Consider the following 144,179-nt stretch of genomic DNA (forward strand, 5'->3'; position numbering starts at 1 on the left):
GAGTATCATCAAACTAACATGCAGTTAGGAAATAGTTAACTGCACCATAGACACTTATGCAAAACGTTTGAAAAGCTGTCAGTGTGAGAGCGGCCTTTTTATATGACCCTCATTTGTTTGACATGGCCTCAGGTGTCCCAGGTATTATTAGGTATTATGGGTTTACAAAGTTTCCTGCATAATGTTTGACGCCTCTGTGTTCAACTTCAAGGCTTTTCCTTTCACTTACACAGCATCAACAGTAAAGTATGGCGTGGTCATATACCTCTTTGAGGAAGCGCTGATGCTAATGCAGTTCAGCTTCAAAGATCTTCAGAGTTTTCAGAAAAGAGGGAAAAATGAAAACTGATCAGCTTTGATCCATAATTGTTCTGACTTTAATGACTTAAAAACAAGATCCATTCACTCTTTGGATTAACTGAAAAACTGATTAACTAATACATAACATGTAAGAGCTGCTGGTTAGAACCCACAAAATACATGATCCCATTATTAACTCGATGAAGTTTTGGGCTATTTTGTCCATGTTTGAATTCTTTTCATCCTGCCTGTATACAACACTAAAAAAATGTATCAATGCCATGTTGGTATATTTTTTTCACCTATATGACCTAATAATAAATTATTTTTATTCTGACTTACTGGATCAACATTTTGAACCAAAAAGAGACATTCTGTGTCTTTTTTTTTGTGGTCATTTTGTGTCTTTTTTTTGGGTCATTTTGTCTCTTTTTTTTAAGTAATTTTGTGTCATTTTTTAGTCATTTTGTGTCTTTTTTTGGTAATTTTGTGTCTTATTTTGGTTATTTTGTGTCTTTTTTTTGGTCATTTTGTGTCTTTTTAGTCATTCTGTGTCTTTTTTGGTAATTTTGTGTCTTATTTTGGTTATTTTGTGTTGTTTTTGGTGATTTTTTAAAATCTTTTTTAGTCATTTTGTGTCTCTTCTGGTAATTTTTTGTCTTTTTTATAGTCATTTTGTGTCTTTTTTAAAGTCATTTTGTGTCTTTTTTGGTCATTTTGTGTCTTTTTTTTAGTCATTTTGTGTCTTTTTTTAGTCATTTTGTGTCTTTTTTAGTCCTTTAGTCCAACATAAAATATGATTTTGAATCTTTTTTTTTCCTTTCAAAACACTATCATGCTCAATAAAGAATTTTAAATGTTGTAAATGTGACCAAAGGTGTCAAATCTAACATATAAGAGGGTTCCATCCAGTTCTATCATTTTATACTAAATATATTTGAGCTTGTCTCCAGTTTTACTTGGTATATCATCATCAAACTGAAACTGGCCTCATGGAGTTTACAGCCAGAACTTTAGAGGTAAATTTACAGTAGGGCTCCACGCTGCTTTGTTTTCTAGTCTGGATGGAGTCAACAAGTCTGGATTATTTGGAGCTTTTGGACACTCCACAGGGTTAAAACAATTATACAAATTTTGAATGTTGCACACTATTTTGGGTTGGACAGTAACTCCAAACCATATGATCACATTCACTACGGCTAAAAAGTTACGTTTCACTTAGAAATGTCCTAGTTTTTGAAAGAAAAGCACAATTTATCAAAATTAAAAAAACAGACATACAGTCTAGACATTGTTATTGTGGTAAATTACTGTTATTTTTTTATGTGCGTGAACTTAATGGAGTGTTGTCTGGTTTTATAGTTAAATGACAACAATACTAATTTGTAACATTAAAAATGAACAAACAGACAAAAACATTGCTACAGTGTTATAGAATTGGTTTAATACTTTCAAAACAGAAAATGTCACTTTAAAAAAAAATACATGTAATTCATTCTTTATTTTTAATATTTGATTCTTCCCAAGTTCCTTTTTTTCAGACTAATCCAAGTGCTTACAAAGTATTGATGTCAGGGGTTTAAAGGCTTAAGACTGAAAATAACTTCCATTGATTGAAGGAATACTGTGAGCTCCTTTTAATTAGAAACAGTGAACAGCTCTTCCTTTCTTCCCTCAACTAACACCTCATCATTTCAAGCTTTTATGGATGATTTTGCAGATATTGGTGATTTGTTCGATAGTTGTCCACGCTTGTTTGCACCTATTGCTTAGCCTAGATAGCAAAGCTGCAGCCCTCTGATGGAAAACTGCTCCGAAAATAAGGTTCATTATTTTTAGATGAAACAAGAAAAGCTCTTTTACTGTGATGAAACTTCCACAGTGAGTGAGCTGTGAGACTTTTTTTTCTTTCTTCTGGTGATTACAAGAGAGAGTTACGACTTTACAGCCTGATCTGGATCATAGAATTAGCATAAAAACGTATGTGACCGTGAGTGTGATTCACTTGGAAAGTTGGCACACTTCTGACAAGGGACACATTTCTTATCTCCTATCACAGTTATGCAAGATGGCTCTTTGCACATCACCAAATATTTGAGGGCAAGCACACTGCAAAAAAAGACAACATGTATTTTTTGCCTAAAACAGTGATTTAAGTTGGTAAAACTTGGAAATATAAATTATTGACATTTAGGGCAATAATGTAAGTTAGCACAACAAAGGAAGCCAGTTGTCTGCTCAAAAACAAGTTGGTGAGTTGTTGTTACTTATATCTTTAAGTTGGGGTTCACAACAAGGGACAATAGTTCTGCTAACTCTTATTTCTTTGTTGTGAAATGCGGGAAAGCGGTGAAATTCTGTCATTAGCGAAAGCTAGCGGCTAACTGATGCTAGCGGCGCTGCTTGTTACAGCTAAAAGAGTAGCCATTAGCGTATCAATGCTAACTCAAAATTGTGGTCGCAACATTAGCTGACATTTCATGGCGGTGTTACAATCGTGCCAATTCAGCACATTGCAGAAGTTAGCAGAAGTAAGGATTAAAAGTTATTACAATGTAAAATCATAAGTTCAAAAATCTGAATTCAGAGTTGAGCAAACTCAAAAACAAAACTTAAAATATTTAGTTAAATTGTCCAACTTAAAATTTTATCGAAGTTTGTTGCCTTGAAATTTTGAGTTCACCCAACTTTTCTTTTTTTGCAGTGCAGATAAAAAAACTGAAGCACTCTTTGTGCTCCAATTCAAGGCGACGGGCCCAGGTGGAGACAGCCACTGGTGTCAAATCAAGATGCACTCCAGCAACTAATATACGTGAGAACTTCCCTGTGAACAAACATCATGTTATGTAACTCCACAAGCATTTTAACAATAGGATCACAATAGAGGAAAGAAAAAAATAGCAGCTGAGGGGGAAAAAAAAGGATTTGGGGTAAAGATTATGGACTTGGCAGAGTGTGTGGTAGAGGCTGTCAGATATGCCTTCCAGAAGCTAGGTGCTCATTAGCATACTTCATTCGTCTAAATATAGTCCTAATCCAATGCTGAAGGGCAAACAAACAAATCACAGCGTGTGTGGGAAACACATCACTGGTTCTTAACCCCTCAGAATATTTTATCATGACAACAACATGCACAATCTGTATAAAAATCATCAAACGGAGCGCCTTTTGATGCTTGACATACACTTTATGACCCTTTTTGGAATCGTTTGCTATGCTGCTTGTGACGGAGCACACTGCAAATGACTGCAGGCTGCAGCCACGCCAGGGGAATCTGGTAAAAGGTCACAGGCAAAACAAGTAGCTTGGCTGGAGGGAGGACATGCAGTGACAAGGAAGCACGTGTTGAAGATGCATAAAGCTTCTGGGACTTCAAGAGTCTTTGAGACTCGTCGGCTTAGTTTGCATAAAGGAAGCGAGATGTCAGGAGCGGTTTTCCTCCACGGTGCACTGCGAGCGGCCTGCTGTGAATGTGTATGAAACGGCAGCGATGTACTTGTAGAGTACTCTATATGCTTGATGTGATTATAGTATGACTCATAAAGGATGGCTTCCTTATGCATGAAGAGTCATAGCAGCTCACAGATGCATGGAAATGGCAGGACCCAAAGGAGACAATAGCCCTACACTGCAAAAAAGAAAAGAAAAAGGTGTTTAGTCTAAAAACCAGATAAAACACTAAATCTGTGGGAAATGATCTTGCTGCATGGACAGATAATTTACCTTGACAAGATTTCTTAAATTAAGATTGTTAAATCTAGAAATAAGCATGTTGAACACTTAAAATAAGAAATTAACTCTTAAAACAAGATAAATTATCTAACACTTTTAAATCTAAAGGTTTTTTTTTATCTTGATAAGAACCAAATAATCACCAGGTCACTCTGCTCGGGCCAGTTCATCGCTGCTGGCAGCTTTAATTTATCTGGTTTTAAGAGTTAATTTAATCATTATGTCTTTTTAGTGGTCATTTTTACATCTATTTTTGGTCATTTTGTGTCTTTTTGCTCAATTTGACTTTTTTTTGTTAATTTGTGTCCTTTTTGTGGTCATTTTTATATCTATTGTTTTAAGAGTTAATTTCTTATTTTAAGTGTTCAACATGTTTATTTCTAGATTTAATAATCTGAATTTAAGAAATCTTGTCAAGGTAAATTATCTGTCCATGCAGCAAGATCATTTCCCTCAGATTTACTGTTTTATCTGGTTTTTAGACTAAACACCTTTTTTGCAGTGTGGTTGAAAATGCTTCAATTCAACACAGCATAGTTTAGTCACATCTATTAAAATTTAATATTTAACTGTAGTTGAAGTGAAGCAGTGATGGTACTGTACGAGTGACGGCTGAGTAATAACTGAGTGGTTTTTTTAAGAGGCGAGGCTTACACTCACTCTGTCAGCTGCTGTATTTTGTGTCACAGACTCCAAGAAAAAGCATAAAGTCGGTGATATTTCAGAGCTTGTGGAGAAAATGAATATTTTGTTGCAATCTTCCCCATCGTTGGAGGCACAGGAGACTTTACAGCCATTTTAACTGTCTGACAAAGCAAAAAAAATGTGTTTTCATCCCTTGTTTTCGACCTTGTCACAGAAACTCTTGTGATACTTTGGGTTTGTTTTATGTTCTCTTAAAAGCAACGTCAAGATAAACTTCAAGGTTTATTGTTCAATGTTTCATGCACTGGCCAGTTTTAAGTTTTTTACTATTTTGCTTATTTGTGCCTGGAGATTTCTCCAGGGTTGGTACACTTTAACATTTGAGACTTATTAGAGCCACCAAATAATAATTTCCATTGGAAAAAAACACCAATTTAACAAAATAGGATAGTTAATATTTGTGTCTTCTTTGTCAGGTTTTAAACTGGTGACAACATATAAACACCTTCTAATGCACAACATGGGTAAAAAATGACCTTGTGCATTAGAAACGTAGTGATAAAAAAAGGGTTTTTATTCAAAAAGTAAGAAATGAAAACAACAAATTAGGATGTATAATGATCAAAAACAAGTTATTTGAGGAAAACCTGCAACACTGAGCGATGAAATTAATTTATTGCAAAAATATAGAATATAAAAACTTAGTCGGGTCACTTTAGACCATGTTGTGCATCAAACGGTTAAATAAATAGTCAAAAGGATTTTACTCCCTCTCAACTGTTCTGCAAAAAAACAAACTCTAACAGTTGTTTTCATCAAAAAATTAAATAAAAATTCTCATACCCTGAGCCAGAATGTCCACTTCAGTAGCACTTAATGTACATATATACACCAAACTTTCCACTTTCATTCCTATTGATTTCAGAGTGATTCATTCATTTGCCATTTATGGCCTGAATCAACAGCATAATATTCATAAAAACCTGTTGAAAGTATTTGCAGATATATGGAAAGAGATATCCAAAAATACCACAGTAAAAACCTCTGACTCTTGACTGAATATATCAACAAAATTAAAACACAAATGTTGAACCTCTGATCTAATGTATGATGAGATGTATGCAAATTAGCACATATTTTAATAATAGCTCATTTGCATATTTCAACATACAATTGCAAAGAAACTGCATTTTAAAACCAACTGGGTGATATATTTATAGCTTAAAATGTTCTACCTACTCACATGTATCATCTCCACACTGCAAAAAAAGAAAAGTTGGGTGAACTCAAAATTTCAAGGCAACAAACTTCAATAAAAATTTAAGTTGGACAATTAAACTAAATATTTTAAGTTTTGTTTTTGAGTTTGCTCAACTCTGAATTCAGATTTTTTAACTTATAATTTTACATTGTAATAACTTTTAATCCTTACTTCTGCAATGTGCTGAATTGACACGATTATAACGCCGCTATGAAATGTCAGCTAATGTTGCGACCACAATTTTGAGTTAGCATTGACACGCTAATGGCTACTCTTGTAGCTGTAACAAGCAGCGCCACTAGCATCAGTTAGCCGCTAGCATCAGTTAGCCGCTAGCTTTCGCTATTGACCGAATTTCACAACAAAGAAATAAGAGTTAGCAGAACTGTTGTCCCTTGTTTTGAACCCCAACTTAAAGATATAAGTAACAACAACTCACCAACTTGTTTTTGAGCAGACAACTGGCTTCCTTTGTTGTGCTAACTTACATTATTGCCCTAAATGTCAATAATTTATATTTCCAAGTTTTACCAACTTAAATCACTGTTTTAGGCAAAAAAATACAAGTTGGCTTTTTTTTGCAGTGCACTTCAATGACTATTATTATTATTATTATTATTATTATTATTATTATTATTATTATTATTATATTGTTACTATTGATTGTGAGGGTTTTGAATTGAATCTGTGCTTGTGTGTGTGCTGCAGTGATCATCTACAGGTGAGAACCTGGACGGCGCTTTTTCCTCTTCTAGTATTGTTTTGGTGCGTAGGAGTGAATGGAGTCATGAGGGTTAGCTACTCAATGAGCAAGAGAGATGGAGAGAAAAAGAGAGAGATGGAGAGAGAGAGAGATGAAAGGATAAATATAGAGAGTATAAACTTATCTCTGCATGAGGTAATTTAGTTTCTCAGAGTCGCCTTTTTTTACAGACAAGCTGGTAAACTGCACAGTATGCAGTGAAATAAGTAATATTTGATTTTCCGTGCTTTACACAACATCATCTCTATTAAATGCACATAAAACCACTCATACTGCATCTCATATGATTTGATGATTTCCAATAAACCCACAGTTTGTTTGTCTGCAAATGCAACATTATACACTGTATTATACCCTAACTGCGGTTAGAGTATTGAAAACATGAATAACCCCACATAATTTAATTTCTATGATTTTCACGGAAAAAGGAGGACTGCTTCATTGGTGCTGGTATTGATTCAGACAGCTTCTGGTGTTACCAAATCAATAAAACCCTTAAAGCGTGTAACGGCATTCATCTGTCCTTATTGTCTGCTCTTCCTTTGCATTCCACTCAACATACAGAAAAGGTTGTATCTTTTCTGACTGGCAGACAATTTAAATTTTGATTCCAATCTCACTGCCAACACACACAGCAGGTCTTGCAGAAGCTTAAGAATCCCGTCAGAACAAAGTGCTTCTTGGTAACAGAGCTCTCAGACAAAGCTAACCGATGCCTTCATTGTGTGGAACTATTGATTTATCTCTATCATTGATGTGGGATCTCTCACATCTCACAGACTTCACTGGTTTTCTCCTACACATTCAAAAGGTTCTCAAGAGGGTTTAAATCCACCACCAGTTCAAAGGCGCGCTTCGGTTCCAGCCTTTTTATTTTTTTCCCCTACACTTAGCAATGCAATATTTAGATAAGAGACGGAGGAATTGGAATCGTAACTGGATGTAAAATATTCCAGAAAATGGGAGTTAGTAAAACAATGGTCTCAGGATGGTGCAGTTCTTGTGTCAGAAAAAAAAAAGGCTGGTAGAATCTCTAGGCAATGGGACAGGACAATCAGACAGATGACACACAGGGAAGGGCAAGTGACCTGAAACGAGAGGAGAGTTACTATTTCAAAATAAAACAGAATATAACAAGACCAGAAGACAAAATAAAACACCACCTCACCGCGGTGTGACTTTTAGAAACTACCTGGATTCCTATGTCCGTCATGAGCTCCATTCTCCTGTCCCAACTTGCTCATCAGGCTGTAAACAATGAGAAGTACAAGGAAGAGGAAGTCTTGGCCCGGATATTTATTGTCTGGATATTCGCTGGCAACACTAAAAAAAAAACAAAAAATATTGGCCGTTGCCCTCAGAGGCTAAATCATCAACAGAAAGGGAGGAAGACCTCTTCTCAGTTTACCTCCTTGATGTTTTTCATCCACTGACTCCTCCTCAAAACCTCCAGACTCTTATTTGTCTCATAAAACAAAAGTAAAGCAAAAAAATACACACTTTTTCCACATTTTTTCTCAAAGTCCCCAGTATCACATATCCAGAGTTTGCTGCATTACTCTGTGCTGTACTATGATGAGTCAGTAAGCTTCTAAAGTGGCTGTGGATTACAAACTCCTCTCTCCAACACATGCAGAAGCTTAAATTCAGTTCATGTCTCACTGCGGTATTAATGTAGAAGTTATGGCTGACTATGATGCTGAAAGGTCACTGTTAATTAATCCAGCCCTGCCTGCTCTGTTGGCTTGTACAGTTTTAAACGTGACCTGGGATGACAGGACCGTCTCAAAGAGCATTAGGAAAGGTTTCTGACATGAAGTGAAGCTAATTATTGTTTTTTTTTGTTTGATGCGCTTTTTAATTGTGAGACTGTTGGAACAAAAGTTTTACATTTTGGGAAAGTCTCTAAGGACAGTTTGTGAGACGAGCCCCAAACTCTGAATTCAAGCCACAGTACACAGTGAAGACAGTGAAGCGGAGGTTGGAGACTCAAAATTACAAAAAAAGACACAAAATGACTGAAAAAATGGTAAATTACTTAAAAAAAAAGACACATAATGACAAAAAAAGACACAAAATGACATAAAAATACACAGAATTACGAAAAAAGACACAACATTATTTTAGAAAGACACAAAAATGACAGAAAAAACAAAATATGTCTCCATGTGTTCCAATAGTCTGTGTTTCCTTGTCTTGGTCCAGTGTGTTTGACCCCGTCACCATACCAGTCAGTTATCTCCTTCTTGCCACAGCTTGTCTTGTTTTCACCCTTTTGGATTCCTCGCAAGAGTGATTTGTCTTTTGCAATTTATTATAGTTCTATGTATAGTTGTGGTAATTTCATGTTATGTTGGGACACCCTCCAGGGGCCAACCTGGTCTCACAGGAATCCGTGAAATAGCCACGGATTCGCTTAACTCAAAATCCGTGGAATGGCCACGGAATCACTCAAATTTCCGTGAAACTGACACGGATTTCGCTACAATGCAAGTTAATGACAGTCATATCCCGTGGCTATTCCAACATACAAAGTGATTATGTACATTCACTGAGTGAATATTTAGAAAATAAAACATATATTTCTCACTAGAAATGTGATCAAAATCCATTTTTATGCAGAAACTAAGTCAAAATATGGATTTTTTCACTAAAAATGAGAGAACAGTCCGCCATGTTTTTTGTTCTGACCGCTGGAACCTTGAAAGTCACGTGACTTGGAACAAACCAATAGGAAAAAATATCCATGGAATAGCCACGGGATATGACTGTCATTAACTTGCATTGTAGCGAAATCCGTGTCAGTTTCACAGAAATTTGTGTGATTCCGTGGCTATTCCACGGCTTTTGAGTTCAGCGAATCCGTGGCGGATCTATCTATTTCACGGATTCCTGTGAGACCATGTTCAGGCCATGGGAGGAGTGGCAGCTATCTGAAATGGAGAGGTTAATTACTTAAAAAAACAAACAGGGAAATTAGCAAAAAAATGTGCAAAAATGACTAAACAGAGGTAGGCGTTGTGATGATATTCTGGTGCTCTGCCTGTGCTTCACAGCAGGAGAAGCTCAGCCAGTTTAATTTGAAGCCACAGAGAGTCTGAGGCCATAGAAATCCTCATCAAAGGCTGCCATCGTCCAAACACATCAAAGGGAGGACCTCTGTCTGTCTCCTGGCTGAGAAAAGCCAAAGGTTTCTCTCTCTCTCTGTGTCTCTGCATCTGTCTGCTGCTCCAAAAACCTTTACACAGCTCCTTTTATATACTTTATACACAAAATGTCCAAAACAAAACACAAAAAGACCAAAATAAGACACACAAAAGACCAAAAAAATTAGTAAAAAGACCAAAAAAGACACAAAAGACACAAAAACGACCAAAAAAACACACAAAAGGACACACAAAAGACCAAAAAAAGACACAAAATGTCCAAAAAAGACACAAAATGCCAAAAAAAGACACAAAATGCCAAAAAAAGACACACAAAAGACCAAAAAAAGACACAAAAAGACCAAAAAAAGACACAAAAAAGACACAAAAAAGACACACAAAAGACCAAAAAAAGACACAAAATGACAAAAAAAGACACAAAAAAGACCAAAAAAAGACACACAAAAGACCAAAAAAAGACCAAAAAAAAGACACAAAATGTCCAAAAAAGACACAAAATGATCAAAAAAAACCACTTCATCGATGTATCTGTCTGCTGCTCCAGAAAAAACCTTTACACAGCTCCTTTTATACAGTGAAGCCAACAGACTTACAGCTTTATGGTCTCATACTGTGAGCCACTATGTGATGTGTGTGTTCACACATGACAGGTCAGTCTAAGAAATGTGTTGTGAGTCTGTATAGCATGCAGTGTTTCTACTCCAGGGAGAATATTGATGGACGAGTAGCTCCTATATGGAGTGTTGTTTCACCTGAACAGTTTCTGAAACCATTTTCCCCTAAATGAACTGCTTCAAACTGACCTGCTGCAAATTGCAAATTTTCACTGTGAACTGAAATACGTCACCTTCTCCTGATTGGTGCTCCTGCTCTGTGTGAAGCTGTATTACATAAGGTGTTTAAACATGTTCGCTGCTGGATCCTGGAGGCTTTCAGCTTCTGTGCAGACTAACGGTACAGAGGCAAGATTCCCAGGAAACCAGCAGGTCTAATGCGACATCGAGCTGAGGATGATTGTGCAAAAGAGGATTCTACCTACACTGTAAAAAAAAAGGTGTTTAAAAACCAGATAAAACAGTAAATCTGAGGGAAATGATCTTGCTGCATGGACAGATAATTTACCTTGACAAGATTTCTTAAATTAAGATTATTAAATCTAGAAATAAGCATGTTGAACGCTTAAAATAAGAAATTAACTCTTAAAACAAGATTAATTATCTAACACTTCTAAATCTAAAGGTTTTTTTTTTATTTTTTATCTTGGTAAGAAACAAATAATTGTCAGTGCACTCTGTGCTGCTTGCAGCTTTAATTTTATCTCTTTTGTACATTTTTTGTCTTTTTAGGTCATTTTGTGACCAAAAGAAGATGTAAAAAGACACAACATGTAAAAAAAAAAAGACACAAAATGACCAAAAAAAGACACAAAAAAGACCAAAATAAGACACAAAATGTCCTAAATAAGACACAAAACGACCAAAAAAAGACGTGAAAAGACCAAAAAGGACACAAAAATACACAAAATGACCAAAAAAGACACACAAAAGACCAAGAACAGACACAAAATGACCAAAATAAGACACAAAAAAGACACACAAAATGACCAAAATAAGACACAAAAAAGACACACAAAATGACCAAAAAAAGAGTCACAAAATGTCCAAAAAATGACACAAAAAGACCAAAATAAGACACAAAAAAAGACATAAAAAGATTTAAAAAAAGACACACAAATGACCAAAATAAGACACACAAAAGACACAAAAAGTTGTTTTTTATCTTGGTAAGAAACTAATAATCAACAGGTCAGTTCATCACTATTGGCAGCTTTAATGTATCTGGTTTTAAGAGTTAATTTCTTATTTTAAGTGCTCAACATGCTTATTTCTAAATTTAATAATCTTAATTTAAGAAATCTTGTCAAGGTAAATTATCTGTCCATGCAGCAAGATCATTTCCCTCAGATTTACTGTTTTTATCTGGTTTTTAAACACCTTTTTTGCTGTATTCACTAGTACAAAGAGTGAAAATACAAGCTTGAAAAGGAATAAAGAAAGAAGTGACACACATGAAGTCTTCTTCTCCTGGTGGGAGCTGTGAGGGAATGAAGGCAGGGGAACTATTACACTGCCATGTAAGAGGATATCTGAATGCTTCATAAGATATAATTGCAGCAGGGAGACACAGTTGCTAAAGAGGGACAATGAGGTTTGGTCTTTTTTATCTTTAGATGTTGCTCAAGATGGTGGCAGAAAGGGAAATGCCCACTTCTATAATGCATTATAAACATACTAACTATACACAGTGCTATAAGGAGATGTCAATGCATTATAAGCATTTCTAATGCTTTATGGCAATAATCATAACACATTATAAAGAATGATAATGACTAAGTATTATAATGGATCATTATTGCTTGTCAATTATTGGCTTTTTTAGTCAGGATCATAGTGCATTATTATAGTTGTAATCAGTGGTTGAGGAAGTATTTAGATCCATTACTTCAGTAAAAATACGAATACCACACTGAAATTACTCCACTGTCACACCGTGTTGAGGTGGTGTTTTATTTTGTGTTCTGGTCTTGTTATTTACTGTTTTATTTTGAAATAGTAACTCTCCTCTCATTTCAGGCCACTTGCCCTTCCCTGTGTGTCATCTGTCTGATTGTCTCCCCGATTGTGTTCACCTGGTGCTCCCTTCCCTCCATGTGTTCCAATCGTCTGTGTTTCCTTGTCTTGGTCCTGTGTGTTTGACCCCGTCACCATACCAGTCAGTTATCTCCTTCTTGCCACAGCTTGTCTTGTTTTCGCCCTTTTGGATTCCTTGCAAGAGTGATTTTTCTTTTGTAATTTATTAGTTAAGCGGAGATTATTTGAACACATGGAGGGAAGGGAGCACCAGGCAAACACAATGATATCAAATTATCTGTTCTTGTACATTAAATGAGACATTCTCTAGTTATACATGTAGAAAATCTGGTTATATCACTTGATTATGCATGAATTTGCGAGATCTCCTGCGTCCTCGGGACTCGCAACAGTGTGAATACCAGACAGATCCGGTGTGTGTTGATGGACTGCAGAGATACGCAGCCATTGCGGATGGACCCGTTTCAGAGTCATATCGCATCCAGTGGAATCCCGGGGTAAGTGGGATGTGACGTAGTACTCTACAGGACAACAATTTTGTGACTTTTCAGACCCCCTTAGTGACTATTTTTCAAGAAAGCAACTGGAGACAAATCTAGCGACTCCTTCTTACTCTTCTTAACGAGCCGCTAAGAGCCATTGTTTGCAGCATTTAGCTACAGTTAGCTCTGTAGCAGTACAGTGTGTATGTGCTGCTGCAGGAGGTGTTCACTTAGTGATCTCTGTTTGTTTACAACAAGCACCAGACACTCTGTGCACAGTTAGTGATGCTGTTTAATTCACAATCACTATGTTTATGATCAGCGGAGACTCTGCATAATTAGCCATGCTGGTTTCAGCTGCTGACGTTGTGCATAGTTAGCGACGGTGAAAACCAAACGTCACCTCCAGAGTCTCTAAATCCCTCTGGGAGCTAACTTGTAGTGGAGACACGCAGAGTGAGCGGACTTTAGAGAGGACATGGCCTGAGACTTTAGAGAGGACATGGCCTGAGACTTTCCCAGTGGCCACTTTTCCCTCTAGTGGAAACACGGCTATTAGATACTTGGGTGGGCTGGTTCTGGCCCCCTGGCCACATGTTGGACACCCCTTAGGGTAGGCGGTTGGGCTCATCCTAACCCTATAATGCAGGGATGGGCAACTTAAATGCTGCAGGGGGCCTCAGTTTATCATGTTCGCTACCACAGGGCCACATATAGGAGCATCACTTCACCAGATCTGATGAAACTTCAATTTTAAATATATTTACAGTGCAGTAACGTAACATGCTCAAATGCATGTTTAACAGTATAAATAGGAATACAAAAGGTTTGAAACAAATAAAAAACTGTGATTTCTTTTTTTTTCAGTGCAAGAACAGCAGACCAACATTAAATGCAAGAAGTAATTTTGTGCATTTTTACACTGCACTTTTAAGATTTCATGCTCAAATGCATGTAGTTGTACTGAGGGCCACTTCAAGTGAGGGTGAGGGCCGTATGTGGCCCCCGGGCCTCCAGTTGCCCATCCCTGCTTTAATGCATCATAAGTATGTTTATAATGCATTATAGACTTCAGTGAAAAAACAATGTCTGCAAGTTACCTTTATAATTCATTATAAAATGCTTTATGAAGTGCAATGTTATTGTTATAAGCCAATTTAAATATTGAAGAGTAATTATAGATACAATTACACAGTGTTATGAGCTCATTATAGCGATTATAATGCATTTTAAAACAAGTATTTCACAGACATTGTTATCAAAAAGAACATCAGCAGGCAATAGATGGAAAAATGTGAGAAATGCTGGTAAAGAAGCCGTGCTCTGCTGCATTGTGTGTGTGTGTGGGAGTTGTTTGAGCAGAATAAGGGGAGTCCGAGGACGGAGAGAGAATATGGAAACAGCTTACACTAGTGTGTTGTACAAGAGTAAAATTCCTCCCACTGGCATTTTTTTTTTCTGTGACTATAATTCTCTTTCTTGTGCAGGATGTTTTATTCTGACTACACAGTTGTTAATGGCCTATGTGCTTCCTTCTTCGTCACCAGCATGCATTATTTAAGGCAGAAGGGAAGAAGAGTATTAGCCGTGGAAAGAGAAAGAACAATAGCTAGTTACTGTGTTGGTGCGCTGCCATTCATCAGCTTTAGCAATTTTATCTTTGCTTTGTTCTTTTCCTTTCATACTTTCCTCTTTGTTAAAAGGCCACAGTGAACTTGGCAAACGCTGAAATGGATCATTTTTGCATTTTGTGTTGTGTGTTTGGGGGTGTTCGTGTGTGTTTATGTGGCTCGAGGTTGGGATGACTGATGATCTCTCTCTCTCTCTCTCTCTCTCTTATATGTATGTGTATGTGTAAGTATGTATTTATGTATTTATTTCTGTCTAATCTGGTAATCATGTCATGTTGAGTCCTTAATTATTGGAAAAAAAATCTCTCTCTTTTTTCTCTCACTCTCGCTCTCCCTCGTCTTCCTCACTCTCGATCTCTCTCTTTTGTCTCTCTCCCCCTTCTCTCTCTCTCTCTCCCTCTTTTCTCTCTCTCTCTCCCTCCCTCCCTCTCCCCCTCTCTCCCCCTCCCTCTTTTCTCTCTCTTTCACTCCCTCTCTCTCTATCACTCTGTTTCTCTCTCTCTGTCCCCCCCCTCTCTTTTCTTTCTCTCTCTCTCCTCCCTCCCCCTCTCTCTAACCCTAACCCCCCTCATCTCTCTCTCTCTCTCTCTCTCTCTAACCCTAACCCCCCTCTCTCCCTCTCTCTCTCTATCTAATCCTAACCCTCTCTCCCTCTCTCTCTCTCTCTCTCTCTCTATCACTCTGTTTCTCTCTCTCTCTGTTCCCCCCCTCTCTCTCCTCCCTCCCTCTCTCTCTAACCCTAACCCCCCATCTCTCTCTCTCTATCTCCCTCTCCCTCTCTCTCTCTCTCTCTCTCTTCTCTCTCTCTCTCTCTCTCTCTCTCTCTCTCCCTCTCTCTCCCCTCTCTCTCTCTCTCTCTCTCTAACCCTAACCCTAACCCCCCCCTCTCTCTCTCATCCTAACCCTCTCTCTCTCTCTCTCCCCCCCCCCATGCACCTGCCCTGTCTACCTATTTCAATGCTCCATTCAGAGTCGTATTATATTCATCATCGTACATTATTCAGATTTGAATCAGAGAGTGTCAGTTTGCTCACTAGATGTAATATCTGGGACCAGAATAGCCTTGACAGCACACTGCTGCTGTGATCAGTGAGTTTCAGTGACACATGGTCCGTGGAATGAAACGTCATGTTTCACTTTCTGAAGCTTCTTCTCTCTAGTCGCTGGCTCAATGTGACTTCTCTCTGCTGATAGCTAATAGCTGCTGCGGCCTTCTTCATCAGTCTGATGCCTCTTTGTTTTTGTGATTGTGTCCTCCCGTGTGTGCACATGCGTTTGTGTAATTGTTGTCTCCTAACACACACACACACACACACACACACAGCTGACTCAGGGATGCTGTTAACCCTCTGGAGTCCACGAACTTCTTCATGACGTCACGAGGTAAAAACGTTCAGCAGCATGTTTCCCTGCTGGCAGCTGAACTCTACAGTTTTGGCTTTTACACAAGTTTCCATGTCCAGTTTAATGCATCAACTCTTTTTCAGCAATGGTAAAAAAAAACACCTCGGCCAAGTGTAGTAACATGATTTTACTTTTTTTTGCAGAGATTTTTCTCATTTTGCAGTGTGCATTCAGCATTTTATCACTATTTGTTTTATCCGTGTATTTTGTAATTTATGTTTTTTCTTTTATTTTTGCTTTTGGAGTGTTTGTGTGTTTTGAGTGAGTTTTTATGGTTTTTTTTTGTAATTTTGCATGTTTTTTTTTTTATTTTTGTGTGTGTTTTGTGTGTTTTTTGTATTTTGTGTGTTTTTAGTATGTTTTTGTGTTTTTTTTGTGTTTTTACGTGGGTTTTTGTGTTTTTTTTTGTTGTCATATCTGTATTTTTATGTTTTTATCAATGTTTTTGTGTGTGTTTTTTAATTCTTTTGTGTTTTTTGTAATTATTTTTATGTTGTTGGTGTGTTTTTAGTATGTTTTGTGTGTTTTTGTGTGTTTTTTTTTGTAATTTTGTGTGTTTTGTGTGTTTTTTGTGTGTTTTTAGTATGTTTTTGTGTGTTTTTGTGTTTTTACGTGGGTTTTTGTGTTTTTTGTGTGTTTTTGTCATATCTGTGTTTTTGTGTGTGTTTTTATTAGTGTTTTTGTGTGTGTTTTTTAATTCTTTTGTGTTTTTTTGTAATTATTTTTTAGTTTTTTGGTGTGTTTATGTGTGTTTTTGTAATTTTGTGGGATTTTTGTATGTTTTTTATTTATTTTTTGTGTGTTTTTAGTGTGTTGTTGTGTTTTTACGTGGGTTTTTGTGTTTTTTTTTGTTGTCATATCTGTATTTTTATGTTTTTATCAATGTTTTTGTGTGTGTTTTTTAATTCTTTTGTGTTTTTTGTAATTATTTTTATGTTGTTGGTGTGTTTTTAGTATGTTTTGTGTGTTTTTGTGTGTTTTTTTTTGTAATTTTGTGTGTTTTGTGTGTTTTTTGTGTGTTTTTAGTATGTTTTTGTGTGTTTTTGTGTTTTTACGTGGGTTTTTGTGTTTTTTGTGTGTTTTTGTCATATCTGTGTTTTTGTGTGTGTTTTTATTAGTGTTTTTGTGTGTGTTTTTTAATTCTTTTGTGTTTTTTTGTAATTATTTTTTAGTTTTTTGGTGTGTTTATGTGTGTTTTTGTAATTTTGTGGGATTTTTGTATGTTTTTTATTTATTTTTTGTGTGTTTTTAGTGTGTTGTTGTGTTTTTTGTAAAGTTTTTGTGTTTTTTTTTGTGTTCAAAATGTTGATCCAGTACAAAATGAAAACAATAATAATCAGGTCATGTAGTTGAGGTCGTGCTGAAAACAATGATACCAACGCGTCATTGTGAAGATCTTTAAGAGGTTTATACAGAATGAAAAGGAGTCAAAAACCGACAAAATACCCCCAAACTCTAAAGGGTTAAAGTCCTAAAGGACTCCAACAGCTGCAGTCATGTTTCTCCACTGATTCTTTGCCTTTGCAGGCTTGGACAGCTACTGTTAGATTCCAGAGGGTTTGCTGCTGCGATGTTTCCACTCTCTGCAGCTGTATCATTTTAATTAATATATTCAGATTTAGACACGGTAAGGGGGCGACTAACTTGTTTGATGTTATCCCTCATATTTGTTCCCCGAGCATACATGGAGCAGATTCTGCCTCCAGCTTCAGAGAAAGACAAGATTATTCTGTGCTGATAATTAAAGGTTGCATAAGTCTCTTTCTTGTGATTCGATACGCTACTAATCACGTTTTCAACCAACTTGTGTCTTAGTTGTTTTTACCAAGAGCCATGAGTCACTTTGTGTCATTTTGTCACATTACAGCTGACAAGAGTGCAGCATCACACATATATTAAAGCAGCTATTCTCAACCTTGGGGTCCAGACCCCAATTGGGGTCCCGAGATGATTTCTGGGGGTCGCCAAATCATTTTGGAAGTCAGCTCTGTCTCCACTGTGTTAAAGTGTTCATGTGTTAATGTGTTTTAGTCTTTTTGGTCATTTAATGTCTTTTTTTTTTGTCATTTTGTGTGTTTTTTGGTCATTTTGTGTCTTTTTTTGGTCATTTTTTGTCATCTTGTGGTGAATTTGAGTCTTTTTTGCTTAATTTTTTGTGTCTGTTTTGGTCATTTTGTGTCTTTTTTGGTCAATTTGTGTCTTTTTGTGGTCAATTTGAGTCCTTTTTTGCTTAATTTCATGTAAGTTTTTGGTCATTTTGTGTCTTTTTTGGTCGTTTTGTGTCTTTTTTGGTCAATTTGTGTCTTTTTTTGGTCATTTTGTGTCTTTTTTTGGTCATTTTGTGTTTTTTTGGTCAATTTGTGTCATTTTGTGTCTTTTTTTGATCATTTTGTGGTCAATTTGATTCTTTTTTGGGTAATTTTTTTTTTTTTTGACAAATCTCAAAGTATCAAGTTGTTACTTTCCAAGGAGTCTCTGACTTGAGGCTGACTGCTACACACTCAGGAGGTCAGAATGGACCTTTAAACTTATAGCAAAGGACTTAGTTTAAAAGTAACAATAAAATATAAAACAATATATATAAATGCACAGACAGAGAGATGTTTTAGTTGTTTCATTATTTCTCCAAAATTTGTCGTAAGGTACCCTCCAATCCTCAGTTGCAAAGTTATGTGCAAAAATAATAATAACACACTCGCTCATGCATGCACAACATTATCTAACAGGAACATGTTGTTCTTTCGGCCATATTATGTTTATTCCCATGAGAACACACAGACAACAGATGACATTCCAGCAATGAAAGATGATCTCTCGCTAATGACAAACAAATCATTTAGCAAAATGGAATACATAGTAAGATGCTACAGTGAAAAAAAAAACACATTGATTGGACAAGCATCTGTAAAAAAAAAAAAAAAGAAAGAAAGAAAAGGAAAAACGTAACAATCAGGGAGTGGGAGATTTTAAAGTATCAGGATTTTTTTTTTTTTCAATAAATGATAATTTAATACATTTTCTGATAATATATCATAGAAATCTCATAATTTGCATGCCTAGAAAATACCCTGTATTTCTTATTATTGTATTAAACTCAGAGGGGTTGATTCATGCATGCAAGCTCTGACGTGTCCTTTTGAAGAAAAGTCAAAAAATACTTTAGGCGACGGCCTCACAGGACACGAGTCAGCTTCCTAAACAGTCGTCACAAGGGCCGTAAAATATATCAAGCAAAAAAAAAAAGACCCCCAGGGGCCGTTTGTGGAGCAGGGCCAAAGTGCAGATTGAACCAAGTGTGTGTGTGTGTGTGTGTGTGTGTGTCTGCAGGCAAAGAAGACTTTGAATCATAAGGTGAACTTTGCTTAAGGTGATACATCCAGAAGATACACTGTAAAAAAAACAGTTTTTACGGTAAAAAACGGCAGTTGTGGTTGCCAGAACTTTACCGTAATAAATACGGTGCATCTTTTTTTTAATATTACGGTAAAAAGATATTAGCACTGTTGATTTCATGTTTAAGATTGCCATTTTATTCAATTTTTTACCGTAAAAAAATACTGAAATAAGAAAAAAAACGTGCTAGCTTCAACTATTACTTGCTTATTTTAATGTTACTACAGTCGGGCTTCTCAAGCCACAATTGCTCAAAATAAGTATATTCTGATTTATTTCAAGACATCATTGATTTTTCCGGTGCCTAGATATTTTTTTACTTATTTAAAGAATTCTTACAAATAAAAATGTACTTACCGCACACTGTAAAAAATAACCTGTTGTTTTTACGGTAAAAAACCAGCAGCTGTGGTTGCCAGAACTTTACCGTAATAAATACAGTGCAACTTTTTAAAAATATTATGGTAAAAAGATATCGGCACTGGTGATTTCACATTTAAGATTGCAATTTTATTCAATTTTTTACTGTATGAATAAAAAGTTTGCCAGAACTTTACCGTAATAAACAGTAAATAATACGGTGCAACTTTTGGTAACACTTTACAATAACCATCATTTATAAATGGTAAACAGATTTTATTTATATTTATTTATTTATTAATGTTTAATCATCATTTATAAACCGTATATAGACCATTTAGTATGATAAATACATAATTTATTAATGTTTAACTAACTAAATAATTTATAAATGGCAAATCGATGGTATATTAATGTAAATTTATAGTTACTTTATCATTTATCATTTATAAATGATGGTTATTGTAAAGTGTTACCGTATTTATAATAAAAAAAAAACAGTTTTGGCTGATATAAACATTTACAGTGTTTCACTGTCACTGAAACTGAATTAAGTCATTTTATCTTTTACTGTCATGTTTTAGCAGTTTTTCACCCTAAAATCTACAGACATTTTTTACAGTGTACCATCCTAAAAAAAGACTGCAGGTGATGAGTTGGCCAGATTTTTTAAAAACTTGTGAGATTTGACATAAAAACCTGCTCCCATCTTTAGTTGATTCAACTTTAATGTAGCTGAAAAAACATCAAGGTTGGATATCTTTTAAATATTTCAAAAGAAAACAAAACAAACATAAAAGTCGACACCAAGTATTTCTTCTCTTTTTTTTCTTCTTTTTGCTTGTGGAGCATTTGAAATATTTATGTGTTGTGTATAAAAAAAAAAATCAAGAACATTTCATATAGCGGTTGAGAATCTGTGTTTGTATAAATATTTGAATCTACATTTTTATGTCACTTCTAACGAGGTCTGACATGCATCAGCCAGGAGGAGGAGGGTCAGTGTGGAGTCGCCTCAGGGAGATTGTGCTTTACGTACCAAGAAAAAAGGGTTTGGAATTAATGTTTGATTTGCTGCAGCTTGATTGGGAATTTAACCAGTTTCAAAATAATAGTCGAAGAATATATACACTGCAAAAAAGGTGTTTAAAAACCAGATAAAACAGTAAATCTGAGGGAAATGATCTTGCTGCATGGACAGATAATTTACCATGACAAGATTTATTAAATTAAGATTGTTGAATGTAGAAATAAGCATGTTGAACACTTAAAATAAGAAATTAACTCAAAGTATCTAACATTTCTATATCTAAAGTTTTTTTTTTTATCTTGGTAAGAAACAAATAATTGTCATCTCTTTTGTACATTTATTGTCCTTTTTGGTAATTATGTGACCAAAAGAAGATGTAAAAAGACACAAAATGACCAAAAAATACACAAAAAGACACATCTTTTTTAGTGGTCATTTTTACATCTATTTTGGTAATTTGTGTCTTTTTTGAAAATGTTGTGTCTTTTTTCGTCAATTTGTGTCTTTTTTTCAGTCATTTTACCTCTACAGTCATGAAAATATTATTGATAATAACCAAATCTTAAATAATGGTCATTTTGTGACCAAAAGAAGATGTAAAAAGACACAAAATGTAAAAAAGACACAAAAAGACAAAATAAGACACAAAAAATAATTTTTAATCATTGTGTCTTTTTAAGGGTCATTTTTACATCTTTTTTTGGTAATTTTGTGTCTTTTTTGATAATTTTGTGTCTTTTTTCGTCAATTTTTGTGTTTTGTTCGTCAATTTGTGTCTTTTTTGTGGTAATTTTTACATCTACGTTTGGTAATTTTGTGTCTTTTTTGGTAATTTTGTGTCTTTTTTGGTCAATTTTGTGTCTTTTTTGGTCAATGTATGTCTTTTTTTGGGTCAATTTGTGTATTTTTCAGTCATTTTTTACATCTTCAGTCATGGAAACATTCTTGATAATAACCAAAATCATTCAATCAATTTTTTTTTTTTAAATCTTGGTAAGAACCAAATAATCATCAGGTCACTCTGCTCGGGCCAGTTCATCACTGCTGGCAGCTTTAATTTATCTGGTTTTAAGAGTTAATTTCTTATTTTAAGTGTTCAACATGTTTATTCCTAGATTTAATAATCTTAATTTAAGAAATCTTGTCAAGGTTAATTATCTGTCCATGCAGCAAGATCATTTCCCTCAGATTTACTGTTTTTATCTGGTTTTTAAACACCTTTTTTTTTTTTACAGTGTACCAGCATTTGCGTTGTCGTTATAGTTAATTTCAAACCCTGAAAATGAGTATAAAATGAGGTACTAGCTGGTTTGTTTTGGGTCAAGGCTCTCAGACACTCAGACACACAATGAGGGTTTTAAACGATGAAACTCTGAACAATTAAAAAACAAATTCAGATGTTTTTTTGCCACTGCCAACGTCTTCTCCTGCCTATATGTCAACTAGAAGCCTTATATAGTTCCTCAAACTGGCTTTTTATGACACAGAATTCAACAACACTGACAGAGAAAGGAAATAATAATCTCCCACATACAAAAAAAAAGGAAACAAAAGTCAATAACAAGGTTCCATTATCAGTCAGAAGCTGCAGTCAGACACATTAGCTGAGTTATGAGACTGATTCTCTGTTCAAATGAAGCTGAATCAACACACTCTAAAATGAGAATATTGGAGTATCCATAATAAGCCCATAGTACTCCGTCATGGCTACCAGTTTCAGCTCAAGTTTACATTATACAACTTGAGCCGTTACAGCAGTAAGTGCACTGTAAAAAAAATCCTGTTGCTTTTACAGAAAAAAAATGTCAGCAGTGGTTACCAGAATAATTCTGCAAAAAATACAGTAAACAAATATAAACAACTTTGCAGAACAACTTAAAATTTTCTAAATTTAACTGGTTTTCAATGCACAATAAGCAAAATCACCAATGCATGTAAATTTTGCATAAATAATTAGTATAAAAGCAGCATCATCCTGTTAAATTAGCAGTAAAGGACGGTATAATCTACAACTTTAAAATGCATTTAAAAAAAAAAATACTACAGTTTTAGGATGTAAAATTTACAAGTTGTTCTGTAAAGATGTTGACAAACACTGTAATGAATTTCACTGTAAACAGTAACAGTAAAATACTGGCAGAACAATGTACAATAAATATGTACAATAAATAATAAATAAATGTTAATTTACTGATATTCAATGCACTTTAAAACCCTGTATGTCAACATCTTTACAGAGCAACTTGTAAATTTTACATCCTAAAACTGTAGTCATTTAAAAAAAAAAAAACATTTTAAAGTTGTAGATTATAGCGTCCTTTACTGCAAATTTTTACAGGATGATGCTGCTTTTATATTAATTATTTATGCAAAATTTACATGCATTGATGATTTTGCTTATTGTGCATTGAATACCAGTAAATTAACAGTCAGTAATTATTTATTGTGCATTGAATACCAGTAAAATTTACAAGTTGTTCTGCAAAGTTGTTTACATTTGTACTGTATTTTTTTGCAAAATTATTCTGGTAACCACAGCTGCCAGTTTTTTCCTGTAAAAACAACGGGACATTTTTACAGTGTGGTCGTTAGGATTATAAAAAGACAATCTGAACCACCGACCTTTAAGTGTAGATATAGATACTGTACGTGTGTGTCCGTGTATGTGTACTTACGTGTCTACAAAACCAATCTATACTATAGATTGACACTCTAGTAGAGGAGTATTGCATGAGTCGGGGGCTGGAGACGGATGTCTCGTGTCTCCAGGCGTTGCAAAGGAACAAGCTGGCCATTGACTAAATGAAGCGTTATATCGTCCTGGGCCCTCTTTGTCCGCTCTTTCCTGGGATTTTTAAGCTCTAATGTCAATCAGGCAGTCCGTCAGAAAGGGGCGGGGCCTCCAGAGCTGCAGCCGAGCCATTGGTTTCTCCTGAGTCTCTCTCGTCTTTGTCCTCGTCTGGGCTCAGGGGGTCCCGGTCAGACAGGTGCTCCAGGGGGTCAAAAGTGTGCGTTTTGGGCTCCGGGCTGAGGAGCGAGAGCTGAGGCAACAGGGGCCCCTCGCGGAGCTTCGCCGCCAGCTCCTTGGCGCTGCAGCTGGGCGTGTTGGTCTCGTAGACGTCGTGGAAGTTGTTGTAGTCGACCTCGTAGAAACCTTTCTCCAGAGACAGCACCGGCGTGAAGCGGTAGCCCCACAGCACCTCTGTGTCCAGGTAGGAGCTCCGCGCCTGGCACGTCATCCCTGACGCAGGTAGATCACAGGTGGAGGGGGAGGAGACACCAGACATATGGAGAAAGATGTAAGCAGAAAAGGGAGACAACATCAGTAGATTATTCATGGTTATGTGAGATCTGGACACAGAATTGACCAAAACCTGCACAGTGTTTCCTCTAAACCAGGGGCCTCAAACTCTAAGTACCTGGAGGCCGCTGGAGGCAGTATCAAAATAATAAAAAATGACCACATTTTGTGTCTTTTCTTTATACTTTTGTGTATTTATTTAGAAATTGTGGGTATTTTTTTAGAAATTGTGGGTATTTTTTTGGTCATTTTGTGTCTTTCCACAAAATATCCTCACAAGGGCCGCAATTGGCCCGTGGGCCGCGAGTTTGAAACCCCTGTTTTAGACCCATGTTGTGCATCAAAGGGTTAATGGAACAAACATCATTAATGTTATGTTACATCTGTGAATTTGCAGCTATATTTCACAGCTGGCATCTACAAACCAACTCGTTTCCAAAAATAGAAATGTGCATTGTGTCAAAACTCACATGTGACACTGCTGATATGATATGAGTAATAACATAATACGGGTGCAGATTTACTGTGCTTTTCTCTCTTTCCATTTCCAACGTAAGTGCAGTTGCAGAACTGGGCGCTATCAAATGTGATATTTTTCCTCATTTGTTTTTTGGCAACAACAAAAAAAAGCACCTCAGAAAATAAATATTGACTTTTTTACTGCTGTGTGTGAATTCAGCATGTTTTTTTATTAGCCAAATATCTCTTATTTTCCAAACAAAGTAAACCTTTCACTAACACTTTACAATAACAACTAAGTGATGTTTGTAGATGGTTTATAAACCAATTATTAACCATTTACAAAGTGCTATATATATTCAATCTTTAAATGTTTTCAACCAATTTCTGTGAGTTTTATATGAGTGGCACTTTACCGTGTTGTGTGTGGAAGGTCCCTTTAATTACTTTTTTTGATAATTCTGTCTTTTTTTAAATAATTTTTTGTAATTTTGTGTCTTTTTTTGGTAAGTTTGTGTCTTTTTTGGTAATTCTGTGTATTTTTTGGTCATTTTGTGTCTTTTTTAAAATAATTTTGTGTCTTTTTAAGTAATTTTGTGTCTTTTTTAGGTAATTTTGTGTCTTTTTATAATAATTTTGCGTCTCTTTTGGTAATTCTGTGTCTTTTTTGGTCATTTTGTTTCTTCTTTGGAGCTAGAAACGCTGACATGTTCTGGTGCACTATATCACCACCTCCAGGCAGGTGTGTCAGCCTCTGTCTTGTTGTTTTTATGTTTGTGTAAGGGTTCATATTTTATAAATTTAGTCAAAAACTGACTGAATATTGACAATAGTCTAGACTTCTTTAATGCCATCATGTGCCCTCTTCCCAGACTGTCTTTGTAGTTGGAGAAAATTGTTTTTTTTCTAACCATAGAAATAACTTGTCAGGATAAACACCTTTCCACTCTGCAGGTTTTGTACCAATTCTTAGTAACACAGAACACAGAAGAGTGTTCAAAAAGCCTTAAGCCACAAAACATACAGCAACATACACACTAAACCTGGTCATACTACCAAATATATCAAATATCATGTCATTTCTATTTAATGAGATCATGTTATATTCTCCCAAATGACTGTACTTTCTTATAATCCAATTCTTTTGACCTAAGCCACATCTCTAATATGGAATAAATTAATAGCAATATGTTAAAGGTTAGGTATGTTGTACACTGCAACAAAGTCAGCTTTTAAAAACAAGGAAAAAAGTACAAAAATTAGGTGTATTTTGCTTAAAAATAGCAAAATTATCTGCCAATGGAACAAGAACTTCCAAAACAAGTAAAAATATCTCATCTCAATGAACCCACAAATACCTTAGAATTAGTGTATTCTAACTAATGACAAGTGACTTTTTCTTGATTCTAATGAAATACATGTGACCTATTTTCTCAATATGTTGAACAATATTCTTAAAATTAACTAGAAAATTTCCTCTGGGGAAATTGTGAAAGGGCCACGGGGGCTACTGCCGGTGTGTAACCTATGATGAGATTCTTCAGAGATTTCAAACAATTAATACTAGTAATGTTATAATACTATATAATATACAAGGAGCACACCTACAACAAGCATTCCTTTTTAAGTATTCATTTATACAGCAACCTATGACCTTTAACCTCAAAATGTGTGTGTGTGTGTGTGTGTGTGTGTGTGTGTGTGCGTGTGTGTTTGAAGCATGTGTATCTGGAGAAGTGTGCGCACTTACGCGCATGTGTGTGTGTGTGTGTATCTGTAACTGTAATCACATCAAAGATCAAAGGATCAATCAGAGCAATCAACAGAATTAACTGCCACCTGAATGTCCCGGAACAATGACAGCAGCCAGAGGTAGACAGACTGGAATTTCTGGCCTCGAACAGAAAACATTTTTGGCAAAACCATAATACCTATCATTGATCCGACTTCACTTTGAACGTCCTGAGTTCTTCCTGAACGTCTACATATGGGTTTTTTTTCAGAAAAAAAAATAGCTTTGTGAGAGCGATCTAAAAAAACTGTTACGTCTCCCTTTTTCAGAAATCTTCCTGCGTTTTTAATATGGGAGCCAATGAGGCTGTTGGTGCGTGTTGGTGGATCATCTGTGCGTCCTACGCCCAAACTATAACTCTGACAGCTTTACCAGAGGATTGTGAGGGAGAAGACTAATTTTCCTACGTTTCTATGTATAAATTATTTCTGTAGAGTGGAATTTGCGGCCTGGAGCGCAGTTTTCAGATTTATTTTTTGACAGCTTTTTCTCTCCCTCTACACTCTGGCGATGATGTCACACACTGTGACACGAACATTCCGTGCAATACACACCCATTATAATCTCAGAATTTCTCCAAAAATGATCAGGGTCATTGAACAGGGATTGATAAAAAACTATATGAACTATCGAAACGTGGATTAATACACCGATACACAAGACTTGTGTCTACTGTTTAAAGTTTAAATGGAGTCTCTAGGTGAAATTACGCCGGAGAAGTAGACGTTTAAAAATCTCCAATTATTGTTCTTTTTCGCTCATTTTTTTCGGCCGTCCCATTCATTTCAATGCCAAATTTTTCGCAGTTTCGTATTATTCATATTCCGTAGAGAAAAGTAAAAGCACACCAATCCCGATGCGCTTCGCCCCGAGCACTGGTCCCTACAGCTATTGCTGTATGGGACCAGTGCTCGGTGCGATTGCCCCGTGGCCCTAATAATCAGAAAATGCTAGAGCCATCATCTTGACATAATGATATGATAGGCATTATATTTCTAGAAACCAGCAAAGTCAGACTAAAAACTTGTAAACTTTTCTTGATACAGCTACAAAGATTTGTATCTGTATGTAGAATAGTTTTCTTAAAATTCTTGAAATAAGGCAAAAGCTGTGGAATCTTTATATCAAAGAAGTGAAACAGTCTTAAAATAAAAACTGCTGACTAAGAAGAACTATCTTATCAGACAAAAAAATGAGCATATATCCCCTTGATCTTCATTTTACTTAGATTTCAGTTTTTGTAGTGTACATGTGAGGTACAGGTGCTGACACACAGAAACACAGCAGAGATAATAAAAACTTTGAGTCAGACTCTCCAGGTGGATGGAGGTTATGAGCCCTGATGATGTCACATGAGAGGGACCGCTGTTACACCTGTGATGACGCTCTGACGTGTCAACATGGTTTAAAGGTGTAACCAATAATATTGATGATGGCTCTTTTCCATTCTGGTATGCCAGTAAGCCAGTATGTACAGTACAACACCAGATTTTATTAAAGTAAATAAAAACCTGCGTCAGACGAGACAGAAGGTCTGATGTGAGGAAGGTGTGATTGTTACAGAGCGACACTGGTTCTTCTTCTTCTTCACTTTTGCATCATTCATATTCAATGTTCATGCTGGTGGTTTTGGAGGCTTTATCCTGTTTATTTGAGTTGGAAAGTTTTCATGCTGCTCTGATTGCTTAGTTGACGCTAAGCTGTTTGTGTGTTTGCACGCTTTGAAAATCCCCAGCTACGGTTTTTGCAAAGCAAGAATCAACCAAACTCTAAGACAGCCTTGTTTGTTTCATGTTTGCTGGAGAACATCAGTTAAATGTTGGCTGTGTTTTCAAAAGACTGAATACAGGAGCTGCTCGGTGTCTGCACACTGCAAAAAAAGGTGTGTTTTAAAACCGGATAAAACAGTAAAAAGGAGGGAAATGATCTTGCTGCATCGACAGATAATTTCATTTGACAAGATTTCTTAAATTGTTAATTGTTAAGAAATAAGCATGTTGAACGCTTATAATAAGAAATTTACTCTTAAAACCAGAATAAAACCAGAATAAAACCAGTTAAAACCAGAATAAAACCAGTTCAGACCACTTAAAACCAGAATAAAACCAGATAAAATCACTTAAACAGAACAAGACCAGAAAAAAACGACATAAAACCAGAATAAAGTAATAAAATGAATAAGAAATTAACTCTTAAAACTAGATAAATTATCTAACACTTCTAAATCTAAAGTTTTTTTTAATCTTGGTAAGAAACAAATAATCATCAGGTCACTCTGCTCGGGCCAGTTCATCACTGCTGGCAGCTTTAATTTATCTTGTTTTAAGAGTTAATTTATTATTTTAAGTGTTCAACATGATTATTTCTAGATTTAATAATCTGAATTTAATAAATCTTGTCAAGGTAAATTATCTGTCCATGCAGCAAGATCATTTCCCTCAGATTTACTGTTTTATCTGGTTTTTATCTCCTTTTTTGCAGTGCAGGTGTGAAGTGTTCAGGTGCTGGTGAGAAGACGTGTTCATTCCAAACCTCAGAGTCTCAGCTGCCAGACATCAGCGCTGTGTTTCTGTGTTTTTACAGAATGAAAGCCATGAAAATTGCACAGGCACACACGTCGTGTTGTCGTGAAAGAATAATGTAAATCCTGTAACCTCTTTTATTACGATGGCTGCTGCTCATCTGCCAACTGTCAAGTCCTGAAGCGCCTGAACACATCACAGAGTCTCCTACGCACCCTGCAGCACACTGTTTCAACTGACAAATAACAGTTTGAAAACAGGTATTTATTTCCACAAGAGATGCCAGAAAAAAAAGCCAATTTATGTCTCTGGAGCTGAGAGCTCAGCAGGAGACATTAGCATAAAATATTTGCTACTGTTGGTAGTGAAAAATGGAGCGTTTTTGTATTTTCTAATCGCTGCACTGCAAAAAAAGGTGGCTAAAAACCAGATAAAACAGTAAATCCGAGGGAAATGATCTTGCTGCATGGACAGATAATTTACCTTAACAAGATTTATTAAATTAAGATTATTAAATCTAGAAATAAGCATGTTGAACACTTAAAATAAGAAATTAACTCTTAAAACCAGATAAATTAAAGCTGCCAGCAGCGATGAACTTGCCCGAGCAGAGTGACCTGATGATTATTTGGTTCTTGCCAAGATAAAAAAACGTTTTGTCTTTTTTTTTTAGTTTTTTTGTGTCTTTTTTTTGTGATTTTACGTCTTTTTTGTCTTTTTTTGGTGTTTTTTTTTTGTCTTATTGTGTATTTTTTTGGTGATTTTACGTCTTTTGTGTCTTTTTTTTGTGTTTTTTTGGTGGGTGTTTTTTTTTTCTTTTTATGTCTTTTTTGGTTATTTTACGTCTTTCTTGTGTCTTTTTTGTGTCTTTTTTTAGTCTTTAGATTTAGAAGTAAATTATCTTGTTTTAAGAGTTAATTTCTTATTTTAAGTGTTCAACATGCTTATTTCTAGATTTAATAATCTTAATTTAAGAAATCTTGTCAAGGTAAATTATCTGTCCATGCAGCAAGATCATTTCCCTCAGATTTACTGTTTTATCTGGTTTTTAGACCTTTTTTTGCAGTGTATCATGAACACATATGTGTGTGCATGGTAGATGAAGGGCGTTTTTTGTTTCTGTATTTGTGAATGATCTAATCCCTGCAGGAAGTAACTGCTATTTAAAGATATTTTCATCACCGCAACAATCAAAATGCTGAAGCAGTGCCTGTTCATGTGATATCTAAAAGGTCAAAGGCACCCTTGAATTGTGATAAAAACCTTAAAAATAATAAAACTGTGTGCTTTTAAATGCTAATAGGACAAGATACTAATAGATCTTCACAAAACAACTTAATGCATTTGGACTCCAAAAGTATTAGCTCAACTATGAATTTAAAAAACAACACATCAGACGATATGCCAGCACCTTTAAAAGTGACATTATAGCATCTCTCCCTCCCTGTGAGGAGGAACTATATTGTCTTTGATGATCCCGTCACAGAAATAACAAAGATTTCACAAGTTAAATGTGGAAACTAGGCCGCTCACATCCAGAGGCAGAGCTGAAGGGAAAGGTGCACAAGCCCCTCCCCTCGCCGTGACATTAGACACCGTATCAATTTTGGCATCTACATCTATTTTTGAGCTTGTGCTTGATATTGGTGGTGATGTTATGCTTTTACAGAAGGAGAGACAGAGCGTTATGTAACCTAACAGCTGGCTGAGCAGAGCAGCTACGGTGAGTCAGATGTTGCCAGTTTAAAGTGGAACTCCACAATAAATCTACCCTCGGAGGCTGGAAGGTGCATGTAAAAAAGATGTAGCATGGTTAGCTTGTTAACACTTTATAGCATGCAAAGTCTAAATTTGTAGAATTTGTCACAGACATGAAATCTAAATATTTAGTTTTAGCTCAACAATTCCTGTTTCAGATTAAAAGCCCTCGCATTATGTGGACAAAATCCCTTCATTTGTTAATGAAAAGGCTTTTTCTTGTCACTACCACAGATTACAGCACGGAGCTACGTATCCAACCTGGTCTCACAGGAATCCGTGAATTAGCCACGGATTCGCTTAACTTAAAATCCGTGGAATAGACACGGAATCACTCAAATTTCTGTGAAACTGACACGGATTTCGCTACAATGCAAGTTAATGAAGTCATATCCCGTGGCTATTCCAACAAAATTATTTAAAAAAAAGACACAAAATTATTTAAAAGGACACAAAATTACGAAAAAAATACACAAATTTATTAAAAAAGACATAGAATTACCAAAAAAAGACACAAAATTATTTAAAAAAAGACACAAAATTATTAAAAAAGACACAAAATTACAAAAAAATCCCACAAAATGACCAAAAATAGATGTAAAATGACTAGAAAAGACACAAAATGACCAAAAATATATTCAAGAATTATCAAAACAGACACAAAATGACCAAAAATATATGCAAGAATTATCAAAAAATACATAAAATGACCAAAAATAGATGTAAAAATGATCAAAAAAGACCCAAAATGACCAAAAATAGATGCAAGAATTATCAAAAAAGACCCAAAATGACCAAAAAAAAGACCCAAAATGATTTAAACTGACACGGAATGTGATCAAAATCCATTTTTATGCAGAAACTAAGTCAAAATATTGATTTTTTTCACTAAAAATGAGAGAACTGTCCGCCATGTTTTTTGTTCTGACTGCCGGGACCTTGAAAGTCACGTGACTTGGAACAAACCAATAGGAAAAAATGGTGTATGGTTTGTGTCCAAGTCACGTGACTTTTAAGGTCGCGGCGGTCAGAACAAAAAACATGGCGGACAGTTCTCTCATTTCTAGTGAAAAAAATCAATATTTTGACTGAGTTTCACGGCTATTCCACGGATTCCTGTGAACCCAGGTTGTCTGGATTTATCCCAAACCAATCAGCGAAGATCAGGAGATCTATCTCAGATAGTGACACCATGGCATCTGACCAATCAGTATAATAATAAAATAATAACAATAACAATTTTCAATTTCCAATTATTTCAATGAGTGCCCTATAAAGGGTTAATGAGTGTATTGTATATTATTTTTTTCTGCTTTATGTACTTTCATTAGTGTAATTAAGCTGTGTCATCAAGTAGGAGAGCAGAATGTTCTTCAGTAAGTCTTCATCACGTTTCTCTGTTGATCAGAAGCAGTGGGAGCTCCTGAGAAACACTCTGACTCACACTTCTGATTAAAACTACAAGCTGGATGTCAACGGAGAGAAACAAGAGATGGCCGGCCATTAAACAGAGACTGGAGCCACTTCACCACCCACTCATCTGTCACTTCAAACCCTGTGACAGCATCCAACTCGTGATGTGGTAAACATTTAGTTTAAGAGTGTTTTTACGCTTTACTACGGCGCATAAAGCCTGCTTTTAATCTGCCCCAATTTAACTGAATTTAGGAGATAATTACTCGCTTGATACAAAATGACTAAAAAAGACACAAAATGACTAAAAAAAGAGACACAATGGCAAAAAAAAAGACATCAAATGACAAAAAAGACACACAATGACTAAAAAAAGACACACAATGACTAAAAAAATACACACAATGGCTAAAAAAAGACTCAAAATGACTTAAGTCTTGTAAGTGTTGATGAAACAGCTTTGTAACTGTTGATATTCTAGTTTCCAGCATGTATTTACTCAGTATAGGTCATAAAATCTCAGTAACTAGCTGTAATATCTGATTTAGATCATTAAGGACCAAAACACTTAAAACCAGTGAAACAGTGGAACATAAAAGATGCTGCAAATGTTTACACCTTTACACCTTCAAAAAGTAAATGATGTTTGTTCTGCACTGTAAAAAAAACCCTGTTGTTTTTACGGTAAAAAACCTAAAAATACATGTATTACTTAATGCCCTTATGCATTACTTAATCATTGATTTGTGTTTTCGAGTTAACAATTCATGAATAAAACTGAATAAACTCATGCATTTGTTGATAAAAGTTCACTTAAGACTATTAATTATCATTCGTACAATTGTTTCTCACATTCAGTTTATGAAAACAACACATAAGTGTCATAAAGTATTTTAATTGACAATGATTTATGGATCCATTTAGGAATATAATTGGGTTCTGAAGAGGTTAATTAAAACCCAACAGTCTTTTTTTTTGCAAGTGGAAGAATATTTTATTAAGAATAATTATCAGTTAAAGCTGAAGTCAAAATCTGCAGTTATGTAACTGCAAAAGCTTTGAAAAAAGGTTTCAATACTGTAATTGAGCTGTGGTGTGATTCCCCAGTTTGCAGCTCTGTGACCTGTTTAAACAAGTCTAATTAAGGTTAACGAGCACAGGGAGTAGAGGGGGAGGGGCTACTGGATGGCGGTCAAGCACGGTGACGCCATGACACCCAGATGATGCCTTCAGGGTCTCTGGCGGTGAAGCGAGAGGTGATTTAATGTCTGAGTCAAGTATCCAGCAGCATGAGCAGGAAGCAGGAGGACTGCTGGTGCTTTAGAGGAAAAAATCTAACGAATCAAAAAATCAGAAATGAAATAGAGCAGAAGGGAGATTCTCATGAACATGGTAAGGCTCAATCCAAGAGCATTCAATACATACTATCTTTGACCCTTTATAATATATATATAATCTAAAGTCACTGTTTAATACAGGGGTCTTAAACTGGAGGCCTGCGGGCCAATTGTGGCCCTCATGACGATATTTTGTGGCCCCCACCGTGATATGAAAGTTTAATGCACTTTACCGTGTTGTGTGGAAGGTCCCTTTAATTACTTTTTTTTGTAATTTTGTGTCTTTTTAAAATATTTTCTGTGTCTTTTTTTGTCATTTTGTGTCTTTTTTTGTAATTCTGTGTCTTTTTTGTGTTATTTTGTGTCTTTTTAAAATAATTTTGTGTCTTTTTTGGTAATTTTGTGTCTTTTTTTTGTAATTTTGTGTACTTTTTTTGGTAATTTTCTGTAATTTTCTGGTCATTTTGTGTCTTTTTAAAATAATTTTGTATCTTTTCTGGTAATTCTGTGTCTTTTTTTAGTCATTTTGTGCCTTTTTTTAGTCATTTTGTGTCATTTTTGGTAATTCTGAGTCTTTTTTGGTCATTTTGTGTCTTTTTTGTTATTTTGTGTCTTTTTTGGTATAAATGTATATATTTATTTTTCATAAAGTTGATTAAATATTTATTGTATATAAGTGTGGGGAAACCATGACATTTTTATCTGGATGCATTACAGTAATGAATTTGTGAATCAAAAATATGTTTAAAAATATAGAAAATATTATTTTAACACAAAACAATGAATTGTGCCTCATTATGGCTATATTGTTCTTTCATATAAAAGTGAAATATATTTAGTTTAATGAGAATCACCCAGAAACGTTGAGATGCTGGTCGCTTCAGGGAGCTTGGTGGTTTTAAAAGGAGCTTTTAAAAAGAAAACACAAGACTAAACGCTGCTAATGAACCAGTGTGTCTCATTTAGTGATAATAACCAATAAGGCAGTTGAGTAACATGTTTAATGCATTGTATTAGAAATGAGTGGATTGTAATTAGTGTTTGAACAAAGGCCAGTAAACAATCCATTCTAGGAATACTAACAATACTCCATTTAGCTGAAACAGCCCACAGAAAACACACATTACAGCAGCAGCTCGCTGAGCTCCGTCCTGCTGCAGAGCTTCACCTCATCATTCTCACTCTTCCTCTTTTTTGAGTTACAAACTACTAAAACCAGTTTAATGTGAGTTTTATATGAATGACACTTTACCGTGTTGTGTGTGGAAGGTCCCTTTATTTACTTTTTTGTTAATTTTATGTCTTTTTTTGGTCATTTTGTGTCTTTTTTTGGTCATTTTGTGTCTTTTTTTAGTCATTTTGTGTCTTTTTAAAAAAAAATTGTGTCTTTTTTGGTAATTCTGTGGATTGTTATTTTTTGTCATTTTGGGTCTTTTTTGTCATTTTGTGTCTTCTTTGGTCATTTTGTGTCTTTTAGTCAGGAGTCTGAAACTCAAATTACCTGGGGGCCCGCTGGAGGCAGTATCAAAATGACCGAAAAAAGACAGAAAATTACAACAAAAAAGAAGACACAAAATGACAGAAAAAAACTAAATTACTTAAAAAAGACACAAAATGACCAAAAAAAGGACACAAAATGACAAAAAAGACACAGAATTACCAAAAAAGACACAAAATTATTTAAAAAAGACACAAACTGACCAAAAAATACACAGAATTGCTTAAAAAGACACAAAATAACCAAAAAAAGACAAAATTACTAAAAAAAGATACAGAATTACCAAAAATGACACAAAATTACTAAAAAAGGACACAAAATTACCAGAAAAAGACACAAAATTACTAAACAAGAAACAGAATTACCAACAAATACACAAAATTACCAAAAAATTACACAAAATTATTTTAAGAAATACACAAAAATACCAAAAAAAGACACAAACTTATTTAAAAAAGACACAAAATTACAAAAAAAAAGACACAAAATTACCAGACAACTAACAGACTTTAGATTGTATATGTTATAAAGGGTCAAATAAAATAATGTAATCAATGCTTTTGGATTTTTGCTATGAGCTGCACCATGTTCAATCTGCTGATATCTTATTGTGATTGTGGGTTTAAGATGCTTCTTTTTCAGTCTCATTGTGGGAAACACTGGGAGCTTTGTGGAACTTTACACCAACACCTGGTCCCGTCTGCTCCTGAATGTAACCAGCCTGGAGCTCTGTTCAGACTGCTTGGCCTTTACCCAAAACACAGACCAGCAGTGAGGGCAGCCACACTTCATTCATTTGGAAAAACAATATCAAAGACGTAACCTTGAAGTAGCAACAGTGGAAGTGCGGGCTGCTGTTGTGACCGGCTGTCAGTCGGCTGCTGAAGCTCAAACAACATTTACTGCAAATGTGTAGACGTTATACGCTGGGGGAGGAATGGAAGAAACCATGCCACACTGCAGAAAAGGTGTTTAAAAACCAGATAAAAACAGTAAATCTGAGGGAAATGATCCTGCTGCATGGACAGATAATTTACCTTGACAAGATTTCTTAAATTATCTTGCAACAAGATAAATTATCTAACACTTCTAAATGTAATGTTTTTTTTTTGGTAAGAACCAAATAATCATCAGGTCACTCTGCTCAGGCCAGTTCATTGTGCTGGCAGCTTTAATTTATCTGGTTTTAAGAGTTTATTTCCACACAATTTAGCCTCATGTTATGCAGCAGATTTCCTCCTGAAAACGCTCGTCTAAACACGGAATAAAAAGTGAAGACGAGACGCCACTTTTGCATCTTCTGTTCAGACCGTCATCATGTAAACGGAGCCTATGTCATGAGGGCAGTGGATGCCACACACATGTGTGTTTTATTTCTGTCATAAGCTCTTCAGCTGTGTGTCTAACATCATCTAATGGAAAAGGAAACAGACTAAGCAGCAACAAGGGAGAAATACATATCTTTGGAAGAAAAAACATGTAGCGTACTGAGTTGTAGGCTCTGGCTTCCAGCAGGATTTTTCCCCCTTTCATCATTAATGTATGAGCATTCTTGTTTTGTAAAGAGACCAGTGTTTAGCCCTTTGTTCCAGCCCACTTGTTCCAGATTATATTCCAATAAATTGTTTGTCAAATTTACTGTATATGTCCTCATGGTTCACCCACTGCCATTTGGTGTGGGTGTTAAAAAAAAGAAGGTTTCATACACAGCCCTGGCTCTATAAACTGGAAACAAACAAAAGGGCTCAGACGGAGCCAAAACAACACTGTTCCTTCCATGCTGGTGCAGCAGACAGGGGAAAAGCCATGGATGTTTAAAGAGGAAGGCAGTGGGAACAGCATCAGGGTTTGGTTCACCACTGAGATGCAGTGTGCTAATACGGAAATTCAATTCAGGAACTGTGCACACTGGATCCGTTGCCAATGATCTGCATTGTAATGTTCCATTTCAAGCTCCACACAACACAAACCAATCCAGACAGAGAAGCTAAAATATATGGCTGGAGATCTCCCAGCAGCTGGGATTCAATAAAGATGGTGATGTAGCTGATATGCACATGCTAATGTCAGACATTGGTCACAGAACAGTGCTAACTAGGGTTGCCAACTCCCTGAAAATAAATAAGGGACACCTCATTGCACTGCAAAAAAAGCCAAATTGTATTTTTTGCCTAAAACAGTGATTTAAGTTGGTAAAACTTGGAAATATAAATTATTGACATTTGGGGCAATAATGTAAGTTAGCACAACAAAGGAAGCCAGTTGTCTGCACAAAAACATGTTTGTGAGTTGTTGTTACTTATATCTTTAAGTTGGGGTTCACAACAAGGGACAATAGTTCTGATAACTCTTATTTCTTTGTTGTGAAATGCGGGAAAGCGGTGAAATTGGGTCATTAGCTAAAGCTAGCGGCTAACTAATAATAGCGGCTAACTGATGCTAGCGGCTAACTGATAATAGAGGCTAACTGATGCTAGCGGCTAACTGATGCTAACGGCGCTGCTTGTTACAGCTACAAGAGTAGCCATTAGCGTATCAATGCTAACTCAAAATTGTAGTCACAACATTAGCTGACATTTCATAGCGGCGATACAATCGTGCCAATTCAGCACATTGCAGAAGTTAGCAGAAGTAAGGATTAAAAGTTATTACAATGTAAAGTTATAAGTTCAAACATCTGAAATCAGAGTTGAGCAAACTCAAAAACAAAAGTTAAAATATTTAGTTTAATTGTCCAACTTAAAATTTTATCGAAGCTTGTTGCCTTGGAATTTTTAGTTCACCCAACTTTTCTTTTTTTGCAGTGTGGCAGGGCCGGCAGACCCGATTACCTTCACCCCTTCTGGCCTTGTGAATTATTTTAGCCCCTTTTTTTGTGATTGAATTTTTTTTTTTTTTAACAATTTGACTTGAACCTGAATTGAATTAGATGCATATTTTTGTGTGACATGAATCCATGGAAAACAAATTATTATCCAGCAATTAAATTTAATACAAAATAACAATGGGGACATGGTCTTCTGGAGTTTGCTGATAACAATTGGATTTACTCCTTTTATTGGCTTTTAAAATGCAGCATGTATGCAATTGAATGGCCATTTTGGAAGATTATGGCATTCCATAATTCCAAATTTTGCAGTAAAAAGGCATGAAATTCATGTCATGAACACATGGGGACCTGGAGCCTCATGTATCAAAGAGTGCGTAGCTTTCATACTGAAAGATGGCGTACTCCCAAAACTAGGAAAGTACGTACGCAAACTCACCTCCACATGTATCAAACTGTGCTTACGCCAGGTTCAGCGCACCTTTCCTTGATAAATCCCAACCAGCGTGGAACTGAGCGCACATGCACGAGCCACCAGCCACGCCCCGTCCCCCCCCCCCCAAAATTAATACGCAAATGACATGCAAATGACTATAAATCGCCGGCATGCCCGCTGATTATCGACAAAACAACGACAAATCAACTTACTGCCACTGCGCGCGAGGTGGACGTGGTGATCTCCGGTGTGGAGGCAGGAAAAATGAGCTTTTTAGTGCCTCAGGTGTGGGATCAGCAACAAGGTGTCACTGTGGCTGTTAACGCAGCCGGATCAGAGACCTGCACCATGGCAGAAGGGTCCCTCCACACACACTCCTTCTAATCGCCACCGTTATTGAATGAGGTCAAAGCCGTTAGAGCTGCCAGTGCGTAATGCGTGCCAATATAATTTTTACGCATCAGTTTATAAGCCACACTTAACTTGTTGTCCCAATTAAACATCACATACGGGATCAAATATGCACCACACCTGACTTATTCTGGAAGGATTTCCAAAACAGGTTTTTTCTCCGGAGAGAGTGATCTGTGCGTCATGGATCGCTGTGCACCTGCAGCATTAACATCTCCATGTTAAACCAAAGGGGAAACGGTCGGTGATTGGGACTTTGACACAGTAATTAAGGCAGTTTATCTGAAAAATGTGTGCGCTCCATAATCAGAATCACAAGTACTTTATTGGAAATTCGGTATATATAAAAATAGTGGAAATAGCAGAATATATAGACTTAAGAAAATATACAATCTTAACATCAAAACATACAGACTTCAACATATTATCATTGCACAAGTCAGCAGCAGTACGCAGGTGAAGTCTAAAATATGATAATAGATGAAAAAAAAAAATCTATACCCTCAAATTTAGAACGGGTTATTGATGGTGGAAAACGGCATTTTCCTTCCATTTTCCGAGAGCTATGAACTATAAAAATAATGTCAGTTGTGTGTAGTATGAGTTTAGACATGAAAGACGTTTTAAATAGAGCATAAAAGACAGTACTTTCTGCCAAACAAAAGTTTGCGGTGCCACCGCACATTCTCACGGAACCTCGACAGGTTGCGGAGCGGTCCGCACATTCTCACGGCAAGTTCACTTTTCATACATGTGGCGTGTGCGGAAAAAACAGTGTACGCAATGTTTTTTTGCGTACGCAGCATTGATACATGAGGCCCCTGGTCTTCAAGAATGCACTGGAGTTTGCTGGCAACGGTCTACCGTAAAGTGCAACGTAATTGCGCACTAAAATTTAAAGTGCAGATGGCGTGACCGCAGTACTGGAAGCCTGTTGTTTCAGATCAGTCAGTCCACCATGGGCTATAGAAAAAGAGCACCGGCACACCGTGCAGTGGCTTTACAGACGTTATCACGCACTTTTTCCACCCAGGTGTTGCCTTCTTCCCATTCCTCAGTATTTTTGCATCCTTTTCTGTTTTTTTCTTGGAGCAGTACTGGTGGCATTGCTGAGCATTGGATGAGCGTATTCTGTATCGTCATATTTCGTGTGTGAATATGCTGTCAGCTCATTGGTCACAGAGCAGGACAGGGCCTGGGAACAAGTTTACCGTAAGTTTTCAAATAAAGCTGTTATTCATTCTATTTTTTGACTCTCACAGTAATACGGGACAAAGTGCGTCCCTTTTCAGCTCAATACAGGACGGTGCTCTTGTTTCAAAATACGGGACGATTCCGTTTTCAAAGGGACAGTTGGCAACCCTAGTGCTAACCACAGCAGCTAGCATTAGCATTACATTTTGTGGCTGAATTTGTAATGTATTGTGTAGTTAAGTTTAGCTACATTAGCATCTTTCTTGTATCCCAGCTGCTGTGTAGCTAAGCCATAAATTGTCCTATATTTCATGTGAGATGTTGTACAGTGTTGTGTTATGAGAAACTAAATTTATAAGACATGTTGGCAGCATGCTAGCTATGACCTTAAGATATGATTTAAGTTGGAACGAAGGATTTCATTAATAATGTAGAGAACTCCTCTGTCATCCTGCTTATATATTTACATATATGCATTTAATTTATGCTTCACAAAAAGAATGTTGGGGTATGTTAGTACAGAAAAATATTTATTGCGTAGGCATATGGAAGCTACTTAGACTTCTAAAGCAGCATTTGTCAATTAAAACTATTTTCATGTGAGGGAAGGTTGTATTGAAGGTTGTTTCATAAATGTGTATAATTGAATTTTATTCAATAATACTGTAACGAAAGGCTGAATTATTTTTTAGAAATTCAGTTATTTCTTATAACAAAAAATGTATTTGCGTCCCTTGGCACAAAAGGAACAATAAACAACAACAGCAACAAAATAAACAGCAACAAAAACATCAATATAGGCCCAGAATTTCACCATCAGTGCATGAGTCACTAAATTATATTATTAATGTCTCACTTAACGAATTTATTATCTGTTGAGTTAGTCTCTCTGTCTTTCCATCCATTACAATATTATCGTTTGCTATCTGCAGCACTTACAGGTACTCACTCCTGCCCCTCCTCTCTTTTAAGCAATACATCTTTCCATGGAAGCCTCTTCTCTCTTTCCATCCATTTATCCATCTTCCCATCCCTCCCACTCAGCTCACTTCCTGCATCAAACATTTCATCAATCTCTACCTCTCTATCCATCTTCCCATCATCCGTAAGTCCTCCCGTTTCACCTCTCTCCATCTCTTTCACCCTTCCCAATCAAGTGCTTTGCAGTTTCATACCTGTGGCCTCCACCATGCCCTCCAGGATAACCACCATCTCAAATGCGGCAAAGGGACCTCAGGCCGGATTCGAACCCGGGTCCACCGCAGCAAGGACTTGGCCCATAATGGTACGCTCTCTACCAGTGTGAACCACCGAGACTCAACTCAACTCAACTTTATTTGTAAAGCACTTCAAAAACAAACACAGCCGCAACAAACTGCTGTACATAAACAAGCAAACAAGAAACAATGAAATAAATATAACAGGAATACACACTAAAATAAATAGTTGCTTTTAAAAAACAACAACAATTAAAAAAACAATAAATAAAAGCAAACCATAAAACACTAAAACAAGAGCAGAGTCTCCAAAAAAAGAAAAGTTGGGTGAACTCAAAATTTCAAGGCAACAAACTTCAATAAAATTTTAAGTTGGACAATTAAACTAAATATTTTAAGTTTTGTTTTTGAGTTTGCTCAACTCTGAATTCAGATTTTTGAACTTATAATTTTACATTGTAATAACTATTAATCCTTACTTCTGCTAACTTCTGCAATGTGCTGAATTGGCACGATTGTAACGCCGCTATGAAATGTCAGCTATTGTTGCGACCACAATTTTGAGTTAGCATTGATACGCTAATGGCTACTCTTGTAGCTGTAACAAGCAGCGCTGCTAGCATCAGTTAGCCGCTAGCATCAGTTAGCCGCTAGCTTTCGCAAATGACAGAATTTCACCGCTTTCCCACATTTCACAACAAAGAAATAAGAGTTAGCAGAACTATTGTCCCTTGTTGTGAACCCCAACTTAAAGATATAAGTAACAACAACTCACAAACTTGTTTTTGAGCAGACAACTGGCTTCCTTTGTTGTGCTAACTTACATTATTGCCCTAAATGTCAATAATTTATATTTCCAAGTTTTACCAACTTAAATCACTGTTTTAGGCAAAAAATACAAGTTGGCTTTTTTTTTTTGCAGCGGTTTAAAGCCAAGGAATAAAAATAGGTTTTAAGATGAGTTTAAAAAAAAGGACAGTGATGATGGGACACCCTAGAAAGCTTTACTTGTTGCTAAAGTAAAGCTCGCTTTCCATCCATTTATCCATCTTCCCATCCCTCCCACTCAGCTCACTTCCTGCATCAAACATTTCATCAATCTCTACCTCTCTATCCATCTTACCATCACCTGTAAGTCCTCCCGTTTCACCCCTCTCCATCTCTTTCACCCTTCCCAATCAAGTGCTTTGCAGTTTCATACCTGTGGCCTCCACCATGCCCTCCAGGATAACCACAATCTCGAACTCCTCCTTCTCCATTTGCGCCATCGTCATCTCCCAGAAGGGGCTCTTCTCGTTGATCTCGTGGGATATGATGAGCGGCGACACCAGGAATAGTCGGTCGTCTCCCGTGTCGAAGCCGATGTTGATGTCCGTCTGGTTGAGCGGGATGAACTCCCCCTCCTTGGTCTGCTGCGAGCGGATCAGCTTCGCTCTGATCGACGCCTCCACGATGTGAGAGTTCCTCAGGTCCCCCACCCGAAACATCAGGCACAGCTTGTTGTCTCGCACCGATATGACAGCATTCTGAGAGAACATGAGGGTCTCGGCGCGGTTCTTTGGCTGTGAGATCTTGACAAACATGCAGCCCACCATCATGGCGTTAACAATGGAACCCAAGATGGCCTGCACCAAGAGCAGTATGATCCCCTCGGGGCATTTTTCTGTGATTACACGATAACCATACCCAATGGTGGTCTCCGTTTCAATGGAAAAGAGGAAGGCTGAGACAAAACTGTTGAGGTTCTCCACACAGGGGGTCCAGCCCTCCTCATCAGCGTGCACCAGATCCCCACGGATGAGCGCTATCAGCCACCACAGGAAGCCAAAGAAAAGCCAGTTGACTACATAGACCAAGGTGAAAATAAAGAGACTAAGACGCCAGCGTAGGTCCACCAGCGTAGTGAACAAGTCACTGAGGTATCGGTAGGTCTCTTGCACGTTTCCGTGGTGCACATTGCACTTGCCGTCCTTCTGCACGTATCGCTGACGTGGCTTCTTCGCAGGATCGGAAATCAAATGGGTTCGCTCTGTCGAGATCTGAGCCTCCCTCAAGTGTTTAGGAAGCTTCTTCACCTGGAGGAAAGATAGACAGAGAGAGAGGGAAAGGAGTGAAAGAAAGCAAGCAAGCACAGACAAAAAGAACAGTGAGGTTTTCTCAGGCGGCAATCTCCATGTCTGAGCATGGAGGCCAACCAGGAAGTGCCTTAAGGCTGCAATCCACCGAAAATTCCAGCAGGGGGCGCTAAGTTTGGCTGCAAAAAAAAGTCTGTCCATTCATTTCAGTGCAAAATTTGAAAACTTCTCACTTGATTTATTACTTCAGAATTTTTTTTCAGGACAACACTATGGTCTCAATCACTAGTAAAAAATCTTCAAGACAATCTGATGTCAATAGTTCTAATAATGGCCCCATTTAGAAGAAAATAGAAGATAAAGAATCGTATGGTTTGGGGCGTTTCTAGCTTTGATTGACAGGTCACTAACAAGGCGAGCCGTCATCAGGAGAGAAGCAGAACAATGTGTATCCACGGCAATGTGTCAATAAAGTTATATATAACGTTATATAGATATAAAAAAGGACGTTTACCGATCTGGTCTCATAACTTTGACCCTTTCACTGTATTTTCACTTAATGACAGTTTATTTGAACGTTTTGTTCAGTAAAAATGTCTTGTTCAGTGTTTGGTTGGACTAACAGACACTCCAAGGAGTCGCTGCTCAGTTTTCTGAGGTAAGAAAGATACATTTTGTTTTTGTTTTTTTGCTAGCCAAAACTAACATCCCAGTTAATGCTGAGGCTGTAGTCAGTGATCAGATCCCTCTCCTCCTCCACAGTCCAGATATGGTCTGCTCCGCGTATCGAAAAACAAGATGACGATGCAAGATGGCGACGAGTGTAACGCTGAACTCGATGCTTCCAACGGGCCACAAACCAATGGGGGACGTCACGGTGACTACGTCCATTATTTATATACAGTCTATGGTTTTCGCCACATGGGTGTACTTTACACTCGCCACTTTTATTTCTTTTCATTAATATTTTCTCTAAAGATATATTGAGTTTATACTGGGGGATGGAGGTGTTAACCTTTTTAATAAGATTTAATAAGATTTTTCCTTTCAGCCTTTGCAAAACCACGCTGCTCTGTGCTGCTGGCGGGGAGGCAAATGAAATTATGAGCTGTTATAAAGTCACTGCTCTGTGCTGCTCCACAATGACATTGTAGGTGTCAGTGTATGCACACATATATACAGGGACAAAAGAGAGAGTAAGGACACAACAAGAACACAAGGACGCCCAGGTCTTTGTGTCGATGTTGGCCAAGCTCCAGCGAGGCGATCTGGCTCCACAGCTGTGCCCTGCCTCCCTCCCCGTCCCCTGTGTTCCCTCCCCTAGAACCCTATGGGACATTGGCAGGCCTGGATAGGAACAGATCCTCCATCCTTCCCCAACAGACCCTTATGGCATCCTCAAAAAGAACGGCATATGCCTGGGAACACACAATTAGCTTATCTAGAAACTGGCTGTCATGCACATACATGCAGGATTCTAATATTGTGTGTTTTTTAGAACATTAAGGGTTATGGAAACCAATTAACCCCTTGGTGCACAACATGTAAACACAAAATAAAAATTAGACCACAATTAACATAGGATTGTGTCTGAAAACTAAATGATTCCAACTTATGTACATAATATTATCCATATTAATGTGTTCTACTTTAACCTTTTGATGCACAACATATAAACAGCTTTTAATGCACAATTATGAACAAAAATGACCCTCATTCATTCCCCATGTTATGTGTTTGAATATCTTTTTTATTATTGTTACAACAGATCATAATATCCATTTTTCCTTTCATACTTTATTAAGAAAATAGTTAATAGTGTATTATTACATCAAGTTTACACACATGGTTCAATAATGTCCTTGTGCATTAGGAGCATAGTGATACAAAAAGTGATACACTAAATTAACAATTTGAGTATATGTGTAACTATGTTTGTCTTATTTTGAAGGTTTAACTTTGAGTTGTTAGAACCACCAGGTTACATTAGAAAATCACATATTTTAACATTTGAGACTTATTAGAGCCACCAAATAATAATTTCCACTGGAAAAACACCAATTTAACAATATAGGATAGTTAATATTTGTGTCTTCTTTGTCAGGTTTTAAATTGGTGACAACATGTAAGCACCTTCTAATGCCCAACATGGGTAAAAAATGATCTTGTGCATTAGAAGCGTAGTGATAAAAATTCAAAAAGTAAGAAATGAAAACTAAAAATTAGGATGTTTGATGATCAAAAACAAGTTATTTGAGGAAAACCACAATACCGAATGATGAAATTAATTTATTGCAAAGATATAGAATATAAAAACTTAGTCGGGTCACTTTAGACCATGTTGTGCATCAAAGGGTTAAAGGGTGTCACTTTGTGTTAAAAATTGGTGGTGACATAAGAGCTCAAATGAAAAAATATTACATGAGATCTTATAGGCAATGTAATGGTTTTTTTTAGGAAGTCAGGGTAGATAAAGCTGTAGGCTACTACAGAGTCAATAATATGAAAATATGTTCAATACAAATACATTCTGTGGGTTCTTCATACTGTGCAAACAAACCCTCTCAGAGCATTCTCACTTGTTGGTGAAGGAAACATTATGTAACTATTTAACTTAGAAATTGCAGCTCCTAAATCATTTTGATTCTACACTGACTTGTAATAGGGAGAATGGTGCCTCTGTTATTCCCACTTGAAGCCCTGAATGCCTGTTCTTGCACTATGTAACTGTAGTGGGCTGGTAGGATCTCCCGGGAGAAGAAGTGGCTTACGGCACTAACATACCACAAGCTTTGGCACTCATGTCGTTGAAACTGGACCATGTTTTATGAGGAAAATGTTTCCTGGTTTTCCCTGTGGTGTCGTCCGGCTGCTCTGCCTTGGCTCTGAGTGATTTAGGAGTTTCCTGATGGACAGAAAGCTTTACTTGTTGCTAAAGTAAATCCTGATTCCCACCGAGGGCGCCGCGTAACGTCTCAGCAGCGTCCCAGCCGCGGCTCTCCGCTCTGCAGCCACATTAAAACGTAGCATTTCTATTTTTGCCGATAGCCGCTGCTAAACCGTGTCAAGCTCAACAGAGCAGACTGCACCAGACAGGAAATCCGACACAGAATCAACGTAATACACTTCTGCTTCCTTTCAAAATAAAACACAATACGCAGTTCATGCAGCCTAAAACTACTTCACATCAAACCAACAGTATGTTATGACCGGGGGCACCAAGTCAGCAATCAATCAATAACAGGATCGGCGACACGGACGATTAGAGACTGATTGTTGAAGTGGAACATCATACAATCATTTACGACATAACACAGTTTTTATAAGGGTAGATGGTCAGATCAACAGATCTTCCACTTCGGAGAAGCAAAGTAAGCTGTTTGTTGTTGTTGTTGTTTACTTTATACACAGTTTATCACGGGATCTCGTGGTCTCCTGTACGTTCAGGATTATTGCGTTTTCTCGTTATCTCTCATGTATACGGCTGGCTCGCTATGCTGCCGTGTGGGAATTGATGCCAGGCAGAGGACGGAGCAAAACCACAGCGAAACCGTTCCACGCCCGGTGGAAATCCCCAGTAAGGAGTGTTGGTGTTTACACCGCTAGCAAACGAGCTTTGGCCGTGTCGGAACCAGAGTGGGGAAATCGGGCAACCCCAGTTCAGAAGCCTCTACAGACATTATGGCAGAGGTGGAGAGACTGTAGATAGAAATTAAGAGAAAAAGGAAAGAACTTCGACTTTGAGCTTTTGAAGTGTTTTCCAAAATAAAAGCCTGCAAGACAGACATGGAGCTTGACTTGTTTCTGTTGGACTAATATTAGCTGGCTTGCTATGTCCTGTGATGCGGCACTTGATGTTTGGAGTAGTATTTGATGATGATGATGAAAAGTAATTTAATCAGAGTGAATAATTATGTACAGATGTTCATATTTAGGGCAGAAGTGAAGAAGTAAATTGTACTCTGAAACTGTAGGGACACGAAATCACTAAAAAGACATTGTATCAAATGCTTCTTTAATTATTATGCTTTTAAAAAGGGATGGGGCCAAAATCAATGTTCCAGTGTTCCAGACCTGAAAGCAGGAGTCATGGGAATTTTTTCACCAATGCATTGTTTATTACTTTGAAGCGATTTTAGAATTGATAATCCTATAAATAGCCTATAGATAATTTTCAAAGTAGGTGAAGAAGATAAGAATAAAAAAATGTTGTTGCATGAGGCCCAGTGACTGCCCAAGCTGAAAGCTTACAGAGTGTCCCATTCTTTAGACACATTCTTACATACAGACAGAAAGACAAACACAGACACACAAAAGGACAGTTTCCAGTCACCTTTTAAACAAACCAAGGACATTTTGGCTGCACACTGACACTTCAATCTGAGTTGATAATTGAAATGCATTGTGCTGAGGCAAGAAAACCGCCCCTGTGCCCTCTGAATCTCTCGCTTCTGAGAGGACACCTGGGATCCATCTCTCTCTAGTGGCATGCTCACATCACCACAAAAGTTACGTCCTATTGTGGTTACACTGACTGCTCAATCACAGAAACGATGAGTCTCACAGTTCAGCCGGCAAAGGACAAAATCTAAGGCACTACAATATCCTTGCAGTGGCTTCGATTGCAGAGCCTGGATAATAAAAACCTGTCAGATGGCTTTATTCAGGACGGTTTTCTTCTTGAAGATGTCAGGTGCTGTTTCCCTGCTGTCCTATGTACATGCACACTCAGTCGGGCCTGCATGTGCAGTATTGAGTTTTCAGGTATTGATTCGAAGTGATCCCTGTTTAAGGAACGTCAAAGAAGACAAAGAAGAATTGAAAGACAATGCTTATTGACCGCCATCGCAATTAGTAGCTTGATGACGATGCATTCACTAAATGTCAATGGGCTCCCTTATTACGGACTGTGCTCAGGGATATTGGCTCAAATATAGATTCAGAAAAAATCCATCCACTGGCGTCTTTGACTGAAACTTTCCACTGACAGCATCACTTAATGTACACAGTTATTTTTTTTTTTTTGTTAATCGCTATTTCACAGCTTTTGAATTAAACACAGCCAAAATGGGCTCATTTATTTCCACACGTTGGGATCAGGCTAATTGAGTGATAGATGAAGCTGTCGTCGGCAGTGCTGCCCAATCTTTGGCCTTTGTAGTCAATACGTTCTGTGGAGGTGATGGTCGATAAACAAATTCATTAGTTCTCTCTGCGTGGCAGTAGTAAGTGGTGGGTGTTTTCTCTCATTGAGCCTTTCTGGCTCCGCTTGGGTAGACGGCATGAGTTCCAATCAGCTGGGGGATCAGCACAGATACCGGTGCAACACAGCCATCCGTTATTGGAAGTGAGTGTTGCTTTCTTTTCTCCACTGCCAAGTGAACTAAGCTATGTATTTATGTGAACTATAGAAACAGGTTTGGTTAGACTTGATCTATAATCTGTGCTGCTTATTTAATCTCTAGAGCATGTGTAAAGCATATCGACTGTATATCAGACATCCTTTTTATCTACCTCATTCCCCCAATCTTGAAAACCATCTTCTGGTTTTTCGTTCTCATGCACACATTGCTCTGTTCTTCTTCTCTGTTCTCTATCACAATGCTACCTCTCTCTCACATAGTCTCACATATTCTCTCTCACATAATCTTACATACTCTCTCTCACATAATCTTACATACTCTCTCTCACATAGTCCTTCCGTCTCACACTCTCGCTCCCCACTCCCCACACGGTACTGATCACTACGGTGTCACCACCAGGTATCAGCAGTGGTACCACCAAGTATCACCAGGTATCACCAGTGGTATCACCAGGTATCACCAGTAGTACCACCGGTGGTACCACCGGTGGTACCACCAGTGGTATCGCCAGTGGTATCACCACATATCACCAGTGGTATCACCAGTGGTACCACCAGGTATCACCAGTGTTATCACCACGTATCACCAGTGGTATCACCAGTGATACCACCAGTGGTATCACCAGTGGCACCACCATGTATCACCAGTGGTATCATTACGTATCACCAGTGGTATCACCAGTGGTATTACCAGTGGTACCACCATGTATCACCAGTGGTATCACCACGTATCACCAGTGGTACCACCAGGTATCACCAATGGTACCACCAGGTATCGCCAGTGGTATCACCAGTCGTGGCGGTCCATTCTACCTGTGCCGGCGTGACTCCTATCTCCATGTTGTGGTCCATGAGGACTCGAGAATCTCCTGCCATCCTCAGCTGAAGCTCAACACCTGTAAGACAGAGGAAGAGGAAGTATGATAGTCAATTAAATTCAGCAAGTGAAACACATGTGTTTTCATTGGCATTTGCAGCAGCACAATTAGTTTCAGTTCATTGATCACCAACATCAAAATGGACCAATACAACATAGAGGAAAGGTCAAAGCTCCAGTGCCCTCAGAGCACATAGACAAGCTTTATCCATTAGGCCTTTCAACCCTTTAACCCAAAGCTATCCATATGACATAGCCTCTTTAAAAATACATATGTTGCATCTCACTAACAATGTAGTGTTGATATATAGCCCAACCCCCTCTGGGATAATATTGTGTACGTGTCTACCTGAAAATTGCTTCCATTTGTCAATATGTCAATATTTGCTAGCTGGAGTAATTAGAACCAACCAAAACCCATGAACCCTTTAAGCTTTAAAAGGTCACAGATGTTTGCATTTGTATTGGAGGTAATATTTTGTACAAATAATCTATGTGAAGGTTTACGTGATTCAAGTAGAAGCTACTGTTTAGGGAAGGAGGTTGAGTTTTGTTACTAGATCTGATGGTTTGTAATGTAGATGACAGTATTTCTCCCCAATACACGGTTGCTCGTAAAGTTGGAATACATTTTTTTAAATCTCTTTCCATGAAATAATTATGACAATGTGATTTATTATTGACAGATAAAGTGTATATATTCTCAAAACGTTAATAATCAATCTCTTACAAACATTTCACAATGCAAATTAAACCACAATTTAGGATTGTGTCTAAAAAACTAAATGATTCCAACTCATGTACATAATATGATCCATATTAATGTGTTCTACTTTAACTCTTTGGTGCACAACATATAAACACCTTCTAATGCACAACATGGGTCAAAAATAAAACGTATTAATTTCCCATGTTATTTCATGCTGGCTGTGTGTTTGAATTTATTTTTTAAAAATTACAACAGATCATTATATCCATTTTTCCTTTCATACTTTATGAAGAAAACTATTTTTTGTATTATTACATCAAGTTTGCTTTTGCATTAGAAGCGTAGTGATACAAAAAGTGATTCACTGAATTAACAATTTGAGTATATGTGTAACTATGTTTGTCTTATTTTGAAGGTTTAACTTTAAAAGAGTTGTTAGAACCACCAGATTACATTGGAAAATCACATATTTTAACATTTCTCCCGCCACAGTGATGGTGGTGTCACTAGAGAAAACATAAACCAGCCTGTCAGAATTCATATTTTTCTATATGTTTTAAGCCATGCTAGCAGCATGGCTCCAGGGATGTCAGCCAGATTAGCTAGCTGTCAGCTCTGTCCACCTCTTTGGTAGCGGCTTGAATACCTTGACATGGATGACATGATTTGCCAAGACATTTTGAGTTAATGATCCCCAGAGGATGACACCTACTGACTGCCATGATGTCAACTCTAGGGCCATCATTAGGTTGACAGTTGTGGTCCAGACGGGTCCATCTCCATCTTAGCAACCATTGATTTACTACAGACAGACACCATAGTCACAAGATAATAATCTGTAAAAGCTCTGATTCCCTTAGGTGTCATCATTAGGACAAAAGAATGGAACTCAAATATTCCCATCAGCCTCAGCTGTACTTTGTGTTCACTGCTAATTAGGAACTGCTCATGGTGAACATGGTAAACATGTACATGTTAGCTTTAGCATTAAGCTGAAAACCACCAGTCTGCTTAAGTCAGGGGTCGGCAACCTGCGGCTCCAGAACATTTATACAACAGGAAACGGTTATTTGTTTACCTATTAATTTTTTATTTTACATTGGTTTAAACCCAAAGAAATTTGCATTATTTGATTGTAAAAATGTGCAGCTTATAAACGGCATTTTTAGTTTTTGGTCAACTTTAATGTGTTCTCACTGCTCTCTGAAAAAATCATATTGATAAATGCTCATTATGACCTATTAGTAAAGCTGGTAGGCTAGTTTAGACTTAGTTGGCTGTTTTATCATCATTGTAAGGCTTAAAAAAAGGTTTGCTGCTCCATTCAGACATTTTTCCCCATTTTTCGGCCAACATATACATGTTGAAGACATAAAATGGCATTTTAAAGCCAGAAAAGAGATCCATCAGGCAGTCCTGCTCCTCAACTAGGGATGGGTACCTTTCACATTTGAATCGATACGGTACCGATACCCGGTACCTGGGAATCGGTACCGGTACTCAACGGTACCAATTTTCGGTACTTTTGCGTAACATATTTATTTCTCAAAATATAAACTTTAAAAAATATATCAAAACAATATAAAATCCAGGATGAGCTGTGCTTTATTGTTGAGTGAACGTGCATTTTGTAACATGAAGGTTGCAGTGTTATCAAAGAATGCAGAGGAGCTCTCAGGTGGCAAGTGCACGGAGGAGAAAAAAAAAAAGTTGCAAGTGCACGTGTGATTTGTTGTGATGACGTCGTAGCTATGCGGCGCAGCACCGGCCAGACAGTATTGTGGGCATAGCATGATGGAATAAACAAAGTTGAGTCGGGCTGCTCTGTGCACATATCGGGGATGACGCAGGAGTCCGAGGGATTTAATTTCAGCGAGGCATTTTGGAGTAAAGTGGCTGGTAATATTCCTGAGTTGAAGAGCGGAGTATTAGCGGAGGACCAGAGATGCAGCAGCTAGCTGCTAGCTGCTAATGACTAGTCTACGGATGAATGGAGAGAGCAAACGAAGTAAGGAAGGTCTAATCTGGAGGCAGACGAAGGCCAAGCCCGGGTAGAGACATTGGAGAGATAGTAGCTGGCGGCTAGAAGACCTAGAGCCGGCTGTTGGTCTCTGTTCCGCGGTGGAAGAGGGCAGCAGCTAGCGGCCGCGGTGAGCAGACAGGACCAGACGAGGAGGTAAATAAATTTAAAAAAATAGTGCGATCGTCAGCATGCTTGTTAATCAAAGACGTCAAATGAAAACGGGTTGAAATCAATGATTAGTTTAAAGTCAACGCCGTTTAGGTACCGAAACATGGTACCGTTTGATTTTACATGAATCGGTACTCGGTAGTACCGACGGAATTCGGTCGGTACCTATAAAAGTACCGAATTCGGTACCCATCCCTATCCTCAACTCTACAGTACAACTAGGATTAACCATGAATTTTCTGTGCACGTATCAATATACTATTATGATAAAGGCAACACATTTTCCCAGCTGCAAAACTTATGTAAAGGATTAGTGTCTAACATCACATGGGAGACGACCCCGAGTCCTCTCAGCTCGTTAGTCTACAGTGACGCAGGCTCAGCTGCTCTGTTTTTAACCGGGTCATTTTCCCAAAGAGCAGGCTCGTCATCGCCTGTTACTTCCACTAAATAAGGCCACATGCAGACACACACGTGCAGACAGACACACAACTCTTTAAATACTAACACACTCCACCATCAGCCTTCAGATCACAGGCTTTATCTGGACCCTCTGGGCTCTGAGACTTTTTGGCCGTTTTTTAATATTTTTGATTTTGCCCTTCATGTACCACATGAAAATGTTTACGATACCCATATTTGGTGTCCATTTGTTGTTCACCTATATGATCTGACAGTTATTTTTTCACTTTAACCTACTTTATCAACATATTTAAGCCCCAAAATACACAAAAATCATGAAATCCGAGTTGAAAATTATACTATTTACTACAATAAAAACCACAAATAAGCTCAATGAACTGTTTTGGAACTTGAAAATGTAAACATAGGATACATATATGAACATATAAAAAAAAAATTAATATAATAAAACTAGGTGTTTTTTTTTCTTGTTAGCTGCAACTCTTCGAAACAAACTGTGTGCCAAATTACATATTATCATTATTATCTTATCTTATTATCATATATTTGGTTTTACATGACCTGGGAATGTCAATGTTGAATGTTTTTTTGTTAAACTTCACGTGATCATAGTGCCCAGAGGGTTAATCAGCTGGAGACGGATAAATAAATACTCACTGTCACAAATCCTTTTTGTACTTTACATTTTATCTGATATAAAATGAGTGTACATATTATCTTTGTGGTTGTTTTTAGCTCCGCTGGAGCAGCTGGGTGACGTGCTGACAGTCGCCACTGTGATGTGGCTTTAGAAAGTATTTCAGTGCTCTTGAGTTGTATTCAGAAATAGATATTTTTAAACATCAGTTATGTGAGGTCCAAAGTGACAGGAGAAGTAGAAAAGGAACACTTTCAATCGCTGCTGAATGATGCGGGATTTAACCCTGCAGAGTGTCTAAAAGCTCCAAATAATCCAGACTTGTTGACTCCATCCAGACTAGAAAACAAAGCAGCGTGGAGCCCTACTGTAAATTTACCTCTAAAGTTCTGGCTGTAAACTCCATTAGCCAGTTTCAGTTTGATGATGATATACCAAGTAAAACTGGAGACAAGCTCAAATATATTTAGTATAAAATGATAGAACTGGATGGAACCCTCTTATATGTTACATTTGACAACTTTGTTCACATTTGCAACATTTAAAATTCTTTATTGAGCATGATAGTGTTTTGAAAGTTAAAAAAAGATTAAATATCACATCACTAAAGGACTAAAAAAGACACAAAATGACTAAAAAAGGACACAAAAAGACACACAATCACCAAAAAAGACACAAAATTACAAAAAAGACAAAAAAAATAATACAAAATGACTGAAAAAAGACACGAAATGACTAAAAAAGACACAAAAAGACAGACAATCACCAAAAAAGACACAAAATGACAAAAAAAGACACAAAATTACTAAAAAATGATGCAAAATGACTAAAAAAAGACACAGAATGACTAACAAAGGACACAAAATGACCAAAAAAAGACACAAATGACCAAAAAAGACACAAAATGACTTACAAAGACACGGAAAGACACACAATCACCAAAAAAAGACACAAAATGACTAAAAAAAGACACAAAATGACCAAAAAAAGACATAATGACCAAAAAAAGACACAACAGACACAAAATGTCTAAAAAAAATCACAAAATGACCAAAAAGGACACAAAATGACCAAAAAAAGGCACAACACACACAAAATGACCAAAAAAAGTGACAAAAAAAGACACAAAATGACTAAGAAAAGACACAAAAAGACAAAAAAAGACACAAAATTACTAAAAAAAGACACAAAATGACCAAAAAATACACAAATTACCAAAAAAGATTAAAAAATGGATAAAATAGCCCTATAAGACTCCATTGAGTTAATAAGAGCTACTACTGTAGTTAGAGAGGGGAGTGGGGGTGAAGTGTGTGTGTCTGTGTGTGTGTGTGTGTGTGTGTGTGTGTGTGTGTGTGTAACCTCTGATAAAGCCCTAATTTTAGCAGCAATCTTACAACACCTTTGGAGCTCCACAAGAGGCAATTAACTCCTAGAGCCCCTGGGTGTTGTTTGGAAATCAACTACTTTTAATTTACTAAAAGAACACGAGGTAAACAGGGCCTTGGAACCGAGCAAGCAAAGGAGCATGGGTAAATGACTTTAGTTCCTGACCTTAACAACATCTGACATTTCTTTGTCATCCGTCTTTGATGTTACTCTATTTGATCGCTGACAAGCGAGGAGAGGGAACGCAAAGAAAGGCGAGCGGCGAGGAGTGAGAGGAGCACGTCACAGATCAGAGCCACACAGGACGCAGTGTTGACACGGACGGTCCAAAGCAAAGGGCACAGAGACGTGACAGGCATCTGAGCAGGGAAAGACAGACAGACGGACAGACAGCAGAGGTGTGGGACACACACACACACACGCATTCTTGTACTTCTATCTTTGTGAGGACCCTCATTGGAACAGTGAATTCCCTTGCAAGATTATAATAGTTTTGGATTTTTCATTAGCTTTAGAGTGAGTTTGCTTTAGTATTTATTTTTTTGAAATGCTTTAGTTTTAATTAGTTTTAGCTTTTTGTAATGGGGTATTTGTTGGGTGGGAGATTAAAAGAGGTCACAGTATATTTTGCCTTCATTTCCTTTGTCTTATCCAGCTTCATATGTATGAGAAAAGTTGACAAAGATGAAAACGAAGGACATTTTCACTATAATTTTAGTTAATAATCATTATCATGTAACCTTTAACCCTTAAAACAAAGTCCGAAATCTCAAAAAAGCCTTTAAAGAAGTGAGGACATTTCGGCCGGTCCTCACTTTGCAGAAACGTCCTCACTCTGTTGGTAAAAAAAATGTGTTCTGGTCTTCACTATGTAGGAAGTACAAGAACACACACACATTCTTGTACATCTATCTTTGTGAGGGCCCTCATTGTAACAGTGAATTCCCTTGCAAGGTTACAATAGTTTTGGATTTTTCATTAGTTTTAGTTTTCATTTTGTTGTGAATTTTGTTATTGAATCCAGTTAGTTTTAATTAGTTTTTAGAGTGAGTTTGCTAGTTTTAGTTTAGGTTTTATTAGTTTTAGTGTTTTGTAATGGGGTATTTGTTGGGTGGGAGACTAAAAGAGGTCACAGTAAATTTTGCCTTTATTTCCTTTGCCTTATCCATCTTCATTATGTATGGAAAAAAGATGAAAACAAAGGACATTTTCACTATAATTTTAGTTAGTTTTGTAACCACACAATACAGTTTCAGTTAATTATCATTTTTTAAACATAAACCTAAGGTAACCTTTAACCCTTGAAACAAAGTCTGAAAAGCCTTTAAAGAAGTGAGGACCAGCCGAAATGTCCTCACTTTGCAAAAATGTCCTCACTCTGTTGGTTTAAAAACATGTCCTGGTCCTCACTATGTAGGAAGTACGAGAACACACACACACACATGTACACACAAAGCTTTTGAAAAAACCTCGCCGAATACATTAAAGGGGTTGCGAGGTCTGGCTTTCTGACTCATTTTAGGTTCTCTCATGAATTAAACATGGCTCCCTGGAGATTTGTGAACTCAGACCTGTGTGTGTTTCTGTTCGTTGCCGACTCAACAAGCCCAAATGAGAGGTGTTCCAACATGGATAGCAGCCGGAGTGTTTTATCTTAGCGCTTTAAGAGGGTAACAAGCATTTATCTTGTTACCAGGAGAGTGACAGGATGCTTTGGCTGAATTGTGTTTGTGTCCTGATAACAAGAGCACTCATCTGTTGTGCTTAAAGCCAATGGGTACCAGTAAACCAGGGAACTTGCTTTCTAAGGGATATCTACAGGACATATATTTCCCTTTTTTGCTGATGCTGCATGCTGTAAACAGTAAAATGTGGCTCTTTCCTTCCAACCTGTGGCAAGCTCTATAATTTTCCCCCAGGGTCTGAATTGCACTTGCTTCATGATTTAATTTTCTACATTTTCAGACCTTCAGAAACTTGCGTCATCAGCTCTGCAGCTATGCCCTTCTCAAAGGTAACAACTAGCATGGAGCTAAGCCAAGAGTGGGGCTTTATCAATACTAATCAGCGCTCCAATAAAGCCCCGGCAACAGATTAATTACCTGCATTATAATTCTCACTTGATCAACATAATTGTAAACAGTTTCGTTCTCTGAATTACTTTTTCTTTCCCATTATATGGAGGCAATCAATTTAGTCCTTGTAGTCTCTGGAGGAACACTGTTTCCGCCTTGAAATTTGCACAGATGTGCTTGCTTTGCAAATGCTCAGAATGCTGCTTCCTATTTCCAAAATGGTTCAGGAACAAAGAAAATCAGCAGAATTATTTTTACATATATATGCAGGTCAGTAACCCTTCTACGGGCCGAACAATGTCCGGGATGAAAAATGCTTATGATGGTTCAAATCTTATCTCTCAAACAGAACTTTCTCAGTTATCTTAGGAAATGCCTCATCATCTGTGGCCCTTTTAACATACATGTGGTATCCCCCAGGGCTCTATTCTTGGCCCGTTGCTGTTGTCTCTCTATATGCTTCCATTGGGCCAAATCATCAGTAAACACAATGTGCAATATCACTGTTATGCCGACGACACACACATTTATCTTCCACTACAAACCAGTGAAAAGGGCAATTTTAACAAGCTTTTATCCTGCTTAACTGATATCAAATCCTGGATGACCCCTTTTTGGTCCCACTACAACCATTCCTACCTTACAGAACCACCTTGAATCCCTGTCTTACACTGTCAAACCCACCGACAGAAACCTAGCTGTTACATTTGACAGCCATCTCACATTCGAGAAACAAGTTTCAACTGTTGTTCAGTCATGTTTTTATCATTTAAGATGCGTCTCTAACATCAGGTCATTTCTTTCGTGGCCTGATCTTTAGGGGTCATCCATGCTTTTATTTCATCAAGGCTAGACTATTTCAACTCTCTAAACTCTGGACTAAGTCAAAAAACCATATCTGGTCTTCAGCTTGTGCAGAATGCAGCTGCTGGACTTTTAACCAAAACCAAGAGATCTGAACATATTAGCCCTGTTTTAGCCTCTCTTCACTGGTTACCAGTCCGTTTTACAATTGATTTTAAGATTTTACTGATTACTTTTGGAGCACTTCATGGCTCAGCACACACACACACACACACACACACACACACACACACACACATATATATATATATATATATATATATATGAGCTGGTGCTGCCATATGAGCCAGAGCCTCAGATCCATCCATCCATCCATCCATCCATCCATCCATCCATCCATGTCCGCTAATCCGGGGCTGGGTCGCGGGGGCAGCAGGCTAAGCAGGGCAGCCTCAGATCCTTAGGCAGATTCTTCTGACAGTACAGAAGTCACAACGTGACACAAAAGGTGACCAGAGCCCCAAACTCTGGAATTCCTGCCTGATGATCTTCGACTTGCAAAATCAGTGACACCTTTTAAATCTCTTCTTAAAACATATCTATTTAAAAAAGCTTTTTATTAATTTTAACATGTCTTTACTGTCCTATGTAATTTGCACTGGTGGCTGGCGGTGGGGGGAGGGTGTACATTTTTTTGTGTGTGTGCTTGTTTCTGTCTTGTAGCTTGTTTTACTTGCTTTTCAGCACTTTGTCACATTTTGTTTTGAAAAGTGCTCTATAATAAAGTTTACTATTATTATTATTAATATTATTATTATTTTACTAATATTATTATTATTATTTTTATTACTATTATTATTATTATTGTTATTTTTATTGTTATTATTATTATTATTATTACTATTGTTATTATTATGATTATTATTATTATTATTATGACTATTATTATTACTACTATTATTATTAACAACAATAATAATAATAATAATATTGTTATTATTATTATTATTATTATTATTATTATTATTATAATAACAACCATGCATGTTCTCCCTGTTCCTCTTCAGCTTGATACCCTGATGCCACTGAGCCTGACAGGGTTACAAATAGCGGTCAGATGTTGCCGACTCAGCAGTATAACCTTAGTTTACAATACAAATTTGACTATTTATGGGCACTCATCCATAGATTCTGAGGTCATAGCTCACAGATTTCTGTCGGTTCATCATATTCAGTGCTGAGACAGAAGAGACAAAGAAAAATAGGCAAAAAAGGGAGAGAAAAATAGGAAGAAAACAATAAAGATGAAGGTTGCAGCAGAGCTTTAACCCTTTATCAGGCAAAGAACTATATTTGGTAACTTCAGGTAATATTTCGAGAAAAAAGTTGCAAATTTACTAGATTAAAGTGGCAAATCTACAAGAAAAAAAGTAGCAGATTTAAGAGATTTAAAGTGGCAAATCTGTGTGAAAAAGTCGCAGATTTACGAGAAAAAAGTGGGAAAAAGCTACTTTTTTCTCCCAGTTTCACCACTATAACCATTAATAGGGGACTCATTAAAATACTTGCAAATTCCAAATTTCAACCCTAGAGAATATTGGAGGATATTACATGCAGCCAGAATGTGTAAAAAAAACATATGAAAATAATATTTTGAGAAAAAAGTATACGAGATTAAAGGGACAAATCCACAAGAAAAAAATGTGCAGATTTATGAGATTTAAAGTGGTGAATCTGGGAGAAAAAACTTGCTTTTTTCCCACTTTTTTCTCATGAATCTGCGACTTTTTTCGCACAGATTTGCCACTTTAAATCTCGTAAATCTCTGACTTATTTTCTAGTAGATTTGCCACTTCAATCTAGTAAATTTGCAACTTTTTTCTTGAAATATTACCTGAAGTTACCAAATATACACTGCAAAAAAAGAAAAGTTGGGTGAACTCAAAATTTCAAGGCAACAAACTTCGATAAAATTTTAAGGTGGACAATTAAACTAAATATTTTAAGTTTTGTTTTTGAGTTTGCTCAACTCTGAATTCAGATTTTTGAACTTATAATTTTACATTGTAATAACTTTTAATCCTTACTTCTGCTAACTTCTGCAATGTGCTGAATTGGCTAATGTTGCGACCACAATTTTGAGTTAGCATTGATACGCTAATGGCTACTCTTGTAGCTGTAACAAGCAGCGCCGCTAGCATCAGTTAGCCGCTAGCATCAGTTAGCTGCTAGCATCGGTTAGCCGCTAGCATCAGTTAGCCGGTAGCATCAGCTAGCCGGTAGCATTGGTTATCCGCTAGCATCAGTTAGCCGCTAGCATCAGTTAGCCGCTAGCATTCGCTAATGACCGCATTTCACAACAAAGAAATAAGAGATAGCAGAACTATTGTCCCTTGTTGTGAACCCCAACTTAAAGATATAAGTAACAACAACTCACCAACTTGTTTTTGAGCAGACAACTGGCTTCCTTTGTTGTGCTAACTTACATTATTGCCCTAAATGTCAACAATTTATATTTCCAAGTTTTACCAACTTAAATCATTGTTTTAGGCAAAAAATACAAGTTGGCTTTTTTTGCAGTGTAGTTCTTTGCATGATAAAGGGTTAAGAGCATTGAAAGTGACTGATTGATATCTACGGTGGTATAGGCCTTCCATCTTATCTGCTGTCTCTGTTCCTTAGTGCTGGAACTTTGTATTTCCTTGCTTCCCTCGCCTCCTTCACTCGTCCCCTTGAGTGAAAGTAAAGAGTCGTGGTTAGCGGGCGTGTCCTGATTATGTCCCGGCTCAGATTGGCCCATAAAATAACATGGCTTCATCTCTATCTCTGCTCACTTATGACACTTTCAGGTCAGCCGGGTCAAATGACTAAAAACGTCCCCGGCTAGTTTTAGCTCCAGGCCCGGCAAACACACACACACACACACACACACACACACACACTTCCCATTATGCCGATAGAGAGCTGAGTGTATCCAGTTGTGTCCTTCTCATCAATGACCTTCTCTGGAGTGACACTGCTGCAGCGAGACGTTCCACTCACACTGGAGAAACAATTTCACTAATGATATGTCCAACTCTCTCTCTCTCACACACACACACACACACACACACACACACTTGTACTTCTATTTTTGTGAGGGCCCTTATTGGAATAGTGAATTTTTCATTGGTTTTAGTTTTAATTTCATTGTGAATTTTTGTTTTCAAATTCAGTTAGTTTTAATTTGTTTTTAGTGAGTTTGCTAGTTTTATTAGTTTTAGTTTTTTGTAATGGATAGATTAAAAGAAGTCACAGTAAATTTTGCCTTTATTTCCTTTGTCTGATCCATCTTCGTATGAAAAAAGTTGACAAAGACGAAAACGAAGGACACTTTCACTATAATTTTAATTAGTTTTGTAACCACACAATACAGTTTCAGTTAGTTAATTGATTAGATTTTTTAAACATAAACCTAATGTAACCTAAACCGTTAAAACAAAGTCTGAAATCTCAAAAAAGCCTTTAAAGAAGTGAGGATTGGCCGAAATGTCCTCACTTTGCAAAAATGTCCTCACTCTGTTGGTTAAAAACGTGTTCTGGTCCTCACTATGTAGGAAGTACAAGAACACACACACACACACACACACACACACACACATTCTTGTACTTCTGTCTTTGTAAGGACCCTCATTGTAACAGTGAATTCCCTTGCAAGGTTATAATAGTTTTCAATTTTTCATTAGTTTTATTTTTAATTGGGTTGTGATTTTTTGTTTTCAAATTCAGTTAGTTTTAATTAGTTTTTAGAGTGAGTTTGTCTGATCCATCTTCATTATGTATGAAAAAAGATGAAAACAAAGGACATTTTCACTATGATTTTAGTTAGTTTTAGTTAGTTTTGTAACCACACAACACAGTTTCAGTTAATTATCATTATCATGTAACCTTTTAACCTTAAAACAAAATCTGAAATCTCAAAAAAGCCTTTAAAGAAGTGAGGACCGGCCGAAATGTCCTCACTCTGTAGGTTAAAACGTGTTCTGGTCCTCACTATGTTGGAAGTACAAACACATACACACACACACACACACACACACACACTCTCTCTCTCTCTTCATCTCATTCAATCTCCTTCTTCCACTGCATTTGTCTCCCTTTTGAAAAAGAAAGTCCAGTTGTTGGAGACGAGAATAGATATTTCATTACTGCATGTGTCACATCTGTCTCCCTACTTCACTTAGATGAATGTATTTCTTCTTTCTTTTTTGAAATAGACATCCAAGAATCTGCTGAGAGGAGCGGTAGGTGTTGGGATTAAAACCCAACACCTAGCGCAGCCAAACAACACCCTCTTCATCCACAGGCCGGCCTGAAGAGAGAGAGCTGTGATGGAAAGAGACGGAGGGATGTGATGGTGTCATGGTGGCTGGCCATGCTCCCCAACACCCTGCTGCTGCTTCTTATCAGGCCGTCCTGTTAGCCTCTTCATCTGATTTACTGCCTTACATCACACATTCTGTATGTCAGTAGTTCTCAACCTTTTTGAGTCGCAACCCCCAATTTAACATGCATGTTGTCCGTGACCCACCCCCGCTCACAATCACACGCACAGTTAAGATCACCCAAAAAAGAAATGAAATGACCAAAAAAAAGGAAACAAAATGAGCAATAAAGGCAAAAATGAGCAAAAAAGACACAAAATGACCAGAAAAGACACAAAATGATCAAAAAAGACACAAAATGACCAACAAAAGACACAAAATGACCAAAAAAAAGACACAAAATGATCAAAAAAGACACAAAATGACCCAAAAAAGGAAACAAAATGACCAGAAAAGACACAAAATTACCAAAATACACAAAATGACCCAAAAAAGAAACAAAATTACAAAAAAACCCACAAAAAGACTAAAAAAAGACACAAAATGTCCAAAAAAAGACACAAAATGTCAAAAAAAGGAAACAAAATGACCAAAAAAGACACAAATTGACCACAAAATGATCAAAAAAGACACAAAATGACCAACAAAAGACACAAAATGACCAAAAAAAAGACACAAAATGATAAAAAAAAGACACAAAATGACCCAAAAAAGAAACAAAATTACCAAAAAAACACAAAATTACCAAAAAAGACACAAATTGACCACAAAATGATCAAAAAAGACATAAAATGACAAAAAAACCCACAATGACCAAAAAAAAAGACATTAAGTGACCAAAAAGACTAAAACACATGAAGACATGAACACAGTGGAGACAGAGCTGACTTCCAGAATGATTTGGAGACCCCCAGAAATCATCTCGCGACCCCAATTGAGGTCCCGACCCCAAGGTTGAGGATAGCTGCTGTATGTCACTGCTGACTTCTGATGGCGGAACATAAAAAGGAACAAATTGAAACAAGAGAGAAGTGTGTGTGATCTGTGCTCACCGTTCAATATATATATATATATTTCAACTAATCTGTTAATTGTTTATAAATCAAATCCACTTATACAAATCCTCTGTATCAAACTACCAGTCCATTAATCCCCTGCTTCACACTGCAAAAACAGGGTGTCGAAAAACAAGATAAAAACACTAAATCTGAGGGAAATGATCTTGCTGCATGGACCAAAAAAGACGTATAATGACCGAAAAAAAACACAAATTGACTAAAAAATAGACACAAAACTACCAAAAAAGAGGTATAAAGACCAAAAACGATACAAATTGACCAAAAAATAGACACAAAACTACCAAAAAAAATGTATAATGACCAAAAAAGACACAAATTGACGAAAAAATAGACACAAAACTACCAAAAAAGATGTATAATGACCAAAAAAGACACAAATTGACCAAAAAATAGACACAAAACCACCAAAAAAGACGTAACGAGGAGCCCATCAATGTTAAGAGACGGCTCATTGTTGGGCTTATTTCTCTGTTTATTACACACTGCAAAAAAGGTGTTTAAAAAACAGATAAAACAGTAAATCTGAGGGAAATGATCTTGCTGCATGGACAGATAATTTACCTTGACAAGATTTCTTAAATTAAGATTATTAAGTCTTATAGGGCTATTTTGTCCATTTTTGAATCCTTTTCATGTCTTTTTTTGGTCATTTTGTATCTTTTTTTGGTCTGCTTTGTTTTTACGTCTGGATGTGATGAAGAAGCCATGCTTTGGCGCTTTTGGAGACTCCAGAGTTTTAAGAGTTAATTTCCTATTTTATTATTACTACATTTAACAATCTTAATTTAAAAAACTTTGTCAAGGTAAATTATCTGTCCATGCAGCAAGATCATTTCCCTCAGATTTAGCGTCTTTATCTTCTTTTAGACACACCTTTTTTTGCAGCGACCTTACTGCATGCAGTGCATTAATCCCTGCTTCAGCTCCCTGTATAGAGGACAGGGAGTAGAGGAGGAGGACAGTGTGGGAGGTTTTGACGGGGCGGGGCTGCAGAGCCAGGCAGCGCATGGCGAATGCTGCAGGAGCCAAAGGTCAAACGGTGTTGATTAGGATTCCTGACATGCTTCACTGTGTCCCCGTGCCTGTCCCTTTGAGGAGCCTCCTCCTCTACAGCCATCACATACCAAGTCACAATGAAATGAGATTACCAGCTACAGAGCATGTTAAAATACAGCTGAGTAACTGTGTGTGCTCAGTGCTTCTTTTTTCTGACAGTGTGCGTATATGCATTCAAACTGCTACATGTGAAGCAAGTTTATGTTATAAAAACCAGTCAAATACTAATGATAGTACAGTGAAAGCACCACCACCTTCCCTCCAATGCTCACAGTGTATGCATGCACATAGTGAATGTCCTCTATTTGCATCGCACGTGATGCTTAATTGTCCTTGCACCACATGAATCAGTGAGCTCTGTGCTTTCAGCTGAGCTGCAGTGTGTCTGTGCATCACTAGAAGAAAATCCTCTTCATGGCCGTTTGTTATACTGGACAGTTAACACTATGGAGTCTTATCGGGCTTTTCATCCTGCCTGTATACAACACTTTAAATACATGTTTAAATGCCATGTTGGTATATTTTTTTCACCTATATGACCTGATAGTAATTTATTTTTTATTCTGACTTACTGACAACATTTAGAACCAAAAAGAAACAAAGAAAAACCAACATAAATGTGATCTTGTGATTGTGTGTGATCCTGTCATCAACTCTGGTTTTTATAGTGGGACTCCATTTTATTTGGGTCTTGTTTAGTGTCACAATTTTGGTCATTTTGTGTCTTTGTTAGTAATTTTGTGACTTTTTTGTCCATTTTGTGTCTTTTTTTTTTAGTAATTTTGTGTCTTTTTTAGTTATTTTATGTCTTTTTTTAGTTATTTTGTGTCTTTTTTTGGTCATTTTGTGTCTTTTGTTGTGTCTTTTTTAGTCATTTTGTGTCTTTTTTTGGTTATTTTGTGTTTTTGTAAGTAATTTTGTGTCTTTTTTTGGTTATTTTGTGACTTTTGTTGTGTCTTTATTTAGTTATTTTGTGTTTTTTTAAGTAATTTTGTGTCTTTTTTTAGTTATTTTGTGTCTTTTTTAGTCCTTTAGTCCAACATAAAATGTGTTTTTCTTGTTTTAAGAGTGAATTTCTTATTTTAAGTGTTCAACATGCTTATTTCTAGATTTAATAATCTTAATTTAATAAATCTTGTCAAGGTAAATTATCTGTCCATGCAGCAAGATCATTTCCCTCAGATTTACTGTTTTATCTGGTTTTTAGACCTTTTTTGCAGTGTACAATTATTCATCATTTATATTCCTATCACTTGCATTGCTAGTGATAGAAATCAGTAGATACATTTTTGTACTCATCCTGTCTAAAGGTCAACCACAGATATTGACATGGACGCTGCTGGGATCGTCTCCCCTCTGACCCCCCGATGGCAGCTAGGTCTGACCAGCTAGCGAAACTAAAAATCCCTAAACCTGCTGCTTAATTAGCTGTCATTAAGTCGGGGGGAGGTGCCAACTTTGAATGCTGTGTTTGCAAAAAATCCTCCTCATTGTGTCTTTAAAGTGGCCGAACCTGAATTCTTATCAGCTGCCCACAAGACGTCATGTCTGACATCGTTCGTCAGGATTAACAAGGAATGCTCATAAATAGTAAGAGGGACCTCCTTTATTAAAATAACTCCAGTTACAGGCTGGTTGAGACCTCCTGGCTACGCCACCAGCAGGAGACACCGTAAAACTCCCATTTCATCCACTTCACCTGCAGCTGAGAGATAAGAGCACGTGCATTTAAAGATTCCTTAAAGCCAGTTAACCTGCATGGAGACATGCTGGAATGCATTTGTCACAGTTGTCAAAATGTTATCTGGGACATATTTCACTGAATAGTTTGTCGGGTTAGCAGAAAAGTTCTCCTTCTACATAAATGGTTTTCCTTCCAAAGCAGCTAAAAGGTATAAATACATAGAGATGAGCACAGTGACAGACGCTCAGAGCACCGTGCTGACCTGAAACATTGAACTGACACTGTTTTTACTTTTTGTTGATTATTTACAGAAGACAGTAAGTTAGGTGTGTTTTTGGGACACTCTGGAGCAGGGGTCTCAAATTACCTGGGGGCCGCTGGAGGCAGGATCAAAATGACAGAAAAAATACACAAAATTACTAAAGAAAAAGACACAAAATGACCAGAAAAAGACACAAAATTGCTAAAAGAGACACAAAATTACTTAAAAAAAGACACAAAATGATTTTAAAAAAGACACAAAATGACCAAAAAAAAGACACAAAATTGCTAAAGGAGACACAAAATTATTTAAAAAAGACACAGAATTATTAAAAAAGACACACAATTATCAAACAAAGACACAAAATTACCAAAAAAAGTAATTAAAGGGACCTTCCACACATGGTAGAGTGCCATTCATATAAAACTCACATTAAACTTTCATATCAAGGTGGGGGCCACAAAATATCATCACGAGGGCCACAATTGGCCTGCAGGCTGCGAGTTTGAGACCCCTGCTATGGAGGTATGTGCGTACACTTCCACGTCCATTTCTGTTTGTTAATGTTTGTTTGAGCTGCATGTCGACTGGATGAGTAGAAATACACACATTATAAAGACCAATCAGTGATAAATCTGCTACTAAAGCCTCGTAGGTGACTCTTTAAACACAGTAGAAACGGGGGCTTGAATCTGCATCGGCTGCAGATTTATGAGGACATAAACAGTGAGTGGTTTTCCTTTGGGGAAGGAAAGATTGTGTAGGAAACGTTCTGCTGCTTATCTGTTCAAATACCAAGAGATCTGATGTATTCATATACAGCTCACACAGTGAGAGGCTTTTAATTATACACAAAGTTATTTTTTTTTTCAAAGAGGGAAGCACACAAACTGAAGCAGGATGTATTCATATATGTGTTGCATGAATTAGATATATCCATGTATTAGTAGCACTTGAAGAATACTGTATTCTGCAGTACTCTGACATGCACACACATTTTCCAGGGCACTAAATACAAAAAAAATCTTCACGCCCGGCTAAGCTCTTGACACAAATGCGCCGCCGCTGCATTGATCTGTTTCTTTGCATAATAATCCATATTTCTGCGACAAAACGATGTTGTTTTGGTGCTAGCCGCTAACTGGTAGCCACAGGAAGTCTCAACAGTGCATCTGGTTGAGAATGACCAATCAAAGTGAGCCACAAAATAAAATAAAAAAGACACAAAATTACAAAAAAAAGACACAAAATGACTGAAAAAACACTAAATTACTTAAAAAAGACACAGAATGACAAAAAAATACACAGAATTACCAAAAAAAGACATACAATGATTTAAAAAAAGACATAAAAATTACCCTAAAGAAGACACAAAATGACCAAATAAAACACAAAATGACAGAAAAAACTAGATTAATTAAAAAAGAAACAAAATGACCAAAAAACACACAGATTTTTTTTTTAAAAAAGACACAAAATTGCTAAAAGAGACACAAAATTATTTAAAAAAGACACAAAATTTGTAAAAAAAAAAAAAAAAAAGACACATTCATTAAAAAACACACAAAATTACCAAAAAATGACACAGAATTACCAAAAAAGACACAAAATTACTAAAAATGACAGAGAATTACCTTAAAAAAGACACAAAATGACAGAAAAAATCTAAATTACTTAAAGAAGAAACAAAATTACCAAAAAAGACACAAAATTGCTAAAAGAGACACAAAATTGCATGAATTAGATATATCCATGTATTAGCACTTGAAGAATACTGTATTTTCTGCAGTACTCTGACATGCACACACACATTTTCCAGGGCACTAAATACAAAAAAAATCTCCACGCCTGGCTAAGCTCTTGACACAAATGCGCCGCTGCTGCAGTATTAGAGAGTGGATCTGCTTGAAGAACGTAGCTTTCCCTCCAGAGACTCACAGTCTTCACTAAATAAACAGATCCAATTAATTATTCACAGTGTCTTCTCTTCTGAGAGGCTCTAAGATCCTGCTGGAGGCTGCCCTTTGACCTCTTCTGTGCACTTGTTAGTGTAATCAGGAGGAGGATGATAGTGGAGCAGGAGTGGGCGGGGCTAAGCTACAATGATAGCGCTGATAATAAGGTCAGAAGGCCGTCCATCTAAAACCATTAGAGCTGCAGTTCACACTTCAGTCTGTAGAGAACCAATCACAGGTCAGCTTCACTCTGTAGAGAACCAATCACAGGTCAGCCCGCTCTCAGCAGGTCACGCTACATTATAGAGATAATAGGACTTAAGCAAATAGACACGTTTCATTCTGTCAGACAGTTCCTTTGAGAATGGACCCCAGGGGGCTGAAACTCGCGGCCCATGGGCCAATTGTGGCCCTTGTGACTATATTTTGTGGCCCCCACCTTCATATGAAAGTTTATTGTGAGTTTTATGTCTTTTTTGGTAATTCTGTGTCTCTTTATTTGGTAATTTTGTGTCTTTTTTAAAATAATTTTGTGTCTTTTTAAAATAGTTTTGTGTCTTTTTTTTTTTTTTTTTTAGAAATTTTGTCTTTTTTTGGTAATTTTGTGTTTTTTTTTAAATAATTTTGTGTCTTTTTTGGGTCATTTTGTGCCTTTTGTTAAATAATTTTGTGTCTTTTAAATATTTGTGTCTTTTAAATATTTGTGTCTTTTTTTAATAATTGTGTGTCTTTTTTAATATTATTGTGTCTTTTTTTAAATAATTTTGTGTCTTTTTTAATAATATTGTGCCTTTTTCAAAATAATTTTGTGTCTTTTTTTAAATAAGACCTGGGAGATCTAGTGGATGGTGGAGAACTTTGTGGAAGGAGTAGTAATGGCCAAAAAAAGACACAAAAAGACACAAAAAGACACAAATTGACCAAAAAAGACACAAACTGACCAAAAAAAGATGCAAAATAACCAAAAAAATAGATAAATTGACCACATAAAGACACAAAATAACCAAAAAAATACACTAAATGACCAAAAAAGACACAAAATGGCCAAAGACAAAAAATGACCACAAAATGACCTAAAAAAGACACAAATTGACCACAAAAAGACACAAAATAGCCAAAAATGCCAGAGGGCTTTGGAGGAGACCTGGGAGATCTAGTGGATGGTGGAGAACTTTGTGGAAGGAGTAGCTGATGAAAATGCGTGGCGTGAAAACTTCCACATGCCCAAAGATGCTCTTATGGCTTTAAGTGATGCCTGGCTGCATACCCAATCACATTCGCACACTTTAGCCTCACCGTATGCAGCAGATTTCCTCCTGAAAACACTCGAATAAACGCGGAATAAAAAGTGACGACGAGACGCCACTTTAGGTCTTCTGTTAACACCTCCATCATGGAAACGGAGCCCCAAACTGGAGAATCTACCCTAAAAAATGTGGTTAATGATCGGAGCAGAGACGGTTTTTACACTTCCTGGTACATTGGTGTACCAGAGAGCAGATATTAAAAAATGATGATTGAGTCCACAGTAGCAGGAAGGAGCGGAGCTTTGGGGGAAACTGCGTTTATTACTGAGTCTGTGAATCTCACTGCATTGTCATCAAAGTTTTACAGCCACAACTCCAGAGATGTGCGTCCTGCAGAGTGCACTGAAGTGAGAAAACAGTGTTGTACATGAGACATTAAAGCAAGCCGCCCTAATCCTCTCAGCCCACAGAGTGTTCCAAGGGAATCAATATGAATGATTTCCTCTCAATGCTTTTGCTGTTTTAGCCTAGAATATTCATGGAAACGCCACCAACAGCAGCTCCATCATCGCTTCATCCTGCTTTTATTGGAGGTAGAGAAGATGTGTAAGAGCTGCACCACGCCGTGTTGTGTGTCTGTTGTACAATGTGCAATAACCCCCCCCCTCTCCTCTACACACTCACACTTACAGTAACGCACATAAAGATGCACATTGAGTCCAGGCTTTCTGCTGCTGCTGCGCTTGTAAAACTCAACTGCATTGCACTGAGACAACTACAGCACGCTGCACGAGTGTGCACCAGCACCAGCAGCAGTGTAGAGTGTTGACAGGCTTTTCTCCGCTTGCGTCAGAGAATTTCATTGCCTTTTTTTTTGATCACCCTGCCCCCGCCGTGAGGGCAAGAGCTATGTATCTGTATCTCCGCAGTGACATAAGAAGAAGGAGGCGAGATGTGCTGATAAAGGTGATGGAGGAGGGTAAATCAGACACTTTTCCCCCTTCATCACTTTCCTTTTTCTTGCTCTCTTGCATTGCCTCACATCATCTCCCTGACTCTCATAGTTTCCTATCTTCCTTCAAGTGATGCACACTTCTTATTTAGCTTAGCGAGCCACTCCAGATGGGCTCTAGTGGAACACATAATGCAATCCCAGCATGCGATGCCATCCACAGGCAGATTGAGAGGTCGAACCGTGCATCGGCGGCTTTAAAAACCTCCCATTTCCTCTTTTTTTTTGCCTTCCTCTCTGTCTGTGTCTGTCTCCATGGCGGTGCACGAGGCTTACCTTCAGGTCTCTGCAGGAGTTGCTGGCAGGCTCCCTTCGAGGCATCTCACAGCTGCTCTTCTCCCCAGGACTGCGCACTCCTTCCCTGGCTTTGTTCAATCAACAACAGCCCTCCTGCCTCTCTTCTCCTGCCACCCTGCTCCTTCTGCTCCTCACCGCGCTCTATCTACTCCGGAGTGAGAGGGGGGTCTGCTGTCTCTGCATGTGTGTGTGTGTGTGCGCATCAGAGGGAGGGAGAGCGAGAGCAAGAGAGCGAGAGAGAGAGAGAGAGAGAGAGAGAGAGAGAGAGAGAGAGAGAGTGTGGGTGAGAGAGAGAAGAGGATGGAGGATGTAAATATGTGTGTGTGCTCTCTCTTCTCACTTCCACACAACGATTGGACCTCTTGTCTCTCAGGATTTGTCCTTTACAAGAGTGTTTGTTTATGCCTATTTGCACAGAGCATCAGCATATGTGTGTGTGTGTGTGTGTGTGTGTGTGTGTGTGAATGCATTCACCACATGGCTCCCGTTTCTTTGCTGCAAAGGCAATGATACGTGTAGAAAAAGAAAAAGTATACAGTGTACAGGAAAAGAGATGGAAGTGTGTGTGTGTGTGTGTGTGCGCGCATGTGTGTGTGTGTTCTTGTACTTCCTACATAGTGAGGACCGGAACACGTTTTTAACCAACAGAGTGAGGACATTTTTGCAAAGTGAGGACATTTCGGCCGGTCCTCACTTCTTTAAAGACTTTTTTGAGATTTCAGACTTTGTTTCAAGGGTTAAAGGTTACAATTAGGTTTATGTTTAAAAAAATGATAATTAACTAAAACTGTATTGTGTGGTTACAAAACTAAATCATAGTGAAAATGTCCTTCGTTTTTCATCTTTTTTCATACGTAATGAAGATGGATAAGACAAAGGAAATAAAGGCAAAATTTACTGTGACCCAACCAACAAATACCCCATTACAAAAAACTAAAACTAATAAAAACTTAACTAAAACTAAAGCATTATAAAAAAAAAAAAAAAAACTAAACTAAAACTAGCAACTCACTCTAAAATCTCATTAAAACTAACTGGATTTGAAAACAAAAAATCACAACGAAATGAAAACTAAAACTAATGAAAAATCCAAAACTATTATAACCTTCCAAGGGAATTCACAGTTACAATGAGGGTCCTCACAAAGATAGAAGTACAAGAATGCATGCATGTGTGTGTGTGTGTGTGTGTGTGTGTGTGTGTGTGTGTGCGTGTGTGCGTGTGTGCGTGTGTGTGTGTGTGTGTGTGCAGACAGGGAAAGAGAACTAGTGAAAGGAGTGTAGTGGTAGTGTGGTATAATCAATTGCTCTAAAACTGCAGGTGAAGAAAAAGCCCCGCGGCTTTGAGTGAGATATAAAGTAGAAGCAGAGAAAAGAGAATTCGGGGGGAAAAAACACACAGAGCAAGACAAAGAAGAGGAAAAAAGTAGAAGAGAAGCATGAAAAGGAGGAGGTGAAGGGCTGTGAGTACAAAGGAGGAGCAGATAGAGAGAGATAACAGGGGGAAAAGGACATTTTGACCCAGAATTTCTACAAAGAAGTCCCCGATGAATGAAGTTTGGTGTCACTTTCGCTAAATTTCCCTGCATGAATTGTAACTGCAGGTCCTGAAAGGACAGTAAATGATGCCACCGGGATATTGAAAGTGATTTCACATCAAAGATGATGAGTGCACTGAAAAAAAGGTGTCTAAAAACCAGATAAAAACAGTTAATCTGAGGGAAATGATCTTGCTGCATGGACAGATAATTTACCTTGACAAGATTTCTTAAATTAAGATTATTAAATCTAGAAATAAGCATGTTGAACACTTAAAATAAGAAATTAACTCTTAACTCTGTCATTATTAACAGGCTATGTGCCACAGTCATTTAAAGTAGCTGTAACTAAACCTCTTCTCAAAAAGGTTAATATAGATCCTGGCGTTTTAGCAAACTATAGACCAATATCTAACCTCCCCTTCCTCTCTAAGATCCTGGAAAAAGCAGCCGCAAATCAGCTTTGTGATTTTCTTCAACACAATAGTCTATATGAGGACTTCCAGTCAGGATTTAGAACTCATCATAGCACAGAAACAGCATTGGTAAAAATTACAAATGACCTTCTTCTGATAATGGACTTGTCTCAGTCCTTGTCTTACTAGATCTGAGTGCTGCATTTGATACAATTGACCATCGTATCCTATTACAGAGACTGGAACATGTAATTGGCATTAGAGGAACTGGGCTGGTTTAAATCGTACTTATTAGACCGTTTCCAGTTTGTTCATGTGAACAAAGAATCCTCCGTGCGCACTGATGTTAACCACGGTGTTCCACAGGGTTCTGTGCTTGGACCAATTTTATTCACCCTTTATATACTCCCTCTAGGTAATATAATTAGAAAACATTCAATTAACTTTCATTGTTATGCTGATGACACTCAGTTATATATATCAATCAAGCCAGGTGAAACTGATCAGCTAGCCAAACTTAATGCATGCCTTAAAGACATAAAAACCTGGATGGTCCACAACTTCCTAATGTTAAACTCAGAAAAAACGGAAGTGATTGTGCTGGGACCCGAACACCTCCAAAACTCATTATCTAAAGACTTAATTAGCATCCATGGCATTACCCTGGCCTCCAATACCACCATAAGGAATCTCGGAGTTATCTTTGATCAGGATCTGTCATTTAACTCCCATATAAAACAAACTTCAAGGACTGCATTTTTTCACCTATGTAATATTACAAAAATTCGACACATCCTGTCTCAAAAGGATGCAGAAAAATTAGTTCATGCTTTTGTTACTTCAAGGTTAGATTACTGTAATTCCTTACTGTCAGGCTGCTCCAATAAATCCCTTAAAACTCTTCAGTTAGTCCAAAATGCTGCTGCTCGTGTACTAACAAGAACCAAGAAAAGAGATCATATTTCTCCTGTTCTAGCTTCGCTGCACTGGCTCCCTGTAAAATCCAGAATTGAGTTTAAAATCCTTCTTCTTACTTACAAAGCTCTAAATGGTCAGGCACCATCATATCTTAAAGACCTCATAATGCCATATTACCCTTCTAGAGCACTACGCTCCCAAAATTCTATGTTACTTGTGGTTCCTAAAGTCCTTAAAACTAGATTGGGAGCCAGAGCCTTCAGTTATCAAGCTCCTCTCTTGTGGAATCATCTCCCAGTCTCAGTTCGGGAGGCAGACACCCTCTCTTTATTCAAGAGTAAACTTAAAACTTTCCTCTTTGACAAAGCCTATAGTTAGGGCTGGCCGAGGCCTGCCTTGGACCAGCCCCTAGTTATGACGCTATAGGCCCAATGTGTCGGGGGACACGATACACCGGGGCCCTCTTTCTCTCTGTCCCCAATAATACATGACACAAGCTTTTATTTTCCCAGAGTACTCGCACTTTTCTCTGCTCTCTCTTCACAGGGTGTGGAGCTGTGATCCTGCTCGGCATCACTCCCGCTGGTCTCACTGTGGATCGGGTTTGGCCCCAGATGGGAATGTTCCTCTCCTGGTCCACTCACCATCACTACTGGCCAATGGTGGCGCTTCATCACCTGCTGCTGTGCCCCCCCCCCCCCCCCCCCCCCCCAAACTCCTGCTCCTCTCTCTCTCTCTCTCTCTCTCCCTCTCTCTCTCTATTGCCCCCCCCCACCTCTATCTACTCTATTCTACTCTGTTGACCTGCCCTGTACAACGACATTTATTGCACGTCTGTCCGTCCTGGGAGATGGATCCCTCCTCTGTCGCTCTCCCTGAGGTTTCTTCTTCTTTTTTCCTCTGCTAAAAGGGTTTTTTAAAGGAGTTTTTCCCTGGCCGATGTGAGGGTCTAAGGACAGAGGGTGTCGGACCATGTACAATCTGTGAAGCCCTTTGAGGCAAATCTGTGATTTGTGATTTTGGGCTATATAAATAAAATTGATTTGATTTGATTTAAAACAAGATTTAAGAGTTAATTATCATGTCATTTTGTGACCAAAAGAAGATGTAAAACCCCCCAAAAAAGACCAAAAAAGAGACAAACTGACCAAAAAAAGACACAAAAATATGTAAAGTGACCAAAAAAGAAACAAAATACATAAAAAGACAAAAAAAGACAAAAAAACCCCACAAAAACGTAAAAACACCAAAAAAGACACAAAAAGTTTAATTGATCTTGTTTTAAGAGTTAATTTCTTATTTTAAGTGTTCAACATGCTTATAATCTTAATTTAATAAATCTTGTCAAGGTAAATTATCTGTCCATGCAGCAAGATCATTTCCCTCAGATTTACTGTTTTATCTGGTTTTAAACACCTTTTTTTTAGCAGTGCATGGTTGAAAAGTGAAACAAATTCATAAAAAGCTTAGCAGCAGAATAGAGTGCGTGGGCTCATTTACCCCCCACCACCCTTTATTTTAAATAGTGTCACAGCCGGGGGGTGGGGGGGGGGGGGTGATCTGCGCTCAGACAGGAGCGATGGATGGATACTTGACATTGAGATGTTATTAGGCGTGGAGTAGGGATGTAGACATGACATAACAGAGGAAGAGTAATGAGGGAGAGAGATAGGGAGAGGATGATAGGTGGGGGAGGAGCGACACTAGCAGCTATCACCAGGAAGCCTCCTCATCTACTTCCTGTTTGAGTTTGGGAGGAGATTTATGACTCTGCAGCCCCCCTTTTGTTCCTGACACCCCCCCCCCCCTGACCCACTGAGTCGCAGATATAACTGAGAGATACGTCTTCTTCTTCTTCTATCCTCCGACCAGCCGGGGAGCCAATGACAGCGGATTATGGAACATCAAGGAGCGAGGCTGCTGTAATGAGGAGCTGGGGATTCAGCTGAGGGATGGAGACGACTTCTCACTCGCTCCTCCCGAGGAGGAGGAGGAGGAGGAGGTGCTAATCTCACCACTGATCACCAACAGTATTGGTGATCTTAACCCTTTGATGCACAACATGGTCTAAAGTGACCCGATATGTATGACTTTTTATGTTCTATATCTTTGCAATAAATTATTTTCATCATTCAGTATTCCAGGTTTTCCCTAATTAGTTTGTTTTTGATCATCATACATCCTAATTTTATGTTTTCCTTTATTCATTTTTTAATAAAATCCCTTTTTGTGTCACTACTCTTCTAATGCACAACATGGGTCAAAAATGACCCGTTTCCATTTTGAGCTAATTAGCTTGCTAAGCTAACTACTTAGCTAACTTCTTGGCTAAGTATTTGGCTAAGTAGCTTGCTAAGGTAACTATTTAGCTAACTTCTTGGCTAAGTAGCTTGCTAAGATAACTACTTAGCTAACTTCTAGGCTAACTATTTGCCTAAGTAGCTTGCTAAGATAACTACTTAGCTAACTTCTTGGCTAAGTATTTAGCTAAGTAGCTTCCTCAGATAGCTACTTAGCTAACTTCTTGGCTAAGTATTTAGCTAAGTAGCTTGCTAAGATAACGACTTAGCTAACTTCTTGGCTAAGTATTTAGCTAAGTAGCTTGCTAAGATAACGACTTAGCTAACTTCTTGGCTAAGTATTTAGCTAAGTAGCTTGCTAGGATAACGACTTAGCTAACTTCTTGGCTAAGTATTTAGCTTAGTAAGCTACTTAGCCAAGTATTTAGCTATGTAATAATAAAACACTTTTTTTCTTCTATGAGAGGCAAAGTGGAAATACTGAACTGTTATCAAAAACAAGATATTTAAAGAATACTTGGAATATTCAATCATAAAATAAGTTAATATCAAAAGATAGAGCACAGAAACACACAGCAGCATTACATAACAATATTATATTAAATAACATGGGAATGAATGCGGGTAATTTTGACCCATGTTGTGCATTAGAAGGGGGTTAATATGTTGTGCATCAAAGGGTTAATTGTATAAACTCAGGTCTGTGGGCGACAGCGTGGCTCGTGTATGTGCAGCAGCCTCTCGTGGTTCAGATCGGGGCCATGTGTAATTATTTCCCCTCCTGAGGTTACACCGTTATTGATCAAAGCCTCCCTCACACCTTATTGCCTCTGCTGCTCCTCCTGTGGTGACATCCACTGTACCTCTTCACATTAATCATACATTAATAACTGGCACATTCATTATTTTAGCTGCTTGGAGGAAAGTTGTGTATACTGTACACTGTTAGACCTTTAGATTAGCGTAGCGATAAGGGCTAACACTGTTTATTAATATGATCAAATTGTGGATTATGCTGCAAAAAAGCAGGATGGCTAACACAAACAGTGAAGACATATAAGCTCTGAATCTGATTTAATATTCATCAATGTGGAAAATATAAAAAATATATAGGCCTGGCATGTAGCCTAAACTGTGGCTTGAATCTATACAAGAAGACATTTTAAAGGGGAAATATTTGATATAAATAATAGATTTTCCCATTCTGATGAACAGTTCAGATGGGATAGCAGCATCAGAGGACTCACACGCTAAAACGCCTCTGAGGCTCCGTTTACATGATGACGGTCTGAACAGAAGACATAAAGTGTCGTCTCGTCTTCATTTTTTATTCTGCGTTTAGACGAGTGTTTTCAGGAGGAAATCTGCTGCATACGGTGAGGCTAAAGTCTGTAAATGTGATTGGGTATGCAGCCAGGCGGCATCACTTAAAGCCATGAGAGCCAGTTTTGCATTTTTAAGCCCCAAAAACGGCATCACCGTCCAAACTTGCGGCCTGCGGGCCAATTGCGGCCCTCGTGACGATATTTTGTGGCCCCCACCTTGATATGAAAGTTTAATGTGACTTTTATATGAATGTCTCTTTACCGTCTTGTGTGTGGAAGGTCCCTTTATTGCTCCAGCTGGAGCTTTGTTTCACTTGTTTCTATGAAGACGTTAACAAAAAGAAAGGCAGCTGCTACCGGAACGTTTATTATCTGCCGTGTTGTTGTTACCGCAAGAAGTGGAAATGTTATGGAATGTCATTTTGTGTAATTTTTAGTAATTTTGTGTCTTTCTAATAATTTTGTGTCTTTTTTAGTAATACTGTATTTTTTGGGTCATTTAGTGTCTTTTTTCAGTAATTGTGTGTCCTTTTTTTTTGCAATTTTGTGTCTTTTTTAATAACTGTATTTTTTGTGTCATTTTGTGTCTTTTTTTCGTCATTTTGTGTCTTTTTTTCGTCATTTTGATACTGCCTCCAGCGGTCCCCAGGTAATTTGAGTTTTCAGACCCCTGGTCTAAACGCAAGGCACTTCCCATAAAATATTTTGTCCTTTTTTTACCCGTAAACAGGGCCTAAATCAGCAGCCTACCGTCCAGATAGTGTGTCAGGCCCAGATGAAGAAAATGATCCTCTCACAGGTCACAAGTGAAGAAGGAGGAATTAGTGCTCTTCTGCACGGTGTGAGGAGGTAAGAAGGAGGTGTCATTTCTCTTAATCCTCTCCCTGCTCCCTTGGCTCTGCTATTCTTTCCTCCCATCCTTCTCCTCTCCATCCCTCTTCCCTTCCTCTCACCTCCTCCCAGGCTTCATTAGCTCTGATTGATCCTCTTGTCACAGCTTATGGCACAGCGATGAACTGCATTGTTACGAGCAGCCAGGAACAAAAAGGAGGGAATGGAAATCAGAGGACAAGCACCATAAACAGAGAGCTACAAGGGCATAATGGAGGAAGTTCTGGAACAAATGTGTCACACGTGTGACGACTGAATAGTTTAGCAGAAGTTAAAGCCGCTCTTAGAACACTATGCTGTGGTATTATCTAAAATATTTAACTGTTCAACCATTGTGTGTTACATGAAGCTGCAGGCCGTTACTTAATGACACGGAGAACGTGCTGAATGCACGAAGAGGCTAAAGGTATGTTTGCAATAGAAAGTGTGTAAATTATTAAAGAATGTATCTGAGCGAGCTGGCACGGCTTCAGCTTAAACTAATTCATCACTGTCAACATATTTGTCAACATATTGTCCCCATGCATCATTAGAAGACAAAATACATATATATATATATATACAGATACAGTCATGTATAACATGTGCAATAAGCTTTTTGTCTGTAGAACATGTGCAATAGGCTTTATTTTACTGTATAACATGTGCAATAAGCTTTATTTTTACTGTATAACATGTGCAATAAGCTTTATTTTTACTTTTTACTGTATAACATGTGCAATATGCTTTTTTTTTTACTGTATAACATGTGCAATAAGCTTTATTTTTACTGTATAACATGTGCAATAAGCTTTTTCTCTGTGTGACATGTGCAATAAGCTTTTTCTCTGTGTGACATGTGCAATAGGCTTTTCCTTTACGATGTGTCTCTGTTTACAGTCCCTTACTTGATTTGTGTGTGATGTCCTTTTTTTTCTTCATTTGTTTGTTTGATGGGTGCATGTTATTTATTTAATATTTATCTTTTTTGCACAGACGGGAGAGCTGTGCCTCAATTTCGTTGTGCTAACATATTTTTTTTATACTATCGTGCAATGACAATAAAGACTCTATGCTATTCTATTCTATTCTATATTCTATATATATTTATAGAATAGAATATATATATATATATATATATATATATATATATATATATATATATATATATATATATATATATATATATATATATATATAAACCTGATTGTAGCACATGCATGCAGTATAGTTGAAAGGGAAGCGTAACTTCAGGGAATGAGTGCGTCTATTAGTGTTTAAATTATGAATTATGTGAGTGTGAAGATCTACAGCGCAGCACTGTGCTTGTTATATGTGAATACATAATTTAGAAATATAGTATGCATGTTTTTTATCCTGTGCACAGAACATGGGAGTGGAGGTCTTAGAATAAAGCAGATCTGCAGCCTCGGCATTGTATAACACCAGATCCACCACTAAATGCTCAGAAACACCATCCAAACTCTTCTATGTGGCTTTATACTAATTATATATGACAGCTCTGACATAAATCAACTACAAAGCCTCGACTATTTCCATATTTGGCTCATAGCAACATCATTTTTCATTTATAACCTTGTAGTCAAGGGTATTATTAGAATATTTTGCCATTCGGATGCTATTGTGTCCGAGAATCAGACATAAATGCTGTGTTTTTGACTCTAAACCAGGGGCCTCAAACTGGCAGCCCGCGGGCCAATTGCGGCCCTCGTGATTATATTTTGTGGCCCCCACCTTGATATGAAAGTTTAATGTGAGTTTTATATGAATGAGTTACTTTTTTAGTAATTTTCTTTCTTTTTGGGGTCATTTTGTGTCTTTCTAAAATAATTTTGTGTCTTTTTTTGGCCATTTTGTGTCTTTTTTAGTATTTTTGGGTCATTTTGTGTCTTTTTAAAAATAACGTGTCTTTTTTGGTAACTGTGTCTTTTTTGGTAATTTTGTGTCTTTTTTAAATAATTTGGTGTCTTTTTAAAAATAATTTCTTGTTTTTTTGAGTAATTGTGTCTTTTTTTTTAATTTTGTGTCTTTTTTGGTCATTTTGTATCTTTTTTTTGGTCATTTTGTGTCTTTTTTAAGAAATGCAGTGTTTTTTTCCAGTCATATTGTGTATGTTTTGGTCACTTTTGTGTCTTTTTGGTCATTTTGTGTCTTTTTTAAGTCATTTAGTTTTTTTCTGTCATTCTGTGTCTTTTTTTTGTCATTTTGTGTCTTTTTTTTGTCATTTTGTGTCCTTTTTGATCATTTTGTGTCTTTTTTAGTAATTTTGTGTCTTTTTTTGGTCATTTTGATACTGCTCCAGCGGCCCCCAGGTAATTTGAGTTTGAGCCCCCTGCTATATTGTGAATTGTGTGAACAGAATGTGACTAATCCTCCTCCTTGGACACTAGGACACCAGACACAGTGCCACCATGTGGAGGAGAGAGGTACTGAATCAGGCCGATCTCTACACCTGCAGGAGGTTTAGCTGCTTTCTTTGGGACATCGTTGAATATTTACTCGTTCTGGGATGAGAAGGAGACTTTTGCACAGCAGCATATGCCACATCTGAGACATGCTGGAAACCTTTGTGGTTGTTTACAAGCGCTGATAATGAAACAGCAGATTGTGGCTTTTTATTGTGCTCCATCGATCAGTTGCTGATGGTTTGCAGGAAGGTGCAGCAGCTTCTCTCTGTTTGTCTCTCTGGAGGAGCTACATGTGCTAAGTGGCTGATCAGCTATTAGTCATCACTTAAAGTGTGCAGCTGATGGGAAATCTAGTGCAGGCAGTGGGTTGATGTGTCAGCTCAGTGAAGAGAAGAGAAGACTATCACTGATATAACCAAACACACAGGTTAAATGTGTTTTAATTGCCTTATGTTCCCCTATCTTTCTTTTTATCTTCTGTAAAGCACTTTGTGATTTTATCTGTGAAAAGTGCTATACAAATAAACTTTACACTGCAAAAAAGCCAACTTGTATTTTTTTTTGTGCCTAAAACAGTGATTTAAGAACACTCAAGTGGACTATTTTGTCTTATAAATAAGAATGGCAAGGTTTTATATCCTCATGGTGTTGGACTGTTTCCACAAAATGTTGCTTTAAAATAATTTAAGGAGATAAAATATTAGTAATGCAGGCCAAATTAGCCCAGCTTTGGAACATTATCTTATATCAGGGGTCTCAAACTCAAATTCCCTGGCAGCTGCAAAAAAAGCCAACTTGTATTTTTTACCCAAAACAGTGATTTAAGTTGTTAAAACTTGGAAATATAAATTATTGACATTTAGGGCAATAATGTAAGTTAGCACAACAAAGGAAGCCAGTTGTCTGCTCAAAAACAAGTTGGTGAGTTGTTGTTACTTATATCTTTAAGTTGGGGTTCAAAACAAGGGACAATAGTTCTGCTAACTCTTATTTCTTTGTTGTGAAATGCGGGAAAGCGTTGAAATTCGGTCATTAGCGAAAGCTAGCGGCTAACTGATGCTAGCAACTAACTGATGCTAGCGGCTAACTGATGCTAGCGGCGCTGCTTGTTACAGCTACAAGAGTAGCCATTAGCGTTTCGATGCTAACTCAAAATTGTGGTCGCAACATTAGCTGACATTTCATAGCCGCGTTACAATCGTGCCAATTCAGCACATTGCAGAAGTTAGCAGAAGTAAGGATTAAAAGTTATTACAATGTAAAATTATAAGTTCAAAAATCTGAATTCAGAGTTCAGATTGAACAAACTAAAAAACAAAACTTAAAATATTTAGTTTAATTGTCCAACTTAAAATTTTATCGAATTTTGTTGCCTTGAAATTTTGAGTTCACCCAACTTTTCTTTTTTTGCAGTGTACTTTCTTTCTTACTTATGACTTTATACGGCTGTAATTAAGTGTAAAGGTGTGTGGAGGGTCTTTGGGGAGTTCCTCTTCTCAGTAATTTGGAGGTTCTCTGGGTCACAGGGGGGCTCACACATGTATTTCTGTCCTCTTCTCATTATATTCAGGTCACATTATGACCTCGTCTTTCTTCTCCCTCCACTCATAGGACTTCAGCCTGAATAAGCAACTCAACAAAGGGGAAAGAAAATAAGAAAACCCCTCTTAAAGCTCTAAATCACCTCTCTCTCTCTCGGCCTTTCTGCAGCGGCACGGTCAGCAGCATGTGTGGAAAAAGCCTGAATTGAATTTTGCATGATGTAAAGTGACACCCAGCTACAATATCCACAACAAAACACTTCTGTATTGTTCCACTCCAAGGATTTTACCTTCTCTCAGTTGTGGATACAGCCACTATATCACATTTCATGTTTTTTCACACGTACTTATCCGCCTTTTATGACTGCTTTATTATTTTTTGTGTGCGGCTCTGAAAGAGACATTCTCCGAATGAAAAGAAAAGGTTTTTACAAAGACTAATCTCTGCTTCTCACTAGTTATAATGACAAGCTGGCTGTGCTTCCCTGCATACTGCAGCAGCTCTGGATGTATTTTAAAGCCTCCACATAAACGTGGTGGAGCTGGAGGGGATCACAGATCTCTGAGATCTTTGTGCCTGCAGGGAAGCTCACAAGGTACAAGACTTTGTCTCTCAGCAAGAATCCAACCTGACAGCACTTCCCTGCAGACTCTATCTTTTTAACACATAGCCATTAAAGGAGGAAGTTGTTCTAAAGCAGAGAAGCTGAAGCTTTCTGACACTGATGGACTGAAGCATGTGGAAGAAGAACGACAGCGACTGGAACACTCAAGTGGACGATTTTGTCTTATAAATAAGAACAGCAAGGTTTTATATCCTCATGGTGTTGGACTGTTTCCACAAAATATTGCTTTAAAATCATTTAAGAAGATAAAATATTAGTAATGCTAGTAAGTAATAGGAACATTATCTTATATCAGGGGTCTCAAACTCACCTTCCTGGCAGCTGCTGGAGGCAGTATCAAAATGACCAAAAAAAGACACAAAATTACAAAAAAAAGACACAAAATAACGAAAAAGACACAAAATAACAAAAAAAAGGACACAAAATTACTAACAAAGACACAAAAATGACTCAAAATTATTAAAAAGACACACAATTATTTAAAAAAGACACAGAATTACCAAAAACCAAAGTTAGAGACAAGAGAGAAGATGAAAGTGCAAACTGCGCAAAAAATGTGCTTAACTGTGATAAGCTAGCGTTGCTTTATTTCAATCTAGCTAGCAAGCTAATACAAATGAAATGTCTTCACACAAAACGGCATTTAAAAAAAGATTGTGACTTCTTCTCCTCCTCCTCCTCCTCGTTTCTTCTCTTTTGATACTGAGCACCGGAGAGCTTTGAGCCGTTTCATCTTGCAAGATTTATCAAAACATAACGTGACGTCTGTCACTTGACGTAATCTGACCTCTGTGACAGCGGTCTGACCGTCTAAAGGGGGGCAAGGCAATGACCCCACGTCACGTGACTCAGCACCACAAGTGAGAAAATGTCATTGTTTATCTGTTTCTTTATTTATTTATTATATAACATTTATCAAAACATAACGTGTCTGTCACTGGACGTGACCTGACCTCTGTGACAGTTATCTGACCGTCTAAAGGGGGGCAAGGCAATAACAACACGTCACGTGACAAAATGTCATTGTTTATCTTTTCTTTTGTTTATTGTTTACCGTTTCTTTATTTTGTCAATATTATATATATAATATATTTTCAAGACAGAACATGAAGGATGGGCGACCATGAGCATCGGAAATTATTATTTTTTTGTTTTTTTTTCTCCCTCGAGGGTGACTGGCGGCGCCTCTGCAGCAGATGTCGCTCTAGGCGTCCGCCTATGTCCTGTGAACACATTAGTTTATCTTTTATTATTTAAAAGCCACTGTGCATGTAACAAGTGTCAGTATTTGATGCGTGATACGGTCGGCTGGCGTTGTTCGGTAGAAAGAAAATAGTTCCCACGTGAAACTGCTGACAACAAGGTCTGTGGATTATCTGGAGTAATAAATAATAAAAAAAACTGGTTTTCTCTTATCTGTAGTGCTGTTTATGGAGATTACTTTGCTGTTGAGGTTTTGAAATGTATTTTTTGGCACTTTGTGCTGCTTGAGCTGAGTGCTATCTAGTTCCATTATAGACCGATATCTCCAACACACACATACACACATTAAAACAATGGTGATAAACAGCACTACAGGTAAGAGAAAGATGTGCGTTTTTCTTTAACTCTATGGAGTCTTATAGGGCTATTTTGTCAATTTTTTAATCCATTTCATGTCTTTTCTTGTCTTTGTAAGTCATTTTGTGTCTGTTGTGGTCATTTTGTGTCTTTTTTTAGTCATTTTGTGTCTTTTTTGGTCATTTTGATACTGCCTCCAGCGGCCCCCAGGTAATTTGAGTTTGAGACCCCTGATATAAGATAATGTTCCAAAGCTGGGCTAATTTGGCCTGCATTACTAATATTTTATCCAATATAAAATGTGATTTTGAATCTTTTTTTTAACTTTCAAAACACTATCATGCTCAATAAAGAATTTTAAATGTGTCAAATGTGAACAAAGGTGTCAAATCTAACATATAAGAGGGTTCCATCCAGTTCTATCATTTTATACTAAATATATTTGAGCTTGTCTCCAGTTTTACTTGGTATATCATCATCAAACTGAAACTGGCCTCATGGAGTTTACAGCCAGAACTTTAGAGGTAAATTTACAGTAGGGCTCCACGCTGCTTTATTTTCTAGTCTGGATGGAGTCAACAAGTCTGGATTATTTGGAGCTTTTGGACACTCCACAGGGTTAAATGATCTAACCTAATGTCTACTGCTTAACTTAAATTCAGCTCTGCAGTGTGAATATTTGCACTTCTATGTTTTTTTGTTTGTTTGTGTTTTTGTTGTTTTTTGTTTGGGGTGGGGTGTTGTTGGGAGGGTTGAGGGTTTTTCTTTTTGGTGTCATAAATTTCATATTCATGCCTTAATTGTTTGCACTGGTTGTCATTGAGTATAACAATGTGCTGTACATTATTTTGAAAATAACAATAAACAAATTATTAAAAAAAGAAAAGAAATGGAGGTTATTTTCTGAAGAAATTAATCTATAAATATTTTGTTTTCTCTGCTGTAAAGCCAGCTTTTTCCTTGTCTCTTTCTCTGTGTGCATGTCCACAGGGCAGACAGAACGAATCACACTGTTCAGGAAACAACAGAGACAAACAGCCGAAAAGCCTCACCCTGCAGCCCTGCATCACACTTCTAACCCGCCTGTTTTGCATGTTTATGCAATGCTTTTCATCTTACACTTCACTGCCTACTGTACAGACTGCTGTCACGTCCCCGCCATCTGCTTATGAAGCTGAAATAGGTTATGACAGTCTTATAAAACAACCGTGGTTATGAAGGGGTGAAGTGGTGCACTCCCCCCCCCAGATAAAACAGTAAATCTGAGGGAAATGATCTTGCTGCATGGACAGATAATTTACCTTGACAAGATTTCTTAAATTAAGATTATTAAATCTAGAAATAAGCATGTTGAACACTTAAAATAAGAAATTAACTCTTAAAACAAGATAAATTATGTAACACTTCTAAATCTAAAGTTTTTTTATCTTGGTAAGAAACTAATAATTGTCAGGTCACTCTGCTTGGGCCAGTTCATCGCTGCTGGCAGCTTTAATTTATCTCTTTTGTACATTTTTCAAAAAGATAAAAAAAGACCAAAGAAAAAGACACAAAAAGGCAAAAAAGAAACAAAAAAGACACAAAATGACCAAAAAAAGACACAAAAAAGACACAAAAAAGACACAGAAAGACGTAAAGTGACCAAAAAAAGACAAAAACCCACAAAAAACACCCACAAAAAAAAGACACAAAAGATATAAAATCACCAAAAAAGACACAAAAAGACCAAAAAAACACACAAAAACACACAAAAAAAAAGACACAAAAAGTTTTTTTAATCTTGGTAAGAACCAAATAATCATCAGGTCACTCTGCTCGGGCCAGTTCATCACTGCTGGCAGCTTTAGTTTATCTGGTTTTAAGAGTTAATTTCTTATTTTAAGTGTTCAACATGCTTATTTCTAGATTTAATAATCTTAATTTAAGAAATCTTGTCAAGGCAAATTATCTGTCCATGCAGCAAGATCATTTCCCTCAGATTTACTGTTTTATCTGTTTTTTTAAACACCTTTTTTGCAGTGTAATAACCTGATTCTGTTAGTTTTGATGAAGACCAATACTGTAGCAAGTGGAAAGGCAAGTAGTGGAAAATCCCCAGAAACCCTGTTGACCAGCTTCTCATTCTGTCTTTAGGCCTCTATTGTTATGCACATTGTACCCAAAGGCATCAATACTGGATGCACAGATCCTAACATGATTATAATCACAAAAGCATGGTTTTCTGCATGCCTACATCATGGAATTTTCCAGACATGATGCACAAAGTGCATGAAATCCTCCACAGCATATGTTTGTACACTGTAAAAAATGTCTGTAGATTTTACGGTGAAAAACTGCTGAACCATGACAGTAAAATAACGTAAAATGAAAAATGAGTTAATTCAGTTTCAGGAACAATGAAACACTGTAAATGTATATATCAGCCAAAACAGTGTTTTTTACATTTAAAAAAAATACATTACTCCACTGAAAAATATTCTGGCACCGTGTTTGTAGCAAAAATATACTGTAATATATATACAAGCATCACTTTAATTTTAGCATATATTTTTTGTAAAAATACTTTTTCTCACTGTTAAATGTACTAAACACCATATCTCTAATAGAAATATACTGTAATATTTAATTGTAAAATCTTTAATTTATGAAGCATTTATAAAGTATTTTCTTGGCAATTATATGGCAGAACAGCGTTTCTTTTAATGGAAAAACTTTTTTTTTAATGGTAAAATATGGACAAAAATGGCAATCTTAACCCTCTGGAGTCCATCTATTTATTGAAAATACACACGTTTTATTTACAGTAATAACTTTATTTATATATGATATGTAGACAAGCTGAGAAAGCCAATTAACGTGCAATCATAGGAGCTTTCACAGTGTGACATTTATGTTTCTAGACCATTTTTAAAATGTGAATTTTCTTTTTACAATGAAAACTATTACTAGTTTTAATTTACATGCAAATAGACTGTTTTGTTGTTTTATTATTTATTATTTTTTCTGCTGTTTTTGTGTGTATAAATGGTTAAAAAAAGTTACATTTCCATAGAAACCTGTGTCTTTTGCTTGTATTTCGGGTTCCTGGCAGCTTTATACTTTGTTAATTAAAATAAAATGTAAAATCTGACAGATAGCCAAGTTTGTGTGGAGAAAAAGGAGCCATGCATGTGATGTAAGGACAGACTGAAAGATGCTGAACAGAGACAGAAATTAATGCAGTGGAAGTTGAGAAATTTGAACCAAAATCTCCTGGACTTCAGAGGTTTAAACGTGAAATCAACAGTGTTAATATCATTTTACCGTAATATTAGAAAAAGTTGTTCCATATTTATTATAGTTAAGTTCTGGCAACCACAGCTGCTGGTTTTTTACCGTAAAAACAACAGGTTTATTTTTTGCAGTGTATCATCACAAGTGCTTCACAGGCACATTGCACAGCTTGGCATTTAACATTTTGCTGTTTTTTCTCTGAGAATGATGGATATGGAATATGAATGCCCAGTGACATGATGACCCAGCACAATGCATCCCCGAGGTATAAATACTATTATAGATCTATTCAGTTCAACCGAAGCGAATCAGAGAATATGAAACCACAGGGTGAATGTTAAAACAGCCGGTTGCAAAGCATTCAATCATCAAAAAGTTAAAAACAAAGGCTTCTCTTCTATTCACACCAGAATTAATTAAAAGGTTTTAGCCCACTGCTCAGGGCTACATTATATTATTAATTACAGTGAATTAACTACAGTGAATTGTTTTTTTTCTTTTGAGAAACAGTCAGATGTGGTTTGCAACTGAAGTCTATTAAAAAATATTTAAAAAAGAAAGTGAAACGAGAGAACAATGAAAAGCCTAATCAAATCTTTAAAAGTAACATCTTTCTTCATCACGACTCACAAACTAAGTGGTGAGCAAGTGTTCAAGTTGGAGAGCTGCAATCATCAAATCAAATCAAATCAAAATCAAAATTACTTTATTTATCATGAGCCTTATGACCTCTGTCAAGTCTGGATTTCTTGCCTACACTGTAAAAAAACAAACATTTTTTTACGGTAAAAACCAGCAGCTGTGGTTGCCAGAACTTTACCGTAATAAATACGGTGCAAATTTTTTAAATAATATTACGGTAAAATGATATTAAAACTGTTCATTTCACGTTTAAGATTGCCATTTTATTCATCAAAAGAAACACTGTTCTGTCATATAATTGACAAGAAAATACTTTATAAATGCTGCATAAATTAAAGATTTTACCATTAAATATTACAGTATATTTCTGTTAGAGATATGGTGTTTAGTACATTTGACAGTGAGAAAAAGTATTTTTACAAAAAATAAATGCAAAAATTACAGTGATGTCTTGTATATATATTACAGTATATTTTTGTTACAAACAAGGAGTATTTTACAGTGGAGTAATGTATTTAAAAAAGGAAAATGTAAAAAACACTGTTTTGGCCGATTTATTTACTGAATTAACCCATGTATTAGTCTTTTACTGTCATGGTTTAGCAGTTTTTCACTGTAAAATCTACAGACATTTTTTACAGTGTAAGAAGTGCAATCAATTCAAATCATCCGCTGACTGCTAATCCAAAGTAAAAGTGACTTTTCCAAACTTGTGTTCCTGTTGATTTGAGCCTCTGGAGAACAATAATGGTGTGAGCTCCAGGCAGCAGCATAATCAATACTGTTTATATCCACAGTGGCACACCGGTCACTCTTTATGCAGTTTGGCTCCCAAAGACTTAATTAGCAGCTAACAGGTGAACATAGAGCAGCATTTAGCAGCTAAAGAGACGACTTCCTACTTCCCTCAGGAGTAGAGAGAGAAGAGAGGATCGTATAAAAATGGCTGCAATCGGTCATAATGTTTTGTATTTGCTAGATGTGTGATTTGTAACATATTTCTGGCTCCTCCCACCAATTGGTGCATCCAAAATGTGATGGAGGTAATTCCAGATCCTTCTCTGTTCAGTAATACTATCTGTACATATCCTGTACATTTGGTGGAAAGACTCCTGGAAGTTTATTAGAGCTGCCAGAGCAGCTTGAAGGTCCCACCATGGAAATAATCCACATGTTTCTTTATTTCCCTCTACTGGAGCATGAATGGGACAAAAAAGTTACAGAATTATGACAAAAAGGACACAAATTATGACAAAAGACACACATTATTAGAAAAAATATGACCAAAAAGGCACAAATTATGACAAAAAAGATATAAAATTATGAAGAAAAAGACACAATTATGATGAAAATTATGACAAAGAAGACACAAAGGACACAAATTATGACAAAAAAAAGACAAAATTATGACAAAAAAAGACAAAATCATGACAAAAAAAGACAAAATTATGACAAAAAAGACACACAATTATGACAATGACAACATGGAAATGAACCCATGTTGTGCATCAAAGGGTTAAATGGGTTAACGGAAATGTTTTTTCAATTCTAGTTTTGGTTATTTGGTTAGTATTCGTTAACTATAATAACCTTGGCAGAGACGTGTTTCCAGATTTGTTCCTCGTCTTTTTATCACTCTACTTGTGAACCTAAACAGTTAAACTGCTGACCTCTTGACCCTCAGGCTGATAGACAGAGATCTGATAGAGAAATCAGCATTATTCATTTGAGTGCTCCAACTGATTGGAAGAGAAACCAGCATTGTTTACTATCATTCTGAGACATCAGTGTTGCTCTCAGACCTGTTTGTCTTATCAGTCAAATGTAAACATGAAGATCTGTTAACATCCGACACTTTCAGAAGCTGCAACAGGTCATGAACACATATTTTTATATTTGGATGTATTATTCCTATTTAAATATTAATATGGTATATATCGTAGACTCAATAATGTCATGACAATCTTGAAAGTGCAGTGTAAAAATGCACAAAATTACTTCTTGTAATTAATGTTGGTCTGCTGTTCTTGCACTGAAAAAAAAGAAAGAAATCACAGTAAGTCAGGGGTCTCAAACTCAAATTACCTGGGGGCCGCTGGAGGAAGTATCAAAATGACAGGAAAAAAATAAATTACTTAAAAAGGACAAAAAATTACCAAAAAAAGACACAAAATGACAGAAAAAAACTAGATTACTTAAAAAAAGACAAAAAATTACCAAAAAAAGACACATTATGACAGAATAAAAACTAAATTACTTAAAAAAGACAAAAAAATTACCAAAAAAAGACACAAAGTGACAGAAAAAAAACTTAATTACTTAAATAAGACACAATGACCAAAAAAGTCACAAAATTATTAAAAAGACACAAAATTACAAAAAAAAAAAAAAGACACAAAATTATTAAAAAGACACAAAATTACTAAAAAAAAAAAAAAGACACAAAATGGCCAAAAAATACACAGAATTACCAGAAAGGAAACAAAATTATTTAAAAAAAGACACAAAATTATGAAAAAAAGGACACAAAATGACCAAAAAAAGCAATTAAAGGGACCTTCCACACACAACACGGTAAAGTTTGTCTTATTTTCCTTTTATTACATTTTTTTTCTCTCTCATATATGGTTATCTTCATTTATTTGTTTATTTTCTATTTGCTTAGTTTTTTGTATATTTTGACTATATAATTGTGGTGTTTCTATGGATTTATTGGATAAAATGATATGTGCTCTGACAGCTGATATAATTATGCATCCAAGGAAAATCCAATAAAGATCATTTTGAAAGGAATGTGCCATTAGTTGGTTCTATATGAATTTCAGTGTGTGTAACTTGAAGAAGAGAACATGAGTTTATCTCCTGAAGTAAAGCAGCGTTCTCCTCTCTGTTGTTGTCTTTATTATTATTCATTGGCACTAATTGTCTCATTGCATTCCCGTCAATCAGAAACAGCCTCCACAGCTCTGAAGCTGCCAAACCAGCCCAACAATCAGTGCAGCTATGTGGTCTGGTGGCTATTCGGAGCCTTTTGTCTCATATAAAAGGATAAAAACGAGGGAGTTGATTAATCAAACCTCTTGATTAAAAAGCTACCATACAAAAGGCTTGTCATCTCTTTACAAAAGAGACTATTTAGACAAAAAAACAACAACAGACAGGCCTGATCTTGTTGTGTGTCAACAGTTATGTATTGTTTCTGTCAATAGAATTCATTCTGCAGCAGTAAGATAATCCTGCAGCTTTTCTCAGTTTATCTGCAACAATAGAGCTGAAAAACCATTCACAACTTCTCTCCTCAGCGTTCACAACGTCTTCGGCTCGCTAACTGGTTCGATTCCCGAGCGGCCACAGAGAGATATCTTTTTAAAAAATCTGGAGCATGGGTCTCAAACTCGCGGTTTCGCGGGCCAATTGCGGCCCTCTTGATGATATTTTTCTGGCCCTCACCTTGATATGAAAGTTTATTGTGAGTTTTATGTCTTTTTTGGTGTCTTTTTCTATGTCTCTTTATTTGGTAATTGTTTTCTTTGTTGTTGTCTTTTTTTTTTTTTGTAATTTTGTGTCTTTTTTGGTCATTTTGTGTCTTTTTTTTGGTCATTTTGTGTCTTTTTTAAGTATTTTTTTTTCTGTCATTTTGTGTCTTTTTTAAATAATTTTTCCTTTTTTTTTAGTAGTTTTGTGTATTTTTATGGTCATTTTGTGTATTTTTTTGTGTCATTTTAAATATTTTTTGTCTGTTTTGGTAATTATCTGTATTTTTTGGTCATTTTGTGTCTTTTTTGTGTCTTTTTAAAAATAATTTTGTGTCTTTTTTGTAATTTTGTGTATTTTTTTGGTCATTTTGTGTCTTTTTGTGTCATTTTGTGTCTTTTTAAAATAATTTTGTCTTTTTTGTAATTTTGTGTCATTTTTTATCATTTTGTGTCTTTTTTGGTCATTTTATGGGTTTTTTTTGGTCATTTTGAATCTTTTTTAAGTAATTTAGTTTTTTTCTGTCATTTTGTGTCTTTTTTTTTAGTAATTTTGTGCCTTTTTTTATGCCATTTTGATTCTGCCTCCAGCAGCCTCCAGGTAATTTAACTCTGAGACCCCTGCTATAGAGCATCTTCTTCTTCATCTGTGAAGCTTCTGTTGCCTCGCTCCATCACATATTTATGTCCTGAGGCTCTGAGAGGAGGAAGAGAACGACGACTGATGTTTGATTCATTGTGACAACATGTTGCCTGGGACGTGTTAAACATATTTTTATGGCAAGAAGTGGAGGAATACATGCATAAACAAACATGCGTTGTGCTCCTTTCTGTCAAGGACAACATGATTATTATCACATGTTTATATCAGGTGGTTAATAAAAATCTTCCTTCCAGATGATATGGATCATATTTACAGCTCACATTCAGACAGTCACTGCTAAACACTAGCAACAACACTGTAAAAAATAAAAAAAACTGTTGTGTTTACGGTGAAAAAAATAATGATATTAGCACTGTTGATTTCACGTTTAAGATTGCAATTTTATTCCATATTTTACCGTGAAAAATAAAACGTTTTTTATATCAAAAGAAACACTGTTCTGCCATATAATTGACAAGAAAATACTTTATAAATGCTGCATAAATTAAAGATTTTACCATTAAATATTTCAGTATATTTCTGTTCGAGATATGATGTTTAGTACATTTAACAGTGAGAAAAGGTATTTTTACAAAAAATAAAAAGTGACAAAAAGACACAAAATTACTAAAAAAGACACAAAATTACCAAAAAAGACACAAAATGATTAAAAAAGACAAAATTACCCAAAAAAGTAATTAAGGGGACCTTCCACACATAATGTCAAAATGACTTTATTTATCATGAGCCTTATGACCTCTGTCAAGTCTGGGTTTCTTGCCTACACTGTAAAAAAATTTTTTATGGTAAAAACCAGCAGCTGTGGTTGCCAGAACTTTACCGTAATAAATACGGTGCAACTTTTTTTTATAATATTACGGTAAAATGATATTAGCACTGTTGATTTCACGTTTAAGATTGCCATTTTATTCATCAAAAGAAACGCTGTTCTGCCATATAATTGAAAAGAAAATACTTTATAAATGCTGCATAAATTAAAGATTTTACCATTAAATATTAAAGTATATTTCTTTTAGAGATATGGTGTTTAGTACATTTAACAGTGAGAAAAAGTATTTTTACAAAAAATAAATGCAAAAATGATGGCTTGTATATATATTACAGTATAGTTTTTGCTACAAACCCGGTGCCAGTGTATTTTACAGTGGAGTAATGTATTTAAATAAAAATAAAAATGTAAAAATATTGCTTTGGCTTACATTTACAGTTTCTTTGTTACTGAAACTGAATTAAGTCCTTTATCATTTTACATCTTTTACTGTCATGTTTTAGCAGTTTTTCACCGTGAAAATCTGTAGACATTTTTTTACAGTGTAACATGTTTATATCAGGTGGTTAACAAAAATCTTTCTTCCAGATATGGATCATATTTACAGCTAAACACTAGCAACAACTGGGAGAAAAAAAAAAGATTTCGCCGAAACACGCCATTAAAAGTGTGTTTCTACAGTAAATAATAACACACAGACTGTTCCTAATAGAGACGCAGAGCAGCGGAACAACACACATACAGAACATACAGGAGCTGCACAAGGTAATAATAGTTTAGGATTTTTAATTTTTTTAGTTTTAATTTCATTGTCAATTTTTGTTTTCAAATTCAGTTAGTTTTAATGAGTTTTTAGAGTGAGTTTGCTAGTTTTAATTCAATTTAGTTTTAATGCTTAGTTTTAGTGTTAGTTTTTATTAGTTGTAGTTTTTTTGTAATGGGGTATTTGTTGGGTGCCAGATTCAATAAGGTCACAATAAATGTTTCCTTTATTTCCTTTGTCTGATCCATCTCAGCCCCAATAAATTTATTAACTCATAAAACCAGATAGATTAAATAGATTTCATATCAACCAAAAAGGTTTACGTATGAAAAAAGTTGACAAAGACGAAAACGAAGGACATTTTCATTAGTTATTTTTGTAACCACATAATACAGTTTCAGTTAGTTATAGAGAACTCTTTTTTTTAATTTTTATTTCCGTTTTCAGTTTTCAGCTTTCAGCTTTCAGCTTTCAGCTTATATAACTATCAATATCAACTATAAAAACCTTGCTAGCAACAACTGGAAAAAAACATCCCCGAAACATGCCAATAAAAGTGTGTTTCTACAGTAAATAATAACACACAGACTGTTCGTAACAGAACATACAGGTGCTGCATTTACATTGTCAACATTCACCTTCTGATGGATTGAAACTGTTTCTGAAACTGATTCTCATGAAGCCAGTCTAAGTTCTGTCTGTGAAGATTATAAGGACGTACTTTATTAAACTAAATATAATTATTTTAAAAAAGACACAAAATTATAAAAAAAAAGACACAAAATTGTTTTAAAAAAGACACAAAATTATTTTAAAAAAGACACAAAATTATCAAAAAAGACACAAAATTATTTTAAAAAAAGACACAAAATGACAAAAAAATACAAAAAATGACTGAAAAAATACACAAAATTATTTTAAAAGACACAACACACACACAACACGGTAAAGTACCATTCATATAAAACTCACATTAAACTTTCATATCAAGGTGTGGGCCACAAAATATCATCACAAGGGCCACAATTGGCTCACCGGCCACGAGTTTGAGACCCCTGTATTAAACAGTGACTTTAGATTATATATATGTTATAAACGGTCAAATAAAATATGTATTCAATGCTCTTGGATTGAGCTGCACCATGTTCATGAGAATCACCCAAAAGGTTCAATTTAAATATTACAAAATATAAATCTTGAGCAGATTTTGATAGAGGTCAGCTCGGCCCTTGGTGCCAGGCGTCTGTGGGGTAAACACCTTATTCAGCCGGGGGAAGGGTGTGTGTGTGTGTGTGTGTGTGTGTGTGGGCGGAGGTGTACTTGATGTCTCTGTGGGCGTAAACATCACCTGGATGATTCCAGCACACACACACACACACACACACACACACAGACAGACAGGACAGTATAAATGCAGACAGGTTGCTGTGGACACACACTAAGAGGACACACCTAAACTGTCTGACACAAAGAACAGAACAGACAGCAGAGAAGAGAAAAAGGACAGCTGGATTTTTATTTTTTGCTATTTATCAACTTCTGGATGTGCATCAAACTACTTTCAGGTCAGATCTCAGAGGTGAGTTTAGTTTCATGGTGACATGTTTCATTTACAGCAAGAATGAGAAGAATGAGAAGAGTTCAGATGTAATTAATACAGTAGGAAATACACTGTAGAGAAGGTGTGCATAAGATTTCTTAAATTAAGATTATTTAAATCTAGAAATAAGCATATTGAATGCTTAAAATAATAAATTAACTCCTAAAACCAGATAAATGAAAGCTGCCAGCAGTGATGAACTGGCCCGAGCAGAGTGACCTGATGATTATTTGTTTCTTACCAAGATAAAAAAAAACTTTTTGTGTCTTTTTTTGTGTGTTTTTTTGGACATTTTGTGTCTTTTTTTGGTCTTTTTGTGTCTTTTTACATCTTATTTTGGTCACAAAATGAACAAAAAAGACTAAAAATGTACAAAAGAGATAAATAAAAGCTGCCAGCAGTAATGAACTGGCCCAAGCAGAGTGACCTGACAATTATTTGTTTCTTACCAAGATAAAAAAAAGTTTTTGTGTCTTTTTTTGGTCTTTTTGTGTCTTCTTTAGATTTAGAAGTGTTATATAATGTGTCTTCTTTTAAGAGTTAATTTCTTATTTTAAGTGTTCAACATGCTTATTTCTAGATTTAATAATCTTAATTTAATAAATCTTGTCAAGGTAAATTATCTGTCCATGCAGCAAGATCATTTCCCTCAGATTTAGTTTTTTTATCTGGTTTTTAAACACCTTTTTTTTTACAGTGTAATCTTGTCCCTGTGATTATTCTCTCATATAAACAAAGAAAGGACAGTGACTGTAAATAAATTGATTGGTTCATTGGAATGAACTGATAAAGCTGGTTCGTACCTCACCAACAAAAGGCACTTTACTACAAATAAACCATGATGTCTCATTAGAGCATTATTCCAGTCGTCTCCCTCTGAGATCGATAATATTGTTAAACTCTGCTGTAGCTGGAATAAAGAAACAGTCACTGTTATCATTTCATTAACTGATATTAGAGTCAGACTGGTTGCAGCATTGAAAAGAAAAGAAAAAGGACGCTTAAAAACAGTAATGAAGTCAAATATTGATTATCCGTGCTGCAGAAACTCCACCATTACTTCACTAGCTACTAATGGGTTTTCTAATATTACACTGTAAAAAATGTCTGTAGATTTAACGGTGAAAAACTGTTAAACCATGACAGTAAAAGACGTAAAATGATAAATGAGTTAATTCAGTTTCAGTAACAATGAAACACTGTAAATGTATAAATCAGCCAAAACAGTATTTTTAGAGTTTTATTTTTATTTAAATACATACAGTAATTTTGTGTCTTTTTAAAATAAATTTGTGTCTTTTTTTGTAATTTTGTGTAACTTTTTAGTAATTTAGTTTTTTTTTCTGTCATTTTGTGTCTTTTTTTAGTAATTTTGTGTCTTTTTTAAAATTATTTTGTGTCTTTTTTTTTATTATTTTGTGTCTTTTTTGGCAATTATGTGTCTTTTTTGGTAATTGTGTCTTTTTCAGTCATTTTGTGTCTTTTGTTGCAATTTTGTGTCTTTTTTTTTTGTAATTTTGTGTATTCTTTGGTCATTTTATGTCTTTTTTTAATGTAATTTAGTTTTTTCTGTCATTTTGTGTCTTTTTTTGTAAATTTGATACTGCCACCAGCAGCCCCCAGGTAATTTGAGTGTGAGACCTCTGGTGTCAAGGGGAAAAGAAGTTCAATAGAATTTTTAAATGTGTATTATCCTCACAAGGACTTCTTGCACATGCATAGATTGCTATTCTGTGATTTTACAGGCGTTTGCATGTATTGAAGTATGGTTGAATGAGGTACTTTTCCACCGTCAGTCTACCTGGAGACGTGGTGGTCAGCCTGCAGGAGAACATGCACAGAAGAGAAACAATGCTCTGCTGTGGATGGGGGCAGCAGCAACATGTATTTAAGACACCTAAAATAGGCAACATTAGTGTAAGTGTGCACTATATTTGGAATATATTTACAGCCTTACCTCGCCGTCAGACCACCTTTCCAATAGGGAACTGAAACTGTTCTAAACATTTATGTTCTCTTCAAAGACACCAGACTCTCCTCTGATTAAAACGATGATTTTACCTCCCACAACACAGGAGTTGCTGATCTACTCACTGCAAAAAGCAACTGACAAAAAATAAGAAACAAATCACCAGAATTAAGCAAATGCATGTTAGAAACAAGTCAAATTATCTGCCAGTGCAGTAAGTAAATGTTTGTAAGAATTTTTTAAATAAGTAAAAAAATATCTACTGGATAGGCACACAAAACAATGATGTCTTGAAATAAATCCAAATATACTTGAGCAATTGTGGCTTTAAAAGGCCAATTGTAGTAACATTTTGGTGGATAGAAAATGCTTTTGAAAAAACATTTAAACTACATGCAACTAAAACTCTCAACTGGAGTGCTATACTGCCGTACAAAGTCTAACTGCAGTAACTACATTTTTGGTCAAAATTTAGTTATGACTAAAAATGAACCCCTTGATGTCTGTTTTATCTTGTGATCTTTATCTTTAGATTTGAATTTTGCTTCATTTCAGAGAAATAATTCTATAAAAACCACAAAATGACCCCAAAAAAGACACAAACTTACTAAAAAAGACACAAATTTACAAAAAAGACCAAAAAAGACACAAAATGACAGAAACAAAACTAAATTAATTTAAAAAAGAAACAAAATGACAGAAAAAACACACAGAATTACCCAAAAAGATACACAATTATTTAAAAAGACACAAAATGACCCCAAAAAAGACACAAAATTACAAAAAAAAGACACAAATTACCAAAAAAGACACATTATTAAAAAAAGACACAAAATTACTAAAAAGACACAAAATTACCAAAAAAGACACAACATTACTAAAAAAGATGCAAAATTAACAAAAAAATACACAAAATTAACAAAAAAAGACACAAAATGACCAAAAAAAGACACAAAATTACAAAAAAAAGACCAAAAAAGACACAAAATGACAGAAAAAAACTAAATTACTTAAAAAGAAACAAAATGACAGAAAAAAAACACAGAATTACCAAGAAAGATAGACAATTATTTAAAAAAGACACAAAATGACCCCAAAAAAGACACAAAATTACCAAAAAAAAAAGACACAAATTACCCCAAAAAGTAATTAAAAGGACCTTCCACACACAACACAGTAAAGTGCCATTCATATAAAACTCACATTAAACTTTCATATCAAGGTGGGGGCCACAAAATATAGTCACAAGGGCCACAATTGGCCCACGGGCCGCGAGTTTGAGACCCATGTTGTGCATCATAGGGTTAAAGTTGAACTGGACTCTAGTCATGACAGTAATTCCTGTTAGAATTAAAGCTGTGTGGGCTCTTTACTGTGGATGGCCACTCCCACTCCTGGAGGTGGTTGTTTTCTAATGCAAAGCATCTCTAGAGGCACTTGTCAAACATGCAATTAAAACACTAAATACCTGAAATTATTCTCGTCCAGCGAGTCTTACTGTGGAATGAAAACGTGCTGACCTAATGATTAGCTGCAGGAATGACTATCGGTTTGCTTCCAACAGGATTAAAGCTGCTCAGAGTAATGACCAGACTTGGATCTGAGCTTCGAGGGTTGAAAAACAGAAACATAAACTCTCTGCACGGATCGTTTTGTACGACTTCACACTCGCTAACAAGCACACTATGATCCAAACGGGCACTTTGCATGACTTGGCAGGAACAGAGGCCATGTTGTTTAGAAAGCCCTGTGCAGCCAATACTGCCAGTTAGCATCCATCAAGCTCCAGTTATGAGGATTCAGAACTAGAATAAAGTCAGAGGTTGTTATGTTGGTGAGCAGCTGGCCTCCTGGCTGGGTTCAACCAAATTATTTTAATGCCATGTTTATTTTTGCAGCATTGAAACCTTGCAAACAAAGCTGATGCTTGTGTTTTGTTGCACGGGACCAAAATGATTCGGTTTATTTGGAGCTCTTGTGTGTTACACTTCATTGGAAACTTTTGTTTCTCATTAGGCATTTACTGCAGTGAAAAAAAGAAACACAATGACCAAAAATACACAGAATTACCAAAAAAGATACAAAATTGTTTAAAAAAGACAAAAAAAGACACAAAATGACCCCAAAAAAGACACAAAATGACCAGAAAAGACACAAAATGATTTAAAAAAGACACAAAATTACTTAAACAAAGCTGATCCTTGTGTTTTGTTGAACGGGACCAAAATGATTCGGTTTATTTGGAGCTCTTGTGTGTTACACTTCATTGGAAACTTTTGTTTCTCATTACGTCTTTGCTGCAGTGCTGCAGGATTATAACCTTTCAGTCAGGATTAAACCTGCAGTGGAACATGTGACTGTTCGTATTCAGTCCACAGTGATAGGTTACCATGGCGATAGAGTCAAGCATTAGAGTTAGAAAACAGGAAAGATACTTAACAGTACACAGAAGTAGGACAAGTTCTGTTTTATTAATATTCAAAGTAAGTCCTAATTGGTCTGCTGTTCTTGTACTGAAAAAAAAAAACACAGTAAGTCAGGGGTCTCAAACTCAAATTAGCAGGGGGCAGCTGGAGGCAGTATCACAATGACAGAAAAAAAACTAAATGACTTAACAAAGACATAAAATTACCAAAAAAAAAGACACAAAATTACAAAAAAAGACACAAAATGACTGAAAAAACACTAAATTACTTTAGAAAAAGACACAAAATTACAAAAAAGACACAAAATTATTGAAAAGATACAGAATTACCAAAAAAGACACAAAATTATTGAAAAGACACAAAATGACAGAAAAAAAATTACTTAAAGAAGAAACAAAATGGCCAAAAAAGACACAAAATTACCAAGAAAGACACAAAATTGTATAAAAAATACACAAAATTATAAAAAAAGACACAAAATTACCAACAAAAAGACAAAATTACCAAAAAAAGTAATTAAAGGGTTTATTTTTTATTTGCTTCAAACCTTTTGTATTCCTATTTATACTGTTCTACATGCATTTGAGCATGAAATATGTTAAGTTACTGCACTGTAAACATATTTAAAATTGCAGTTTCATCATATTTGGTTAAGTGCACGCTCCTATATGTGGCCCTGTGGTAGTGGCCATGATAAACTGATTGTGGCCCCCTGCAGCATTTAAGTTGCCCAACCATGAAGTAACTGTATGATGATCTTGCTGCATGGACAGATAATTTACCTTGACAAGATTTCTTAAATTAAGATTATTAAATCTAGAAATAAGCATATTGAACGCTTATAATATGAAATTAACTCTTAAAACAAGATAGATTAAAGCTGCCAGCAGTGATGAACTGGCCCGAGCAGAGTGACCTGATGATTATTTGTTTCTTACCAAGATAAACAATTTTTTTTGTCTTTTTTGGTGTTTTTTTTGTCTTTTTGTGTCTTTCTTTGGTCATTTTACGTCTTTTGTTTCTCTTTTGGTCATTTTGTGTCTTTTTTTGGACATTTTGTGTCTTTTTACATCTTCTTTTGGTCACAAAATGACTGATTTTGCAGTGATTTTAGATCTTTTGTCTTTTTTTTAATTTTATTTTGTGTTTTTTTTGTCTTTTTATGTCTTTTTTGGCCTTTTTGTGTCTTTTTTTGGTCTTTTTGTGCGTCTTTTTGGTCATTTTGTGTCTTTTTTTGGTCTTTTTGTGTCTTTTTTGTGTCTTTTTTGTGTCTTTTTTGGTCATTTTATGTCTTTTTGTGTCTTTTTTTGTGGGTTTTTTGGGTCATTTTGTGTCTTTTTTGTGTCTTTTTTTGGTATTTTTTGTGTCTTTTTTTGGTATTTTTTGTGTCTTTTTTTGGTCCAACTAACTGTAACTTCCTGTTTTATTGTCTTTGCAGGACGTGGGCTTGTAGAAAATGTTTGGATCTGTCAACAAACGTATCCAGGAGTGTCTGGCGGAGAGGCGGAGCCGCAGGACCAGACTGGTGACCAAAGATGGCCGCTGCAACATCGAGTACGGAAACATCATGTACAGCAAACACTTGTTCTTCCTGGCCGACTTCTGGACCACCTTTGTGGAGATCCGGTGGCGTTTTGTGCTCTTCCTCTTCATCGCAGCCTTCACTCTGAGCTGGTTCATCTTCGGCCTGCTGTGGTACTGGATCGCCCGCAGTAACGGAGACCTGACGTGGCAAAGCCCCGCAGACGACCACACGCCATGTGTTGATAACGTGGTCGGACTCACCACGGCGTTCCTCTACTCCCTGGAAACCCAGACGACTATCGGGTATGGCGGCAGAGCGTTGACTCCTCTTTGCCCCGGTGCAGTGGCCCTCCTCATCATCCAGTCCCTCCTGGGGGCCATTATCAACTGCTTCATGTGTGGAGTCATCCTCTCCAAGATCTCTTTACCCAAAAAGAGAGCAAAGACCATCACGTTTAGCGACATGGCGGTCATCAGCCCCAAAAATGGCTCGCTTTCGTTGTCGATCCGAGTCGCCAACTTGCGCAAGACGCTCATGATCGGGAGCCAGATTTACGGAAAGCTGCTGAAAACGACAATCACGCCGGACGGGGAGACGATCATCATGGACCAGGTCAACATCGATTTCGCGGTGGACGCCGGGAAGGACAACCTCTTCTTCATTTGTCCTCTCACACTCTACCACATGATCGACAAGAGCAGCCCGTTCTTCGAGATGACCGTCGACACGCTCCACAAGCAAGACTTTGAGCTGGTGGTGTTCCTTGACGGCACGGCCGAGTCCACCAGCTCCGCCTGCCAAGTACGGACCTCGTTTATTCCGCAGGAGATCATGTGGGGCTACAACTTCCTGCCGATCATCTCCAGAAGCAAAGAGGGCAAGTACAGAGTGGATTTCTCCAACTTCTCCAAGGTGGTGCCGGTGGCCACGGCACACTGCTCCTACTGTTTCCACCACATCAAGGGCCACCACCTCCACTCCAGAGACGGACACGACAACCAGGGCTTCGAGGTGATCGATATCAACGATCCCCCGAATGTGACCAAGATGTGAGGTTTCATGGAGTAGAATAAACAGTAGAAACTGAGAGCTGCAAGAGGCTCATAACTCCAAACTCAAGCAGGTTCTGGAGGGCAGGTGGGGTTCCCTAATGGAGTGTTTCCCAACCTTTTTTGAGCCACAAAAATCACACGCACGGCATACCACCTAACAAAAATGTCAAAAAGAGAGTAAAAACACCCTAAATATGGTTAGAACTGCATGTGTCAAAATTCCAGTCCTCCTCCTTTATCTGGCATTGGGACCGGCTAATGTGACCCACAACAAACACTGTAAGACTGTAAGCCAACTGGTCTTCCTGTAAAAAAACATAGGCTCTTATGGTTTTCACTCTGTAAATCATTTAATCTGATTTCAAGGGGAATCCGACCCCAATCTTCTCAATGATGGTCTCGTTAGCTTATCTAGATCTTAAGCTGTGTTTCCACTAAGGGGGGAAAGTCTCAGGCCACGCCCTCTCAAAAGTCCGCTCACTCTGCATGTTTCAACTACAAATTAGGATTTAGAGACTCTGGAGGTAACGTATGGTTTCCGCCGTCGCTAACTGTGCACAACGTCAGCAGCTGAAAGCAGTATGGCTAATTATGCACAGAGTCTCCGCTGATCATAAACATAGTGATTGTGAATTAACGGCATCACTAACTGTACACAGAGTGTCTGGTGCTTGTTGTAAACAAACAGAGATCGCTAAGTGAACACCTCCTGCAGCAGCAGCACATACACACTGTACAGCTACAGAGCTAACTGTTAGCCTGTTAGCACATACACACTGTACTGCTACAGAGCCAACTGTTAGCCTGTTAGCACATACACACTGTACTGCTACAGAGCCAACTGTTAGCCTGTTAGCACATACACACTGTACTGCTACAGAGCTAACTGTAGCTAACTGACGCTAACGGCAGAGTAAGAAGGAGTCACTGGATTTGTCTCCAGTCGCTTTCTTGAAATATAGTCGCTAAGGGGGTCTGAAAAGTCACTAAATTTAGCAACAAAGTCGCTAAGTTTGGAACACTGCTTCGCCGGCTTTTACAAATGCACTGTCATCTGTCACAATTCCAGTCCTCCTCCTTTATCTGGCGTCGGGACTGGCTAATGTGACCAAAAACAGACACTCTGACTGTAAGCCAACTGGTGGCGGCTTTGTGCATGCGCGATTAATTAGCAGACTAGACGCTGAGGGGTTAACATCTCCTGCTCTGACTGCAGCTAGGAGAGACCGCTGCGGAAGGACTGTGCCGCTTGTGAATGCTTTGGGACAGGTTAGGGGCCCAAGGCAGCACTCGTGGCTCGATAAGAAGAGTAACGACTCTCCAAAAGTCTCCAATAACAACAGAAAAATCCCCCCTAGGGGGGTCTGAAATGTTGCTAAATATATTGACAAAGTTGCTAAGTTGCAATAGTGTTCCAGCTGCTGGACATACTCTGTTGGAAGAGCATTTCATTGTTCTGTCTGTCACTACACGCTGCTCACTGAGAGTACCAATCACGTAAAATTGCATAATCTTGCACAGCACACCTGATGATTTCTCGCGGAACAGTTGCTGGGAATCAATGCCTTCATGGCAGACAACACTTTGTGTCGCATTTAAATATGAAGAAAAGAAATTCCGACTTATTTGTTATTCTATTGTGTTTAACACAGATAAGAAAGCCGTCTGTTCTGTGGGCCAGGACACTTATTGTGAACTATTTGTATGTAAAACCACACCTGTCACTGTCTGATGACAAAAAAAAACCTGTTTTCAAAAGGGATTCCAGGTCATGCAGGATGGTGAGGTTTCAATTCAACAACACAAACAGAAAGTTTTTCCCAATTAGTTGCACATACGTTATGCATATGTGCTTTTACTTTAAATGCAGATGAGTGGTTCTAACTGTGCACATCAGGTTTGCTGCATATGGAAAGGAAGATTATTAGATATTGTCCTATGTGAAACTGTACACCGTTTAAATGCACTGGGCAAGGCTTAGAGAGTAAGTTGAGATGAACAGAGAGGGCACAGTCAGGTGGCAGATGGAGGACAAAGGCAGATTTCCATTTGGCTAATAATAGTGCCATTTATTCACAACTCATGCCCTTGTGCTAGAAGCAAATACATTCATAATAAGTCAATATAAATACATAAATAGTAAACAAAAATCATCATTTCTCCTCTTACGACTAGCACAAAATGATGCTGACTATAATTTTAACAAACATCCAAATAAAACCATAGTTAAGGCAACGACAAAGAACTTTATTTTTGTGTTGATTTTGGCGGGCCCTGTGGACAAAAGTGGTAGTGCACCACAGTCTTAGAGACCTTAAACTAGCTTGTGTGTGCATTTGTTTTGTAAGCAAGTGAAAGAGAGATGCAGCTTATATTTAATAATATTCTTCTTTGCAGCATGCATATTGAAGAGGTTATCTTATCTATTTATGGCCATAAAAGAATAACAACCATTATATGAAGTTGGTGAAACACGGACAACTTTTTTTAAACAACCAATGTAAATTAATATATTGGTGTAAAACCAAGCAATGTATTTCATGTATAAAATAGATAAATTAGATACGTTTATAGGAGGACGAGGGCCAATTCAGGATCTGATTTGAATCCTTTCAATCATCTCCAGCGGTTGAATTACTGCAAAGGTCTTCCTGTAAACACATAGGCTCTTATGGTTTTGATCTGATCATAAACATAGTGATTGTGAATTAACCAGCATCACTAACTGTGCAGAGAGTGTCCGGTGCTTGTTGTAAACAAACAGAGATCGCTAAGTAAACACCTCCTGCAGCAGCAGCACATACAAACTGTACTGCTACAGAGCTAACTGTAGCTAACTGCCGCTAACGGCGGAGTAAGAAGGAGTCACTGGATTTGTCTCCAGTCTCTTTCTTGAAATATAGTCGCTAAGGGGGTCTGAAAAGTGGCTTAATTTAGCATCAAAGTTGCTAAGTTAGCAACACTGCTTCGCCGGCTTTTACAAATGGCGTGTGTTGTTGTGGTGTAGAGTACTATGTCACATCCTGCTTAGTGTTCTATCCAATCAGTAACCAGGCTGTTTTCAGGGGAGGAAAAAGACCCTGCTCTTCTACAGGGACGAAAAAAGTTCAGACAAAAGCCGATCTGGACTGCTCGTATTCAAATTAGGGGCGTTTCGGCAAGTGAGACCCGCCTCAATCGGGGTATTACCCGGTAGTGGAAACAGCCCTGTACACAGGCATCAGTATTAAATTGAGCTAGTTAAAAACTACTTGTTGTTGCTTTTAATAAATCTACCCTGGGGCATTTTCTGTTGTTTCTATTCTAATTCTAATTATGGATGACGTCATGGAACGTCTGACGGAAATGGCTGTCGGAGCTCGAACTCGTCTGATATTCACGGACGGCACATGAAAGATTGTTTCGCTGGTAAAACTTCAGATCCGACAGGTTATCAGCTGACACACAACTTGGTAGGGTTGCCACGATACTAAGATTTTCAACTCGATACGATACTCAGGAAAATATTCGATACTCGATACCATTTTCGATACCACAAGGATAAAAACAAAGACCCCAAAATTGAACAGAAATATTTTTATTAACAAGAAAACCGCAACATGTGAAAATGAACAGAACCACAGGTTAAATATTTATAATAAAAAACAGTTGTGCAAAAAGAACTATGATAACAAGCTTCAGGTCTGAGGTAGTGCCATAAATAAATAAATACAATAAACAATAACAATTAGAACAATATTTTGAGGTTGTATGCTGTGCACAATATTGGGAAAGCTTGATAAAAAAAAACAACAATAACTTAAGTTAAGTGTTCATTCCTTGGCTAGGTATCGATACTTTTGAAAATGAGTATCGTATCCGGATACAAAGTTTTAGTATTGATACTTTTTTGAGTATAGATACTTTTGACAACCCTACAACTTGGTATGAATTTTTTCCAACATTGTGCATGAATTATTATAAGAATTAGTGAAAGGGCCAGTGCTGAGGCTTTTGTCATGGGTGAGAAAAGTCTGATGTGGTCCATTTTATAATTCATGCTACTGTAGCTGCTGTACACAAAGAGACACTTGGACTTGAACCATTAGAGAATGCTTAACTATTCAGACACTGAAGCACTAGTAAAGGGTTGGGCTCTCTTTTCAAACAGTGGCTGATGTCGTTGTGTTTTTCTTTTTAAGTGAAGACATTGTGAGAGAACAAAGCTCTCAGGAAACATAATGAAGCCTATGCCTGCATGCAGCACTGACTATAATATAAAAATCAATTCTCTTTGTTAAGTCTTTCTTTTTTTTCTTTTTTTGTATTTGATCTCAGGGGAAAAACACACCGAAATAAAGGCTATTTTTGCATTAAAAAAACGTCTGTGTTGTCATTTTTCCTCTCTTCCTTTAAGCGAGCCTGAATGTCATATAAGGACTGTGATCAAAAAGGTCAAAGCGATGTGATGACACGCGCCAACCCCTATCAAGGCTTTCCATCTGTAAACAAAGTGAAGTTGTGACAGCAAACAGGATCCAAACACAACAGAGTCAAAGTGTTTGGGACTTTGGAGCTGTTGCTTGGTGCCGATTATTTTGCCTGCAGCTTCTGAACAGGAAACCAGAACTCTCAATTTAGAGAAATAACAACACATACTGCACGCTTACATAAAGATATACACTGTAAAAAATGTCTGTAGATTTTAGGGTGAAAAACTGCTAAAACATGACAGTAAAAGACGTAAAATGATAAATGGGTTAATTCAGTTTCAGTTACAATGAAACACCGTAAATGTATATATCAGCCAAAAGAGTATTTTTTTTTATCATTTTTGTTTATTTTTTAAATATATTACTATACTGCAGGGGTCTCAAACTCAAATTACCTGGGGGCCGCTGGAGGCAGTATCAAAATGACCAAAAAAAGACACAAAATGACAGAAAAAATAAATGACTTTAAATAGACACAAAATGACAAAAAAAAGACACAAAATGACAAAAAAAGACACAAAATGACCAAAAAAGACATAAAATGACAAAAAAGGACACAAAATGACTGAAAAAGACACAAAATTATTAAAAAAAAGACACAAAATTATTTTAAAAAGACAGAATTACCAAAAAAAGTAAATAAAGGCACCTTATTATTTTGCCTGCAGCTTCTGAACAGGAAACCAGAACTCTCAATTTAGAGAAATAACAACACATACTGCACGCTTACATAAAGATATACACTGTAAAAAATGTCTAGATTTTAGGGTGAAAAACTGCTAAAACATGACAGTAAAAGACGTAAAATAATAAATGGGTTAATTCACATTCAGTAACAATGAAACACTGTAAATTTATACATCTGCCAAAACTGTATTTTTTTTTACATTTTTATTTATTTTTTAAATATGTTACTCCACTGTAAAATACTCTGGCACCGTGTTTGTAGCAAAAAATATACTGTAATATATATACAAGACATAATTTCTGCATTTTTTTTCTCACTGTTAAATGTACTAAACACCATATCTCCAACAGAAATATAATATTAATAATATAATAATAATTTTTATTTTATTTTTTGTCTGTGTTTTTGTGTGTTTTTTGTAAAAAATGTTTAATGTTTTTGGTCGTTTTTGTGTGTGTTTTTTTGTAATTTTGTGTGTGTTTTTATGTGTGTTTTTGTTTTTTTTATGTGTGGTTTTATGTGTTTTTTTTGTCTGTGTTTTTATGTGTTTTTTGTTTGTGTTTTTTTGTAATTTTGTGTGTGTTTTTATGTGTGTTTTTGTTTTTTTTATGTGTGGTTTTATGTGTTTTTTTGTCTGTGTTTTTATGTGTTTTTTGTTTGTGTTTTTATGTGTTTTTTGTAAAAAATCTTTAATGTTTTTGGTGTGTTTTTGTGTGTTTTGTGTTTTTATGTGTGTGTGTTCTTTGTAATTTCTTTGTGGGTTTTTTTTTGTGTGTTTTTATGTGTTTTTCTGTGTTTTTTGTAAAAAATCATTAATGTTTTTGGTGGGTTTTTGTGTGTCTTTTTTTGTGTTTTTATGTGTGTTTTTGCGTTTTTATGGGATTTTTTTTGTATTTTTTTGTCTGTTTTTTGTGTTCAAAATGTTGATCCAGTAAGTCAAAATGACAATAATCAGGTCATATAGGTGAGGTTGTGCTGAAAACAATGAAACCAACACGTCATGATAAAGATCTTTAAGTGGTTTAAACAGGCAGAATGCCGACAAAATAGCCCCAAACTCTAAAGGGTTAACTATAACTATGTCCACTTTTTTTCCATCTAGTCTACGGAGGTAAACAGGGTTGTTGCTGTAGCAACATAATAAAGTATAAAGTACTTATTATAATGAGAAAGTAATGTGCTCAGGTTATGATCATTATTGATAAATATGTGAAATGACAAAGCGTGACACACAAAGTACATCAACAACTCGATGTCTTTAACTCTGTCTGTAACACATGTTGTTGTGGCTCATACTAACTAATGGAGCAGTTTTCAGGCTGTAGCTGTTATTTAATGCATAAACACGGTTGTTAAAGGACCAACACCTGTGATTTAAAGCTGTTCAGAGAGAGACTTAAATGATGCAGAGAGTCATTTACTGAGGAGACTTTCACATTGACATACACCAGTCAACGTGATTCTATTTTACACACACTACAGGCAAAAAGTTTGGAAGCAAGATCAAATTTGTACAAAAAAGATCATAGTTTCATTGCTTCTTTGTGTTTTTATTGCTTCGACTTTGTGTTTCCTTCTTTCCTTAATGTTTAAATCTGAACTCAGTTAAGATTTATTGGGATTTTTGTCTCCAAACTGTCAAAAGACAAAGAGCTAAAGTGAATAATGTAAACTGGGATTTGTTCCTCTCCTGTCTCCTTGTCTCTTTGTCTCCTCTCCTGTCTCCTTGTCTCCTCTCCTGTCTCCTTGCCTCCTCTCCTGTCTCCTTGTCTCCTCCACTGTCTCCTTGTCTCCTCCACTGTCTCCTTGTCTCCTCTCCTGTCTCATTGTCTCCTCTCCTATCTCCGCCACTGTCTCCTTGCCTCCTCCACTCTCTCCTTGTCTCCTCTCCTGTCTCCTTGTATCCTCTCTTGTCTCCTCTCTGGTCTCCTCTCCTGTATCCTTGTCTCCTCTCTCATCTCCTCTCCTGTATCCTTGTCTCCTCTCTCATCTCCTAGTCTATATATATATATATAGTAATTGCAAATTAAGGGATACATTATGATTCCACTGTCTGTTAAGTGTTTAAATTCCCCTTCATGTTTCATGTCTGGTGTTTCCTGTTTTATTTTGTAATTGTTTGTTTTGTGTGTGTTTCAGTGTTCCTGCTGCCCCCCCCCCCCCCTCGTCTGTGTGCACCTGATCCCTGATTGTGTCTTCCACACCTGTCTCCCATCATTAATCCTCTATATAACCCTCTTTGTGTCTTGTCTGGTTGCCAGTTTGTTGTTCTTCCAAGCTTCCAGAATTTCTCCTGTCTCCTGTTTTGGATCCCTCTGTCTGTGTACCGACCTTGTCTTTGGAATAAACACCTTTTGAGAACTGGAACCTGATCTCTGTCGTTGCACTTCCATGTTACGTCCCTTGACAACACACTGCAAAAAAGGCGTTTAAAAAACAGATAAAACAGTAAATCTGAGGGAAATGATCTTGCTGCATGGACAGATAATTTACCTTGACAAGATTTATTAAAGTAAGATTATTAAATCTAGAAATAAGCATGTTGAACACTTAAAATAAGAAATTAGCTCTTGTTTTTCTGCAGAAAAGCAGTGGATGAAAATATTCACCTTTGAAAATGTGTAATGACCTGCCAGAACTGTCACAAAGTTCAGGCAAACTGGACACAATGGAGACAAGAATTTTGCAAAATGTGCGAGTCACTCAGGCTGCAACTAAGGATTATTTTCATTATGGATTAATCTGTCGATTATTTAAACGATTAATCGATTAGTTGTTTGGTGAATAAAATGTATAAAAATATCAATGAGTGTTTCCCAAACCACAAGATGACGTCCTCAAATCTCTTGTTTTGTCCACAAACCAAAGAGATATTCAGTTTATTGTCATAAAGGAACAAAGAAACCAGAAATATTCACATTGAAGAAGCTGAAATCAGAGAATTTGCACTTATTGTCTTTAAAAAAACTGCTCCAACCAATTATTCGATTATCAAAATAGTTGACAATTAATTTAATTATGGATTATTGTTCGATTAATCAAATAATTCTTAGTAGATCTGGTTTCTCAAAGTGTGTGTTTTTGATGTGGTGAGGCCACAGGCAGGAAATGGAAGATATCTTGAGAGGTAAAAACATTTATTTTGTCACATTTTCCTATACAAAAGCCCTTTTTCAAAAGGTATTACTTCATACATTGCAGGAATGACAATAATAATAATAATACATTGGTTAATTGTAAAATATACACATTTATATATATATATTTATATTTGATATCCAAAATACATTGCATATACGAAGTAGCACAGATCCCTTTTGGTTGATTATGCTCGCGAAACATGGAAGTCAAGGGTACGTTAGAATAATTTCTTTATGCTACAAATTACAAGTTCCCTTTTTGTTTTTGTTCTTTTAAAGCTATACACTTTCAGGAGAAGCTGGTTGTGGATATTAATACTGTTTGTATTGTTTTGCATAAAATACCTGAAATTCTTTAATAAAAAAAAAAAGAAAAGCTATCAACTCCAGGGCTATTTAGCATAAAAAGTAATTCACAGTGGAGAAGATCCACCATAATCACGTGTTGCATAAAGAGTAAAGGAATCCCTGGCTGTTGGATTATTATGATTCAAGCAGGCATTTGTGGCTTTGGGGATCCAAAAAAAAAAATCTCTCGTGGACATAAAGACACTTGAGATGTTACAACCGAATTTCAGAAATAATACAATAACAAGAAAACAAAAAAAGTTAAAAATGTATTGCCCAAATGTACAGATATAAAATCGCTTAAAATGCTGAACAAACTACTTAGCAGAAATGGACTTAAAAGGTTTGCATTTTTGACCGAGGTCAACTCGTATTAATTCTCTTGACTTTTTATACTGTGTCACATATGAAAATAACTCTGCATAATTTATACAGTAAGTTGCTTTAATGCCTAGTTGACTGATGCTTATAAAATAATAAAAAATAGGTCTGACAAACGCACAGCGTTTGCGAATCTGAGGATTTCTTTGTTTCATCTCGTCATACTTTATTGGTTTTTGTTCTCTGATAAACTACTTAGTCCAAAGTAATTTATTTATTTTCAAGTGTCCATTTTCAGTTACTCTAAAGGAAAAACTTGCTATTAACAACTTTGAACACCTGAAGATGGATGTGTTTTGACACGATACGATCACATGATGATGAAATCCTGACTTGAGATTCATGTGCATTTTAACTGGGCTTTAGATCAGTGAGAAACTAACATTCAAACACACATGCTGCTCTCAGACTAGGATCCAGCCCTGGTAATATGCAACCTAACTGTCTATTAACATGACTTACTGAGCCACTTCTCCTAAACGGTCCTGACTGGCCTACAAAGAGGAAGGAGACACTGTGGCAGCGACAGAGTGCACTTCAAAATCAAAAATTGTCAGATTTCTGATGAAACACGAGGATGTTTGTATCTTACTACACATTTTAAGCAAAGATTGCATAAAAGAAGTGGGCATAGCTTCCAGATCTGCAGAGTGAAGCCGATGCGGCGGTGCCTTGCCTTCAATGTGCATTCTTTGTAGTGGCCACCAGGGGGCGACTCCACTGGTTGCAAAAAGAAATCCAATTGTATAAATGGCAAAATGATGGTCTCAATCGCTATTTCAAGTCTTCTTCAGTGCAGCATGATGTTCGTTTTGAATATTATGGTCTAATTTGGAGCAAAATTGACAATAAAGCAGGGTAGGCACTTTATAAAAAAGCCATTAAGTTGTTTTTTGCTGTTGTTTGTGTTTTTGTCTTCGACCTTTGACCCTTTCACAGTGTTGTTTTCAGTCTAGGATTCTTCTAAAAGACACTCTAAGGACTCAGGCCCCCCATAAGTAGGCGATATTACCTTTTGCTAGCCAAAATTTGCTTCCCAATTAATATCACTGTTAAAATGAATTACAGATGCACCTTACTAACCTAGATAGCTGGTAACTGAGTAGCCGTGTTTCTTTAGGGGGAAAGTGTCCACCAGGAAAGTCTCAGGCCACGCCCTCTCTAAAGTCTCAGGCCACGCCCCCGCTAAAGTCTCAGGCCACGCCCTCTCAAATGTCTTAGGCCACGCCCTCTCTAAAGTCTCAGGCCACGCCCTCTCAAATGTCTTAGGCCACGCCCTCTCTAAAGTCCTCTCACTCTGTGTGTCTCCATTACAAGTTAGCCCTCAGAGGGATTTAGAGACTCTGGAGGTGACGTTTGGTTTTCACCGTCGCTAACTGTGCACAACGTCAGCAGCTGAAAGCAGCATGGCTAATTATGCACAGAGTCTCCACTTATCATAAACATAGTGATTGTGAATTAACTGGCATCACTAGCTGTGCACAGAGTGTCTGGTGCTTGTTGTAAACAAACAGAGATCGCTAAGTGAACACCTCCTGCAGCAGCAGCACATACACACTGTACTGCTACAGAGCTAACTGTTAGCCTGTTAGCACATACACACTGTACTGCTACAGAGCTAAATGTAGCTAACTGTCGCTAACAGAGTAGGAAGGAGTCTCTGGATTTGTCTCCAGTCGCTTTCTTGAAAAATAGTCGCTAAGGGGGTCTGAAAAGTCGCTAAATTCAACAACAAAGTCGCTAAGTTGGAACACTGCTTCGCCGGCTTTTACAAATGCCGTGTGTTGTTGTGGCGTCGAGTACTACGTCACATCCTGCTTAGCGTTCTATCCAATCAGTAACCAGGCTGTTTTCAGTCGAGCAAAAAGACCCTGCTCTTCTAAAGGGACTAAAAAAGTCTCGACAAAAGTCCGCTCCGGTCGGCTCATATTCTAATTCTGGCCGTTTCGGCAAGTGAGACCCGCCTCATTCTGGGTATTGCCCGGTAGTGGAAACAGCCCTTTAGATAGCTAGTGTTAGCTGGTGACTGAGTGTTTGCATTGTGGTACCTCACCCACAAGGCTGGCAACCACCCTCTTATTACCCAAATATGGTCACTACTTCTGGCTCCAAAAAACAAGATGGCAACAATCAAAATGCCAAACCCAAGTTTTCAGAGCAGTAGTCTCCAAACTAATGGGTTACGTCCACTTCTTTTATACATTGCGATTATAAGATGAAATGCTGTTTTGTGTATAAAGGACAGAAAATATATGGTTTAAAACAGCAGTTAAGGCTCTGTGGGGGTCAGGTTCCCTTATTATGTAATGTTGAAAGACTGGATACACTGTAAGGCACTTTGCATTAAAAAAAAAAAAACATCCAAAAAACATCCAGTTCTGTGTAACACATCTGCAGAAAAGGCACTTCATATTTTAGATTCAGAAATTTGCAGCAATGGTGTTAACAATTCAGTTTTTTTTTTGTCATTTAACAGGAGGAAAAACATCTGACAAATTTTGATTTTGCTGCAGGGTTTCCCTTTTACGTGTGTTTCACAAACCAGAAGACATTCACATTAATACTGACATGGTCGAGCAACAAAACATCTGGAAATGGCTGAAAGGCAACAACAACATGGCAAACATTTACTAGCCTAGTGTGTGGCCCCCTGAAAAAAAAACATCTGACCTGGGTTGAATTATTGTTGCAAATTACTTCAATTACATGTTGACTCAGCTTCCTCTGCACAGTCGAGTCAACTGCACACGTCGGCCATCTTGAAGCTCGCACACAACACACAGAAAGCATTTTAGTAACTGAGTTGACCCAGGTCAGCAAAACATACAGCGCTTCCTTCTCCGGCATTTAACTCTTCTCTAGCCTTCCAGTTTGGAGGATAAATAAAATTGTGAATGGCATATTCCAGTTGCCAAATTTCATTCAGTGCTGAGAAAAGTCCATCTCTTCTTTGAGAGCTCCTCCTTGTCCAGCGAATTCCAGAAGACTCTCCACACACACATAAAAATGCAGCAAGACAGACAGTGGAAACAGAAGGCTAGATGTGGTGGGAATAAGAAACCCCAACAAGGCTGTAGGCAAGCAGAAAAAGGCAGATGCTTAAAGCGTAATGTACAAAATGTACTGAGGAGGATGTAGATTGAGACCCATAAATAATAGGCCCATGTCTGGTTCTGTAGCGAGGCGTGGACGGAGACAGACTTCAGTTGTTCTCCTGTCCTGCTTTGGTTTGGGGGAGGTTTTTTTTTTTTTTTTTTGGAAAGGACACCTGAAGGTGCAGCTTTCTGGAGGGTTGGGAAAAGAAAAAAGGAGGCACAGGAAACTCAAACGCACGTCCAAAAAGCATAAACAAATTAGTCTGGTAAAGGTAAGTAGTATTCCATTTTGGACCGTAGCATCCAGTTGTTTATAGATTCTTACAAATATATATATATAAAAAAATCTCCTTCGATTTTATCATCCTTCATTTAGGAGCACGACTTCTTCAGAGGACAACTGCCTCTATTCATCGGTTTGACGTCATTGGGAGTGCAGCTCAGCCATTCTTTTTTGGAGGGAAAGGGGAGGTTTTTAATGGGTGGTTAGAATGGGAGTGGGGGGGCTTAATAGTAACTACCCAGGTGGGAGGGCACGTGGGTGTTGGGGTGGCGTGGGACGTTGGGGTTGGGGTAGATGCCAGCAGTGGGCGAGCTCCAGTACGGAGCGGTGGGTCCAAAGAAGTTGGAGGAGGTGACGGGCATGGATGGAGGGTGCGGGGATACAAAGTTGACCTTCTGCTGGTGGGCGTGGTAGGAGGGCACGTAGGCCAGGTCCGAGGGGTACTTGTACATGGAGGACTCGGTGGGGTGCGGCTGCAGCGCCTGGGCGATGCCGTGGAAGTCAAACTTGTAGGCGTATCGCTTGCCGTGCACCTTGGTCATGATGTTCTTGTCGTAGTAGTAGCGCAGCGCGCGGCTCAGCTTGTCGTAGTTCATGTTGGGCTTGCTCTTGCGCTCGCCCCAGCGCCGCGCCACCTCGTCCGGGTCCGTCATCTTGAACTCGCCGTTGGTGCCCTCCCAGGTGATGCAGCCGGCGTTGGCGCTGTCGGACAGCAGCTCCAGGAGGAACTGCCACAGCTGGATCTGGCCTGAACCTGATGGTGGTGGATACGAACACAAACGATGATCAGCACCTCATCAACCAGCATCAGGATTCACTTTACACAGCTTGACTAGTCATTATCAATCAAGGCCTTGTTAGAACAATCTGTTATTCTGTCTCTGTTGTCTGTCTCTGTGGATGGTGGTTACTATAATTAATTTAATTCACTAACTGTGTGTGTACCCTCTCTGTGCATTTATAGATTAATCATGCAAGATACTTTGATGCAATGATCATGTGCTAATATTGTTTTAAAACTATGATTACTCTAAATACATTTATTCCATCTGCTTAAACTTTCTCTTTCCTACTTAGGGTAAGATTCTATAAATTCACAGAAAGATATTTTTTATGTTTTATATTTTATATAGACATTGCAAAATCTGTGTCTCAAATAATATCTCTGCAAGTCATACCAAGGCAGGAGTTTGTGTATTGAAAATGTTGTTAACAGGTCACAGACATGATGTGCTGAGCAGAAAGATAACTGTCTTCTCTGCTTGGTGACATGACGTGTCCACGTATTGAATAAACTGACAAATCAGCGGATTGGAAGGAGGCGACTTCTGAAGAAATCAACCTACATTCTTAGAAAGCTTTGTTAGGCTATAAAACTGGGTTTTAGGGAAATTATACTTGGTCCATCCTTCATGAACTGACCAGTCTAATGTGATGTCAGGGACGTGAAGATTGAACCCAGAGACTCTATAACTGCACATTTCTTGATGTATTGTAATAAAATGAAGTTAAACTCGGACGTCTCCTACTCATGATTCCCCATCAAACGATCAGTGCAGAGAAATAGGTGAGAGGATTTACTGTTGGAGTCAGATAATTTAATTTTAAAGGTTTCCTTAATGCATTTCTCAAGAGCCTGCATGAAAGGACATTTCTAATAAACTTCCATGACAACTGCCTATTCACTCCAGATGCATAATAAAGACTTGAGTATGCTTAACCCTCCTGTACTCTTGGGCTCCTTTTTTGACCAAATCATTTTCAACATACGATTGATAAAGGTTAACTTTCATAGAATTGCTTGAAATTGCAATTGCAATTGCAGCATATGTGCCCCTCTGCATCCTTTATAGACAAAATAAATTTCAACTTTCTTCATACATTTTTACTTGTTTTATACATTTTTATAGCACCCATGGTCCTCAGGGGTCAAAAAGGACCCCATGACATCAGACTGGTTTTAGGACATGTAGAAAAAAAGTATTACCAACACATTGATATATCATTTTCATATTTCTTTCATTATTATTGGTCAATTTTTGTCAAATATACAAAATTAGGCCTCATTTCAGAGAACATTTTTTATAAAACCTGATCCCCCCCCCCCCCCAAGAGTTGTAGTGAAATAATAATTTCTTGATGGGAATGCACAGAATAGGTTATGTCAACTTTTAGTGAAACTTGTGTTTTGAAAACATAATACATTTCTAGATTTAAACTTTTTTTAGGAGTACACAAGGGTTAAATCTTACCTGGATTGGCGAGGCGACTACTAGTTGGGCCCAGGATCTGGTACGGATCTGTGGACAGAAGGAGATCATTGTTAGTCTACACACTGATCACTGTGGTGATTTAATGCTATGTCACTCAGAATCATTAGTAAGGGAGACAAAATAAACTTGTCACTGAGCAACAGCTACTGATATAATATAATAATGATAATTTAAAAAATCCTCTTTAGTCATTTTAATCATAATATCACCTTTCAGGTTGGGTAAATAAAGCAAAAATATGCAAAACAATAACAAACTGAGAGAGCATTATGTGGTAATGTCTTGTATTAAATTAATGTACTCTTCTAAATAATTAGTTGACCAGGAAAACCAATTACACACGCTGACAGATGAGTGGCTGAGAGGCAAGAAAAAAAACTACAAACACAACACTGTAAAAAATGTCTGTAGATTTTACAGTGAAAAACTGCTAAACCGTGACAGTAAAAGACGTAAAATGATAAATTCAGTTTCAGTAACAATGAAACACCGTAAATGTATACATCAGCCAAAAAAGTATTTTTTACATTTTCTTTTTGAAAAATACATCACTGTCATTTTTGCATTTTTTATTTTTTTTTGTAAAAATACTTTTTCTAACTGTTAAATGTACTAAATACCATATCTCTAACAAAAATATACTGTAATATTTAATGGTAATATCTTTAATTTATGCAGCATTAAGCATTATTAAGTATTTTCTTGTCAATTACATGGCAGAACAGCGCTTCTTTTGATGGGAAAACTTTTTATTTTTTACGGTAAAATATGGACTAAAATGGCAATCTTAAACGTGAAATGAACAGTTTTAATATCATTTTACCGTAATATTAGAAAAAGTTGCACCGTATTTATTATGGTTAAGTTTACGTTTTTTTTACCGTAAAAACAATACGTTTTTTTTTTTTTTACAATGTGACAAATGACCAGTAAAAGCAACAAATACAAAGAGCATGAACGAACCCATAAGAATGTTAATTGACTGAATTGACTTTGACATAAAGAGGACGATCTTTAACAAGCCAGTTGACTCAAAGAGAAGCTGATGAATCAGCATTAAGTCTGTTTTTATACTGTTAGATGAAGAAAGACAGCAGCTCCAGTACCTGGCTGAGCTCTGGGCTGCTCAGTGGACTTGGTCACATTCTGAGTCACCACCGGGGAACCTGAGAGAGAAAAACAATCAGTGGCAGATAAAAACCTGCTGGTTAGAGATAAAACCTTACAGAGAACCATGATACACATCTTGATGGACAAAGTAAATAAGAGAGGAGTCTGTTCCAACAGGAGATGTAATCTGTCCTACACATCTACAGTGTAAAAAAAGATAAACAATAGCTACTCAATAAAATTGAGGCAACAGATTGCACGCCAGATATTATTATTTAAATCTAACTACACTGTAATAAATTATTCTGTAGTCATTTTATTTTACTTAATATATTTGATAAAATGTATTAAATATAAATGCGTCCTTGATTTTGAGGCAGTTGTTTAAGTAACTTTAATATACAAATGTTTGAGATAGAATCTACTTATTTTGATCACATTAAATATAATCTTTATGTGTATGTTATTCTAAATCAAGAGAATTTTGAATGAATCCAACACAATAGAATTAGTCCGTTTTTATTGACACTTTACACTTCCTGTTAAGTTATTAACTCAACTTGTAACTTAGTTAGATTTAATTAATAAAATTGTGTGCAATCTGTTGCCTCGATTTTATTGAGTCACTATTGTTGATCTTTTTTACAGTGTATGTTACAAGTTGAGTTAATAACAACTTAACAGGAAGTGTTAAGTGTCAATTAAAAACAGACTAATTCTATTGTGTTGGATTCATTCAAAATTCTCTTGATTTAGAATTACATACACATAAAGATTATATTTAATGTGATCAAAATAAGTAGATTCTATCTCAAACATTTGTATATTAAAGTTACTTAAACAAAATCAAGGACGCATTTATATTTAATACATTTTATCAAATATATTAAGTAAAATGAAATGACTACAGAATCATTTATTTACAGTCTGGAAGGTGAAAATGTACACGGTCGCTTGGAAGTTGGAATAAAAACTTTTTTTTTTACTTCTTTCCATGAAAAATTTGTGACAATGTGATATACTCTTGACAGATAAGGTTTAGGGTATATTTTCTAAAAATTTAATCGCCTGGGATCTATGATCACGCTGGCGTGATCAGATAACGTGGCTTTTTTTAAAGCGCCGTAACAAAAAACGAGGTCTGGTGGAGCGCTGCTGTCGACTTCACTGCAAATTACAGACTGGAAACTTTCTCCAGTTTTTTGTTTGCATGTAAAACCAAAGATATGATCGTTTTAATTTGATAGTACAAAAATATTTATTCAATTGTAAAAGCAGGATGGGAGGCAGGTGTGGCATTTATTAAAGATGGAAAAAAAGGGCTCTAATCATCTAACACTGTTCCTATAAATAAACATGTTTTTATGGTATTTTTTTGTGTATAGTTTTATTATATTTGAATTTTACCTTTATATGTTCATATCTGCAGCCTATGTTTACATTTTCAGCTCTGAAACAGTTCATTGAGCATATTTGTGGGTTTTTTTGTCATAAATAGTAAAATTTTATTTCAGATTTCATGATTTTTGTGTATTTTTGGGCTCAATATGTTAATAAAGTGGGTTAAACTGAAGAAATAATTGTCACATCATGCTGAAGTTGTGCTGAGAAAATACCAAATACCAAACATGGGTATAGTAAATATTATGTGGTATATAAAGGGCAAATAGGTCATTTAGGGTTTTTTTCCGTCATTTTGTGTCTTTTTTTTTTAACTTTGTGTCTTTTTTTCGTAATTTTGTGTCTTTTTTTCGTCATTTTGTGCCTTTGTTTGTAATTTTGTGACTTTTTTCGTCATTTTGTGTCCTTTTTTCATCATTTTGTGTCTTTTTTTGTAATTTTGTGTCTTTTTTTGTAATTTTGTGTCTTTTATACTATTTTTTTGTCTTTTTTAGTAATTTTTTGTCTTTTTTAGTAATTTTTTGTCTTTTTCGGTCATTTTGTGTCTTTTTTTCAGTAATGTTGTGTCTTTTTTTGTCTTTTTGTGTCTTTTTTAAGTAATTTATATAATTTATTCTTTCATAGTAATTTTTTTGTCTTTTTCAGTAATTTTGTGTCTTTTTCGGTCATTTTGTGTCTTTGTGTCTGAAAACAGAATTATTCCAACTTCATGGGCGACTGTATATAATTACCCCCCTCTCAGCAGCCACAGTCTGTTTAAATAAAACCTAAGTTATAGCTTTTTGCATCAACCTGAAGCAAAAAGCTATAGCCTTCAACATAGTAGGTACAAATTAGTTGTATTTTAGTATAAGTAAAGCAAAAATGGTCCATTTGGATGAGAGGCATGCAGCAAAAAATAAACAGCAGTAAGTAACTCAATGTCCATACAGTATAAAAGCACAGTAAGTAACTTAATGTCCATTAATATACACAGTATATAAGTAGAGTAAGTAAATCAGTGCCTATTAATATACAGTATATAAGAATAAGTAGCACACGGTGTAGAGAAAGGTGCTGATTCTGCTCTATGCTAATTAACTTAAGCAGGCTGATGTAATATTAATGTGTGAACATGAACAATGAAATGAGTCCTGAATGTGTCACACAGCTGCAGCACCAGTAGAGGAGGCAGAGAGAGTCCTGGTCCTGGTCCTGATGGTCCTAATAAATATAAAAGAGTCCCAGTAATGATCTCTGTGTTCTCACCTTTGCCACTGTGCATGTTGTTTGACCATCCTGTCCGCCGTACGGCATCATATGAAGGGTCTGAAGAGACAGAGAGAAGAAGGGGAAGATTTAGTATATTTACAAATATATATGATTTTTGGTCAATTAAATGTATAAAAATATCAATGAGGGTTTCCCAAACCACAAGATGACGTCCTCAAATCTCTTGTTTTGTCCACAAACCAAAGAAATATTCAGTTTATTGTCATAAAGGAACAAAGAAACCTGAAATATTCACATTGAAATCAGAGAATTTGGACTTATTGTATTTAAAAAACTGCTCAAACCAATTATTAGATTATCAAAATAGTTGACGATTAATTTTATAATCGATTAATGTTTATCGATTAAACTAAATACTAAATATATATATATAGTAAGAGCTGGTGCAAGTTTAGTGAATGCACCTTTCCCACTTTTATTGTTTACTGATTTTTTTTACTGTAAACTTTATTTACTTCTACATATTTTGAAATTTACTAATATTTACTGATATTTTTTTCAATGTTATTTTTTTTTATCTCTCTTTAATTTTGTTTTTATTAATTCATTTATTTTAATTTCTAATTTTCATCCCTTAATTATGTATTTTCTTTAATATAATAATTAAATGTAATATGACATCATTGGTTTGTCCAGTTTCTAGATATTTTTACTTATTTAAAGAATGCCTACAAAGAAAAATATTCTTACTGCACTGGCAGATAATTTCACTTGTTTCGAGCGTGTATTTGCTTAATTCTAGTTATTTCTTATGTTTTGTCAGTTGGTTTTTAGCAGTGCAGGATATCTGGACGTGCTCATGTGGTTTAAACGTAGATGTCCCAATCTTCACCAGTTAACAGTTGGTTGAGCAGCTTGCAACACGCTGACCACAAATAAAGGGAGTGATGCAAATGAAGGTAGAACAGAGACACACGAAGAGAAAACATGCTCCTGATATTCACCCTCAGCTCCCACTAAACCTTGACTAGCAGCCAAACTGGCCCAATCTGCAGAGTTTACCTGCTGTGTGTGTGTGTGTGTGTGTGTGTGTGTGTGCAGTTGAAACCTGCCTGAGTGTGAATGTGGACAGCTTCCAGCAACAATCAATCACTCTGACACAAACAGATAAAACAGAGGATGTATTCTTCCTCTGGCAACGTCTCAAAAACACCGTGGTGAGCTCCCACAGAGCAGCTGGCAGCACCCTGCACGCTTTCTATTGCCGCTCAATCACAATACACAGAAATGTGATGCATATTGTAGCTGGAGGTGAGTTACACATGCACTGCAAAAAAGCTGTTTAAAAACCAGATAAAACAGTAAATCTGAGGGAAATGATCTTGCTGCATGGACAGATAATTTACCTTGACAAGATTTATTAAATTAAGATTATTAAATCTAGAAATAAGCACGTTGAACACTTAAAATAAGAAATTAACTCTTAAGACAAGATAAATGATCTAACACTTGTAAATCTAAAGTTTTTTTTAATCTTGGTAAGAAACAAATAATTGTCAGTGCACTCTGCTCGGACCAGCAGCTTTAATTTATCTCTTTTGTACATTTTTTGTCTTTTTTAGTCATTTTGTGACCAAAAGAAGATGTAAAAAGACACAAAATGACCAAAAAAGACACAAAAAAGACACAAAAAGACGTAAAATCAACAAAAAAAGACACAAAAAGTTTTTTTTAATCTTGGTAAGAACCAAATAATCATCAGGTCACTCTGCTCGGGCCAGTTCATCACTGCTGGCAGCTTTAATTTATCTGGGTTAATAAACAAGAGTTAATTTCTTATTTTAAGTGTTCAACATGTTTATTTCTAGATTTAATAATCTTAATTTAATAAATCTTGTCAAGGTAAATTATCTGTCCATGCAGCAAGATCATTTCCCTCAGATTTACTGTTTTATCTGGTTTTTAGACACTCCTTTTTTTCAGTGGGGGTCAAATAACCCACCTGGATAAATGTGAACATTATCATTAGTTTTTTTTCTACAAAGTGACAAACAACAACAGCTTCCACACAACAACAACAGCAGCAGCATTAACGCTGGTAATGCATTAATTCATGAGTTCATAAATAAGAGTGCCCTCTAGTAAAATAATCCTGCAGTAAAATAACTTCCTGATCTCAAATATGTAAACAAAACAAACCAACATTAGAGTTCTTGTCTTTGTTCTCTTCTCAAATTATTGCATTCTGTTTTTATTATGTTTTTCACAGCATCCTATCATTGTGGAATCATGCTTGTATAAAGGGGTCATATACTGCAAATATATATCACAAAATAATGGCCTCAGGTTATCAGAGTGTTCAAATAATTAAAAAAACATTAAACATATGGAGTTTAGACAATTATAGTCTCTATTTTCAACGACTGCTCGCTCATCAGCACCAGTTCTTTTGCTGCTTTGGTTAGAAGACAGTTAGAATAATTTGCAAACACATTAATATTCATGTCTGGCAAACAAACACCTACACACAGAAACACAGACACACACACAGAATGCATTTAATGTCTGGGATCAACACGCTCACTCACTTTTGAAATGTCAAATCATATTCTCATGATCTATTCAGGTTGATAATTAATCGTGCACAATGCTGGTTGATATGTTTGAGATGCTCTTTATTAGCCGCTCCGTGCTTTATATTTGCTCTGGCTTCACTCTGCTTTGTTGCAGCAGCTGCAGCTTTCTGCTCCTCTGTTAAATTTTAAGGCATTCACAGCGCCAGATTAGATTGTCAATAAGCTGCTTCTCAAAAATTCAGCGTGCACTGATGGGAAAAGGGATTGCCTCTTGACCTTCTGACAGTTTCTGCCCTCTGGAAGAGAAAAAAAAACTGCTGACAAATAGATTTGCAGCTCATGATAACGCTGTTAATATCATGTGTAACGCACATCCAGCTACAATATGCATCACATTTCTCTCTATTCTGATTGAACACTGCAGAAAAGGTGTCTAAAAACCAGATAAAACAGTAAATCTGAAGGAAATGATCTTGCTGCATGGACAGATAATTTACCTTGACAAGATTTCTTAAATTCAGATGATTAAATCTAGAAATAAGCATGTTGAACACTTAAAATAAGAAATTAACTCTTAAAACAAGATAAATTAAAGCTGCCAGCAGTGATGAACTGGCCCGAGCAGAGTGACCTGATAATCATTTGTTTCTTACCAAGATAAAAAAAAAACTTTAGATTTAGAAGTGTTGTTTAAAGAGTTAATTTGTTATTTTAAGGGTTCAACATGCTTATTTCTAGATTTAATAATCTTAATTTAATAAATCTTGTCAAGGTAAATTATCTGTCCATGCAGAAAGATCATTTCCCTCAGATTTACTGTTTTTATCTGGTTTTAGACTAAACACCTTTTTTGCATTTGTCAAACAAGACGGAAAATCTCATATAATGAATTATAATTTAAGTATAACAAACAAAAATAATTAATTTCTTTAAAAACCTGGGCGATTATATAGTTTGTTAAAAACACAATGCAAGGAAGTAGTTATATGTATCAAATAATACTGGAAATGGATCCATGTTGTGCTTTTTAGGTTTTGAGTATGTTGCAGTTCAGAAGGTTAAAAGTCCATCAATTTGATATGCAACACAGTTTATTTTTTAGCACTTTTTAGCCTAAATGTGTCAGAAACAAACCAAAGTCTTCTCCAGCAGCACATGTGGCTTTGTTCCATCAGTGACAGAAACAAACAGTGATCCTCAGCTTCATCTCTAAACTCTGACCAACACCGCCCTCCGGTGGCTCCAGACAGACTCACAGCTGGAGTTCTCCTCAAATAAATAACAAATAATAAAAGACACAAAATCTGCTTTTCCTGTCAACACGACAGAACTCTATTATTATTATCTCCCTGCAACAATGAAAACAAAGTTTCCCTGGTAACCTTTTCATTGTTTGACTCATTTCATAATCTTAAAAACACTTCACATCCACTTCTGTGTCTTGTTCTATTTTCAGGATGTTTTGTTGCCTTGTTTTCTCTTTTCCTCACTCAGACTGCAGACTGTGGACCAATGGGAAGACTTCCTGCTGCTCAGGGACCTCTTGATCTCTTCACTAATTTCTAACTCTTAAACTTTTAACCCCTGATGCTGCAAACAAGGGTCTGTTCCTGGTTCCTGGTTCCTGTCTGCAGGCGACTAACGGGGTCTGTGCCTTAACCCTTTATCGGGCAAATAACTATATTTGGTAACTTCAGTGGATATCTAACTGGGTCCCCATGTCTCTCTGTTTGGTCGTAGAACCACATGGATTTCTCCCAGCTAATCAGCAAAGATCAGGCTACCAATCAGTATGATAATAATATAATGATATTCACTTTATTGACTATGACCTCCAATGTAAAAATGAAAAATTTAGAAAAAAAATCAGCAAGAAACAGTCGTACAAACAGAGTTGAGGTAATATTTCGAGAAAAAAGTTGTAAATTTACTACATTAAAGTGGCAAGTCTACAAGAAAAAAAAGTTGCAGATTTCAGAGATTTAAAGTGGCAAATCTATAAGAAAAAAAGTTGCAGATTTACAAGAAAAAAGTGGGGAAAAAGAAACTTTTTTCTCACAGATTCACCACTTTAAATCTCAAACTTTTTTCTCAAAATACTAGGGTTAAGCCTATTCATTGTGCAGAATGTCTCTTTTCAAAGTGTCATATTATTATGGAATGATTTTATTCTGTTTTTGTCAATAACAAATATGTCAGGGATGGGCAACTGGAGGCCTGGGGGCCACATACGGCCCTCACCCTCACTTGAAGTGGCCCTCAGTACAACTACATGCATTTGAGCATGAAATCTTAAAAGTTCAGTGTAAAAATGCACAAAATTACTTCTTGCAATTAATGTTGGTCTGCTGTTCTTGCACTGACAAAAAAAGAAATCACAATAAGTGGTTATTTTTGATTTGCTTCAAACTTTTTTTATTCCTATTTATACTGTTATACATGCATTTGAGCATTAAATATTTTAAGTTACTGCACTGTAAACATATTTAAAATTGCAGTTTCATCATATCCTGTTAACTCTATGGAGGTTTATTGGGCTATTTTGTCCATTTTTGAATGCTTTTCATGTCTTTGTAAGTCATTTTGTGTCTTTTTTGGTCATTTGTGTTTTTTACAGTCCTTTAGTCCAACATAAAATGTGATTTTGAATCTTTTTTTTTTTAACTTTTCAAAACACTATCATGTTAATAAAGAAATAAAGAATAAATGTTAATGTAATTCAATAAAGAATTTTAAATGCTGCAATGTGAACTAATGTGTCAAATCTAACATATAACAGGGTTCCATCCAGTTCTATCATTTGATACTAAATATATTTGAGCTTGTCTCCAGTTTTACTTGGTATATCATCATCAAACTGAAACTGGCCTCATGGAGTTTACAGCCAGAACTTTAGAGGTAAATTTACAGTAGGGCTCCACGCTGCTTTGTTTTCTAGTCTGGATGGAGTCAACAAGTCTGGATTATTTAGAGCTTTTAGAGACTCCACAGGGTTAAAAACTTCAGAATGAAGCAAAAAGTGCATCCCGGTACATATGGATGGAATGAAAGGAAAGGCTGAGGAAAAGTGAATATATGATCAAAAGAGTGAAAGAAATGAGAGTGTAATGGGGAGAAAGACAAAAAGAGGCAGAAGAGGGACAAATAAGAAGCGGGCTGCCGAGGCTCAGCGGGCTGTCAGCTTCAATCTGGTGTAGCAGCGACTGGGGGAGAGTCCTGGGAGACTCGCGTTTCCTGCCTGCCTCGCCTGCAGACAACCTCTCTTTGTTTTACTGGCCCTTTTTTCCCCTCGACTCACCGCCAGTCCACCCCCCCACCATCCACCACCCCCTCCATCCACTCTCCACCACCCCGAAAAAACACACAAGGACAAAAAACACACCTCCATACGTGCAGAGAGAGAGAGAGGTTACAAACAGGAGAGGAAAGATGGAGGGAAATAAAAATAAAAAGAGACGACGATGAAGGAGAGATGAGAGCAGACGTGGTGGAAAGATTGTGGAGAAGCAGACAGATGAGGATGGAGACGGAGTGACTAAGTGCATAAAAAGGCTTGAAAGAGGAGAAAAAATAATGAAAAAAAAAAAAAACGGCAGACGAAACACAAGTTTGGAATTTGAAAAGAAAACAATGGTAGCGGAGTGAGCTACTGTCTGGTATGAGCTGCAGGCCGTGCCTAGTAATACGGATCATCTTTTAGATGCCCTTGGTGTTGTTGTTGGCAGCACGTTACATTCACCTACAAAACTTTTCTTTTCTTTACCAGCATGAAGAGAGAGAGAGAACAGAGCAAAAGTGAAAGTTTTCATGGCTCCGTTTTTTGGGGTTCAAGGCAGGAAAACGGAAGAAGGAAGAAGGAAGAAACAGTAGATGTAAAATGTACAAAGTGGTCGTCGGGGTCCTCAGGACGAAGCAGCCAGCAGACACAGACAAACACAGCCCCCCTCCCTCTCTCTCTCTCTCTCTCTCTCTCTCTCTCCTTCATTTTCCAGGCCTCGCTTTGACTGCGACTTGAGCCAGTTTCCACTCTGGTCTGGGGTGTGGTGCTCAGGCTCCTGGGAGACTCTGACTGCAGGACCAGTTAGTCAAAACAAGGCCGGGGCGAGAGAGAGACGGAGAGAGAGAGAGAGAGAGAGAGAGATGGCGGGAGACAAGAGAGTGGGAGAGAAGGAACAACTGAATAAAGAGGGTGAGACAGAAAAAGAAAGAGAGGAGAGAGAGAGAGAGAGAGAGAGAGAGAGAGAGAGAGAGAGAGAGAGACTTATGACGGGAGACAAGAGAGTGGGAGAGAAAGGGTTATGAACCCTAACCCTAACCCTAACTGAGCAGAGAGGGTGAGACAGAAAAAGAAAGAGAGGAGAGAGAAGGACAGAGAGAGAGAGAGAGAGAGAGAGAGAGAGAGAGAGAGAGAGAGAGAGTGAGAGAGAGAGAGTTGTGGACTGTTTTTAACCTAGAGTCTGAGCCAGAGAGAGAGAGAGACCCAGACAGGGAAAACTCTTTTAATACCCGTAATACAGGTGCTTTAAAAGCCGTCTGTGAGGAGGAGGAGGATGAGAGAGCAGACAAACCTAAACCTAACCCACAACAGAGACGCATCAACAACTCTAACACTGCTGCACACCAACATGTTGTTGTAAATCATGTGCAACATTATTAGGATTCTTGTCTTTATTCTAAGGAGATAGTTGCATCTTTCATCTAATTCTGCAATGTAGAGAAAGACTCATAAATAAAAAGGACATAATGGCCGCCCTTCAACTTGTATTGCCACTTTGACTTGGCAGCAAAATAAAAACATTCACAGAGGTGAATCATCATTTTTTCCTCATTCACCGAGCAGCAGCAGCAGCAGAGGAGAATATGAGTGTCCTCGCTGTTTTAATTATACAAATTCAAAAATTTCAGAGCAGCTACAAACACAGAAGCTAAAAATAGAACAGAGTCAAGGAAAACAGCTGTATCATCTGCAAACAATAACACCAAGAAAATACGACAAAATATAATTTCCATCACACTGGAACTGGTGCTGTAACACAGGAACACACCCACACACACAACACATGCCTACACAAGATACACACACACACACACACACACACACACACACACACACACACACACACACACACACACATCCTTTCATAGCTGCTGCATTCCGTGTTTTATATGCTCTCTTTTATTCATAACATTGCATTTTACACCACAGAGTCTGGAGCAGATTAAGGCTTGTCTCCTGCTGCATGCTGCTGCTTACTCTACCCCAAAGAGCCGGCATGGTATGTGACTGTTCTCGAAAGGCAATATGAAGTTGAACATCTGGCAATGTTGCTCTGAGAAAATGTCCATAAAGGCTTCTCCTGTCCTGACCTGAAGCAAAACAACTTTTTTTTATTTTATTGTTGAGTCACGAGCTCCGAGCTCCCATTTTTTTTAGTTTTTATTCATCATTTTGTTTCACCTTTTCACTTGATAACTTTATATCCCAGTTTGTGTAAAGTCGCAGCTGTTTCTGTGCCTGGGATCACGATTAAAACGCACACTGCAAAAAAAGGTGTTTAAAAAACAGATAAAAACACTAAATCTGAGGGAAATTATCTTGCTGCATGGACAGATAATTTCACTTGACAAGATTTCTTAAATTAAGACTGTTGAATCTAGAAATAAGCTCTGCTTGGACCAGTTCATCGCTGCTTGCAGCTTTAATTTATCTTGTTTTAAGAGTTAATTTCATTATTGTGTCTTTTTAGTGGTCATTTTTACATCTATTTTGGTCAGTTTGTGTCTTTTTTGGTAATTTCATATCTTTTTTTTTCATTTTTGTGTCTTTTTTGGTCGATCTGTGTCTTTTTTTGGTCAATTTGTGTCTATTGTTGGTCAGTTTGTGTCTTTTTGGTCATTTCACATCTTTTTTTGTTCATTTTGTGTCCTTTTTGGTTAATTTGTGTCTTTTTTAGTCAATTTGTGTTGTTTTAAGAATGAATTTCTTATTCTAAGTGTTGAACATGCTTATTTCGAGATTTAATAATCTTAATTTAAGAAATCTTGTCAAGTGAAATTATCTGTCCATGCAGCAAGATGATTTCCCTCAGACTTAGTGTTTTTATCTGGTTTTTAAACACCTTTTTTGCAGTGCCTTTTAATGGTGATCCCAGCCCCAGAAACAGCCTGCGACTTTACACAAACTGGGATATAAAGTTATCAAGTGAAAAGGTGGAAACAAAAATGATGAATAAAAACTAAAAAATGGGAGCTGGGAGCTGTTTTTTGCAGTGTAGCCAGTGTTACAGGAGCCCATAATAGCAGTCACCTCTTGTGGAAGGGAAATGCTGCTGAAGGGAGTGACCCGTGTATTCCTGCCAGTCTAAATACCTGCTGCTGAGAACCAGGAAGGCCGGGTCGGGGGGTGACTGAGCAGAATCTTATCTGGCCTGCCCATTGCTCTATTGGTATTGAAGCGGGGCGAGAACAAGCCGGCGGCCTGCTAACGCTCACCACTGGGCAGATAGAGAGGCAGAGGGCATTCTGGGAGACTTATCAGACGGAGTGTTTCCTCTCCTCCGGCCCTGATAGACCCTCATCCTGTGAGCAGCTATCTTTGTTATTGCAGCGCTGTGGTGGTGACAACATATAGCCAATGTAAAGGATGTACAGCTACAGATACTCAGAGCAGCCTGAGACTAGCTGCTGCTGTGTCAGCACAAAATACTGTTTGTAGAGTGAAAAGGTATCCAGAGGAAAGAGACGCTCAGCCAGAGCTGCTGCACTGCAAAAAAAGAAAAGTTGGGTGAACTCAAAATTTCAAGGCAACAAACTTCCATAAAATTTTAAGTTGGACAATTAAACTAAATATTTTAAGTTTTTTTTTAATGAGTTTGCTCAACTCTGAATTCAGATTTTTGAACTTATAATTTTACATTGTAATAACTTTTAATCCTTACTTCTGCAATGTGCTGAATTGGCACGATTGTAACGCCGCTATGAAATGTCAGCTAATGTTGCGACCACAATTTTGAGTTAGCATTGATACGCAAATGGCTACTCTTGTAGCTGTAACAAGCAGCGCCGCTAGCATCAGTTAGCCGCTAGCATCAGTTAGCTGCAAGCATCAGTTAGCCGCTAGCATCAGTTAGCAGCTAGCATCAGTTAGCCGCTAGCATCAGTTAGCCGCTAGCTTTCGCTAATGACCGAATTTCACCACTTTCCCACATTTCACAACAAAGAAATAAGAGTTAGCAGAACTATTGTCCCTTGTTTTGAACCCCAACTTAAAGATATAAGTAACAACAACTCACCAACTTGTTTTTGAGCAGACAACTGGCTTCCTTTGTTGTGCTAACTTACATTATTGCCCTAAATGTCAATAATTTATATTTCCAAGGTTTACCAACTTAAATCACTGTTTTAGGCAAAAAATACAAGTTGGCTTTTTTTTTGCAGTGTGTGGGCATCCTTCTCACTAACTCATTGTGGGTTTAGTGAAATATGTGCCACCACAAACTGAATTTGAATCACATCATTTGAATTTGTATTGTTCAATTTGAAGCCTGCATGGACTGTTCTCGAAAGGCAATATGAAGTTGAACATCTGGCAATGTTGCTCTGAGAAAATGTCCATAAAGGCTTCTCCTGTCCTGACCTGAAGCAAAACAACTTTTTTTTATTTTATTGTTGAGTCACGAGCTCCGAGCTCCCATTTTTTTTAGTTTTTAACCATCATTTTGTTTCACCTTTTCACTTGATAACTTTATATCCCAGTTTGTGTAAAGTTGCAGCTGTTTCTGTGGCTGGGATCATGATTAAAAGCCACACTGCAAAAAAGGTGTGTTTAAAAACCAGATAAAAACACTAAATCTGAGGAAAATGATCTTGCTGCACGGACAGATAAGTTCACCACAAACTGAATTTGAATCACATCATTTGAATTTGTATTGTTCAATTTGAATCATTGCATTGAAAAAAAACTGAATCCGAATTGTAATTTGAAATTGAATTTATTAGTTTGGAACTGAACATTCAGTTCTCACAACTCAAATTCAGTTTGCAAAATTCGATTTAAATTTTCTGCAACGAACAGTAGAGAGGCCAGTCTGAGTTATAACTGATGACGCATTTCCAGCTCCTGGTGCAAAATACTTTTAGTCGTTTTAGTATGTATAGTACGCATTAACAGATTTGAGACACTTTTACATGAGTTACAGAACTCATTTAGCAAAACAAACATCTGAGAATATCAAGTAAATGCATTTAATTGTTTTTGAGTTTTTGGAGAAACTCGACTAACATACAGTTTTTTTCCTGTTTGAAAAGTATACATTACATTATTTATTTTGTTAACAATTTTCATAAACATATAGTATCAGTAGTCTCATAAAGACACTGTACTAGAGATGGTTTTGTAGTTCAAAATGTGTAAAAGTATAAAATGACAAGAAGTAGTGGGTTGCTGTGTTTGTAAGGTGACCCTGAGTGACATGAAAGGCGTCCATAAATAAAATAAAATGTATGTAATGTGTATATATATATATATATATATATATATATATATATATATACTGTACATCTGTAGTACAGTATATACATATATATATATCCTTTATTTAACCAGGTAAAAGTCTTGAGATTAAAAAAATCTCTTTTCAAGAAAGCAGCATAAAAAGAAACAAGTTACAACATGTAAACACAGTTATCATAAACAATTAAATACAAATAAATCCAGCATCACAACAACAGTGAAGGAGCCTCAGTAGAGGAGCAGTCACACCGACCAAGCGAAATTATTTCTCTATCCTTTAGAATCGATTTAAATTCACAGATTGTGATCAACTCAGACAATTCCTTTTGCAAAGTGTTCCATGATGAAGGCACCAAACACACACACACACACACACACACCCTCTTCTCCTCCAGTCAGGTCTGAAGCAGCCAATCAGGCTCCTCCTCCATGTTTCCTGGACACACCTGTCCCTGAAGCGTCTCTCTAACAAACGGCCTCATTCACACGTCTTACGTCCCACTTCTTCTTCACTAATCGCCACATTCATCACGTCTGTTCTCGCCCTGCTGCTGCACACTGAACTCATCTGCACGCTGCTTTTGTCTCCGTGTTGATACTCCTCTTTATGAGCGTTCAGGTAGCAGCTCTGAATAGCCCGGCCTGTTGGACGTTCGTATTATTTCTACAACACAAAAGGTGCACCTGCACAGAGCTTTGTCAGAGCCAGTCAGGGACCGCATGCATGGGCTTTAGAGCTGTGTGACTGCTCTGTGTTTTTGAGTGTGTGTGTGTGTGTGTTTTGTCTGTATCTGTTTGTCTGAAAGTGGCAGGTACACTGCAAAAAAGGTGTTTAAAAACCAGATAAAACAGTAAATCTGAGGGAAATGATCTTGCTGCATGAACAGATAATTTACCTTGACAAGATTTCTTGAATTAAGATTATTAAATCTAGAAATAAGCATGTTGAACACTTAAAATAAGAAATTAACTCTTAAAACGAGATAAATTATCTAACACTTCTAAAAATTTGTCTTTTTTGTGTCTTATTTTGATCTTTTTTGTGTCTTTTTTTTTCTGCTTGCAGCTTTAATTTTTGTCTTCTTTGGTCATTTTGTGACCAAAAGAAGATGTAAAAAGACACAAAATTACCAAAAAAAAACCACACAATAAGACACAAAAAGACACAAAAAGACCAAAAGAGACCAAAAAAGACACAAAATTACCAAAAAGACACACAAAAAGATTAAAAAAAGATACAAAATGACCAAAAAGACTCACAAAAAGACCAAAAAAAGACAGAAAAGGGCCAAAAAAGACACAAAAAAGACATAAAAAGACAAAAAAAACCACAAAAGATGTAAAATCACCAAAAAAAGACATAACGTTTTTTCTATCTTGGTAAGAACCAAATAATCATCAGGTCACTCTGCTCGGGCCAGTTCATCACTGCTGGCAGCTTTAATTTTTCTGGTTTTAAGAGTTAATTTCTTATTTTAAGTGTTCAACATGCTTATTTTTAGATTTAATAATCTTAATTCAAGAAATCTTGTCAAGGTAAATTATCTGTCCATGCAGCAAGATCATTTCCCTCAAACTTACTGTTTTATCTGGTTTTTAAACGCACCCCCATTCTTCTCTTTATCCGTCCATTGTCTTAAATTATAATCTTCCTCCCTGGTTGTGAAACTGTTTCATCAGCCCAAATCTGCACACACAGGAAAAGAAAACAGAGTCCCTACCTTCTTTGGCAGCCAGACGTGGGGATGGATCTGTGTGAGATGGCGTATTGTAGGATAATGATGAGCTACCTGCAATAAATGAGACAAAAGAGACCATAGTAAGACAAAACAATGTCTCATCCCTCTGTACTGAAATGCATAAAGATAAAAGATTACACCCAAAACCAGCATGTAGGAAATGTGCTAATTTTTTATGCATTTATGGATCATCCCGTGATTAAAGCACATGTTATAAAATATTGCACTTGCAGTATTACAATATTGCAGTTTCAGCATTCAGCATCCAGGAGAAATTTAATGACATTTACAGACGTGAATTGCATATAACAAAAATATAATATAACAAAAAACGAGGGCACGTGAAACGCTGCTGTCGACTTCACTGCAAATTACAGACTTGAAACTTTCTCCAGTTTTTTCTTCGCATGTAAAACCAAAGATATGATCGTTTTAATTTGATAGTACAAAAATATTTATTCAAGTGTAAAAGTAGGATGGGACGAGGCAGGAGTGGTCTAATCATCTAACACTGTTCCTATAAATAAACATGTTTTTATGGTAATTTTTTGTGTATAGTTTTATTATATTTGAATTGTACCTTTTATATGTTCATATTTGCAGCCTATGTTTATATTTTTACAGGTCTGAAACAGTTTATTGAGCATATTTGTGGGTTTTTTTGTCATAAATAGTATAATTTTATTTCAGATTTCATGATTTTTGTGTATTTTTGGACTCAATATGTTAAAAGTGGGTTAAAGTGAAGAAATAATAGTCAGATCGTGTTGAAGTTGTGCTGAGAAAATGCCAAATACCAAACATGGGTATAGTAAATATTATGTGGTATATAAAGGGCAAATAGGGTTAATGATGATAAATGTGTTGTAGGGGGAAGTGTAACTGAGAGTGAGCAGCAGGTGAGCAGAATAACCAGCAGGTGGCAGTAGACGGCTCAGCTCATTTACTGTGAAGCAGCACTATAGAGTCCTTCTCATTTCTTGAATTGTATTCCTGTTTTGTCTTTAAAAAATGAGTTCAGAAAGAAAATAATTCATAAATCTAGTCCCAAATAAGCAGAGCCAGCACACAGTCAGTGCTTTAAATGTAGGAAAAACTCTGTACTCTGTCAGCATTTTAACTGCAAACCTGATTCCTGAATAATAAAAGTCAGAGAGGCAAGCGTCTGCATATGGCCTGCCTATTCATTTCACCTTATGGAGCAGAACTCTGCAGCGCTGCATTCCTCCACTTACACAGGCACCCTGGGCGGCACCAAAATGCTCTCTTAATTTTAGCTGCCCCCAGGCATAAATCAGCGAGTGGAAAAACAGAGCCAAAAATGCACAGAGAAAACACAAGAGCAGCTACTGCACGGGGAGTGTGTTAAGATTTAGCGCTAAGACGCAGACGGGGAGCTGCTGAGTAAGGAAGGGCCTTTTCTGAATGGGCCAATGTGAGAAAGAACATAAAACTCCAAAGCAAAATTAAATCTGTGATGTGCTTTTCTATGTGGTATGTAAAGGGAAAAAAGGTCATTAAGGGTTTTTTTTGGTAATTTTGTGTCTTTTCTTGGTCATTTAGTGTCTTTTATATGTCATTTTGTGTCTTTTTTCATCATTTTGTATCTTTTCTTGGTCATTTTGTGTCTTTACTTGGTCATTTTGTGTCTTTTTTCATCATTTTGTGTCTTTTCTTGGTCATTTTGTGTCTTTTCTTTGTCATTTTGTGTCTTTTTTTCACCATTTTGTGTCTTTTTTTTGTATTTTTTAGTAATTTTGTGTCTTTTTTTTGGTAATTTTTAGTAATTTTGTGTCTTTTTTTTGGTAATTTTGTGTCTTTTTTAAGTAATTTAGGTTTTTATTGCCATAAATAGTAAAATTTTATTTCAGATTTCATGATTTTTGTGTATTTTTGGGCTCAATGTGTTAATAAAGTGGGTTAAAGTGAAAAATCTTTTCTTGAGATTTGATGCAGGATCCCGAGCTAACTGGCTGTGGGGGTGAAGGGGCCCATGGTGGCAGACTAGGGGTCTGTTATTTTAGGGGGTGGCTGGGGGAGCTCCACAAATGTATCCTAACCTCCCAACTCCCCCACCCTCCCTCTCTCTCCCAGTCCTACCTACTCCACGGCACCCCCAAGGCTCTGGGTCTAGTTTAGAAACCTGGGGGCCTCAGAACAGGGGAGCCATTGTATGAGGCAGGGTCCCTGCACAGCAATCAAACGCAGCTCCCAGTACAAAAATAATTCCAGAGTGTAAGCTCACGGGGGTATAAGCGAGCCAGCCACCAAAAGCTTTGGAATGAGGGGAGAAAGTGTAAGAGAAAGATGAACAGACAGACAGAAAAAAAAATGAGGGAGAGGGAAAGGAGGAAGGGGCTGTTAACCCTTTTCCTGCTGTGTGCCACATATGTGGGCTGACCCAGACAGGCAAACAGGCAGCATTGCTGAGAAAACCTCAAACCATCCCACAGAGAAATTCAGGGCTGCTGTACGACGGAGTGAGAGTCGAAACGGGAGAGCGAGAGAGAGAGAGAGAGAGAAACAGCACAGCTGACAGTTTGGTGGAGGCAGTCTTGGCTGTGCTGCCTATTTATTTGGACGGCTTCTTCCTCTCTCAGAAAACAAACATATCCCGGTAATCTGACAGCACAGTGGGAGGACTGGCCAGTGTTCAGCCTTTAAGACCCTCTCTCTCTCTCTCTCTCTCTCTCTCGCGCGCTCTCTCGTTCCCTCACATCTGCTCGGAGTCTGTTAGATTACATAACATCCACAAACAATTTTCTTTTCTCTCCTTCCTATGACTGATGGCTCTTTCGAAAAAAAAGAGTCAGTGTCGTCCAGTTTTTGCACGTCGGTAATACTGACGGATCTTTGAGGGCTTCTTCAGCATTGTGACTGACCTCCATCGGGCCCCTGCTGTTTATTCTCTTCAGCTATATGATACCGTTGCCTCAAACATGTGGTCTGAGCTTTGTCAACAAACTGAGGGTCCCAGTCACGCAGTTTTGGGCATCTTGCCACCTCAAGGCGGCCAAATATGGGCTCCAGCCAACAATAAGTCATCCTTCTAGCTCCATAGGATCAAGCTGCACTGCTGCCTGTCTTTATACCAGCCTTTTGAAAGATATGTTTCCAACGAGGCATCCAAACCAAAGACTATTTGCCATCAAAAGGACTCATGAGCCGTTTCTCAGATGACGCCCAAACTGTGGAAATGACATTTTCTTTGCAAAAGCTGAGGAATTATATTTAAAATTGTGATTAATTATTCAAATGAGAACATAGTTCTGAAGCAAAACGAATGTTTAAATTCAATATTTCCACAGACTGTATCCACAGCGCTACAAACTTGGCCCAACTGTTGACTTCTTTGTGCAGGAAATACTGGAAATACTGGGGGAAAATACTGGGAAATGCTGGGCTTGAAATTTTGGTTAGACAATAGGAAAAGATGTCCATTCTGACAGTTAACACTTCTGAAATCCTCCATGCAATGCGCTGATGGACAACAGGTATAAAACAAAAAAAAAGAAGAAAGGTTTATGCTGAAATGACTGAAATGAACATTAGCAACTGTGCAACAAGATCTCCAACCTAAACGACAGAATGGTCCGTTTGTTAAATCGGGTACAAAATAAAAAAAATCAGCACACACATCATTATACACACATGTACGGTTCCCGGCTACAGTTTCAGTGAATTTATGATAGAAAGCCTCCTCGTTAGATGTTATAAAATGTGAAGTAGTTAGGGTTACAAATGTATCCTGATATTCTGTATTTCTTTTCAGTAACATAGGGTGGGGGGTGTTATGTGCCCCACTCCTCCCTTTGTGAAGGTTACAAAGACTACATCTCTTTAGGGCTGTTTCCACTACCGGGCAAATACCCAGAATGAGGCGGGTCTCACTCGCCGAAACGCCCCTAATTTGAATACGAGCAGTCCGAGAGGACTTTTGTCTGGACTTTTTTCGTCCCTGTAGAAGAGCAGGGTCTTTTTTTCTCTTCTGAAAACAGCCTGGTTACCGATTGAATAGAACACTAAGCAGGATATGACGTAGTACTCTACACGACAACAACACGCCATTTGTAAAAGCCGGCGAAGCAGTGTTGACAATTTAGCGACTTTGTTATTAAATTTAGCAACTTTTCAGACCTCCTTAGAGACTATTTTTCAAGAAAGCGACTGGAGACTGGAGTTTTCCCTCAATAACCTCAAAATTATTGCTTATTAGTAGATTGTAATGTCAATCATACTCCAGAAAATGGGTCACTGGTAGACTAACATTGTGACCCACTTTGTAGAGTAATGATTGACATTTCAATCTACCAATCCTCATCCAATCATCCAAAGGAGGCACCAGTCACGTCAAAGGTCTGGAGAAGGTGTTTGCTATTTACCGTGTCCATGGTTTCCTTCACCGCTATGTAGAGATTATAAAGTCCATACAAAGTAAAGCATATTAAGATCATATGCAACAACTTCCTTACTTACTACTAATTAGCAATAATTCTGAGGTTTTTGAGGGAAAACTCTCAGTTAATGTCTTACTGGTTGTATAATAAGGCCATGCAGAATAAGGCATTAATAACTACTTAATAATGACTAATTAAGAGCCAATATGTTACTTATTTGCATGCTAATAAGCAACTAATTAATGTTGAATATGTCTCTCTCCCCTCCCTGTCCATGCCTGTTGGAGAACCCACAGTGGCAAACACAACAGGCCCCTATAGAGTCACTATTTGTTTTGTCCCTTCTGGGCTACTGTAGAAACATGGCAGAGGACCCAAAGGACTCATTCTAAGCTAAGAAAAACATTCTAAGTTTCAGGTGATTACACAATAATGAAAAAACTTATTTATAAATATTATCACTTATGACATTACAAATATCTGACTCTTGTTTCTGATCTGCTGCAGCTATAGTAATGGTTTGGTTTGGGTGAAGCCAGGGAAAAGCCGTGGTTTGGTTTTAAAAATAAAAAGCAAACATTCTTTGCTGGTCTGTGAATGGGCACGAAATTCAACTGCACGACACACTTGTCCCACGCCATGACCTCCACTCTGCTTCCCGCCTCGCTACAGAAAGGCCACGCTGCTTCCTGCGTTGGCACTGAAAGCTGCCGTTGGACATAAATCTGCACCGCAAGATTTATGTCCAATTTGAACGTAATTCAAGAGAACAACAGAATGGGCTGTTTCTTCTAGTTCCTAGAATGGAAAACGCTATAATGCGGAAGTACAGAGATGTTGTTATAGCTCAACATAACCATTCAGTAAAAGGCTCTGATGGAGGAAAGGACTGTGTATGAACTTGATATGGAGGTTACTGTTCATAACCCATGTTCTACCAATGATATCAGCATTGTTTCTGACAAAACCGAACCTTTAAAAGCTTGGTTATTCTCAGAAAAGTATGTTAGAATAATCTCTTTTTCTGTCTCTGTGGATGGGGGTTACTAGCCTGGGTATACCCAGACTGCCTTGCGCGCTCAAATTTAATTTCGAACCTCCAGACGGTCTGGCAACCAAGCCAGTTTCTTAGCCCTGTTTTAGGGATCCAATCACAGAGCGGGGAGGGACAGCAAGACGATGACGCGTACTACTCGGCACTTGGAAGCTTGTAGTTTTCCGGATCCAACATGGCTGCTGCAGACGCGAAACTCTCTTTAGCTGTAGATGGTGTTTTAAATAGTTTAGAGCGAAAGTTGAAAAGCGAAAGGTCTCTCGGCAGCTCCGCTGTCCCCAGGCTCGTAGCGAGATCACCGGTAGCGCTGGCTAGCGGTGATCTGGCTACGAGCCGGGGGACAGCGGAGCCGCTGAGAGACCCGCAGCAGCTTGTTTATTGCCCATAAAATCAGTGGATGTGTGTGGCTGAATGACATGAGGGGGAATAAAGCGTGAAAATAAATAATCTTGCAGAAAGCGAGAATTGGAGAAGCAAAGCAGCAAGCAACACTCTCTCACAGACACACACACAACAAACATCCATTTCTGTTGCTCTACTACGTCATCTGGTATAACTGATCTGATTGGCTAAGAGCTACCTACAGACGCTTTTGATAGACATTCTAAGCGCCCAATAAATGGCTCCGGAGGATCGTAAACCACACCTCCTCTACGGAGAAATGAACGGCAGGTGTCCAGACCAAATCTCAAATGAGATTTGGTCTGGTGTTAGCCAGGCTAGGGGGTTACTGTATTTTTATAAATTAATCATGCAAGATGCTTTGCTACAATGATCATGTGCTAATATTGTTTTAAAACTATGATCACTCTAAATACATCCAAACTAAATATATTTATTCCATCTGCTTGAACTTTCTCTGTCCTACTTAGAGTAAGATTCTATAATTACAAAAAGATATATTTTATGTTTTATATTTTATTGTTTGTTGCAAAATCGGTGTCTCCAATAATATCTCTGTAGGTCATACCAAGGCAGGAGTTTGTGTTTTGAAAGTTTTGTTAACAGGTCAGGTCACTGACATGATGTGCTGAGCAGAAAGATAACTGTCTTCTCAGCGGATTGAAAGGAGGCGACTTCTGGAGAGATCTACCTACATTCGTTCCAAAAAACCAAGATGGTGACGGCCAAAATGCCAGTCTCATGGCTTCAAAATTGCAGCCCACAACCACGTCTGTCTATGACCATGTTTTAACTTGTCTATGTATATATTAACGCTTAAAACAAATCTAAGTGTTTGCAGAATTGCCCCAAATCAACATTCCCCACCAGGGATTCGGGCTGCAAGTGCGATTATTATGCACCTCCAAGCAGCTAGCTTCAATTACAGCTGAGCTCATCCCAGTGTTTACATGAATAGTAACTGCTTATTATCCACCGCCACTTATGCTAATGGGATATGTACATAAATTCCTGTAGCGCTAAGTGCCCGAACCCCAGCAGTCAAGCAAGCAGCCGCAGACTGCTCTGTAATGGTGGCTAACAGCAGACAGCTAACAGTAAAGGGCTCAGAGCCAGGCCGTTGAGCCCCTGTGCACCAGTGATAATCTGCCAATAGAAGGAACTAATGCAAGGGGAGCTCAATAAAAATGTTGTGAGGGGAGAAAGGGGAGAGTGAGAGAGCGAGAGAGAGCGAGAGAGAGCGAGAGAGAGCTCTCCAGACCTCCTTTTTCCCTTCTCAGCCTTCGAGCCCAGATGTTTATGGCCTGTATAAACTATTGAGGGCTCGAGAATGTCCCCCACTCTGGAGCGAGCAGCAGTGCAGAAGCCCAGACTTATCACTCTCTCTCTCTCTCGCTCTCTCTCGCTCTCTCTTTCTCTCTCTGTCTTGACTCCCTCACTGTAAATCCATCCAGACACACAAGCAAAGCGACAGCTGGGAAACAGAACTATTGCTGTTCTCCAACGACACTCAATCATGACCACCTCGGACTGTTTCCACACACTTTTAAAAAATAGCTCACCCCCCCCTTTGACTTCTTTTTTTTTTTTTTTTTTATCTCTCACTCGCTCTCTATAATTGTTTCTCTTGCTCACACCCTCCTGCCCATGTCCTTAAATAACTACTGTAAAATCTATCAGTCATGCATACATTTCTTTAACCCTTTATCGGGTGAAAAACCGTATTTGGTAACTTCGGCGGATATCCAAAATAAAAAATATATAAAATATTTCGAGAAAAAGTTGCAAATTTACTAGATTAACTCTATGGAGTCTTGGGCTATTTTGTCCATTTCTGAATCCTTTTCATGTCTTTTTTGTGTCTTTTTTTATAGTTATTTTGTGTCTTTTTGTCATTTTGTGTCTGTTGCTGTGTCTTTTTTTTGGTAATTTTGAGTCTTTTTTATTCATTTTGTCTTTTTGTATCGTTATTTTGTGTCTTTTTGTCATTTTGTGTCTTTTTTAGTCATTTTGTGTCTGTTGTTGTGTCTTTTTTTGGTCATTTTGTGTTTTTTTTTTGTCATTTTGTCTCTTTTTTTTCTTTGTGTCTTCTGTGTCTTTTTTGGTCATTCTGTGTCCTTTTTCTAGTCATTTTAAAGTATTTTTGAGTCTTTTTTGGTCATTTTTGTGTCTTTTTTTGACGTCATGAAGAAGTTGTTCTCTGGCGCTTTCATGGACTCCAGAGGGTTAAAGTGGCAAATCTACAAAAAAAAAAGTTGCAGATTTAAGAGATTTAAAGTGGCAAATCTGCGTTAAAAAAGTCACCGATTTACGAGAAAAAAAGTGGGGGAAAAAAGCTTTTTTTCTCGCAGATTCACCACTTTAAATCTCATAAATCTGCAGATTTTTTCTCGTAGATTTGCCACTTTAATCTCGTAAATTTATTTCTCAAAATATGACCCCCCTCCCCCGGGTCCGTATGTTTTTTTTTGTTTTTTTTTTACACATTCTGACATTCTGTATGTAATATCCTCCAATATTCTCTAGGGTTGAAATCTGGAATTTGCAAGTATTTCAATGAGTGCCCTATTAAGGGTTAATCCAGTTCTGCTCTTCTGTTTCTTTAGATCCACACTCTTCTTGTCTTGCTACTTTCCCTCCTCACTCCCTTTTCATTTCCCCCTGTCTCCTCTCACATCTCTGCGTGTCGGAGGATACGCTCTTTTCGTTGTCTGAGGTTTTCTGCTCCGCTCCGTTTCCAGCACATGTGGTATCAAAACCGACCTACATGGGTGCGATAGAGCAAACAGTCCGCGGTCCCTCCCTGACAGACTAATTTGAACAAATTCTCAAATTGCACCCCAAATTGAAAGCACATTGGGGTGCGGGCGGCCATTACTTATAAAAATCTGGATAAGTGACCAACAATGAGGCCAAAATAATGCATGGGCAACTACCCTTGTTACTGCAAGCAGCTGGGTAGCCAGACAGATGTGCAGATTGTGCCCGCGGTTGCACCAGTGAGGGTTGCCGGGACGATATTTCTGCGCATGACGTGGCAGGAATGTTTTGTTATGGAGGGCTGTAGGGTGGGGAAGTGTGTCCCTGCCCCGTGCCGGGTATACATACAGGACTTAATGACTCTCAGGAATGTTAATCAGAGGTTCAATAAACAGAACCGAGCACAGACATGATGCACACAGATGTGTATGATGTGTATTATTTGCACCATTCATGTTTCTGGAGGAGGATGGGGGGTACTAGAGTTGGGGGAAGACATCACATGACCTGTAATCACTAATACTTCCAGGACTTGGCTCACTATTTCCCTTCCTCTCTCTCTTTTTCTGTATTCTGGAAGTATTCGGCTCAGCTCCAGCTCTCGTGAGTGAAGCCAGAGGTCTGTTTTGTGGACGGGGTTACTCCTTGTCTATGATTGTGTTTGTTTGTGCTGCGGGGGGAAAAGAAAGAGAGAGAGAAAGAGAGAGAGAGAGCGGCTTTAGTTTCCAAAGCACCAGGCCTGCAGGGTCTGCAGAAAGCCTCAACCCTCCTCCTTCTCAGTTCCCCTTAGACGTTCATTTACTAACATGGTTCCTCTTGCCCTGAGGCTTCCAGTGTCAATAACACACACTGCTGGCTTCTCTGCTGTGAGCCGCCCCGTAACAGGTCAGTCGGTCCAGGCCAGTCACGGCACAGGACGGGACGGGAGCATTCATCTTTTTGATTGTCGGGAAGCGATCCAAAGCAATTTCAACTGGCAAGTGGAGAGGATTCCCGAGACATCTTCTCTGTCTCCAAAACACACAAGGTCTAAATCAAAAAAAAAAAAAAAAGGGGCAGCAGTGGGCAGAGTCGCGGTGCAGCACGCCTAAGCCGTGGCTAAGTCGCGCAGCCAGTGGCTATAATGAAAACTGCTCTGCGGAGCGTGCCCAGTGGCGGTCAGACAGATCCACCCGCTGCAGCGCTGCACAATGAGCCTGTTATACTCATGACAAGCATCTCTCTCTGCCCAGACGCCGTGCACAGAGAAAACTGTTGACACCCACAAAATACAGTTCCCATTACATCACGCGGAGGCCCATCGCAATTTTTTGGGAGTAATGTTAAATTTAGTTGAGGCATCAGTCACTCCACCCAGCGTGGTGTCATGATATTCTGCAGCCGCAGCAGAAGCAGCTCTTTTACAAGACAGAATGCAAAGAATTCAAAGACGGGACAAACTGTTCTCTGTGCGAACAACAATCACTGCTGATGTGTTTATTGGTATTGGTGAAGGTAGATGTAGACCAGCGGTCGGCAACCTTTACTAACAGGAGAGCTAAAATAAGAGAAAAACAGTCGGAATGGAGCCACAAACCTTATTTTGAACCTTAGAATGAGGATAAAACAGCCTATGAAGTCTAAATAAGCCTACCAACATTAATAATAGGTCATAATGAGCATTCAAGTGGAAATCAGAGCCTGGAAACTGAAAAATTATCTCAGGAGATTTGGAATCGAAAGCTAGCCTAGCAAGGGAAACTCAAAATCAGACTTGAGCAGGGGTCTCAAACTCAGATTACCTGGGGGCCGCTGGAGGCAGTATCAAAATGACCAAAAAAAGACACAAAATTACAAAAAAAAGACACAAAATGAAAGAAAAAAACAAACTAAATTACTTAAAAAAGACACAAAATTACAAAAAAAAAGTCACAAAATTACTAGAAAAAAAGACACAAAATGACCAAAAAAGACACAAAATGACCAAAAAAGACACAAAATTACAAATAAAAAGACACAAAATTACAAATAAAAAGACACAAAATTATTAAAATAAGACACAAAATGACCCCAAAAAATACACAAAATGACCAAAATAATACACAAATGGCAAAAAAAGACACAAAATAAAAATAAAAAAAAGACACAGAATTATTAAAAAAAGACAAAAAATTACCAAAAAAATACACAAAATTAC

The 144,179-nt window shown here is 37.2% G+C and overlaps 3 protein-coding genes across 8 annotated transcripts in view; 1 reads left to right on the forward strand and 2 right to left on the reverse strand.

Moving 5' to 3' along the window:
- Nucleotides 1-23,340: 23,340 nt before the first annotated feature.
- kcnj5 (potassium inwardly rectifying channel subfamily J member 5) lies at nucleotides 23,341-70,503 on the reverse strand. The gene is made up of 4 exons (XM_059330624.1): nucleotides 70,462-70,503; nucleotides 49,235-49,317; nucleotides 42,186-43,059; nucleotides 23,341-24,060 (listed from the first exon to the last, which is right to left on the reverse strand). The coding sequence occupies exons 2-4, from the start codon at nucleotides 49,295-49,297 to the stop codon at nucleotides 23,687-23,689; spliced, it is 1,311 nt and encodes a 436-aa protein (XP_059186607.1). The 5' UTR covers nucleotides 49,298-49,317; nucleotides 70,462-70,503; the 3' UTR covers nucleotides 23,341-23,686.
- Nucleotides 70,504-100,979: 30,476 nt separating this feature from the next.
- kcnj1a.1 (potassium inwardly rectifying channel subfamily J member 1a, tandem duplicate 1) lies at nucleotides 100,980-102,161 on the forward strand. The gene has a single exon (XM_059330625.1). The coding sequence runs from the start codon at nucleotides 101,040-101,042 to the stop codon at nucleotides 102,159-102,161; it is 1,122 nt and encodes a 373-aa protein (XP_059186608.1). The 5' UTR covers nucleotides 100,980-101,039.
- An 8,277-nt stretch (nucleotides 102,162-110,438) lies between these two features.
- fli1 (Fli-1 proto-oncogene, ETS transcription factor) overlaps nucleotides 110,439-144,179 on the reverse strand; it is a 57,948-nt gene continuing 24,207 nt past the window's right edge. For all 6 annotated transcript variants that reach the window (XM_059330619.1, XM_059330617.1, XM_059330618.1 and 3 more), the window contains 5 exons: nucleotides 133,373-133,441; nucleotides 120,600-120,659; nucleotides 117,947-118,006; nucleotides 116,820-116,867; nucleotides 110,439-115,321 (listed from right to left, as the gene is read on the reverse strand). In XM_059330619.1, coding sequence (XP_059186602.1) covers nucleotides 114,792-115,321; nucleotides 116,820-116,867; nucleotides 117,947-118,006; nucleotides 120,600-120,659; nucleotides 133,373-133,441 — 767 coding nt within the window. In that variant the 3' untranslated portion in view covers nucleotides 110,439-114,791. The remainder of the gene's footprint in view (nucleotides 115,322-116,819; nucleotides 116,868-117,946; nucleotides 118,007-120,599; nucleotides 120,660-133,372; nucleotides 133,442-144,179) is intronic.

This window comes from Centropristis striata, chromosome 4, assembly GCF_030273125.1.
Source record: "Centropristis striata isolate RG_2023a ecotype Rhode Island chromosome 4, C.striata_1.0, whole genome shotgun sequence".
Classification (NCBI taxonomy): Eukaryota; Metazoa; Chordata; class Actinopteri; order Perciformes; family Serranidae; genus Centropristis; species Centropristis striata.

What these genes read in the sequence shown, in the direction of transcription:
- kcnj1a.1 (XM_059330625.1), top strand. Translation starts at nt 101,040, where the DNA reads ATGTTTGGATCTGTCAACAAACGTATCCAGGAGTGTCTGGCGGAGAGG.
- kcnj5 (XM_059330624.1), bottom strand. Translation starts at nt 49,297, where the DNA reads ATGGCAGGAGATTCTCGAGTCCTCATGGACCACAACATGGAGATAGGA. An exon ending in TAGGAGTCACGCCGGCACAG is followed by an intron (nt 43,060 to 49,234) that starts GTAGAATGGACC and finishes TCTTTCCTCCAG; the next exon opens with GTGAAGAAGCTTCCTAAACA. An exon ending in GGGCATGGTGGAGGCCACAG is followed by an intron (nt 24,061 to 42,185) that starts GTATGAAACTGC and finishes TACCTGCGTCAG; the next exon opens with GGATGACGTGCCAGGCGCGG.